The sequence below is a fragment of the Periophthalmus magnuspinnatus genome, chromosome 7 (assembly GCF_009829125.3).
Source record: "Periophthalmus magnuspinnatus isolate fPerMag1 chromosome 7, fPerMag1.2.pri, whole genome shotgun sequence".
NCBI lineage: Eukaryota > Metazoa > Chordata > Actinopteri > Gobiiformes > Gobiidae > Periophthalmus > Periophthalmus magnuspinnatus.
The window spans coordinates 2413100-2515562 of record NC_047132.1 but is presented as its reverse complement, the minus strand read 5'-3'; the positions used below and the strand labels follow the sequence as shown (position 1 = coordinate 2515562).

At 43.2% G+C, this 102463-nt stretch overlaps 7 protein-coding genes across 7 annotated transcripts; 4 read left to right on the top strand and 3 right to left on the bottom strand.

Moving 5' to 3' along the window:
- Positions 1 to 31855: 31855 nt before the first annotated feature.
- Positions 31856 to 33683, top strand: pdyn (prodynorphin). Its single transcript, XM_055223279.1, has 3 exons — positions 31856 to 31942; positions 32084 to 32212; positions 32947 to 33683. The coding sequence occupies exons 2-3, from the start codon at positions 32093 to 32095 to the stop codon at positions 33526 to 33528; spliced, it is 702 nt and encodes a 233-aa protein (XP_055079254.1). The 5' UTR covers positions 31856 to 31942; positions 32084 to 32092; the 3' UTR covers positions 33529 to 33683.
- Positions 33684 to 34854: 1171 nt separating this feature from the next.
- gmeb2 (glucocorticoid modulatory element binding protein 2) lies at positions 34855 to 46217 on the bottom strand. The gene is made up of 10 exons (XM_033969538.2): positions 45943 to 46217; positions 45131 to 45276; positions 44959 to 45041; positions 44454 to 44578; positions 44263 to 44366; positions 43113 to 43267; positions 42815 to 42883; positions 42051 to 42188; positions 36472 to 36594; positions 34855 to 35500 (listed from the first exon to the last, which is right to left on the bottom strand). The coding sequence occupies exons 2-10, from the start codon at positions 45259 to 45261 to the stop codon at positions 34938 to 34940; spliced, it is 1491 nt and encodes a 496-aa protein (XP_033825429.1). The 5' UTR covers positions 45262 to 45276; positions 45943 to 46217; the 3' UTR covers positions 34855 to 34937.
- A 210-nt stretch (positions 46218 to 46427) lies between these two features.
- On the top strand, positions 46428 to 54532 carry tpk2 (thiamin pyrophosphokinase 2). The gene is made up of 8 exons (XM_033969788.2): positions 46428 to 46617; positions 49200 to 49441; positions 50951 to 51014; positions 51469 to 51599; positions 51664 to 51782; positions 52813 to 52945; positions 53254 to 53350; positions 54242 to 54532. The coding sequence occupies exons 1-8, from the start codon at positions 46548 to 46550 to the stop codon at positions 54286 to 54288; spliced, it is 903 nt and encodes a 300-aa protein (XP_033825679.1). The 5' UTR covers positions 46428 to 46547; the 3' UTR covers positions 54289 to 54532.
- Positions 54533 to 55579: 1047 nt separating this feature from the next.
- Positions 55580 to 63254, top strand: tpx2 (TPX2 microtubule nucleation factor). Its single transcript, XM_033969872.2, has 15 exons — positions 55580 to 55968; positions 56278 to 56367; positions 56438 to 56513; positions 57209 to 57262; positions 57331 to 57432; positions 58210 to 58316; positions 58741 to 58886; positions 59301 to 59469; positions 59540 to 59733; positions 59993 to 60088; positions 60205 to 60378; positions 60745 to 60891; positions 61226 to 61337; positions 61886 to 62061; positions 62885 to 63254. Exons 1-15 carry the CDS (start codon positions 55860 to 55862, stop codon positions 62993 to 62995), a joined length of 1863 nt encoding a protein of 620 aa, XP_033825763.1. The 5' UTR covers positions 55580 to 55859; the 3' UTR covers positions 62996 to 63254.
- A 1571-nt stretch (positions 63255 to 64825) lies between these two features.
- Positions 64826 to 81187, bottom strand: plod1a (procollagen-lysine, 2-oxoglutarate 5-dioxygenase 1a). Its single transcript, XM_033969379.2, has 19 exons — positions 80958 to 81187; positions 80331 to 80422; positions 78981 to 79114; positions 78333 to 78496; positions 77494 to 77606; positions 76593 to 76656; positions 74805 to 74902; positions 74259 to 74360; positions 73779 to 73904; positions 73274 to 73395; positions 72809 to 72913; positions 72606 to 72731; positions 71908 to 72049; positions 71001 to 71114; positions 70000 to 70062; positions 69814 to 69918; positions 68920 to 69066; positions 67509 to 67634; positions 64826 to 66220 (listed from the first exon to the last, which is right to left on the bottom strand). The coding sequence occupies exons 1-19, from the start codon at positions 81046 to 81048 to the stop codon at positions 66065 to 66067; spliced, it is 2190 nt and encodes a 729-aa protein (XP_033825270.1). The 5' UTR covers positions 81049 to 81187; the 3' UTR covers positions 64826 to 66064.
- Positions 81188 to 81891: 704 nt separating this feature from the next.
- Positions 81892 to 85271, top strand: kiaa2013 (KIAA2013 ortholog). Its single transcript, XM_033969380.2, has 4 exons — positions 81892 to 82532; positions 82946 to 83614; positions 83737 to 84590; positions 85045 to 85271. The coding sequence occupies exons 1-4, from the start codon at positions 82259 to 82261 to the stop codon at positions 85093 to 85095; spliced, it is 1848 nt and encodes a 615-aa protein (XP_033825271.1). The 5' UTR covers positions 81892 to 82258; the 3' UTR covers positions 85096 to 85271.
- Positions 85272 to 85426: 155 nt separating this feature from the next.
- Positions 85427 to 91788, bottom strand: LOC117373582 (polyhomeotic-like protein 2). The gene is made up of 6 exons (XM_033969643.2): positions 90724 to 91788; positions 90065 to 90149; positions 89294 to 89402; positions 88871 to 88994; positions 87132 to 87354; positions 85427 to 86154 (listed from the first exon to the last, which is right to left on the bottom strand). Exons 1-6 carry the CDS (start codon positions 90850 to 90852, stop codon positions 86000 to 86002), a joined length of 825 nt encoding a protein of 274 aa, XP_033825534.1. The 5' UTR covers positions 90853 to 91788; the 3' UTR covers positions 85427 to 85999.
- Positions 91789 to 102463: the final 10675 nt, after the last annotated feature.

The following is a 102463-nucleotide window of genomic DNA, read 5'->3' as shown; positions in this document are numbered from 1 at the left end:
AACATATCTGAACAAGAAACAGAAATGTTCAAATCATTTCATATTATCAACATAAAGTTTTTGTCACTTGTAGACTTACTGAGGAACTTCAATTCAATTCATTTTATTTTTGTAACGCCCAAAATCACAACAACAGTTGTCTCGAAGGGCGTTCATGTTTTGGTTGATGGAGGAAACCGGAGTACCCGGAGGAAACCCATCCAGACACGGGGAAAAACATGCAAAACTCCACACAGAAAGGCCTGGGCGACCCGGGGATCGAACCAAACCTTCTTGCTGTGAGGAATGAGTGTTGCCACTCAGAGACCGTGCTGCCAACACACAAAAACAAACAGGAAAATCAAACAACAGGAAAAATCAAACAAAACAAGAAAAATCGGCCAGGCGAGGAGGAGGGAGGGGGGCAGAGGAGGGCCAGGCAAGGAGGAGGAAGACCAGGCGAGGAGGATGAGAGCCAGGAGAGGAGGAGAGGGAGGCGGGTGGAGGAGGGCCAGGCGGGGAGGAGGAGAGGGTCCAGCTGTCATCGGGGCATCTGAAAGAGTTACACTCCACAGGGGGAGTGGGACAGGGGACAACATGTGAATAGCATTGCTGATGAGAAAATAGGAGGAAGCAGAGGATAGTGCTCAGGTTGCCATACTTTCCCCAGCTGGTTATCTCCTACTGCAGCCTGTCTTATCCCGGGTTTTAATGTCACTCCCTAACTCCCTCACTAACTAACCTGGTCATAAGCTATACTGAAGAGGAAGGTTTTAAGCCTGGTCTTAAATACAGAGACTGTGGGGGCCTGTTTAACATCAGCAGGGAGTTGATTCCATAGCACAGGAGCTTGGTAACTGAATGCTCTCCCTCCCACTGATTAAGAATAAAGTGACTTAAAAATAATATTGCCCAAGTAGAAGTGTGTCATATTTTCAAAGGATAGATGCACAAATGAGACAAACAAAATCATATCTGAAGGAGCGGTACAAGAAACAGAAATGTTCAAATCATTTCATATTATCAACATAAAGTTTTTGTCACTTGTAGACTTACTGAGGAACTTATTTGTAACAGAGCAACTCTTTTCACTGTGTAAAGATGACACAATGATCCAGCTCATCACTTGTAATGTGAAGTACATTTGAAGTAACAATAGTAGTAATGAAGTGTTTGTGTGAACATTAAAAGTGCTTAATGAAATGAACATAATTACTGTGAGAATCACTTGTAATGAGGCCATCATTAGTCTCTCAGAGTCTGTGTTTTTGTGCTCCACCTGAGCCCCGTGTGTCCTCTAATGTCCCAGCAAAAACACGTGGCTCACTGCTGCCCTCTGCCACGCACACAGGGCACTGCACTCTGTGAACGGACACACGACTGCTATTGTGCTCGTGTCATGTGTGTAATTTACGTACATGACAGGATGATAAACCATATAGGACTTCTGTTTGAGGCAGAAAACATATTTCTTAAAGGAATTGTCTGAACTCATGCAGGTTTTTTTTTTTTTTAAATGCACTACAATTACAATTGAAACAGTATTGACAGTGCCTTAAAGTGCAGGCCATGCCTCACGTGAAAGCTCAGAACCTCCAGAATTCACTCACTGAGCTGCAGACGCTGCTCTGGCACTGAGTCATGACTGACTGCAGGTGCTGGGGTTTAGGTAGTGACTCTTCAGATCAGAGAGAGTCCTTTTAGGTTTAAACTAACTGGATTTCAGCATTTAAACTACTCTAACCCAAATGAGAGACTGATATGAGGCTCATTCTGCTTTCTGATTGCACAATCATCTTGAGAAAAACACCAAAACACCAAATTATAACATGCATAAATTGGCTTTTTTTTTTTTTTTTTGTAACTAAGAATAAACAACATACAACTGTTATCAGTAAAAGTTGAGTGGATGAGGCTGTCAGTTTGATCTCTGTACTTGTTTGTATGTATGGTCACCAGTTCTCTGCTCTGATAATCCTTCACCTGCTCTGATGACCCCTCACCTGTGGTGTGTTTAAATGAGCAACTCTGGTGGAGGTAGTGGTGTGTTTAAATGTGCATAGTGGTGTGTTTTAATGACTCTGGTTGAGGTGGTGTGTTTAAATGAGTGACTCTGGTGGAGGTGGTGGCATGTTTAAATGACAAAGGTGGAGGTAGTGGTGTGTTTTAATGACTCTGGTGGAGGTGGTGGTGTGTTTAAATGACTCTGGTGGAGGTAGTGGTGGAGGTGGTGGTGTGTTTAACACCGGTCACTTTAATAAGTCACGTTTGCACTGTTGTTCTGATGCTGCTGTTGTATATATTTTCTACCTTTAAGTATTTTATTTTATTTTTTAAACATATCTTTTTAACTTTGTGCATGCCCTTATTTGTATTTGTATTTATTCAGTGTGTTTTATGTTGCAATTTATCACCGAAGTAAGTTCCTTGTTTGTGAACTGTGTTCACAAACAATGGCAATAAAAGGATTCTGATTCTGGTGGAGGTAGTGGCATGTTTTAATGACTTTGGTGGAGATGGTGTGTTTAAATGTGTGACTCTGGTAGAGGCAGTAGCGTGTTTAAATGACTCTGGTGGAGGTGGTGGTGTGTTTAAATGTAACTCTGGTGGAGGTAGTGGTGTGTTTAAATGAGTGACTCTGATGGAGGTAGTGGTGTGTTTAAATGAGTGACTCTGGTGGAGGTAGTGATGGAGAGGGTGGTGTGGTGGTGATTGTGGTGCCCTGTAGCCAGACACACAGAGCCCAGTGCCTGCAGATGTTTGCTCCCTGATGGCCTCTTGCTCTGGAGCCTACACATCTACAGTCACTTTCAGGGCCACAGCTTCTGACTCACAGCGCTCTGAAACACGGATCTTGGTTTCCACGGCAACCTGAAGGCCGAGCACCGGAGGACGAGCACTCACTTGTGGAGTGATGCGCACAGCCATTATCCTCATATTTAGCTCATCATTAATGAATGAACAAGATGAGAAAATCAAGGTTTACATGTGTGACAGTGAAGGGAACACGCTGAAAGCACCGACCCTCTTCAATAGCCCCACGTTTCATGTTTAACGCCATTTTAAAGGCATCATCTATTTGTGTCCCCAGATCAAAAGTAAAACGTGTTCAATTCATTTTACTGACTTATCCTTAAAGGTGCATTGCAGAACTTTTCTGGTGGAAAGTTCACCACCTGCTTGTATCCATGGAGATTTTACTACTTGTGTTCTACATATGGCATTAAACTTATCTATCTCATACGGACAAACGGGTGGTGTGACAAGACCAAGTTACCAATCAGATCTGTAAAGAGGAGAGCCCGATTACATAATTTATTGATACCCACCAGAATAGTTACAAAAGCCTTGTTTCCATTAGTTAGGAGTGGATCAGTATGGTCTGAAAGTGTCTTCACTGTCTTAAGTGAACAGTACCGGCCCATTTGAGGGGCAAAAAGCAGACGCTGGCCTACTGGCTCCCTGAGGGGTCTGGGTCACTTCAGCTTGGATCGCTCTAGCTATATGGAGGTGCTAATAACCAGAACAAAAAGCAGATATAAACAAAAACTAATAATTTCTCACCAAACATTGACTTGATCTTGTGATAAACCGCCATATTTTCATTCTACAAAAATACAATTTGCTGAATTGGAATAATTTGGTTAAATTTAAAAACATCTGCTTGATCTATAAAATCAAACATGGCACTGCCCCGCCGTCACTGGGTGATTTCGTAAAGTTTAGATCTAGTGAGGGCCGAGTGACCAGAGGAGCAGCGAGGGCAGACTGTGTTATTTCTCACAGAAGATCAGCCTTTAGTCAGGCAGTTTTCTCAGTCAAAGCCTCCCAGCAGTGAGCAGTGCCTGAAGCCATTAGAGAGTCTCCATCATTCTTTTCATTTAAAAAGAATGCCAAAAAATGGCTTGTGGAAACTCAGTCTTGTGAGCATTAATTGTAAATAGGTATTTGTAAATGTACATATTTTTAATTATGTCTACATTATATTGTCGTTCAATATGTTTAATTCTTATCTTTGAATGTTTTTGATGTGAAATGTTTTCTTAATTGTAGGTTGCCTTGTTACATCTGGCCTGGGGACAACCGATGAAAACTAGCTCTAGTCAGCTAACTCGGGCACATTTACATTTTTTTTTGTAATGTTGATTAATGTGCATTGTCCCTTTTTTAAATAAATAAATAAATAAAATAAAATAAATTTCCAGTGATGTCAACTTATATGTTGCCGATGTTAGCAAAACAAAGCTTGCACTCTGTCATCAGCTGTTCTTGTTCAGCAATGCACGGCACTCGTGACAAGATTGAACATATTACATTTCCACGGTATAAAGTATTACATAAAGAGGGGTTAAAACATGATGTAGTGGCTCAGAGAAGTGAAATAAATGGGTAAAAAAGCTTAAGCCAAATCCACTGATTTGTCCTAGTTTTATACAGGAAATGTCCAAGGTGTCCCTATTGTTTACTTATTTGATCTCCGCCAACAGTAAACAGGGTAATATATTGTCAGATGTTTTTGTACAGACAACTGAAGGTCAAAAAGTGCACTCAGTCTCCCATGTTATAGAGCTACTGATTCACAAGTGAGTCGAAAGTAGAAGCCGTGCTTAATAATGTTCTCAACTACATGCTCTTTTCACAACCACCCCAACCTGGTGTGTCCCAGTTTTAAATTCTGAAAATCCGGCCTCAGCAAAAGTGATTTGTGCCATGGTGGGCCTAAGCAAACCATACTAATGGTTCAGCCTCTTCTTCAGGCTGTGATCTGATTGGCTCCCTCTGAACAGCCCCAAATATAATTGAAACACTGTCCCTGACGCCACTCTTATCGCACTGATGACTCATTATTACTCACACCTGGGTTATATATACAAACTAAAACTTCTAATCAAATATTGAAATTCTAAACTTCAACAAAAATACAAAACTAGACAAAACTAGGCTAGAATTTCTGTAAAATCTTAAACATAATGGCATCAATATATTTGAGTGAAAAGAGTAGTCTAACCAGTCACATGCACTTTAAATCCCACAGTCCGATTTAGCAGCAGGTAAGAAGCATACAGAAGCATACAGTTAAGAAACATAATGAATATTTGAGGGATGAGCCTGGTTTGAACAGAAGGGTCTGGGGACAGCAGCATGTGAGGGCTGCCTCAGTGACCTCAGGTGGGGCAGGTTCACAGTCCAGGGGCCCTGCAGAACATGACAGGTGAAGTGGCCCCCTAGTTTTGAAAACCACTAAATGCTTTTTGTGTGCTGGCAGAAGCCGAGGGCCCCACAGAGCACAAAGGCAACATGGGAAGTCCTGCAGATGTGAGGAATGCTTCATTCAAACAAACTATATCCTGTAAACATCCCACACAGAGAGGAGAGGTAACCATGAGAGAAGAAACACGGCCACAAATAGATTCAATTATGCAACTACAACAACTTAAAGTGCATATGACAGGCTAGACTATTCATTTTCCTAAAACATAGACGACATCATTATTTTTTAATATTTTAGAAATAAAACTTGCCTTTTTGTAGTTTATAATTTTGCTTCCTGGTTGGACATGGCAGGCCCAGACCTAAAGGGGTGCAAAAGGGTGCATTACAACCTTATTTTAAAATGCTTGCACCCTCATTAACTCCATAACTATTACCTAGCAACCATAATGTTAATAAGGACCAAAACATGTCTAAATTACTCATTAGTTATGATTAAACAAATGAAAATAGGACAAAATACCTTTGTTTTGTTAGATAAAGATTTAAAGGTCATATCACACAAAATTGACTCCTGTGAGCTTTATGTGAGCTAATGTTGTTATCTCCTCAAAAACATACCAGTGTCTTTTTTCACACATGTCTGAGTAGTCCTTTATTATGTAGTTTAAAAACACAGTGGAGCACTTCCTGTATTACCACATGACATCACAAGGTGGAGTGTTTTCTATTGAGAGAAGGACTCTAAATATGCAGGGTTTGTGTGTTAAAAATGTGTGAATGAAAGAAAGCACAACTCCATGTCTATTTGTGATGACGAAACAACATTGTAACAAAGATGCAAAAATACTGTATTATGAGCCCTTTAAAATGCCTTCCTCGTGCGTAAATTGTCTCTTCATTTTGGATGGTATTTCTGTGTTGATGGGATAGAGGAATTCAGTTTTATGGCTCAGCTACTGCTTCCTGTATTTTTGTACTTCTCAAAAACTGCCACATAACTGGCATAAAACTATGATAAATATTTACCTTAGGTACTATCCCACCAAACCAATAATTAGAAAAACATGAAAATATGTCATATGTACTTTAACAAGACAAAATTTGTTTTTAAAATACATATTTTGGATCAAATGTGGTTGTGGTAGGAATCAGCTGAGGAGCATCAGCTGAGGAGCCAGCTCTCTGAATAATAATAATGCCTTAAATTTATATTGTGCCTAGGTTTTGTTGTTGACCCTCAAGTAATGGTGGTGAGCTGACAGACGGTGTGAGGCTGTCAGTCTGTAACATCATCCCTCTGAATGACAAAGTCACTCACACAACACATTCATATTCAGCTGCGAATGTCAACACAATTTCTATATGTATTACAAAGATGTTTTCAAACCTCCCAGAGAAAGGAGGCATTGTTGACTTGTTGGTCACGTGAACATTTAAAGAAGACATATTGTGCTTGTGTACATTAAGTCATAAAAAAATAAATATACTAATTTGCAATGTAGTTTGTATAATAATATTTTTTATTGAATAAATATTGATGTCCACCCCAAGCCTGCTGCCAACCCACAAAAGTCCCTGCACAATACTAGTGTATGGTGAGGGGAAACAACTATAGCATAGTCATGAAATTTTGCAGAATATGTCTGTTTTATTTTTATACAAATCAGCCTACTATTTTAGCTTCAAAACATTTTTCTAACTACTAGAGAAAACTGGACTAGTCCAATTTAAATCATTTTTTCAAAATGCATGTAAACCCAAGAGCTATGACTGAGGTGTCATGGATCAAATGTCCTAGATCCCAATAAAAGGCCTACATCTGGAGAAACTGGTAGGTACTTGAATGCCCAAAGGAGCCAATAGCGTAGCATGTCTGAAAATTGCTCACCGTAAATGAGATGTTTCTTATCTATCTCTGCCAAAAGTGGGGTACACTGAGGGGCCACCAGTGCTCAGATTTTTGTTGTTTGTTGGTTGTTTGCTTGGTGGAGGTTTGAAGTCCCTTGTTTTATCTGTAGCAGCAACTTGTTTTCCCGCAACTTATTCAGGCTCAGTAAAAGCACATCTTCATTGAACTGATAATGATCCGTGTGCAAGCAGCAAAACAGCCATAGAAATACACTTAATGAGCTTGTGCCCATTGTGCCGAGTGTGTGCCCCGTATGTGCCCAGAGTGTGCCCAGGGTGTGTGCCCTGTATGTGCCCAGAGTGTGTCCAGGGTGTGCCTAGTGTGTGATGAGTATGTGCCCAGTGTGTACCCAGTGTGTACTGAGTGTGCATAGTGTGTGTCCAGTGTGTGCTGAGTATCTGCCCAGTGTGTACAGAGTGTGCATAGTCTGTATCCAGTCTGTGCTGAGTGTATGCCCAGTATGTGCCCAGTGTGTGCTGAGCGTGTCCAGTGTGTGCTGAAAGTGTGCCCATTGTGTGCTAAGTGTGCCCAGACACACTTTAATGTGGATAGGCTTATTTCTCCACAAACTTGACTCTTATTTGGCCTGAAGGAAAGAGAACAGAACAGAACAGAACATTGTATTTTGTAAATATTTACAGTAAATTCACATATGACTCACTGTATTACAACAAAAATCAGCATTCTAACATAATTCATTTTAATTTAGCTGCCCCCATCTGCATCAAATATTATTGACCTGTATTGTTATTTAAATTCAAAACATAAATTATATAAGTTTGAAAAGTTTTACTTATTTGACCCGATTATCTGTTGAAGTATGATGTATATGACTCGTTTGAAAACATTGTTCTGTACTTTTTACAGTGCTTGTGTCGTAAATGATGCAATGCTTGAGTGTGACGTGAGCCCTCGTCACAGAGGTACAGTGGCCCTTCCTCGCTGTTCCACGGCTCTGGGGGAGGTGGCGCTGTGGCAGGTTTATTTCTGGGCAGTGGTTGCCATGGTTCCCTTCACACCAGCTCAGGTTGGCGGTGTTGTTGTGTGTGTTTGAGAGCGCCACAGAGATGGGTGCAGGTATGAAACGCCAACTAGGCATGGGCAGGGTGGGCCTAAGGAGAGACCGGAGGGTGGGCTGGAGGATGGAGAGGAGGAGGGACCAGAGGACTGAGTAGAGGAGGGAACAGAGGAGGGAGCAGGGGAAGAACCAGAAGAGGAGCAGAAGAAGGAACAGAGGGTGGGTCTAAAGGAGATACTAGAGAAGGGAACAGAGGAAGGGCCAGAGGACTAACCAGAGGAGGAGCAGAGGAGGAATCAGAGGATGGGCCAGAGGATGGTCTAAAGGAGGTACTAGAGGAGGGAACAGAGGAGGGGCCATAAGACATACCAGAGGAGGAGCAGAGGAGTAATCCGAGGATGGGCCAGAGGATAGTCTAAAGGAGATACTAGAGGAGGGAACAGAAGAGGGGCCAGAGGACAGACCAGAGGAGGAGCAGAGGAGGGACCAGAGGAGAGAGCTGAGAAGGGACCAGAGGATTGGTCAGAGGAGGACCTAAAGGAGGGACCAGAAAAGGAATAAGAGGATGGACCAAAGGAGGGACTAAAGGAGGGACCAAAGTAGGAACCAGAGGAGGGACTAAAGAAGAGACCAGAGCTTGGATCAGAGAATGGCCTATAAAGGAGGGACCAGAAAATAGACCAGAGTGGGACTAAAGGAGGGACCAGATGAGAGACCGGAGGAGAGACCAGAGAATGGCCTTGCCCTTCAGACTGGGCCTGGATGCACAGCCCCTCTGATGTCTCCAGGTAACAGCAGAATGTGAGGGCCCTACTCAAACACTTGCATGAGCTCACACACTTGGCGGTATCAGGAGCTATGACACTTCGATTGGCCGTTCCGTATCTGCCTGTCAACACAGTCCTGGAATAACATGAACCTGAAAGCCATAGCTTTGATTGTGGTAAAAGCAGATTCATACAACACCTCAGCCACTTGAACAGCACAGTCCAAAAACACGTCTGCCATTTACAGTCATAATAAACACTTCAGGAACTACTTTTTACATCAAAGTTTTAATTAGCTCAAGAGTCATTTAACTTCATTCTGTAACCTGACAAGTAGACTCACTGTATCAAGGTTGTGATGATATTTTGCGGTTAATGCAGAGTGTCGGGTCAGGTTGGACGTTCTGCTGTGATTGGTCATTCAAAATAATTCAAAGTTTAGAAAGATGGTTATTTTTTTTATTTAGGAAACAGGTTATGGTTAAGGTTAGTGCTAGATAGGCTATTCACAATTAAGAAAAGAGTGTTATAACCGAGTGGTTTGCCCTGACCTGACTACACAAATATAAGGCTGACTACACAAATATCAGGCTGCATGGGACCTTTCTTTGTTGAGTTTACTCTGAACTCACCAATAAAATAACCAGTTTAGAAAGATGGTTATTTTTTTTATTTAGGAAACAAGTTATGGTTAAGGTTAGTGCTAGATAGGCTATTCACAATTAAGAAAAGAGTGTTATAACCGAGTGGTTTGCCCTGACCTGACTACACAAATATAAGGCTGACTACACAGATATCAGGCTGCATGGGACCTTTCTTTGTTGAGTTTACTCTGAACTCCTACTGTTTCCTCCTTTATCAAGAACATGACGTAATCCTCCAGCAACCTGACTGGAGAACGTCCCTGTGTGTGAGAATGTAACAACGAGTACCAGGAGACCTCTTAAACATCTCTGTCTGAGATGGAGCAAGTGCTGCTGACAGACAGAGCCCTCACAGGCCAAATATAGAGCAGCAGAATAGAATAGCACTTATTGGATTTAGTTAGGAGAATCTGGCAAGCCAGAGAAAAGAACTTTCTGCTTCAGATTGGATTTCTTACTGGCTCGAGAACCAAAATGTATTTTTAATTGAACCTTTATTTAACCGGGAAAGGTCTCATTGAAATAAAAAATCTCTATCAGCAGATCCATTGACACATGGCTCTCCTACAGAACTAAGAAGTGAAGCATGAGACTTACAACAGTAACAGTAAGTAACAGCGAGGAGACGCACATGAGGAGCCACACACGAGGAGACAAACACAAGGAGATTAACACGAAGAGGCAAACACAAGGAAACAAACCATACACTGTATATATAAATGGACATAGCTAACATGCTAGCCACCTCGTGCCAGATAGGAAGTGATCATGGGCACGCTTCCAGCTCCATCGGCTCTGGCTCCAATTCACATTACATAAAAATAATTGTCACCTCTCTCTGTAAATGCTGCAGTGAGTCGCATAATTTTCATATTAAAGTGTTCGTATTAACCCTGCTCTACATGACCCTAGTGTTTTTATTTTGCTATTTTGTCAAGATATGAACATTAATAACACACAAATCAGGCACCTACTTTCCCCGAGGTCGCTCACATTAGCATTAGCAACAGGTTTGACGGAGAGCGTTGCTAAGCTCCTGCTCACTGCTAGACAGGGGCATTGCCTTCAACAGCCTCACTCCTGAATGGCCCTTTGATACTCGCAGCCGGAATTCCAAATGTGGAACTCAGCTCTAAATTGGCCCCTATAACTGCTAGCCTGAATGAGCTTAATTGAACTGGAGCCGAACACTGGGTGACGTCACAAACCCTTAATCCACTTCTTTATACAGTCTATGAGACAAAAACAGGGAGCTAAAAAATAAAACAGCCACACAAGAAGAGCTGGAAGCTGCAGGCCTTGGCAGAACAGGGGGCCTTCACAGAGCAGAGCAGACAAGAGCAAGGACCCTCAAAAGCAGAGCAGGTACCCTCATTGAGCAGGGGCCTCACACAGCAGAGCAGGGCACTGAGCAGAGCAGAGCAGGGCCCTGCTCAGTGAGGGCCCCTGCTCTGCACTGAGAGCAGAGCAGAGCAGGGCAGGGGCCCTCACTGAGCAGGGGCCTCACAGAGCAATGGCCCTCACAGAGCAGAGCAGGGCCCTCACAGAGCAGAGCAGGGCCCTCACTGAGTAGGGGCCACTTCACTTACACAGCTCATCCATATATTCTAACAAGGAGGCACAACAACACTGTGTCCTCAGAGATGTGGAACCCAGCAGCTGTAGTCAGCCTTCCACAGGGGGATTATGAGCTTCCAGCACACAAGCACACTCAAAACCTCGGCATGTTTGAAATATGATCTGACTTTAAAAAGCATTGTTCCACCACTTGCTCACACAGAAACAGCTATGCTGGGAAGAGGGACAAATAAACAATTATATAAAGCAACAGGGCTATAAAATATAAATAAATAAAACAAAAAAACAAAAATAAAAAAACAACATTTGTTTCATAAATAAGAAAGATTTCCCATCAGTAATAATAATTTAGATTTGTATTATTTTAGAAACATCATAAACAGAGCTGGTTAATTTTAAAAGGTTTGTAGTGGTCTAAAGTGATTCCTCATGTAACTTATGCATTCTGAGCATAAAGAGTGTTTTTTTTTTTTTACAACTTTTATCATGGAGTTTACATCACAGTAAAAGTAACAAATATTAACATGCTAACACAGCACTTCCTGTTTCAAAGTGAATAAAATGCTTCATAATTAGATGCACAACTTGATGATGACAGCCAATATTGTTCTCTGCATTTGACCCATCCATCCATGCTGTCAGGAACTGTTGGGTCCCATCTCAAAATTTTGGGGTTGACTTGGTCCAAACTGTGCTGGAGGATTTTACCTATTGAACAATGTTGTTTAGGGTTGACTCACTCACCCATTCACACCCCCCCCCCCCACGCCCCCCCCCCCCCCACACACGCACACACACACACACACCCACACACCCACACACCTACACCCACACACCCGCACGCACACCCCCCCCCCCCCCCCCCCCCCCCCCCCCCCCCCCACACACACACACACACACTCATGCACACTGTACATAGACACTGAGGGCTAGGCTGCTCAAGTGTCTTGCCCAAAGACAAGGGGACAAAAATTCAACCAGCTGAGCAAGTGAGCTGAATTTTAGCCATTCAGCAACTGCCTGATGGTGTAGTGTCGAATGGAGAGCGAGAGAGAATGACACTGGTACAGAAAACTAGTCGCTTAGAAATTTGTGTAATAATAGTAATAGTAATTTGACTTTCACTTGTAAAACTTTGTAATATTGTTATAAATCCCACAGCAAAGTACCCTTACAATACTCCTCACTCCAGATTCCAGTGGGTAGCCATATCGATACCCAGCTGTGCCCCCTGATGGTAAAGTGAGAAATGACAGACCTCGTGTATGTGTAGACGTGGTCCATCTAAGAGGAGAGTGAATGCTTGTCTCTGTGCTTTTTCATTAAGCCACTGTGACTCAGATGAAAAGTGGTACAGTTAATGTACTGCTGAAGCAGACAAATGCAAGGGCCAGTGTTAGTTTGTGCCTGGGGCCCTCAGAGGCCCATCATTAGGTCAGAAGTGTGGAAGCTATTATAGTGTCAGTGATAAATATTGACCATTTCACAGAGCAGCTTCCACACACACTAGCACTGAGTTTGTGTGTCGCTAAATGTGCTAAAGACACATACCATAGTAACATAGGAAAAGAAAGGCAGAGGGGGGAGGCAGCTGGTGGAATAGGCAGCAGTGAGGGCAGGCACTTGGTGGGGCAGGCGGCCATAAACTCTATAGAAGTGAACTAAAGGAGTGTGACACCACCCATAGCTTACAGCTTCAGCCAAATGAAGTCAATAGAGGCTGGCAATTATAGCCGAGAATTTGGAGTCAAGTTCTAAATTTGGAATTCTGAGAGTGAGCATCAAAGCAACCAAAGAGTTAATAATGAGCAAAGGTGTTAAAGGTAACACCTCTTCCTAGGTACCATCGGGTTCTGCTAACGGAACCCAAGGATTATTATTGTTCATATTTTGATCTAGAAACAAAATAGCATGAAAGAGTGGGTTAAAACAAATATTTTAATGTCAGAATTTCCATGCGTCACATTTTATCTAGAATGCAGTGGCTAGTGAGGTAGATTTGATATATCTAGTTAGCTATATAGATTAGCTATATAGATCGATAACATCGATAAGATAGACAAGATAGATAAGATAGATAGATAGATAGATAGATAGATAGATAGATAGATAGATAGATAGATAGATAGATAGATAGATAGATAGATAGATAGATAGATAGATAGATAGATAGATAGATAGATAGATAGAGACTATAGTGAATGGTCACTGGAGACAGTGGTGGGCGGTTTGGGGGGGGTCACTCGGCTGCATAGGAAATGTCAGGTTTGTGTTAGATTTAAAGCAGACCTAGAGAAAGGTTATGTGAATGAACTTTGTGACATGAAAATGCCAGATTGAAGCAGGTGTCGACCAGTTACGCTTTCATCCCTCTCCTCATGATCCTTTCTGTCCCCCCTTGTCTGCTGTCTCCTCATCCTCCACGTTTCATCATGCTCTCCCTGTTTAATTATTGCGTTTTTGTTCTTCTCTCTGTTTTAAAACAGGCTCAGAGTGCTTGGACATTTAGAAACATAACTAGATTTGAGCTGCGTTCTCTTGCTCTTTAAGTTTGGGCTACAGATCTTTAATGTAATAAGTAAGTCTCATTACTGAGGGTTTGGTGCAGGAAGAAGAAAGGCCTCATTATACTCCATGTCGGGCATGTCGGGCCTCTACAGAATGATCAAGCACCCACCAGTCAGTCTGACCCTGTGGAGATCAGGTCTGACCTTCTGAAGGTGGGGTCAGTCTGACCCTGTGGAGATCAGGTCTGACCTTCTGGAGGTGGGGTCATTCTGACCCTGTGGACATCAGATCTGACCCTGGGGGGTGGGGTCAGTCTGACCCTGTAGAGATCAGGCCTGACCTTGCAGAGATGAGGTTGGTCTTCCCTTTGCAGGTGGGGTCAGTCTGAATCTGTGACTGTCTTATTTACTTGGCTGTCAAATCAGATCGATGCAGATGTGATGCACAGCTCTCCGATGCACCTATCAGCCAATCAGAAAGCTCTGTGATGTGCCTGACAGCCAATCAGACAGGTCTGTGACACACCTGATTGGCGCACTCTTGGAAGTCATGCGACATGGACTAAACCATTCTTGTTAATTTGTTAAAATACATTTTGGGCCAATAAAGTAAAGACTGAATGGAGAGATATGTTTCATTTTGCTTATGTCACAATATATTATTTATGTATTCATTTTGGCGTTCAGTTTTGCTTAGTTAATCCTTAAACCCCACTAATGTGCTTTTTGCCTTGCCCAGGGGGAGGGGCTAAGGGGGAGGAGGAACGCTCTTCATTGTGAGAGAGTTTTTGACTCTGCTAAGTTATATACTCTTTTATAAATGGATACTGTTGTACTGAGTTAGGTAACCCCTGTCAGGTGAAAATTTTATATGTGTACTACAGAAAGAGCATGGGTAGAAGTAGCAATACGACTTTTCTGTTTCGGTTTCAGCTCGGATGTGTCAACCAACAATGGATTTGACTTAAAGCTGCTATCTGTAATTAGACTGGCTAACCTAGCCCTGTTGTATTCTCAAATATCACCACTAGATACACAATGATCAGTGGAGCCTACAGAGTCGTGCCTCGTGTTGCTCTAGGATTCTCTGATCACATCATCCCTGCTTACAGGAAACTCTCCGAACCTGCTGTGAGGACTTCTAAGAAGTGCACCAGAGAGGCTGTGGAAGAGCTTCGCACGTGTTTGGACATTACAGACTGGGATGTGTTCAAGGCTGTCACAGACAGTTTGGATGAGTACACAGACACTGTGACATCGTACATTCAGTTCTGTGAGGACAGCATCATTCCATCATGTACCAGGGTGACTTTTAACAACAATAAATCCAGGTTCACACCCAGACTGAGGCATCTCAGGAGGGAAAAAGAGATGGCTTTCAGGGCAGAAGATCGTGAAGGCTACAGGCGTTGCAAATATGCATTTAACAAAGAGGTGGAAAAGGCTAAAGCAAAGAACAATACACGTCTGGAACAGCATTTCTCCACCAACAACTCTGCTTCTGTCTGGAGAGGGCTTAGGCAAATCACCAACTACAGGCCCAAAGCCCCTTCCGCCGTGGACAACAAACAACTAGCAGAAAAGTTAAATAGCTTTTATGCGAGGTTTGAGGTCTCACACCCCTCCCCCACCTCACTCACCATCATGGACATCACAGCCAAACCCATCTCGGACCCCTCCTCCTCCCCCACTGCCCTCCCAGTTTTGGAGCAGGACGTGACTAAGATTTTTAAGAAGCAAAATCCCCGTAAGGCCCCGGGCCTGGACGGTGTCTCCCCTTCCACCCTCAGACACTGTGCTGAGGAACTGGCTCCTGTCTTCATGGACATCTTTAACACGTCCCTGGAGTCATGTCACATCCCAGCCTGCTTCAAGCTGTCCACCTTGTGGCCGTCCCTAAGAAGCCCAGGATCATTGGACTTAATGACTACAGATCTGTGACGCTGACGTCTGTAGTCATGAAGTCATTTGAGCGCCTGGTCCTGCACCACCTCAAGTCCTTCATCTCCCCCCTCCTGGACCCTCTGCAGTTTGCCTACAGAGCTGATCGGTCTGTAGACGACGCCATCAACCTGGCCCTTCACTTCATCCTCCAGCGTCTGGACTCCCCGGGAACCTACACCAGGATCCTGTTTGTGGACTTCAGCTCTGCGTTCAACACCATCCTACCTGCTCTGCTCCAGGACAAGCTCGCTCAGCTCAACATGCCTGACTCCACCTGCATTTGGATTACTGACTTCCTGACGGACCGGAGGCAGCGTGTGCCACTAGGGCAGAATGTCTCGGACACTCGAACTATTAGCACAGGATCTCCACAGGGCTGTGTACTTTGTCCCCTGCTCTTCTCCCTGTACACCAACTACTGCACCTCCAGACACGACTCCGTTTGCAGATGACACCACCCTCATCGGACTCATCTCGAACAGCAATGAGTCTGCCTACAGGAGGGAGGTGGACCGGCTGGTGTCCTGGTGCAGCAGCAACAACCTGGAGCTTAACACCCAGAAGACAGTGGAGATGACTGTGGACTTCAGGAAAGTCACAGCCCCCCTGCCTCCCCTCACCCTGACTGACTCCCCCATCATCACTGTGGACTCTTTCCGCTTCCTTGGCACCTGCATCACTCAGGATCTCAAGTGGAAGCTGACCATCAGCTCCCTCATCAAGAAAGCCCAGCAGAGGATGTACTTCCTGCGGTAGCTGAGGAAAGGCAAGCTGCCGGTCCAGATGGTGCAGTTCTATACGGCCATCATTGAGTCCATCCTCCATCACTGTGTGGTTCGCTGGGGCTACTGCCAGGGCTAGACAGACATTGTGCGCTCTGCTGAGAAGGTGATTGGCTGTAGCCTTCCATCTATACAGGACTCGGGGGTGAGCAGGCCGCATAGCAGCTGACACTTCTCAGTGTGGACATGGACTATTTGAGCCACTTCCCTCTGGCAGGAGGCTACGGTCCATTGGGACCAGAACCTCTCGTCATGAGAACAGTTTCTTCCCCTCTGCCGTTTGTTTCATGAACACTTTATAATATCTGCACAAAACTGGACACTTTATAATACCAGTCACTTTAATAACTCATGTTTGCACTGTTATTCTGATGCTGCTGTTGTATATATTTTCTACCTCTAAGTATTTTATTTTTAAACATATCTTTTTTTTAACTTTGTGCATGCCCTTATTTGTATTTATTCTGTTTGTTTTATGTTGCACTTTATTAGCGCAGTAAGTTCCTAGTTTGTGAACTGTGTTCACAGACGATGGCAATGAAAGTCTTCTGATTCTGATCCTGATAGATGTTTTCTATGTTACTGCTGTTTCATAATATGCCAGTTTTGGTCTGACAGAAGAACACCAGAGAGCTCAGGTGAGCCTAAACAAAGGCCATGTGAGGGGAGGGACCAGGTGAGAGGAGGGGCCAGGTTAGGGGAGGGGGAGAGGCCAGGAGAGGGGGGAGAGGGGGGACAGATTTCACATTTGCCACCTACTGGTGGAAAAAAAAAAGTAATGTTTCATAGACAAGCAGATGCTGCCACCAGGTCAAATAACGTATCAGATCTGTGGAGAGTTGACCCCTCTCACAATAAGAATGCATGTTTTTTCAGGTTTTGCTATCAGAACAATTGTAATTGAATTGAATATACTAGATTAGTTTGTTTTATTTTATAAAAACAAAATTGTATTTCATGGCCACCACAATTCAGTGCAACATTATGTAGCAAAAGTACTGCACTTCTTACAGTGTGGCTGAGACTGTGCCTCTCCTCTGCAGTGCAGCTTTTGAATCAGGACAGGGTACATTAGGTCAGCAGGCTCTCGATTGTCTCGCTGTAAAACAGGCTCATGGCTAAGATGGGGAGCTCCATCTTCTTTAGCCTGTGGAGGAAGTGAAGGCGTCATTGGGCCTTCTTTATCACCGCTGTGGTGCTGTCTCTGGTCGTCAGCCTGTATGCCGACTCCTCATTATTAGTAATAAGACGACAGAGGTGTCATCCCAAACATAATGACGTTATTGCTCTCATAGTTGGCTGTGCAGTCATGGGTGAGCTATGTAAACAGTGAAGAAGGACTCATATATACAACGCAAGACATAAATGATTAAAGCCATGGAAATTTCCAGGCAAAGCAATTACATTTCCATGAAGACAAACAGAAAAGTTTCACTGTGTAGCATTAAGAGTAACAGATTCTAGAATGTGATGATCACTCTCTAGATGTGGGGCAAAAGTCATTTCTACCTATGAATTACATAATATTTTCAATAGAAATAACAGGTAAATACACAAATGTTAAACTATATTTCCACATACTTGCAGATTGATTTAACCAGTCTACACAACGGCACAGCCCAAGTGATTTAATCTTTTTACAGAAATGGGATTATAATATGGGTGGGACATAACACTAAGAGGAGGGGGCAGAATAGAGGAGTATGGAAAACTGAAGACAACACTTTGAATTGTTTACAAAAAGTGACATTTATTTTTATAGATATTCTTTGTAGGGTTGTCAAAAGTATCTAAAATCAGATACTAATTGAGACTAAAACTAGATCTCACTTGTGTAGATATCAATACTAAAAAAGTCCCATTCACAGGTGTGGGGAAGCTGGCTCGATGTGGTCGAAGTAGGAGGTAGACCCAGAAAAATTCTCAATTAATAAAATTTATTACAGCTCATTGTGATAATGCGTGGAAAAAATAATACATATTTACAAAAAAAAAAAAAAAAAACTGTGCTCAACGTAAGCAAAAAGCAACAAAAATGAAGAAACTGAGCAAATACTCCACAAGTACCCGGCTACACTGATGGTCTCCCAGAAAGACTGGCTTGCCCTGCTTTTATACCCTCTCAATGCAGATGCACCTCCCCCCAGGTAAACACCATTTACTTCTCAGGTATGGTAGGTACAACTTTAGCAGATCTAATACTATACTGCTACTGCGTCTTCGGACATCATCATTTTCAGCTCCTCCCCTAAATGAAGCAAGCCTTGATACGCGCAACATGCTTCGAACCCTCAATACGGAACGTCACATCACTACTTTAAAACTAACTGAAAACTAACTGAAAAACTAAACAAAACAAACCCGGGATAGTTCTGCTTAGTATATTGCAAAATTATTGAAAATTAACAAATGTGTGAATAAGCAAAATTTAAGGTGATATTAAAAGGGACAAAGGCCCACTTTGTCACAACAGGGCAGAAATGAACCTTTCCTGAATAGATTTAGAATGATCTTGAACTGTATCAGAACAAGTATAACACATAGATTAGTATGCTCCCATGCACCACTATGGAACCTTCCCGGATGACTGAGGGATTACACAGATATAAGGCCACATGGGAATAGAAAAGAAAGTACTACCATTTAATGTTGAAAATCACATTTTGATGTCAAATTTTTTTTTTACTGTCACTGTGGTATCAGAATCAGTATTCAATGTCAAATCTATTCCTTTCTATTAAAAACAAGTTTGAAATTTGTGTTTTTATTTTTTTTTTAGACAACACCAATTCTATGAAATAAGGATCAAATTACCACATTGACAACTTCAGTCCCCAGAATTTGTCCTATATATTTAACTTTGGTGTGGAGTTACAGCTTGTTTCCATAGAGATGTTATTGCTGTGGCTGGAATGTTCTACTATATGGCAACTTGTGGTGTCATCTGCTTGTCTGAATAAGTTTAATACCATATTGTGGAACATTCCAGGCAAAGCAGTAACATCTCCATGGAGACCATCAGGTGGCGGACCCTCCATCAGGAATCTTACACAGTCTTAAGTCGCTGTGCTGATTTTCCAGTGTTACCCTACATCAAATATTAAGACCAAAGTAATCAGATGTGGCTAAGAGACAAAAATATCACCTCACTAATGTGCGTGTAAAGGCATTCACCGTTACCATGGCAACTTTTATCATCCACACTATAATAGTAGCTTCATATGACATTTTTCATCTGCAGTAAACATTGTCACATCACAAATCTGGTTATTTCTCAATGACCCAGAGTGGAGGCAGTTTTGTGTGGTGTAAGTATTCACAGATTTCAACTTCCTGTTTATATTTAGTAATCTGTGTTAAAGGAACTGTATGTAACCTGAGCTCTTACCGTTTTAAAAAGTAACCCTACTACCATCACAACTGAACCTGGGTTGCCTTGGCATATCACAATAACAAAAGTGCAATATATTGCTGAAGCAAATATAGATGATAAACAATAACACACACAATCAAACTATAAAGCAGTATTATCCCCAAAAATGTATTCTAAATGTACAAAATTGTACAAAAAAAAAAATTAACTGCAATAAATAAATATCAAAATGCTACACTTCATTTATATCTATAATCATAGTCATAGTGAAATATTTGGTTAATTTCATAATTAAGAAATTAATCAAATATTTCCCACTAGTACAAAGAAAAAGTACACATGATAAATATTGACCACCAAAAATGATTGTTTCATCTGCCACGTAGTGAATGAGAAGTCGATATAGTATTTATCATGACAGGCCTAGGGTTGCCAGTGCATTCACCTGCAGATAGAGGACACATATACGTTTTTCTCATTCTCAGGATATGGACAGGCCATGCCTCATGTGAAAGCTCAGAACCTCCAGAATTCACTAACTGAGCTGCAGAGGATGCACTAGCACTGATTCATGATTGGTTGCAGGTGCTGGGGTTTAAGTACTGACCAATCATATCTGAGAGAGTCCGTTTAAGTTTAAATCAACTGGATTTCAGCATTGAAACTAGCAACGCAAATGAAAAATAATTCTGCATTACGCTTATGTAGAGCTTTACAATTTTGAGCATTATTCACTCCACACTCGGTGGTGTTGATGAGTGACTATTGCAGCCACAACTGCTCTGGGGTAGACTGATGGAAGTCAGGCCGCCAGTCTGTGTCATTGGCCGCTGTGTGACCAACACTTACACACACACACTGCATTTATACTAGGCAATGTGTGAAGGGCCTTGCCTAAGGACACAATGTCAGTTATTTGCCACTGGCAGCTTAATTTATCTGTCTTTTGTTTATTCAATTACAGGTGTTTTTATTGTTAAAAAATACATTGTGTGTGATGACCACACACAATGTATTTTTTAACAATAAAAACAGATCTGGTCTGGAATTTGGCATGCTTGTCTTCATGGAAAGTTTAATAAATCATTACATCTCCATGGAGACAAGCACAAAAGCTACATAGTGCACCTTTAAGATTAAATCAGCATTACATTGATATGAACATCTAACCCTAACCCTTCAACTGCAGGTGTTTTTACTGCTTGAAAAAGACAAACAGGTTGCAAACCCTTCTCTAGAAAAGTTACATGGTACACCATACTATAGAAAGCAATAGTGAAGCAGTTGGTAAAAATAATGACAATAGTCTATAGAAAAACCCGAGCACTTACATGATCAGAAAAAGTATGGTGCAGGTGTTTCAATAGCAGGAACCTCATGGATTACAAAGTTCTACCCCCAGGAGGCAGAGCAGTAGTCTATGGCAACTATTATATAACATGGTCCACAGACCATGTGCACAGATAATATGCAATATAAAGATGTTGAGAGCTCTCTCAGCAATACCAGTCACTCCATAAAGGCAAGTTACAATATCTCTATGGACATACTCTGTTAAAAAAAAAGAAGAAAAAAAAAGTCCTGGCATATCACCTAAACCAGTGGTCCCCAACCACCTGGCCAGGGACCGGTACCGGTCCGTTACGCATTTGCTACCGGGCCCCACAAAAACAGTAAATAATTTATCAGCAATTGCATCTTCTCTGATGTAACTTTTGCGTGACCCTCATGACGCGCTAATAAGCTTATCCGTAGATATATCAATCAATCAACATTTATTTATAGAGCACTTTAGACTTTTAGAGCGCGTTGCCCGCGGGGAGCGGCGGCGAGCTGGTGTGGGCTTGCTCATTGCCCCACAGCTCAGCCGCTGCGTGTTGGGGTTCACTCCGGTGAACGAGAGGGTCGCGTCCCTGCGCCTTCGGGTCGGGGACAGGTCTCTCACTGTTGTGTCGGCCTACGGGCCAAACAGCAGTGCAGAGTACCCGGCCTTCTTGGAGTCCCTGGGAGGGGTACTAGACAGTGCACCAACCGGGGACTCCGTTGTTCTCCTGGGGGACTTCAACGCCCATGTGGGTAAGGACAGTGACACTTGGAGGGGCGTGATTGGGAGGAACGGCCTCCCCGATCTGAACCCGAGCGGTGTTTTGTTATTGGACTTCTGTGCTAGTCACAGCTTGTCCATAACAAACACCATGTTCGAGCACAAGGGTGTCCATCGGTGCACATGGCACCAGGACACTCTAGGTCGGAGGTCGATGATCGACTTTGTTGTCGTGTCATCTGACCTCCGACCGCGTGTCTTGGACACTCGGGTGAAGAGAGGGGCTGAGCTGTCAACTGATCACCACCTGGTGGTGAGTTGGATCCGCTGGCGGAGGAGGAAGCCGGACAGACCTGGCAGACCCAAGCGCATTGTGAGGGTCTGCTGGGAACGTCTGGCGGAGCCCTCTGTCAGGGGGGTCTTCAACTCCCACCTCCGGGAGAGCTTCTCCCTGATTCCGGGGGAGGTTGGAGACATGGACTCCGAGTGGGCCATGTTCTCCACCTCTATTGTCGATGCGGCTGCTCGTAGCTGTGGTCGTAAGGTCTGTGGTGCTTGTCGCGGCGGCAATCCCCGAACCCGGTGGTGGACACCGGAAGTAAGGGATGCCGTCAAGCTGAAGAAGGAGTCCTATCGAGCCTTGTTGGCTCGTGGGACTCCTGAGGCAGCTGATGAATACCGGCGGGCCAAGCGTGCCGCGGCTCGGGCAGTCACAGAGGCAAAAACTCTGGGTTGGGAGGAGTTCGGAGAGGCCATGGAGAAGGACTATCGGACGGCCTCAAAGAGATTCTGGCAAACCGTCCGACGCCTCAGGAGGGGGAAGCAGTGCTTCACCAACACTGTATACAGTGCGGGTGGAGAGCTGCTGACCTCGACTGGGGATGTTGTCGGGCGGTGGAAGGAATACTTTGAGGATCTCCTCAATCCCACTGTCACGTCTTCCGAGGAGGAAGCAGAAACTGGGGACCCAGATGCGGACTCGTCCATCACCCTGGCTGAAGTCACTGAGGTGGTTGGCAAGCTCCTCGGTGGCAAGGCTCCGGGGGTGGACGAGATCCGTCCTGAGTACCTCAAGTCTCTGGATGTTGTGGGGCTGTCTTGGCTGACACGTCTCTGCAACATCACGTGGCGGTCGGGGACAGTACCTGTGGAATGGCAGACCGGGGTGGTGGTCCCTCTGTATAAGAAGGGGGACCGGAGGGTGTGTTCCAATTACAGGGGAATCACACTCCTCAGCCTTCCCGGTAAGGTCTATTCCAGGGTACTGGAGAGGAGAATCCGACCGATAGTCGAACCTCGGATTCAGGAGGAGCAGTGTGGTTTTCGTCCTGGTCGTGGAACACTGGACCAGCTCTATACTCTTCATCGGGTCCTCGAGGGCTCATGGGAGTATGCCCAACCAGTCCACATGTGTTTTGTGGATCTGGAGAAGGCATTCGACCGTGTCCCTCGTGGTGCCCTTTGGGGGGGTGCTCTGGGAGTATGGGGTCCGGGGCTCTTTGCTAAGGGCTGTCCGGTCCCTGTATGACCGGAGCAGGAGCTGTGTTCGCATTGCCGGCAGTAAGTCAGACCTGTTCCCGGTGCATGTTGGACTCCGTCAGGGCTGCCCTTTGTCACCGGTTCTGTTCATTATATTTATGGACAGAATTTCTAGGCACAGCCAGGGGCCCGAGGGGGCCTGGTTTGGGAACCACAGGATTTCATCTCTGCTGTTTGCGGATGATGTTGTCCTGATGGCTTCTTCGAGCCAGGACCTGCAGCAGGCACTGGGGCGGTTTGCAGCCGAGTGTGAAGTGGCTGGGATGAGAATCAGCTCCTCCAAATCCGAGGCCATGGTTCTCGACCGGAAAAAGGTGGTTTGCTCTCTCCGGGTGGGTGGTGAGTCTCTGCCCCAAGTGGAGGAGTTCAAGTATCTCGGGGTCTTGTTCACGAGTGAGGGAAGGATGGAGCGGGAGATTGACAGGTGGATCGGTGCAGCGTCTGCAGTGATGCGGTCGCTGTATCGGTCCGTTGTGGTAAAGAAGGAGCTGAGCCGGAAGGCGAAGCTCTCTATTTACCGGTCAATCTACGTTCCTACCCTCACCTATGGTCATGAGCTCTGGGTAATGACCGAAAGGACAAGATCGCGGATACAAGCGGCTGAAATGGGCTTCCTCCGCAGAGTGGCCGGGCGCACCCTTAGGGATAGGGTGAGGAGCTCGGTCACACGGGAGGAGCTCGGAGTAGAGCCGCTGCTCCTACACGTTGAGAGGAACCAGTTGAGGTGGCTCGGGCATCTGCTCAGGATGCCTCCTGGACGCCTCCCTAGGGAGGTGTTCTGGGCATGTCCCACCGGGAGGAGGCCCCGGGGAAGACCCAGGACACGCTGGAGGGACTATGTCTCTCGGCTGGCCTGGGAACGCCTTGGGGTCCCACCGGAGGAGCTGGAGGACGTGTCCGGGGTGAGGGAAGTCTGGGAGTCCCTGCTTAGACTGCTGCCCCCGCGACCCGGCTCCGGATAAGCGGAAGAAAATGGATGGATGGATGGACTTTACAACACTCAAGGTGACCAAAGTTTCCAGTAATATCAAATTAAACAATTTAACAATTTAACAAGTTAAAATCATACTAAAACAGTAAAATAGGAGAATAAAATAGAATAAAATACATTAATACAACAAAATATAAATAATGATAATGTGTCACAACATTACTAAGTGTTAAAGCCAGTCTGAATAAATATGTTTTAAGCCTGGATTTAAAAAGACCAAAGTCAGTAATGGTGCGTATATCAGGAGGCAGTTTGTTCCAGAGTTTGGGCCCAACCACAGAGAAGGCCCGATCACCCCAGTGTTTGTATTTAGTTTTCGGAACTTCCAAAAGGAGTTGATTAGATGACCTCAAGGCCCGGTTTGGATTTCGGACCACCAACAGTTCAGCCAGGGAGGGCGGGGCGAGGCCATTAAGAACTTTAAAAACAAAAAGTAACATTTTAAACTCAACTCTAAAAGAAACAGGAAGCCAATGGAGCGAATAAAGGACTGGGGTGATGTGTTGGTGTCTGGATGTGTTGGTTAAAAATCGTGCTGCAGCATTCTGCACAAGTTGGAGGCGGCCCAGGGACGACTGGGAGACACCAACATAAAGTGAATTGCAATAATCCATTCTAAAGCTAATAAAAGCATGAATCGTTTTCTCAAGATCATTGCGATTTAAAAATGGCTTGACTTTTGTTAAAAGACGTATATATATATCATAAAAATCCTGATAAGAAATCACCACAGAAATCTATTTGATGTAGTGGCAAGTATATTATATCTGTGATAGATCTGCTCTTGTCTCCGCGATTACGTATCGCGTATAACGCATCAGACACGTCGCCCAAAAGTAGAGCCACAAGCTAGTGAAAATGAGCCAAAACAAGAGAGCTTTTTAACAAAGGGGAAAAGGCCAACTGAGGAGCCAGAAGAGGAGACTACGATCTCCAAGAAAAAGAAAGCTAAATTTAACAGACAATACCAGGAGTCCTACTTAAAATATGGGTTTGTCGCTACAGGTGGCTCTCACGCCCAGAGTCCACTCTGCATAACATGCAGGAAAAGCAAATGAGGCAATGAAACCTTTAAAACTGCTTTGGCGCATGGAGACTAAGCACCTGGGATTAAAAGATAAGCCTTTAGAGTTTTATGAAAGAAACAAACGTGAGCAAGAAGGAAAGAAGAAACAAGTGCAGGGCTCCCACTGATGCAGCGGTATGGTGAGTTGTATTTTTTATGCACTTAACTTATTTTTGCCATATTTATCTGCCATGCGTAGAAGGCCGGTCCGTGAAGATAAAACCTACATTGTTCCGGTCCGTGGTGCAAAAAAGATTGGGGACCCCTGACCTAAACCATAACTTTACAAGGAGAAGAGTGGGAGTGAGGTGTGGGACCCCTTCATATTGTAACACTACTTTTGGGTGTTAGTTGTTATAAAGTGATACTCTAAATGAGAAGGATGTGGGTGAAAGAAAAATGAGATGAGTAGATGTAGATGAGCTCACCTACTTCAGCTGACCAAAGTGATTCATAAAAAACAAATATACAGATAACAAGATACATCGTAAAAGAATAATAAAACACCAAGATATCCAGTCTAGCTAGTATTAAATGCCAGGGAGAAGTTTCAGTTTAGTCTTAAACTGCGTCAAAGACTGAGAGGATCTGACAGGCAGAAGGAGGCTGTTCCATAATCTGGGCACTGCCACGTCTGGTTATCTCCCTGGCTTTGGGAACAACCAGCATGAGCTGGTCAGCTGACCATAGGGCTCTGGGTGGAGTATAGGGATGCAGTAAGTCCCTCAGATAAAGTGGACCCATAGAGTGCAGACATTTAAACACAATCAATAAAATTTTGAATTGCACCCTATATGAAATAGGGAGACAGTGCAGGTTGCACAGCACAGGTGTGATGCACTTTATTTTTTGTCAGCTGCAACTTTTTGTCAGCTTTTTTATCGACTGCAGCGTTTTGGACATTAAGTGAGCGCGGCAGAGAGCCCTGGTCCAGCCCCACATACAAAGAATTACAATAATCCAGATGTGGCATTACAAATGCACAGATTGCTTTTTCAAAATCCACCTGTAGAAGGTAGGGCTTTATTTGTGCTTATATAGATATTGTGTACATATAGGTCATAATCACTTCAAGATTTCACACTGCAGGGCATCAATAAGAGAACAGAGAACCAATAACAGCGTCATGCCCAAGCAGTGGATTTGTTTGGTCAAACACCACAATCTCAGTTTTATTTTGATTTAAGTTCAGGAAGTTTGTGCAAGTCTGCACATCCCTAAGAGAGTTCTGCAGAGCTTTAATTATGGTCTGGCTGTAATTGGCAGTCACTGGCAGATATATTCGAATGTCATCTGCAAAACAATGAAATGTCACAGTGTGCTTTCTCAACATCTCACCCAGAGGAGGCAGGTACAGAACAAAGAGGGCTGGCGCTAATGTAGAGCCCTGGGGCACCATCATATTCTAATGGAGACACACAGAAGGAGAACTGTCCTAGGTTCACAGAAAAACTCCTGTCTGACCGATAGGATCAAAACCAACAGAGTACTTAATGCCTCTTAGTGCCCACATGTGTCTCCAGACGGGACAGAAGGATGCTGATCCACCGTGTCGAAGGTAGCTGATAAGCCTAAAAGCAAAAGGACTGCAGATTTTCTAGACTCATTCGTTAAAAGCAGGTCATAAAAAACTTTTTAAAATGCCATTTTGGTACTGTGCTGGGATTTAAATCCAGATTAGAATTTTTCACCAATTTTGGTCAAGATTAGGTTTTTTGATGAGTGGCTGGACCACAGCATGTTTCAGGGCAGTGGGAAAACAACCAGACATCAGAGACATTAGCAATATAAGATCCAACAGAATCAAAAACGTCCTTGAACAGACGACTTGGAATAAGTCAGTGTCCGAGAGAGACACTAGCTCAAAACACTCAAAGATTCTTGGAGCTACAAGGTCCACAACAGAGGGCAGTGGCAGTTTAAGATCAGGTGCTTTAACCCTGATAATAGATAATAGATTAATGATAGTGGATGAGGGCACAGCAATATTTGTGTTACATTTATTTATAACAGACTTCAAAGTACTAAAAAGCATCTGAGGTTTTTGGAAGTTTGTCTCTTGATATTTGCAAGGAAACCTGTAAACAGTCTTTTTTCCATTTCCTCTCAGTGCGTCTATATGCACACCTGACCTCACACCTGTTCTCATTAAGCCACGGCTGTGCTATGGGTTTTGTGCTATTTAGTCTTAATGGATCCACTGCCTGCAAAACCTCCATGCAAGTTTCAGTGAAACAAGAGAGCAGACCATCCAGCATGGTGTTTTGCCAGTCATCTCCATTCATAGTTTCACATGCATTGAATGCGCCAGAAAACAAAGAGTTCATTGTGCACATCCACCGTGCTGGGATACATGGACTAACCACACTTTGAGGCAGTGTTATAGAAAATAACACAGCAAAATAGTCAAGTCTCCATCAGATTTACATCAGTCCCGAAGGACAACAGGGTGTGTCCAATGTCATATGTTTAGCATGACACCGACTTTAAGATAAACGACTCAATCAAGTTTAAAAGTTTTTTTGCCGGGGTTCTAGATTCATAGCAGACATGAATATTAAAATCTCTGACTATCAAATAGTGGCCATTGTGCATAATAGCCCTGTCAGAGGATCTGTGAAGTCCTGAATAAAATCTTTATTGAACTTTGGAGGGGAATGCATCAAGGGTGACCGAGGTGTCAAGGATTACTGTGAAAGTCTGAAGCTCAAAACTCGAAATCAGAACCTACTGACAGATGTAGCTGGATTTGTACACCTTTGCTAATCCCCCACCTCTGCCAGTAATCCGAGGAGAATTCAGATAGAAACAGTTCACGTAAACGTTCTAAAAATGGGAAAGACTCACCGGCTTGGAGCCATGTCTCCATTAGCAATATAAAATTCAGTTACAGCAAAGTGAAGAGATCATTCAGAAGAAATGTTTTATTAGCTAGGCCCAAGTGGAAAGTCACATTTTCAGGACCCTGTGTAAAGCTAGGCCATTGTCCAGCCGCTGGACTCACGGGCTAGAGCCACCGTAATCCATGTGATCTCCAGGAGTCTGCAGGGTTGGTAAGGAGAGGAATAATTCCAGAATTGACTACCAAAAAGACTTTACTCTTACTAAGATGCCTCCATGTTTTCCACACTTTCTGGATCGCTTCTTACTTGAGGAGACAGGTGGGCACACCAGGTTAGTCGGGACTGACACCAAGTAAGGAGGGGATCTGGATGCTTGAGCCTCAAAAGTGTGATTAAGAACCTATTCATGAGCTCACTTTAAATCAGTAAGTGCCTGGCAAATGTAGACTAGCAGTCAAAAGATATCTTGGAACAAAATAAAAAGCAATGCCACAGCAAGCAACAGTTTAAGCAGAGCAGGTAAACTACTACAGGTACACGCTGGCGCCATCTTATCTCCCTCTCCAATAACTGCTCATTCATTATCTTTAAGAGATTCTTCCCGAACAACCCATTCAACAGTATGTGACCTTATCACATTTTGTATTTCTGAGAGCACTGAATGAACTGCAAGATTATAAGCACCTGTACTCAAAATAAGTGGCTAGTCAAAGTTGAGAAAGACTATTATTTGAAGGGAAGATAGTGCCTCTTTTGTCCATAATAGTGAAGTCACTCTGACCATCATTTGAGATTGTGTGAAGATGTCTTATCTGTGTATGACCATATAACTTGAGATCACCATGTGCAAGATTAGTAGCTTTAATGTAAATAGATCATTGTTCTACTCTGGCTACAGTTCATGCAAAACCTGCGGTTGTAGCTGGGATGACCGTGGCTTCTCAGACGGACCCAGATGAAATTGACACATTATTCAGAAAGGGAACATATCGGCGTTGACAAATGTGTGGCACAGGTTTTCCTTCAACATTTACTGTCATCTTGCGAGTGTCCACAACAATGCCATTGGCAATCATGAAATCCCAACCTAAAATGATGGCAGTCCACTGCCATCAGCTACTCAACCTTGTCATATAGTTATATGTTGTTCATCTCATCTGCATTTGCTGAGTTGCCGCCCAAAAGAGTGGTTGCAAGCAGAGGAGTAGGTGACACAGATGAAGCAGCTGGATAAACTAGGCTTGTAGACCAAGACTGCTGAGGACTAAGAGCAGCAAACATTTTACTACCCTGATGTGCAATCTGTGTGGCAAGCATCCTCCAGTGTTTTAACACCCTGTTCATGACACCTCAGTTGCAGGTAAAGGTCAAGTCCAGCAATAAAGTGTCTTAATTTCTCACCTTGCTTTACATTGTCACCATAAGTGGGAAAAGCTTCATCCACAATACAATTGACCTCAGCAGCAAACACACAGAGATCGTCATCCAGATGGTGAATGCAAGCATTGATGTAGCTCTGAAAAGTTAGTTTCTCCAAAAACACCCTTGGGCTTCTCTTTTGTGGCATTAAAGTCAAATTTCACTGTTTCCAGCAAACTGCCCCAATAACTGAAAGCAGCACCGTTCAAACACGTAGGTAGAACTTTTGTCAAACTGTCCTCAGTAGCATCACGGTTAGTACTGATTCTTACCTCGAAATGGCAGCACTATCTCGAATAATCTTCCTGTAATATTTATTTATTGCAAGTTATAAGTAGCTCATTATTGGTGACGCTAGCTTAGCTTAGCATTCGGTGCACTAGCTTGAGTAAAAGTTCAGCCTCTCCAAAAACACAAATGTCCACATACCTGCTGTTACCAGCGTAACAACGTGTTAGTGATGTTAGTCGTAATAAAGTGTTACTTTAAATTAAAGTTTAAATTAGAAGGCCTTATCGCAAAGGTATTGTTGTACCCACAAAATAGTTCCATTCAATAGGCATTACTATAGGGGATAAATAAAAACATAAATCGTATAGTATTTTTTATTTTTATTTTTTGATTTTGTTTATGGTCAGCAAATCAGCTCATAAAGCCTGATGACCACTAGACGTTAGTAGTCACACTGCATGATACTTTTAATCAAACTGAGAAGAGCAAGGACATATGTTGCTGTCAAGAGGGTTTTGCAGACTCCAGGAACCATGGCAACAGAATTTGTTAGTCTAAGATTTATCCTGCACTTCACACACAGACTGTTACCTCCATCGCTTCTGACCAGAGCATGCTCAGGCAGAGGTCAGGGGTCATATGGACAAGCACAACATACATGTACCCTATAGCCAAGGTGGTCTCCAAAGAATAGCCCTATATGCTACAGTTGTATTCAGACATATCCATGGCCTAATTATGCAAATACTGATCCCAGTCTTCAATCTAATATTACCAAATAGTTAGAATGTTACAGTGGCCCCTCTGCATTGATCCAGTCTCACACTTAACATATGGACATCTCAGGGTGCGGCCTTGGTGAGCCACAGCGGAAAGACAGGGGCGGGGATATGCTGAGGCCAGTGTGCTCTGACCAGTGGAAGTCCTTGGACGCATTGACAGTGAACACAAAGCTTCATGAGCTGATGCTGCGTGTGTCCTCTGGCTTTATAAAGCTTCTACACTGTACCACTAAAAAGCAAGAAACAGCTTTTAAAAGCCAACATTCCATGAGCCAACTATCCATCCATTTTCTTCTGCATATACAGGGCCAGGTCGCAGGGGCAGCAGTCTAAGCAGGGACTCCCAGATTTCCCTCACCCCAGACACATCCTCAAGCTCCTCCGGTGGGACTCCAAAACGTTCCCAGGCCAGCCGAGAGACATCGTCCCTCCAGCGTGTCATGGGTCTTCCGCTGGGCCTCCTTCTGGTGGGACATGCCCGCAACACCTCCCCAGGGAGGCGTCCAAGGGGCATCCTGAACAGATGCCCGAGCCACCTCAGCTGGCTCCTCTTGATGTGGAGGAGCAGTGGCTCTACTCTGAGTTCCTCCCATATGACCAAACTCCTCACCCTATCTCTAAGGGAGCCAACTAAATTATATGAAAAAGGGTCAGTATTTAGCCTCACTTTACATGATACATTTTTGATATAATTTGATTTAACCTTTTTTAATGTTGCAGGCCATTATTATTTATATAGGTATTATCATGTCAATGTAATTAGCCTATAACAATTATTATTTAATAGGCAAGTTCAGATAAAGTCTACTGAAGTTATCCTGCCGTTTGTGAGTGTGGCAGAATGAGCGCACAGATGATTCTGGCCATTCGTTGGCTCATAGTTTGTTATAAGCCTTTTTACAAGCCCTTATGATGTTTATTTGAATGAGTTCTGAAAAGGAGCTGTGTGAATAAAAACATTTCAGGTTAACTTGAAATGCTAAATCACGTTCTAGGGGTCAGTGATCTGCAGCAGCTGTGGCTCTGACCCTCCGGCAGGACCCGCGCCGTGGAGTGGTCCAGAGGCCCGGAGCAGGGCTCGTGACGCTGAAGCTGGGTCTTCACTTGAGTGTGGGCGTCGCTGCGCTCTGGAACACTGCTCACGAGTCTCATTGGTCGGTGAGAGTGACACGCACGCGGCTCCCGCCATAAAAGCACGTCTCCGAGACGCACCCACGACATGACACAAGAGCTGGAGGCGGACCAAGGTCTGATAGGTAGATGCACCTCAACAAGTCTTAACGAAACCGGAGCTATCTGCCCAACTCCCGAGGTACGCCGGTTCAACCTGTGCCATCTGGAGCTGCTCTTGTCCTTAAGAGCGCACTTTTACGCACTGCGCAAAGAAAGAGTTTGACTTCTTTCTGCAGCAACTAGTGTCTTCACTGTGTCCCTCTGTGTGTGCGCGTGTCAGGGACCGGAGATGATGGAGTGGCTCGTGCTGGCGCTGGTGCTGAGTCTGCCGCCCTCTGTCCGCGCGCTCTGCTCGGCTCAGTGTGAGAAGTGCGCGTTGATCACCAGGCCCGGCGCTTCTTTCAGCCTGGTAAGATTACACACAAACACTGTGTATTGTATCTGACAGTGTATGAAGTAGTACTTGGCACAGGGAACATGTGTTTCGTAAAGTTTGAACATTCAAACAAGACACCTGTTAGGACGCGCACGACTGTATTACGCACAGGCACTTTAGGTGAGGAAACTGCGCGTGGACCCAGACTTTCACTAGAGCTTATACTGAATGTACACCCAACACTCGCCTAGGAGTGTTGGGCGAAATCATCTCATCATCTATAATAAATAATATAATAATGTATGCGTATTGGTTGAGTCGCATGTCAAATCCAAATAAAAATATCATCCATCAACAGGTGTTTATTTCAGGCAGTTTTACAGCAGAGAAGTATTCATGGGTTTCAGCGTCTTGTTATATATATCCAACACTTTCTCTCACAACTTTCTCTCATTCAAAAGACATACATTAAAAAAACAAAAAAAAACAAAAAACAAAACAAAAAAAACAAACATATATAGCAATTATATTAATTAAAATTGTTATAACGCTGGTCCTAATTTCTCGTCATTCAAAAAACCCATGGATTTGCACAAAAGTGTGTGTAATCACTCCGCTTTTGTCACAGCTGTCTTCACTCGCGGCTTTGTCCGCGCTTCAGGATTAACTTAAGAAGTGTCTTTATTTGGACATAACGAAACCTTATGACACCCGTTCAGTGTCCGAGTATAAAGAGAAGTTAATGATTACCATGTGTTTGTGCGCAGTGCAGTGCCCAGTGCGCGGAGCAGCTGAGTGACTGCGGCCAAACGGTGGACTGGAGCCGAGAGCAACGCGCCTTGGCGGACTGGAGCGAGGACACGGCGGCTGCGGAGGAGGAGAGCCAAGAGGCACAACTGGTCAAGCGCTACGGCGGCTTCATCAAGAGAATTGATCGAAACAAGAACAAGGCGCTCAGGCCATGGCGCGACAACGCAGTGCTTAAGGCGGTGGCAGAACAGACGTATGAGGACTTGTTAAAGCGACTCCAGAGAGACGCTGTCATGGACCAAGACTCCCGGGAGCTCAGCAAACGCTACGGTGGATTCCTGCGGAAGTTTGGCCCCAAGACCCGGAGGAGCAGTTCTGCGGAGAGCGCACAGGAGAGTGCGGATCAGATCCCGGAGCAGAGTCGGGAAGAGAGCTCCGAGGAACCGAGCGAGCTGCAGAAGCGCTACGGGGGATTTATGAGGCGGATCCGACCGAAACTCAACAACCTTCAATGGGACAAGCGCTACGGGGGCTTTCTACGCCGCCACTTCAAGATCTCCGTGCGCTCCGCAGAGGATCCGTACGCGTGGAGCCGGTAGAACCGGAACATTATAGGCTTAGTCCTGGGACTGCTCTGTACTCCGCTGTGCTTTAAACGCTGCCTTTGTCTTGTCTTGTGTTCGTGACTCACGGCTGCATTCAATAAACGAGCTTCTTTCATACAACCGTGTCACTTTGTGCCAAACCGCACCGCACATACAGACGCACATCGCGCCAAGAAACCTCCGGTGTCCTACTGTCCTGGGGCCCGCTCTGTGACAATGTCTCGTTACTTTAGTAGGTCCATAGGCTTCTCAAAGCGCGAGAGGAGGGGGAGCTGGGCCGAACTTTAGATTAGTTGTATTCGGCTGTCTCTAACGAGAGCGTGCTGCGTAACACAGAGGGAAGAGTGTCCAATTTAAAGGGCTATAAATAAAAACAACTATTTAGTTTAGACCTTAGAACAGCGTCGACCCTGATTAACGCTCTTGAATTAGTAACGCAAGAAAAAGTATACGCACCTGCACGCATACCCTATAAAATCCTATAATGCGCATCCGCTAAACTCTGAGAGTTAACCGTACGTGCGCCAAATAAAAATAATGAAGACATGTACACTTGGGACGCCCGTCCTGTTTTCACTTTTATTTAGGCGAGTCCTCCTCCGCGGTGTCTCAGCCTGAGCTGCGGAGCTTCTGGCCTCTTGACTTCTAAACTAATGATCCAATGGCGCCCCCTAGACGAGAGGCCCTGACAGAGTGTACGGTCAGTTCTCTTCCAGATTCAGAATTCACTTTCCAAAGGCACAGCAACCCTGGTGCGTGAGGGATACATGTCCAAAGCTCCAGACGTATTTAAAACTGATCAGATTAATTCATTACTATCATAATAACCAAAATAATGGCCTCCTTCAGTGTCGGATGTGGCCTGTGGCGCCCATCAAATTTTTCTGACTGCTATAGCTTTTTTTTTTATTGGAGATCTAAAGCACAGGGTTAGTAAAAAAAGATCCCATGAAAATGGTAAGCCTTAGCTCTGTATAAGGGGCATTACATAATACCTGCTACTCATTTGGTGATTGAAACACTTCCAAATATATGTTATTTTGTAAAATCTTTGCCATGGCAGTAGATGCTCCTTAGAGTGTTCAGAGTGATGTGTCATTAGCCTGTGCTCGTCTTCATCACCTGTATCTGAGGCATCAAGCCCACCAAGTATGTAGTCTTCACTAAAAATAAATATCTGCAATCCAGCTACTTATAATTTCTTTGCCTTCCACACACAGTCCACATGTAAGCGAACTCAAGTCCAGTCCACATCATAAGCCCTGGGCTCCCACCTGCTCTCTCTACTGTGTGTAGTAATTTAATTGATCCATGAGACGCACAGTCCAAAATTAAGCTTTAATGAAGGTAGTATAGTATAACACACACAGACAGTGTAGCAGAAAGGGTCAGTGCAAGTCCTGTCAGTCTGCAGTGGACAGAGGCTGCTCCTCTGCGGTCTGCTCAGAAGGAGGAGCAGGGCTTTCTTGTGCCAAGTCCTCCTGTGTGGGACCCTCAGCCTCAGGACCCTCAGCCGTGGAGCCCGGGGCCTGCTCTGCAGACAGAGCCTCCACAGTGGGGCCCTGCAGTGTGGTGGGCAGAGTGAGCAGCTGAAACTGTGGCCCCAGTACTTTGACCACCCCATCCTGGAGCACCGTCAAGTTGGAGGCATCGGAGCCCAAGTCGGAGCCAGGCAGGGGGGAGGTCAGCAGAGTGTACCCCCCCAAAGCAGAGCCAGCCTGGGTTCCAGCCACCGTCAGCACTTTGCCAAGAGGCAGTCCACTCAGCTGGCTCAGAGGAAGGCTAATCTGCTGCGGGGAGCCCCCCACTGCAGCCGGCCCGGACACTGCACGGGTCAGGCGGGGACGCTTGGCCACCGGGGGGCAGGGCACCGGGGTCAGTGTCATCAGCACGTTATTGAGGTGCTGGGAGCGACTCTTCAGCTCTTTGGCCCTCTTCCGATGCTCATCACACTGCTGCTCCAGGGCTGTGGAGACAGACAGACAGACATATACACAAACACACAGAATTACCTGATGCACCGGATACAGATCTAACTCCGCACGGAGCACAAGAGTCAAATCTTAATGTTACGGAATGATGTGGTTTGTCTACGCTTCCACATATTAGCTCTTCAGTTCTATTCAAATAAAAAGTCAAAGAGGCAATTAAAGACAGGAGAGATCCATGCACAGAAAACACTGACATAAACACAAAGTGCTGGGATTAAGCCCAAGCACACAGCAGTGAAGTAGGTACACAAAGGCTGATGGTTAGAACCCTGCTGGTACTCCATAAAGTGATACCATTACATATATTAGAATACTGGATCCCAGCTCCCATGTGAGAATGAGACATCATCATCAGAGAAGGTACATTTAAAATCAGGTTAAAGTGTATGTGAAGGGAAAATCAGTCTTCTATGGAAGAATTTGTCCATCAAACTAATGTCCATCAAACAAGACAGTGAACACAAAATTCACTGTCTTGTCTGTCAGCACAATCCAATTGAAGTTAAATGTTTTCAGCATGATGGTGGGATTAAACAAACACACTTGAGAGGCTTAATGGTAAGAGTAGTGGTCCCCTAACCAGAAAGGTTGGCGAATCGATTCCAGCTCAGACCAATTTCTGTTGTTGTGTCTTTTGGCAAGACACTTCACCCACATTAGATGCGTGCATGAATTTGTGGCAGCCTCACTCCTGTCAGTCTGCCTCAGGGCAACTATACCGTGAATGAATAATGACTACAGTGTAGTGCTTTGAGAGGCTTCAACAAGTCTGTTATAATAATATTAATAGTATTAGTATTATATGGATCCAATCAACCACACAAATAATCTGGTTCACCAAAATTTGTTAATTTGAGATTATGTGACTATAAACCCTAGAACATAAGCACAGTCTAATGATGTGTTGTGATGTTATTGCTCTATGCAACAGAGGCAGCAGCCCCACCTGCCAGGCTGCGTGTGTACTGCTCGCGATACCGGTCCATCTGGCTCTTGTGACTGGCCAAGACCTTCTTCACCAGGTCCAACATCCCAAAGTTCTGCACAATGTTATTCAGCAGCACTGCATCTGCACAAACAAAAGGACACATGCATTTGTTTAAGACATATTATGCTCTTTTTCAGATACTGAACTCAACAACTACTGAGATGACATAATAACATCTGGAAATTCTAATTTTATGTCATAGTTGTAATACACAATATTATGATGGAAACATCAGGAAAAAGGAACATGAGAAACAACCCCCAAACTGGAGGAGTGGCTGAAGCAGATCCCAGGAAAAACATCAGACATCTCAGTCCAGAAAGGTGCACTATTAGGAGCAGCAAAGATACTGCGCAGAACCCTCAAACTCCCAGGCCTCTGGTAGAGGGCCCAAGCTTGGAAAAAGGATGAGACCACTCGCCCAGGGTGAGGATGAGATGTTTTAATTTTTTTTTACAGCTTAGTAAAAGAAATGGGATCATTGACTTTATTAAAAACTGCTCATCTTCATAGTGGAACTTCACCATAACAAGCATCAACAAGCAGTGTAGTGTCATTTACATGTTTTTATTTTTGAAAAGTGGCTACATTTTAGAACCCTATAGTTTTTAAATAATCACCAGTAGGTACAGGGAAGTGGGTGGAGATAGAGTAGGTGAAAACAGGACATTTGTGAGCACACAAGCTTCAACTGCAGGAAAACAAAAGATGCCTCAAGACTCAAACATGCATGAATCAATCCAAATACATGTGTAAGTGAGCTGTCAATGGTAACACTAATGCTGATTTTGAGACATGTCAAATATAAGAATAATACCACAAACTGAAATAATCTACATATAAAAACAGTTACGTAGTCTTTACATTAATCAGTTTCAATTTTTATAGATTGTTTATTTTATATGTGATGCTTTTAATAAAAGTCAACATTAGCTTTAAGGCATAGTGAGCTAGCTAACCTATTCAATAAACAAGCTCCAAGTAGAGTTAGCAACTTTTGCTGACTAACAGAAACATGCAGTTGCAATGAATGCAATTTGATAGCAAAAATGCTCAGATTTTGATTTCTGGACCACACAGCAGACCTCCAGACTTTTACCTATTATGTCACAGAACTGGGAATTTCAAAATCATGTGTGTTTATGGGACTTAGAGCAGACATTCTAAACAAGGATTCATCAAATAAGTATGAATAAAGCAAAATACTTCTCCAGGCATGTTATTGGTGAGAGAATGATGTTATAATGGTTAATAGGTAAAAAAAAAAAAAAAGTCATAATAAATAGATTTTTCATAATATGTGATTATGTGTTCTTTAAGGTAAAAGAGGTCAAACGTGCATACACATTTATATAAACTAATACACATAATAATACAGGGTTCCATGTGGTATTTTACATATTTTTAAATGAAGTGGTTCACAAATGTCAAACCCACACTGGTCTCTTCCCTACAGAACCTAGAGCCTTTCTTACATTCTGGTCTCTTTAGTCAACACAACACATCTCAAAGATGTGTGTTTGAAGAACAGCCCTTTAAACACGGCACACGTGGTGGAAATGCTCCACACCATCAGAGCTCTGCATCAGAGCAGAGGAGGGCAGGTCTCTGGAGTTGTTTACTTTTGCCACTGGACTGAGCCTGCTTTGACTCATGAAGAGATTTCCAGTCACAATCATGTCACGCTGGAATTGTTTAGTGCTAACTGATGTCACAGCAAAGCATTGTGGAGGGGAAGTTCCATTATCGGAATACATTAAAGATTTCTACACACATTTAACCAGCTGATCATATATGGCATTACGCATTGTAGACAGTAGACACATTTTTAATAATTAAAAACATATAAAACTAGACACAGATTAACTTTGTCAGTACAAAACGTACACTTAATGTCTAGTCCTAGATACTTTTTTTAAAACAATAACATTTTTTATTTAAGATTTGCCATGGAATCTTTTGATATCTCGGCCCCTTTGCTGTCACACACACCGTCCATTGCCCCCCTCAGTGGAGATATCCTGATGTGTGTGTTCCCAAAGCATCACACAGGTTAAATAATGCCACAGTGTGTACTTTTCCTCAAACATACAACACAGCAGCAGGTCCTTTAACGCTGCTGCTAATAATAATATGGGCCATAAATAATGAATTGTAATGCACTACTTTTTTGACAAAGTAGAGCAATAACTTAAAGGGCCTATGCCTAACTTTAATTTATTTTTGTCAAGATAAAGGCTCTTTGTGTCATCCATTATATGGTAAAAGCTGCTACTAAATCAGAAAAAAATGAGACTGTAAAATATTATTACTATCCTCAGATAGTAACTTAGAGAGAAGCTACTGAGTGGGTAATCTTTTTTCATCCAATCAGGCACATTATTGCCACACATTGTTGTGCTGGGAAACCAACTGCCTGACACTATCATAGAGACTTGATTGTCTGTCAGGGAGCTTTTGTCAAGAGTGATAAAAAGCAAATAGTAGCAGAGATTGGAGAACTATAAGGAAACAAGTGCATGACACTATCCCAGACAGCAGTTTCTGTGTAATGTTACAATATCACAGCAGCTGACAACTCAAACTAAAACATGTGCCTGTTCAACCAACCCTGATCACAGGATAAGCAATGTTCCCTCTATTTTTTCACTAGTCTGAGCAAACACACAAACTCCCTGAGCGGCCCCATGGACCACTGTGAGCATCATCAGATGTGTGCACTGTGGTCATGCTGCATCGCATCCATCCAGGTTAAATGGTTTATTAAAAGAATCAAATTACCACATTTACATTTCTGTTATAAGACTTTTAATTAAGTGCTTTAGCCACTTATACAATGAAAATGACAAAAATCTTGCTCATGACCTGTGTAGTATGTTAATGCTACTGGAAGTATAAATATTTAATTTTAACTATGGCAAAACATGAACTTCCAACCAAACCAAGCCAACTGTAAACTCCAATGTTGAAAACACACTTAACATTTTTATTATAAAGCTCTGACTTGTATTATGAGTATAAGCCATTGTGTGAAGCTTTTGCTGTGCACTGAGTGAGATTGTCCTACTGTGGTCTGGGAGACAGGCCGGTAACTCTTTTTCAGTATATGACACGATCATTTGATTTTTACTACTCATAAACTAGTGACAGTATTCAATGACCAACACACACTGAGAGGAATCTGTATCTGCACACCCAGCTGCTCTATTACTGTACATTTACATAACATATCAAAACACAATATATAATGTGTATCTGTATATAAAATATAGTCAAAACAAGTGGTATGGGTCAAAATAAATATATATTTACAAACCACACACTGCAAACAGTGAACAAACACACACACACACACACTTCAAAATGTAAACAAACACACACTGGAAACTAAGAACACACTGTACATGATTGTACAGTGTGACAGTCATTCTGTGACAGAGGTTGGAGGATCGTGTCCCGCTCGGACCAATTTCTGTCATTGTGTCCTTAGGCAAGACACTTCGTCCAAGTGGTGTGTGCGTGATGATCGGAGGGGCGCAGATTGGCATTAGCTAATGCTAATGATTACATATAATACACATTTGACCCACAATTAAGTCAATAGAAAAATAAACCACGCTTACCGATCAGGAACAGCATCCAGTCCATCAAAACATACTCCTCAGTCCATCATGAGATCTTCACTCGGTTCCACGAAACGCTCCGGGTCCGAGATGCCTCTAGTTTAACTTGTACAAACATCCACAGTGTCCTCGGTCGCGTACTTCCTTTGTTTTGTCCGTTTCGTCATGTTTAAAATGCAAAACTGCTACAAAACAGTGCGTAACAGTGCGCCCGAGGGCGGGCCGTTGGAACATTAAGGGGTTAAACACTTAGCATCATTAGCGAATCTTCACTCCACGGCTGTGTCCCAATTCGCCAAACTGGCCTTAGAATCACCATTGGAAGTGTGCATTGACGGGCAGTTACGTAATTTCCGGCGCGACAAGGGCTGTCCCATTTCAACCCACCCTACTGAATGCGCCCGACAAACCTGCCCTTCCCTTTCCACCGTTTCCATGGAGATCGGACGTAACCGAAGCGTGCATCCGTGCACACTTCACGCACTTCTATATCCCATCTTGCACCGCGACTACGCAAGAAACAGAAGAAAATGGAGTCCACTGCGCAATACACGTTCAAATGTTCGTACTGGGTTACCTCACCTACAACAGTGAGACATGAAACTGTTAAATCTGAATAAAGATTTGTACAGTCTGTTTGATGATTAAAAAGGAGGGGAGTTATATGGAATAAAGGAATGTGCAGTTATTGCGAGACAATATGAAGACATTATTATCATTAGAAATTATTATTGCAATAAGAATGATGTAAGAATGTTTGTTTCTATTGTAAGCGTCAAAGACCAAGAGAAACATAAAGTCAGAAGAGTTTAATGATCCACACAGGTAATGTGAACAATGAAGCAACGAACTCTCAGGAAAGGACAGAAGAGAGTCCTGAGACGTCCACAAAATCTTCATGAGTTCCGGTACATTCCATAGGTCTGCGCCCCCTGGTGGCACGTGTCATTTACCTTCGTGTTAGTAAATCAAGATCCTAGTTTGATGTAGCGCTGCGCTGCTAGAAAATAACTCACAATAATAAGATGGAAAGAACTGGTACAGCATAGAAGGGAAACAGCGCCCTCTACTGTTAAAGTGGTGTAGACACTGGCCAAAATACCGAATTGTTAAACTGCAATATCCCACTATATGTACAATTAATCAGTGTTCTCTGGTTTATAGACTATGAATGTGAAAATGATATTGTTACCTCTGTCTCTGTTATTACGTTTTCACAAGGTATATTTTGTTAAAGTTATGAAGTAGCTACAATTGAAAAAAAAAAAAATCACCTTTAATGTTATATTTGCCTATTGATATTCAATCTAAAAAAAAAAAAGAAACGGCTGTGACGACGACATCTTGACTTTTCTTCTATTAAATAATAAATAATTAAAAATAACATACGTAATGTGCGTATCGTACGCTCAAAGACAGCGGTGGAAGTGCGGTCCGTGGTGTAGACCTGTCCCACTTCAGCAAGATGGCGGCTACACTGAGGAGGACACACTCTCGACCGGAACCTTCAAACTACACTTTGAAGAGTACTTCGAAGGGACCCTTCAAAAGGTGCATTTGGCAAATTGAGACATGGCCCACATCGGCTAAAACTCTGGTAGCGGCGCATGAGGGCGCCTGTCAATGACGTGGATAAGATGCGCAAATACGTATGTGAATCACATAATTGGCTGAAGCAGCTCGTCACCGGTCACACTCACTGACTCACACTGAAAAATAGCACAGAATGAATTCTTGTGTGTTTATTTTATTTTCAACTCCGGTTCGATTTTTTTGTGCGCAGCACAGATTTTCTGTGCGCAGAGACCTTGTCAGCAGTGCGCAATTGCTCACACGCGCAGCTTAGAGGGAACAGTGAGGAAAAGCCTAAAAGAGAAGAATGTAGACCAAGTGCTTTAGTTAGAGTAGTCTGACCTTTGACCTGCAGAGGCGGGTCATTGGCTCTCTCCTCCAGCCCCTTCAGAATGTCCTGGAGCTCCTTCTCAAAGTCCAGGACCACCTCGTCCAGCATCCCCGCCTCTTTCACTGCTTTCCAAAAGGCCACCGAGTCCTCTGGAACACAACAGACACATCAGCACTAACCACTTCCACCAGGCGTCCCCTAGAAGTCAATGACAAGTCCACCAGAGCCCTTTACAAGAGGGCACACATGTGTGATTTCTGGGTTCTGTCCCGGCTGTTTTCCTGCTCTGTGCAGTAGATACATGTCAATAAAGTCTGAGTTACTTTTGTATTTTGCATATGAACACAAGAGGAGTGAGTTGGTGTGTCACATGGGGAGTGAGGGATGATCAACTCAAAGCTAATAGAGAAATAAGTTCTTTGACACTCACAGCAATATAAATCTTCATGATTAAACACACACCTTAAATAAATAAAGAAAAGTGAGAAAACCATGTGTTGGCACTTACAGAGCTTTATGGAGCCACTCCTCCTATGCACAAACAGCAGACCACCAGGGCCTGGGAAGTATTACCTCCAGGTGGACGACTGTGTAAAAATAAGCTAGCTCTCCACATTTGTGAAGTCATGTTTGTAAAGGGCTTAGGAGTCATTTTTATCTCTTAGGTGTCCACCAAGAGTCCCCCAGAAGTATACTATGAGTCCACCAAGAGTCTCCCAAGAGTCCACCAGAAGTCCCCCAAAAGTCCCCTGGAGACGTTCACGTGAAGCCTTACCTCCAATGGCGGTGACCCACTCTGAGGCTTCATCTGTGGACTCTGAGAACGACAGAGCCATTCCATTCACTAAACACATAACATGGACAGTATTAGCCAGGGGCATATTTTCCTGTTTGCATTTATGTTTTAGATTAGTAACTGGTGAACTATAATTGTAACCAATAGTAATCATGAATGATAAAATAACTAATTATTACAACAACTCATAGGGAGAGCGCCAAAAGATAAAACAGCACAAAGAGAAGTTTAGAGTTTAGCAACTGAGACTGAGTGTTGGATGACAGGTCAGACGTACAGTCTGCTGCTGGGGTGGTTGGGAGCAGTTCTGAGGCCCCATCCACACTCAGGGACACTTTGGCTCCCACCAGGTCGATCTTGGTGCTGCGGCACGTGTTGGAGCAAACTTTGGAATGCTGGTAGAAGTCCAGCTCTCCAGAGTCCATGATTTTCCTGTGAGACATGAAGCATAAGAAGAAGGATTCTGTCAACTGGACCAACAATGCTTCAGGATGAATATGTTTCGCCACTCATCCAAGTAGCTTCTTCAGTTCTGACAGGGTTCTGTTCAGGATAAGTCACTGCCTTAAATATCTGTCTAAAGAAATTTAACTATACTGAACACACCCCAGCAGTATGTATTATTAAGTTCACTGAAAGTGTGAACTGTTACCTGAGTCATATTTTACATAATCATTCATGACCCCAATTAGTCATTTAGCACCTTTAATTCATTTAGCATACCCTGATTATGATTGTTTTCTTTGCTCTGGTTTGAGTCTGACTTTGGAGATTTCTGTTCAAAGAAGGATTTGAATGATTGAATGAAGTACACTGAAACACTTTGTCTACACCAGGGGTCTGCAACCACATCGGGCTCTCTTGCATCTCTTAAAAGCCTCCAGTGCGGTCTTTCCAGTTTGATTGAGGAAAAAAAAAAGTTTAGGAGGTTTTCATTTTATAGAAATTATAATTTTTTTATTTATATTTTTTACTATTCGTCTGAGGAAATCCCATGCATAAAATCGGAAAGAATAATGATGTAGAATAAATATTACACATAAAATACACCAGAATTCAGAAAATTACATATAATGGTCAAAACCCCCAGACTCCCTAAAACACTTCAAATAAGTCCAAAGCTCACCTAAACACAAAATGTTATAGTCATATTCTTTATAATGTATTAAAAGGTGCAGACAGTCGACTTACTTCTTTTAAATTGATTTATTAATCACTTCGGCTTGTTACTTGTAAAAAAAAAAATGTATGGCTCTTTATGACTTTCATTTGGTCTGAAATGTGCCAATGTGGCTCTTTTGCCATTAACAGTTGCAGACCTCTGGTCTAGACCGAAGGGTCTTATGGTTTAGGATTCATGTTGCCTTGATCCTTAATTTGTCAAGAATCATAAAATCTTGTTTGTTCTTGGTAAAGCAAACCATTACCTTAGCATGGTGCCGTTGAGGCGAATGGCCCTCTTCCAGTCCTTCAGAGTGGACTTCCCTGCTAAACACACAAACTCTTTGGGACTGATGAGCTGTGAGTTGAACTGCTCCCAGGGACACAGGGAAAACATCAGAGTTTGACTCAAAGTACTGCACTAACAACAGCATGGAGCACAGATCCTAAGGTGTACCTGCACACATTTCACATTGATCCCTGGGCAGACAAATTTCTTCCAGACAAGAGTGGCTTTGGCATCTCCACATGTGATGGAGTAAAAGACGTCTGCCTCTGTGTCCACCTCCTCGGATAGTTTCACTGCACACAGAGGTTTGGACTTCAATCACCTGGCTAAATTTATATACACTTATATGTTGTGAATAGCTATGCAAGGTGAGTGGAGGATCACTCTCAACAGCAGAGCCTCTAGTACATAATTAGTTTCTAATTAGTTTCTATCCACTACTGTATTTTCAGTAAAAAAAAAAAAAAAAATCATACTTATCTATAAATTAAAATTAGAACCAAAATGATTTTCTAGGTGCCATTTTAATTAGATTGTTTTTAGTTATGTTTGTCACTGATGACAGCATTAATATTGCCTTTTCTAAATTCAAAACTTAATTGAGAGGCACTAAGAGGCACTAAGTCACTGCTATTCGTCAAAAATGCTACATCTTAGAGAGTGCAGTACTGACCAATGACTGCCTCTTTTGACAGAGAGTCTGCAGCAGAGGTGTCAGCCTGGGCCTCCTCTGGGGTCCCCATGGGCATCTCTTCACTGGAGGGTATGAAACACATGGTCAACAAAAAACGGACCACACAAACCGTTTTTACAAGTTTGATCTATGCCTATGTCCTGTAGGAAACCTTGGCTTTGATGCAAGTTGTGCAGAGACCTTCTCCTCCTCCTCCTCCTCCCCAGGCACCTCTCCTCTCACAGCCTCCGGGAGAACGATCACCACCTCTCCCATCCCGGACATGTTCACCTCCGAGGCCATCAGGGCAGGTACATCCTGCAACAGCACAGTGACAGGGCTAGGGCACAAGTAAATATTTTTAGAGTAATACAAGTGACTATTATCGTGTTATTACAGAGACCCACATCATCGTCCTAATAATCATTTCGTTTTTGTGAACAATATAAAAATATAATACATTGCTTGTTTTCACAAAAACACATACAAAACATTCTGTTGTTTCTCATGACCCTGAGGTGTAGTAGTGGCCAATTATCATGACTTCAGGAAACTGAGATGTAGCAACTGCATTTCGGTCATTTTGGTCAAGGCCATATCTCTTCTGTGGCTCCCACTAAAAAAAGACCATAAACGCTCCAGTGTAATCTTACTTGTTAAACTTTGCATTTTCTTCGGTTCTGCGAGACTCTAGCCCTTTTTTGAACTCTGCTAGACTCCCTCTTTTAAAACTCTGCTTTGAATCCTGCGAGACGCTGCCTTTAAGACAACTGTAATGCTGTGACCATCAATAAAGTCCATTCCCGTGCCTCTGCGCCTGTTCTTCGTGCAACAGAATAGAAAGCGACATTTTCCAATTTATTAACCCCAAGTAGAATCCTCATTACAAAGGCTCTTACTATTCCTATTTTTTATTTAACTCCACACACTTGCACAACATATATATATATATTAAGAAATACAAAGATTAAACAATGTTAATACCTTTTGACACAGGTCAATCCGTGTTCAGTGCGGAGAGAATGGATCACACTACACCTTGTTCGTTATTTACTAAACGAGCTGTTTAAGTCAGACTAAAGTAAATACCACCGTAAACTATGGTTAGTCTCCGTAGTTATGTACTCAGACATGTGTGAATCTATCACGTTTTAGAATTTCATCCTCTTCTTGCTTGGATGCTACCCATGCTAACTGAGCTAACCATGCTAACAACAAACAGCGCTTCTTTGTGTTTTCACTCACACGTGCGCTCAAACACACTGCCCCCTCTGTCTGGAACACAGCATTACAAGACACTCTCCAAATAAACCGAAATCAGCAAACGTAGCTTTTCTGTGTCTCTAGTGCCGTGCGTAAGGAAAAAGTGCCTTATTTTCATTTTAATGTATCGATATTGTTGTTTCACATTTTATTTTACAAATTTTAGATTTTAGACAGAAGTGGTAGAAGAAGACAGGGAAGGACGCATGCGCAGATGCAGTGCCTGCGTTCAGTGTTTAGAACATTTGTTACGTAGATGTTGGCATTATTTGGAACAGGAGAACAGTTTGGATTGTTTTAGCAGCACGAGGAGGAGCGCGTGTTAAATGGCGGGCTGTGCCTGGGCTGAGCGCGTTTTGCAACTCCTGCGGCGCATGAACGGTTTCTGTTCTTCAGGTAGGTTCAGGTAGGCTCCTATGGTAGGCTCCTATGGTAGGCTCCTATGGTAGGCTCCTATGGTAAGCACCCACAGTAGCCACCTATGGTAGGCTTCATACTGAATCATTTGGATGATTTCAGCCCTGGAATCTATTGAATTTGAGGTAAAAGGAGCCGTTAACTTGAAAAATGCCTCTTCGTGACATCACAACAGAGCATTTTTGAGCTTTGGAGATGTAGACAGTCTAATAGTGCAGAGGTACTCAAACATGTGTGAATGAAATAAAACACAACTCCAGATATGTTTTTGATGAGGTAACTATATATATATATATATATATATATATATATATATATATATATATATCCTGGCCCGGCCCCTCTGTCAAATTTTCGAACCCATTGTGACCAAAGTTTGCCCACCCCATTCATGTGATCTGGTATGAAATGTTTCGGTATCAATGATTAACAAGCAGGTGAGGTATTCTGGCAGTTTTTCAAGTAGTCCTTTACAGATAAATTCCATACTCTTATAACAGACAGTGATGGGCAACCCACTTTTTCATAGAGAATACACTCATGGGTTTCAAATCCATCTCCTGTAATAAAACAAAGGGCAAAGTGAAAGAATGCGACATTATGTAAAATACACTTGTGAATGTGTTTTACTGGTGTTCCATCATCATTAGCTTACTCAGAATTGTATTTTGATTGATCCATGCGTGTTTGAGTAATTCAGCGTTGTCTTGCATTGTCCTGAGACATGTTTGTTTTCACCTACCACTATCTCCACCCACTGCTCTGTAATCACTTGAGATTATTCAAATTGTTCAGACTGCAGGTCATGTATACAGGGTTAAAAATGTCACTTTTGCTGTTTTTCTATGTTAACCCATAATGTAAGGTCCAAACATTTGTGAAGCCATAGCTTGATGCTTTGCGCACCTGCTCCATCTTTTAAAATGCCCCAAAAGTTAAATAAATCCACAGAATGATACAAATGCAGTTAAAAACACATTGTTGAGAACATACAAATGCAAACAAAAAAGGGGAATTTACAGGGCATCAGAAGGTCAAAAAACTGTTCTCCACTTTCGCATGGTGCACCGGTACAGGTCTTAAATAAGGAGCCATAGACAGAAAAATACACATAAAAAAATTAAAAAATAAACATTACTGAGGTTAAACCTATGATTAATATCAGCAATAATTAACTAAAGGGAAAATGTAAATAAATCTAATAATTTAGTAAGCAAATAATCACCAAATAATCAAGTTAACCATAAACCATTACCAAAATAACCAAAGTCATGTACTTTAAGTAAATATTAAATGAAATAAAATAATAATAATAATAATTATCTCAATAATGAAAATATTAAAAAAAATTTCAAAACTCCATTTAGACTCCAACACATAGACTGTATAAAGAAGTGGACTTAAACAGTCTAAGTGTGACGTCACTCATAGTGTGTCTCCAGCCAAATGAAGCCTGCCCTTTTCTCTTTTAACATTAATTTTATGATGATTTATTATATTATTATTAATATTTGTTTGTATTGTGATTTTAATGTCTTTCTTATTCTGTAAAGCACTTTGAATTACTTTGTGTACAAATTGCACTATACAAAGAAACTTGCCTTGCTTATAGTGACTCTGGAGCCAGGGCATAAAAATTTGGAAACCTGTGCAGGTTCCTCAGCCTGAAACAGAGTCATGCCCTGAGACAGATGAAGGACCAAAGCCAGAGACTCAAGTACAGCTGGACAAGGTGTGGCGAATGCTCCAAATGAGAACATGGAGGAGGGATGGCAAACATAGAAAAGGAGACACCCCACAAAAAAGCTGAATAATGTAGCACCTGCCTAGGTCCCTCCAGCACCCAGGGGACCAACATCGAACCCCAGGCCCAGAGACACAAGAGTCCCCTTCCATAAAAGACCAGGCAGACCTAGATACATGCCAAACAACCACAAGAAAACAGGAAAGGTATGCAAGAAGAAAATGGTATCTACAGCCATATATGGGAGAAGAGGCTGGATACTATTACATCAATGTGGAGATATGCCAAGCTGCCCAGGTCCCACAACAACTGACAATACTGGGTATTTTGTCCCACATCATAGAATGGGTGGATATAGACCTGGCATGTCCTTGTGGACACAAGGGGTACTGTGGCAACCACCCACGACCACGCTTATTACAGAAATTATAGGCATGAGATGGCGCCTCCACAAAACTGTGTTCCTTATGAAAAGAGAGGTGGAACTAGACATTTTAGTGGGAGACAGGGTAGGGTTGAGTAAGCAGTTGTCAACAAACACCAAATGGACACAGCCTCAACTATAAATGCCAACTGCCCTAAATGCTAATTACACTGAGACATCACCAGCTCCTAGGAAAGGAAACCAGTAATTTAAACCCTGACCTGGTATGTTTGAGCAGGCAGTTGTCCAAAGATCACCAGTGTATGTAAAAATAAGTGAAAATTGTCATAGCATCAACAGTGAAGCGGAGCTCCTTTTTCTGAACAGAACATTATATATAGTTATCCCTTTCAAGAGAGAGCCAGAGCTCAGCTTTTGTTGGTGTTGTTCCAGGCTCCAGTCGCAGTCAGTGCTTTCCTTTCGAGATCGACGGGGTCCAAGTGGGCTGGGTTCCTCCTCACGTCGCCTCACAGCTGAAGTCTTATCCAGAGGTTTTCAGTGTGTTCCCAGGGGGCGCTGTGTTCCTGTCTCCCAGTCTGGACTCTTACACCAGAAGGTCTGAGGCTGTGGACGCTGTGTTGCAGAACTTCAGGAAACAAGGCTCCTTCCACTGTCTCAAAGGATGGAGGGATGAGGTGAGTACTTCTATTGTCTCAAAGGATGGAGAGATAAGGTGAGTACTTTCACTGTCTCAAAGAATGGAGAGATGAGGTAAGTACTGTCTCAAAGGCTGAAGGGATGAGGTGAGTCCTTCTACTGTCTCAAAGGATGGAGGGATGAGGTGAGTCCTTCTACTGTCTCAAAGGATGGAGGGATGAGTGCTTCCACTGGCTCAAACGATGGAGAGAGGAGGGACAAGGCTTTGCACAGGGCTTCTTTTCACATTGTTGCCACCAGAGGACAGCAGACACCAAATCAATTGTTCACAAAAGAACTTATAGCATATATTTTTAATAAAGTGTGAACACAAACTATAGCCAGCATATCAGCATTTGACTACTTTAAATTTGTGCAGATTGGTGTAGCAACAGTGAAAGTATCTATGACAGGTTAGACTACTTATTTTAGTGAAACAGAGTTAAGGTAAATCATGTATAAGATTTTGCTAAAAAATTTAGATTTTTTTTACCCAGTTACCAGAATTTCTTTTTTAATAATTTCTTTCCTTTAGGTTTATAATTTTACTTCCTTATTGGAAATCAAGTACCATAAACTACTAATACTGATACTTTGCGGTGACATCACACCATGGAGACACAATGCATATATTAGCAAACACTGTCAAGAAAGTTTTAGCTTGTCTGAAAACTCAAGTAAAACCAAATGGATTTAAGCAGCAAATTTTCAGGAACTTATGATTAATACAAGTGTCCATGGCCCTGTTAATGTGTGTGATTTTCAAGAAAAATGTGAGAGTGACTAACTGAAAAACTGTTGGCTAAGCTCATGACTGTAATTTTATGTTAGACAGACTTGTTTAACAGCACAAATCTCTCCTCAAATCTCACCTGTTGTAGTTTCAATTAAATCAGCTTTTTCTGTTAAGATTGTATTAAAACAAAGCTCAGATTAAAGTCTAACAAAGCCTTAGACATAGCAGTGCCTACATTAGCATCACACCTTCACAGAATGTTGATGACAGCAGATGCAAAGTATCAATATGAAAACACCTTTATTTTTGATGGATTAATGTTCAAGAGTTCAGAAAAGTGTGGTCCTTGAGTGTAAACTGTGCCTAATGCTGAAATGGATGCAACTCCTAGTCACCCTAGCTTGATGTCATCTTTATGTTTTACGACTCTGCTCTACTTCCTGTAATTTCCAACATCCTTAACTGATTAGTGTAAAACAATTATTTATATTTTTATCCCAACAAATTAAGTCAGTATTAGAAAATCATAAAAGTCAATGTTTTGCCCAGTTGACAGATTTTATTTATTTTTTCTTTTGCAATGCATTTTATTGGCCATCACTAGAGACAAATTGATGTGTTTTAATTCAGTGAATATCAGGTTTTGATCTCTGTAAAGATAGTGACATGTTTTATATGTATTATTACATTATTTCGCACATCAGCCATGTTTAGATGTATTAGCAGACAGTACTAATTTCCTTTCCTTTCCTTATGGTTTGTCCTTGTGCAGAAGTACAGTGTCATGGCCCGATTCTGTGACCCTCCTCTCATGTGGATGGAGAGAGCCGCGACAAGTAAGTTCTGTGCCCATGACACTTGTTAAAGGAAGATTTGTAGTTTTTGTATTCCAAATTTCATAGACATGACCTACCTGTGTCCTCAGATACATTGTAAACACCTTCAAATCAAATAATAATTTCACTGACAGCAATTGTAATGCTGATTCTTAAGTACAAAAACTCTCTGATCTGACTCCTCACTACCTGAAGTGCAGACTACATACACTCCCTTTAATGTTGTTCTTTAAAGTTCAACTGTGCCTGCACCACTCTGATCTCCCTTTCATATACTTCAATCAAGTATATAAGAAGGTTGACCTCTATAACTATATCCATAAAAATCTAAACATTCTATAATTCTGTAATTCAAATTTGAAATATTGGCTATGTAATTTGAACCAATCCTAAATGAATGGCAGCCTGGACACTGTTGGACTCTAGGGTGCTGTCTGAGGGTGCTGTGTGCCAGGTCTGTTCGGGGTGACGCGGTATGGAGTGCATATAAATGCTTACACGGTCAGTGCCAGTGGAGAGGTCAGCATGTGGCTGGCACGCCGCTCGCCCACCAAGCAGACGTACCCCGGGCTCTTGGACAATATGGTGAGGGCTTATGGAGCACAGAGGGGACTGAGAGAGCCCAGTGTGACTGCTGTGTGCTTCACAGGCAGCAGGGGGTCTGGCCGCTGGTGTGGGCATCCAGCACACAGCTGTCAAAGAGTGTGCGGAGGAGGCATGTGTCCCTGCGGAGCTGGCTCAGAAGGCTCTCCCGGTGAGCACAGTCAGGTAAGCCCTATATCATACTCAATACTGTAAAATTGGCATGTGCAATTACCTGTTTAATGCTGAGTGATATGTTAATGATGCTGTAGTGACATTTTTTTTTTTTAAATGTCACAGTAGCAGCCTGGGCCATAGCTTCTAGGTGTCATGTGCAATGGTGGTAAATGACTTCATTATCCAGACTTCGGATTTTATGCTTGATGGTGATTTATTTTTGAGAAGGGCCACAGGTTTCCACAAGAGTTCCACAATAAACAGAGGAGCACAGGTGCATAGTCAAAACTGTAGGCCTAGTAGCCCAGGCTTGCTTCCACACACCAACTACCTCACCTGTGTTAATTTAGGTAGGCAGCCTACTCCAGCTTCATCCCTAAGGCACCTTCCATTACACAAGCTGAAATAAATTTTAATGAGTTAAATAATAATATAAACCAATAATAAACTATATAAATATTCCTTAAATATAGATCAGATCAAATATAGATCAAAATAGCCTCTACAGATATAGATGCTGATGTTTTCGACCCAATATATCATACACATTTAGTAATACTAGTAGTATGCGCATTAGGCCACATTTTGAAGTGCGATAAATTACAACAGAAAATATCCTTATAAATTATAATATTAAACTCCTATGCCACTGACTATAACCCTAGAGCAAACTTATTGAACAAGTTGATATATTATTGTGACAGACCTAAGTCCAGTGGTATTCCAATAAATTCACCTAATTCCAGGGACTAAACAATACCAAAAATTGTGTGTAACCCATGTACATGGCTGAATGCTGGGTTTTCCCATCTCTGGGGCTGGTCCAGGTCATAAATTGATCTTGTGGAATATTTGGTCTATGTCTAGTTACTACAGACCTTCTGTAAAAGTGGTGCTTCATTTTAAAGAGCTGTAACTCCTTAAGCCTTCCTCCTCCATATTGTTATTATGACTGATATGTCATAACATCTGATATATACTGATCAATATACTGATATGACTATATCAAAATTATTACAAAAAAAGTTCCATTCTTCAGTTACACGTATGAGGATGAGGAGGGCGTGTTTGCGGAGAGCCAATTTGTCTTCGATTTGGAGCTGCCTCAGGAATTTAGACCAGCCATAGGAGATGGAGAAGTGCAAGAATTCTACCTGCTGCCCATCAGAGAGGTCAGAACCCAATGTGGCGTGTGGAGATGTCCTCCCAGTAATAGAGGATCAAACACATATACTCACAGTGATAAAGGATCACACATGTCCTCACAGTGATAGAGGATCACACACATATACTAACAGTAATAGAGGATGACACACATGTCCTCACAGTGATAGAGGATCACACACATGTCCTCACAGTGATAGAGAATCACACACATATGCTCACAGTGATAGAGGATCACGCACATGCTCACAGTGATAGAGGATCACATACATATACTGACAGTGATATCATGTTTATTGACGCTGTCTTGCTTCAGGTCCAAGATCTGCTGGCCACAGATGACTTCAAACCCAACTCTGCCATGGTGGTGCTGGACTTTCTCATTCGACATTCTTTCATCCACCCAGATACAGGTTTTTGTCATTATTATGTTTTTTATCGTTTTATGAGTAACTGTCCACTGATGAATATATTTTTTCATGATGGCTTAATTTTAACATTCAAAATTCTCATTCAATTATTTCCAAGGGAGAAAAAGTACATGGTTCACTTTTAAAGAGAGGGTATTTTACTTACTTTACTTACTGTGGGTTATTAACTGCTAACACATAATATCTTTAGATCACCATCTTATCTTTTATTGTTTTGAAAATGCTATAGTTGCTGAAGCAACATTTTAACATGTTTCATAAGTTTCACTTTTGTTTTTGCTACTCTCCACAATAAGTCACTCCCCCTTCAGAGTGCACAACACAATCCATTGTTGTGTGGGAGCATGGGTGACTTAGGCTCATGGACTGAGCATTGCACAGAATCTTTCAGCTAACCATAAGGAGGGTTTGAATAGGGCCCGGGACAGATAGCTAAAATATTCAAACCCCCTACGGTTAGCTGTAAGATTCTGTGCAATGCTCAGTCCACAAGCCTATGTCACCCATACTGCAACATTACATTTCTACATACATATACAAAAGCATGATACAAAACTATACACAACAACTTGACAAACCTAATGGGATGTGCTGTAGTTTCATTAGGGGGATGCAAGCTGATTGTGTTTTGATAACATGTTTATATGTTGTTTTCGGCAAATATAGTATTTTCAAAACAATGAAATGTAACATGGTGATTTCAGTAAAATAACCCCCATTAATGCCATACTGTGGTTGCTTGACAAATCCAGAATGATATCTATCTGTTTTTTATACATAGATTTATATCAGTCTGGTCCCTACACCATCCATCACGTGTCAAGCCTAATTACTTTTATGTAAATTACATTTTATTTATTAATTTTTTTTCAGAACCGTTCTATCAGGAGTTCGTGACTGGGCTACACCAACAGCTATAGCAGCTTGGGAAGTGATGACCACTGCTACATTAAGCACTGTGTTTAAGGCAAATGCACTACCATTTTAGATTTAAATATGTAAAATAATTGTTTTAAAATTCACAGTAAAAACTATGATTTTGTACAGCAATTATTACAATAACACTGTAATAATCTCTGTACAAAACATGAACTCAGCAATGGCTGGTGAATTAGAAATTGACATAAAATAATAAACTATTTTATTCAGACTATTTTACACTACTAGTTCCTGTTTGTGTTTTTTCTGCATTTTGCCTCTTGTTTTACATATGAGTTGACAAAAGTGTACAGGTCTATATAAATAATAAATACAACCACGATGTTTTACATGAAAATTCTGGGATGGGGAGAAAAATGGTACTTGAAGCAGCTGAGCTGGTTTGGTCTAGAAAAAACGGAGACACTTTTTTTGAGATCAGTGGAGAACGAAACATTTAATTGTGTATTAAGTGTCTCTAAACTAGTGTCATGATACTAACATTTCAAACTTGATTTCAACACTATGGAAGTCTCGATACTCAAAAACACTCTTTATTTAAATAATAGAATGTGATTTTCCACATTAAATGGTAGTACCGGTACTTTCTTTTATATTGCCATGTGGCCTTAGTGCTTAGTCGTCCAGGTAGATTCAGGGTCCATAGGCGTATACATGAGTATCAGACAACCAATTCCTTCTTGATTTGAAGGACTTTGTGAAGCCATTTGCATCTTTTTAAAATGGTGATTGTATTTAGTTGTAATAAATATATCTTACAAGCACTTTACACAACAACAATGCATTTTCTTGCCACTAAAGTGTATTTAAGTACAGAATAATGGAACTGGGGAAATTATTACATGTACCCATCGGGTTCAGTTTCTCAAATGGGTCCTGGGGAAACTGTACCTCCCCCAGTCCGACGCCCCTGCATGCAAGAGCCCGAGTGTTCTGACTAATAACTCTCCGCTCTGAGCCACAGTGAGAGGCTCTGTTCTGTGCTTTTGCCTGAGCCTCTGAGGAGTGCTCCTGCTTCAGATGGCAATAACACTAGGAACACACAATTGGACTTAATTAAGAAAATGGATTGGAAAAGATAAACTAAACTAGTGCATCAAAGCAAGCGTTTGCACGTAACAGGAAATGCCATTTGACACCGCCCATTTGATCCGTTTGAGCCAATCAGCGGCGGCAGAGGCGTGGCGCGTGCTCTGTCATTGGCCGCTTCAAACGGACGGAACAGGAGGGAACCCATTTGAACGACAACAGCGGCTTGCCCCAGCTCACGGATCACTGTTTTGGTAAGACTGGCGTTTTAGTGATTTATCTAGATTAACCTAAACACAGCGCATTATAAAACTAGCACTACGCGTCCAGTTTTGTAATCTGCTGTAGCGATTTCATAGAACTTTAGTCATGTGCGCGCAAATATGTGAATCACTGAGTGCCGAGGGTCGCTGCTAATAGTCCGCTGTTTGACATGGCTCTTTTGGATTAGGTTACTTTCCGGTCATCTAAAGTTTATATTTCTAATTGAGGTAGTCGTCTAGTCGTTCAGAGACCAACGACTATGGACCAAAACGACCTGGACACGTCGGACCGCTATGTCTTCGACGCTCCGAGCGAAGTGGTGGACCTCGCCGAGTTCCACAACGCGCCCTCTGACGACACCTGGTTTGGTAAGGCCTCCGAGCGGATTATTACCACAACAACCAGGACTGCACTTTAACTTTATTTGTCAAATAACGCCACTGTTTGGATACTGTTTTAGTGGGTTAGCCTACCTATCCTAAGTCCAATTTGCCTTGAAACGGTGAAATCACATCATTCATAATATTTTCTTGTTATTGTCTGCCGTGATAATGGGCTCTGGTCATATAAACCACTTATTTGACTGAAAACCTTGAGATAGGCCTAGTCACAGGCGGAGGTGGGGTGCTGCAGATGCATCCTGCTGTTGCTCTAAATCTAACATGTTTGCATTACAGAGAAACGTGAGAGTGGAAGTCTGTGCTTGTCTATGAGTGAAGCCCTTCGTGAAAGCCCACACACAGAGGCTCCTGCACAAGTGGACAAAGGTTTGCTAAAGGTTTTCTGCACTCCTCACTGTACATACTGCTGTGTATAACTGTATGTGACCTGTTACAGATGCCTGTCCTCCCTCAAACATTGTCACATCATGGGGTGAATCCAAACTCATCACTACCAGCAACCAGCCACGCAGGTACAGTCCCACAGAGAGGGTCTTTTCATTTCAGGGTTTTTGTCTGGGCCTTTTCAGGCATTTTATAATGATGGAAAGGTTTTACAGTTTGGTGCATTGCTAATTCCCCCCTCACTCAAGTAATACTACCATCTTAAATGTTGTAATCGTCAAAAATATGTTTGTGTATTTATAATGGAGAGGGCTACAGCCATTCCCCTATCAGTAAAAGGCAGCATTGGCTGTAGACCTCTTTATTTGAAAGACCCAAGCTGAGCATTAACGTTTAGACATGCTGAATCTTCTTAAGATTAATTGCCCAGCCCTAGCTTTAACATTTATGGCCACTACATCACACAACTAATGACACAATAGGTCCTTGGAAAGGAGGAGTGGATCTCGCCCAGGGACAAGGAAAGAGTCTGAAAAGGGCTCTCTGTACATTTTTGGTGGGGGATCCAAAAATACCTTTTCTCCATGGAGCTGTTTTGTGTAGACTGTCTTACAGAATGGCTTATAATTTTGCATCTCCATGGACACAAGCCAGAGACTTCACCAAACAAAGTATTTTTCTACAGTAAACCACCTGTAATTGAATAAATCAATGATGGATAGTTTCATAGTGTGGGACATTCCGGGTGAAACAAAAGGACATTTATGAGACATGCCGAGAGATTTCTGCTCCACTTTCCTAAATCCTAAATGCTGTGTTTCAGGGTGTCAAAACGCAAGATTGAGATATGTGGTCCACCAGAGAAGAAGCAAAAAAAGTACGTGGCATTGTGAGTTGTGTGGTGGGGCATGTGGAGTTTTCTAATGTCTTTGTGTATTTGTGCAGGAGTCCAGTTGCTCAGCCGCTCCGAAAGTCCAGTCGCATCATGAAGAGCAAAAGCCTGAGGGCCACTCGGAGTGCCTCCAGTCTGCACACAGCACCCACTGAGTGAGTCCTGCTCCTACCTCTGAGTACAGTACCAAGTTAAGATGATCTCAAAACTCAAGAAAAAATACAAAATGGACTTTAACTAGACATTTTCAGGAGCCTGTGATCAGTAAGTGTTCATGGTCTCGTTTAGATGTTTGTTGGCTCTCACCTTTTTGTTCAAAATCAATTTTTCTGTTTGTTAAATCCTTGCTAATGAGTGTCATGGATGTTATTGGAGAGGGGCTTGTTTTAACAGGATAAATCAGCTCATCTATTGTAGTTCCAGCTAAGCTGATTCTTTCGGATCAAATTGTGAAAAACTCTGAGTTGAGGCTAACAGAGTTTCGACACGGCATGCTTACAGTTGGCATCGCATCCCCAAATAATGTTGATGGCATCAGCTACAAAATATCAGTTATTATATTAAATTTCAATATCATGTGGTCTTAGAACTATTTTGATGCAAGAATAGTATATTTGGTTTGTTACTAATATATATATATATATATATATATATATATATATATATATAAAAAAATTTTTATAAGATTTTTGTTTTGTTTTTAATTCAGCTTCCAAATTCAAGGACTGTTTTCTGAATGTCAACACTACAATTTTTGTCAGTGGTCAAACATTCAATGGCCGTGAATGAAACCTACCCTGTGCCATGGTTGAATGGCTCTGACTCCTGTGTTGTCCCTGTTTTAGGTCTTCCTGTTGACTCTCTCATGGCTTTGGGCCTGTTTTCCCTGTTGAATGCTTCATTGTTTTGTGCCTCTGTGATTGTCTCGTTAGGCTGTCTTCTGAGGAGCTGGAGCTGGAGAGGATGAAGAAACTGCAGAAGGAGGTGGCTCTGCATCGCAAGAAGAACGAGGCCAGCTACAAAGCGGCGTTAGCTGGAAGTGAGTGTTCTGGCTGCATAATATATCGCAATAATATCGATATCACAATATTGGCTGATGCAATACTGTTTTTGGAAAGGAAAATGGACATTGTATTCATGCTTTCCCTTATGTTAAGTCCTACATTAGACTTGGACTGGGCTTGGTGTTGTCTTTATTTTGACCTAATTTGACTTGTAAATAAAGGCATGTACATTTCTTTTTATTTAACTGAACCTGTTGTGCCTAAAAGTATATCAAAATGTCACTAGTGTTATTGCAATACAAAACATAGCTCTCAAATATGGCATCTTTTTTTTCTCGTATCACGCACCCCTTGTGAGTACTTCCTGCAGTTCCACCGGTGTTGATAGACTGTTGGCACAGTCTGGCTGTATAGGACACTGTTGTGGAGACAATTTCACTGACACATTTTCAACTACAGATCCACCAGCAAAGAAGATGGCCCTTACCACCACTGTGCCCAGAGAATTTAGCTTCAAGACCGACGCTCGTATTAAATCCTCAGCTTCAACACACACCACCGAAGAGGTCAACTTCATAGAGCAGCTGCGCAAGCGCTCCTCCCCCGTGAGTACATGTGCTGTCAGTTCTCGTTCACATTATGCCTGACCTTGGCCGCAGACTGAGGGCTGCACAATCAATTGCAACTGAATTTGAGACCATAGTTTGAGTTGGTGCAGTTTGATAACTGCAAAGACTGCAATTTGGTGTAATGATATGAAAGCTGTAAAAACTATAGGCATATTTTCTATAAAAACAAACTGCGTTCTGAAATGCATGGGATTCTTGCATTAGTTTCAGTTCAGATTTCTCTCAGATGTTAATGTCCCTGTAGTTGTTTAGAATGTGCAAAGGCGCACCCTGCCTGTGGTAGCACACTGATCCTATCAGAATATAGTGCAGCAATGGCTGAAGGATGCACTGGAGTTTCTTTGGAGACCATTCAAGTGCACAAATGTGTTTTTGTTTTGTCATTTTCAGGCCAAGTCTGTGAAAGGTGCCACTGTGCCCAAGCCTTTTAACCTATCAGCCAGTAGGAAGAGGAAAGAAGAGTCGGCGTCCTATGTACCCATGGCCCAGCAGATCCATCAGTTCCAGAAGCGGACTCCTGACCGCTTCCACCAGCCCAGCCGAAAGATGCAGGAGAGAGGTGACTGCACTGGGAGAGGGCCAGCAGTATGGAGATCATCAGGTCTCAACTCTGAACTGTCTGTCTTCAGGCCCATCTCCTGTGAAGAGCTCTCACCACAAACCCATTGTGAGGGAGCCTACCATCCCAGAGGGCTTCCACCTGCAGATCGAGAAGCGGCTCCAGGAGAGACAGGCCAAGAAGCCCCCTGCAGTAGAGGAAGAGGAGCCCCCACACATCTTCAAGTCCCACCCAGTGTCCAAGAAAATCCTGGAGGGAGTGGTGGTGAGCACTGCTTCAAGTCTAACCTGAAACTGATTAACAGCTTATAAACTTTAACCAGAAAATTAGCACATGACTATGTTTTTTGTATTTGTATCACTAAATGGTTTTAACCTGAAACTTCCCTGCCCTTGTTTACATGCTAGCCTCTTCATTCTAACCCTGCTGTGACCTGCCTGACTATCCTTCACAGCTGTTGTGTGGAGAAGTGTATGTAGAAGTGTATGCCTTGTGAAGATTCTAAAAGCATGAATGTTCACAGGGCGTACCAGAGAAGAAGCTCCCCACTCTGACAGTCCCTGAGTCCCCTGCCTTTGCTTTGAAGAAGAGGGTGCGCGTGGAGCCTGCTCCTGTCCAGGTGATGCCTGCTTTCACTATTGAAAGAAAATGTTAAATCCGGACTAGGTTATGTAACTTGTGAGCACCTCCTCAATACGGGGTGTGTTCTTAACTGTGCTGATTATGGACCTACAGGTGAAGCCCCCATCCCCCATCAAACCCCCCCCGGTGCCTCACTTTGGGCTGCCCTTCCAGCCCAAACTGCCTGAGCACCATCAGGTGGAGGTGTGTCCCTTCTCCTTCGACAAAAGAGAGCAGGAGAGGAGGGCGCTTAAGGAGAAGAAGCTGGAGCAGATGAGGAATGAGGATGTGAGTTTTCTTTACTGTTACTCTGATACTATGCATGCTGAGTTGGATGGGTTAAATGCACACTGTAGAAGTATCACTTATTATGATCACTAGAGTGGCTCTGGTTTTATTGTGTACATTCTATTGGCATCTATACTCTTATGTGTAAAACTATCTGCCTGTTCCTCACACTGTAATGCATACCTCTTTACCATGGTTTACTTAATCATGGTTGTACTTGGGTGCTCTGATTTAATGGCTTTAATACACTGCAAAGGGGCTGAAGAAATCAAAATGCATTATACTGCATGTTGTTGCACAATATTTCAATTTATATGTAGATTGTGATGGGTGCAGTTGTTTGATTAAATGTTGTGTGTTTTCCAGGTTCCTACGTTCAAAGCTCAGCCACTGCCCGACTTTAGTACAGTGGTGCTTCCAGAGAAGAAGAAGCCAGAGCCCACAAAGCCCGAGCCCTTTCACCTGCTGATCGATGAACGAGGAGCACAGAAGAGCAGCCGCTGGGAGAGCATGGTGTGTACGCTACAGTGCAACCAGTGTGAAAGCAGGGCCCGGGTCAAGGAAGCTTCTACTTGCTCTACTGTTATTCTGAGCAGGATTTATTCCTAATCCCAAAGTTTAACCAGTCATGTTATCATGACAAAGGTGACTAATTCAGAGCTGACCTTTTTCCAGGGTTTGTAAACTCTGGGCTAAACTCTGCTTGTTTACTTGGCCTACACTGTGTGGTGGTTGGTCTTTTAGAGACGACCCATTGGAGAGTCTAAACTACAGGACCAGCACATTTTACACGGCATCTGATCAGTGTTTACCTTTTTGTGTGATACTAATGATCTTCTTCATGCAGGTCCAAGAAGAGAAGAAACAACAAGAGGAAGCTACACATTTTAAAGCCAGACCCAACGTGGTCACGCACAAGGAACCGTTCAAACCGAAGAAAGAGGACCGTGCAGAAACATGTGAGACATCTGCTACAATCTATCATATACATTGCCTGTCCTGGTTTGAAAACTGCATTTGAAAAGCTCTGGTGGAATCCTGGTTCAGAATGGTAAAGTTAGCAAACTCCAAATCACACAAATAATCACAGTTGTACACCGGTCAAATGGCACACTATAAAGGAAAAGTTGTAAAATGGAAAGTGACCTAAAACATTATGTTGACATGGGATGGAATTTCTCTTCAGTTGAACAAATTCTGTGCAACAGATTGATTTTTTTTTCATTTCTAAGCAATTAAAGGAGTTCTTTATAGAATGGCATACCATCTCATTTGTCATGTAAACTGCATGGGCCTTGACATATGCAGTAACCATGTTAGCTGCCCATTTCTAATCAAGAGATAAATTTAAAACTTGCAATGCGTAGATATTCTTTTTTTTTATGAAGAATCAAAAATGCCAACTTTAGGACAAAATGTCTACCTGCTCTTACGTAGTTTAAAGCATGTGCGAAGGATGAAATGGTAGCATAGCTCATCGTACCCATTGTGTCCCATCCCTTTTTAGCCCTCAGCACAGCCGCGGGCTTCCAGCTGCTGACGGAGCGCCGAGCTCGTGAGCGCCAAGAGTTTGACCGACAGGTGAATGAGAAGGAGACTCGAAGGGCGCTCATGGAGGAGCAGCAACGTAAGGAGGAGGCTGAGCGGGAGAAGGAGGAGATCGCCCGGCTGCGGCAGGAGCAGGTGCCTCACCCTCCATACACTCTTTTAGCTGCAAAAATTTCTGCACTAGTTCAAATGGCTTCAGTTCATCTTGATTTTGAGTTTTGTTTTTATATTTAGATCAGTTTAGCAGCTTTTAAAATTGTACTCTTAAATGTGCAGCCTGTAACTTTTCTGGTGAAGGGTTTGCCACCTGCTTCTCTCATGGAGGTGCTGTAGCTTTTCCTTTTAGAATGATTCACAGTAGTAAACTTGCTTTTCTTCATTGAGACAAGCCAGAGATGCCACTAGGTACAGGTCAGATCTGTGAAGAGGTGACATCACTCACTATAAGAATTATTGTGTATCAAATGCCTTGAAAAATATTGACTGAATAAATGCCCCCATTCCCTTTAGGAAAGTTACATGCTGCACCGTTTTAATAGAATTTCTGATGTTCAAGAGAATATCTGTCCATGGTGTGAGAAAGTTAAACTGACAAGCTAGAAATGCCTTGAAAATGCCCTCAGTTCTCATAATTTCTCATCTCAAGATTCATATTCTGAACTGGAGTCTTTTTTTTTTTTTAAAGTGATGTGCCTGATAAACTACTTGTTCATTTTAAAGTTATTTATGTATTCTGAGCATCCTAATTATTAATTGGCACAAGTTTATAAGTGCAAGAGCGAAGTTTTATAATTGTTTTGTAGATGGTACAGTGGACATATTTTGACCTCAAGAACGCCTCACACATTTCTATAATGTTTGCTCAAATATACAGGGGCGGACAGTACAACTTGTGTTTTTAGTGTACTTTCTCTATGGGCTTAACTGACCGCCGTGTTCTCCTCCATGTTGCCTCCAGGTGCACAAGGCCCAGCCCATCAAACACTACCGATGTGTGAAGGTGAAGAAGAGTGAAATGCCCCTCACTGTGCCCCAGTCCCCCAACTTCTCTGACCGCTTCCGAATGTGACCTTTCTATTGTTATTTTTAAATATTTTTATTGTATTGTTATGTTACAGTTTTTACCTTTTTGACTTTCTTGAATAAATTCTGGCTGATGTGATTGTCCTAATAGTTGTATGTATCTCTGGCGTTGTCCTGTGGCCTCTGTAAATGTCTGTATAAACATTCTCCATCTCATGAGTCTGACTGGATGTGTCTTGTTTATTTGACAGACAAAATACAGTAAAAATATAAAAAACTGTAATAAAGTGAGTCTTGACTGGGATCAAAAATGTACACTTCAATACTCGACAGGTGGATTAGCCAATTGGGGACATGGGGCATGATCTGTCTATCAGGGGAAAAAAAAAATCACAGGGAACTGATTAAAAACATGGCTAATTTCCATAGAATATATGAGCAAAGCACTAAACTGTTAATCAGGGGAAAGGAACTAGATTTTATTTGTAAATGGGTGACCAATGAGCTCTATTTCACATGTTAATAAAAAATAATACTGATTACAACAGAAGGGATGGGGAATACACTGCCATCAATCTTTTTTCACACCTTGATTTGGGGATCCTCTGCCATTCCTGCTTGCAGATCCTTTCCAGTTCTGTCAGGTTGGATGGTGAACGTTGGTGGACAGCCATTTTCAGGTCTCTCCAGAGATGCTCAATTTTGTTTAAGTCAAGGCTCTGGCTGGGCCATTCAAGAACAGTCACGGAGTTGTCCTGAAGGCACTCTTTCGTTATTTTAGCTGTGTGCTTAGGGTCATTGTCTTACTGGAAGTTGAACCTTTGGCCCAGTTTGAAAGTTTTATCTTGGACTCTTCAGACCAGAGAATCTTATAGCTCACCATATTGGAGTCTTTGAGGTGTTTTGGGTTTTTTTCAGCAAACTCCATGTGGGGTTTTATGTGTTTTGCACTGAGGAGAGGCTTCCGTCGGCCTACTCTGCAATAAAGTCCCGACTGGTTGGGCTGCAGTGATGGCTGACTTTCTAGAACTCTCTCGCATCTCCTGACTGCATTTCTGGAGCTTCTGTACCTCTCACCAAGGTTCTCCTCCCACCGATTGCTCAGTTTGGCCAGACGGCCAGCTCTAGGAAGGGTTCTGATCGTCCCAAACATCTTCCATTTAAGGATTATGGAGGCCACTGTGCTCTTAGGAACCTTAAGTGCAGCAGAATCTTTTTCTAACCGTGGCCAGATCTGGGCCTTGCCACAATTCTGTCTCTGAGCTCTTCAGGCTGTTCCTTTGACTTAATTTGCTCTGACCTGCACTGTGAGCTGTAAGGTCTTATATAGACAAGTGTGTGGCCTTCCTAATCAAGTCCAATCAGTTTAATCAAACACAGCTGGACTCCAATGAAGACACAGAACCATCTCAAGGATGGTCAGAAGAAATGGACAGCACCTGAGTTAAATATATGAAGGTCACAGCAAAGGGGCTGAATACTTATGGCCGTGTGATATTTCAGTTTTTCTTTTTTAATGAATCTGCAAAAATGTCAACAATTTCGTGTTTCTCTGTCAATATGGGGTGCTGTGTGTAAAAAATGAACTTAAATGATTTTAGCAAATTGTTGCAATATAACAAAGAGTGAAAAATTTAAAGGGGTCTGAATATTTCCCTTACCATGATCCTCAGTATTGTGGACAAAACAAAATATGTAATTACAAGCTTCATAGTTTTCATTGAGTTGTCAAAACAAAATTGTAATATGATTTTTAAAAGGAGAAATAAAGGCACCTCAGGATATTTTAAAAGGGTAAAAAAAAAAAAAAAATTGAATAGCAGAATCCAATAACATTCTTGTATCATCCGATTTCAAATTAATCTATAAAAAAGTAGCATATGTGGAATTGTTTATAGGTCCATTATGTAAGTCCATGGACGTGTTCTGGCTTTACCTGTAATGTTTCACAATATGACATCAAACATTTCTTGCATTTATTTAATTACGTTTAATTATGTGTTTTAGGGTCTTAAATGCCTTTAAAACATGCATTTCTCCAGTGAGTGGCATCACCTCTCCATAGAGCTGATTTGTTAGTTGTCTTGGAGGAGATCTGTTCATCTACATCGATGGACAAGTTAAAAGTTAAATACTGTGGAGCATTCCAAGCAAAATAATATCTCCATGGAGACAAGCACATGGCTCCAACAGAAAAATTACACAGTGCACCTTTAATAATTCATTAACATGATCTGACAACACAGTGACAAGAGTGTTGACTTCAAAGGTTTTGTTCAACCAGGCAAAAAAAAAACAGTTCAGCAATTGTGAAACTCAATATAAAACATACAGGCATAAAATCTTTTATCATATAATTTAAGCAAAAAAAAAAGGTCAAATTGATTTGAAAAGTAAACACACCCACTGATGTTAACTACCATGAAACAGTTTTCTCTGAGATGTGTTTAATTCAGAAGGTTCAGAAATTCTACATTTCTCAGCTATGAATAAAAACATTTTGACTTGTTGCATCATAGTCATGCCCTGGTCATCTGTTTAAAGCAACAGTATGCAACTTTTAAAGTACCTTTTAAACTAATAATAGATTAAAATGAAAGCTTTTTTTTCCATTTAGGTTGTGTGTATTGCACGGAAAAACGGAAAATCATACATCCTTACTGTGAGTGGGCTTGAATCACTACAAACCTGACCTTTTTGTTTCTATGGAAATGTTATTCCACTGGCTATAATGTTCCACATTATGGCATAAAATTTACTACTGTGTTCCAGAGTATGGTTTTAACTTTCTTTTTCCATGGACTTCTGCAGGTCACATACCACCTCCATAATGTTACATACTGTCCATTTAAAGCAAAAGCATTTCTAATATTTCCATGTTTAATGTTTGAGGGTCACATCTCCACACAGTGTAAACAGCCTTTAGAAAGTTAGAAGCACATTAAAACCTACAGTCAGCCTATTTCTGCTGTGGTGGACGTCAGAGTCTTTGGAAGTCTCCTATCAGAAGTACAGTACTAGTCCACTGCAGCATTGACAGCAGCTTATAATAAATAGCGTTTCCCTGTAGGACATGTCCATGAGTTTAGTCCAGTCTGTAGGCATGGTCACCAGGTTAGGGGTCCACAAAGGAGACTGCGATGTATCGGACCCCGGCGGTGGTGGGCAGCCCCTCGTGGTAGTGCGTGAGCCGCCCCGGGTGCATCAGAGCCCAGCCTTTACGCGGAGATGTGATGGCACAGTCATATCGGATAAACCTGCATCCGCCGCCCTGCATCACAGCACACAAGTCATAATGTGTATACAAGTGAGTTAAAAGGCCTTGGAATTATGCCTTGGGCACAGTTTCAGTTTGAACTGTCAGTCTCGCTCACTTAGCCCTTTGTGCTGCTATAATATTGCACCATTACTAATACTACTACACTCTTGAAAATCCACCATGACAGAGAGTCTCTAGGATAGCGTCAGGCAGTTGTTTCCCATGATTCTTAGTAACAATGTGCCTGATTGGATGAAAAGGTAGGTAAAATTTTGTCTTATTTAGCAGCTCTTATCAAATAATTCATGATGTAAAAGGCATTTGCCTTGACAAGAATAAATTAAAATCAGGTACAGGCCCTTTAGACACAATTCTATAGCACATAGTAGAGGTGGGTTGAACCTCAGTTATATTTATTTAAATGTGTTAAGTAATTAATTACAAATACTCATGTTACTATAATTTATTGTTTGGGTTATTATACTCAATTACAAGTACACCTAAAAATCTACTTATAAAGTACAATTCTGGGATGTAAATGTAATTAGTTACATCGTCTAAATCATAATCAATCAATCAAACTTTATTTCTATAGCACCTTCCAAGAACCAAAGCTGACCAAAGTGCTGTACAACATTAAAAACAAGATAAAAAACAAATCATAGAAGTTACTAAGTCCCATTTGTCTGAGTGCACAGCAATCTCATCTGCTCCAAGTAGCCAGAGCTGTTTCTATGTGTCTAAAAATTATGTAAAAAAAAAAAGTAACTAGTAACTGGTACTTGGGCTAGTATTATCCATGTGTACTTTTTACTTCAGTACACATTTGGCAGCAGTACCTGTAATTGAGTACATTTTAAGCCATGTAACTGTACTTTTACTTCAGTACAAATTATCAGTACTCTTTCTATCACTGCATTTACTTAAGTAAGTTCAATAAAACTTTACTTCTCAACAGTAGTTTTCAGACAACCTGCTTTTACTACTACTTGAATAATATTCTTGAAAGTGGCTATCTTTACTTGCACGCCAGACATCTGATCATTATCCAATTCCCGGAGTTATCAGATTATATAAATTTCATGCAAACAGTATATGTACTGTATATGTACTACATGTATGATAGTAATTTGCATTTGAAATTATAACTGCAAAGTCCCGTGGCTGTCTTGTAGCCCACCCTCTGCATCTATTTGGTTCTTTAGATTGCTGTAGACTGGGACAAGTGTGGTCTGCCAGGCTTTGGGGCAAAGACAATTTGAATTTGGTTGTTTAGTTCTCTGTGCAAGCAGTGACTGACCTGGAAGTCTGTGTCCACGTGGTTGAGAGCAATGTTGATGGTGAAGGTGGAGGCATCGTGGTGCGGCCGCAGAGACGGCTGTTCGTCAGGCTTGTACCGGACCACGAAGGCCAGGTCAAACTGGGCCTAAAACATGATAATAATAATAATAATACATTTTATTTATATAGAGCTTTTCAAGACACTCAAAGTCGCTTCACAATACATACAAGAATAAAATATCACAAAATTTACAACATAAAATCAAACATTAAAAGCAATTTTGAACAGGTGAGTTTTGAGTTCTTTTTTGAAGGTGGGGAGGTCAGAGCAGTCACGGAGGGGTTTGGGCAGTGAGTTCCAGAGGGTGGGGGCAGCGATGGAGAAGGCTCTGTCCCCCCAAGTTCGGAGCTTGGTCCCACAAGGCAGGGACAGGAGGTTGGAGCTGGAGGAGCGGAGGGAGCGAGATGGAGTGTGGTGGTGGAGCAGGTCTGTGAGGTAAGGAGGGGCCAGGTTGTGGAGAGCTTTGAATGTGATGAGAAGGATTTTGAAGAGGATGCGCTGAGGGACGGGGAGCCAGTGGAGCTTGTGGAGGACAGGAGTGATGTGTTCACGTGAGTGGGTGTGGGTGAGGAGCCGGGCAGTGGAGTTCTGAATGTACTGTAGTCTATTGAGGGTTTTGGATGGTGTACCGTAGAGGATGCTATTGCAGTAGTCGATTCTGGATGTGATGAATGCGTGGATGAGAGTTTCAGCGGCAGAGAAGGTGAGTGATGGGCGGAGACGGGCTATGTTTTTGAGGTGAAAGAATGCAGTCCGGGTTATGTGCTTGACGTGGGGTTCAAATGAAAGAGTGGGGTCGAGGAGCACACTGAGGTTGCGGATGAGTGAGGATGGAGAGAGTGTGGTGTCAAAGTGCAGGGTGAAGTGTTGTGAGGATTTGGTGATGTTGTGTGGACCAATGATGATGAAGTCTGTTTTGTCACTGTTTAGTTTGAGGAAGTTGTGATTCATCCAGTTTTTGATGTCTGTTAGGCAGTGGGTGAGAGTGGAGTGGGTGCTGGGGTTGATGGATGTTGTGGAGATGTAAAGTTGGATGTTGTCAGTGTAGCAGTGAAAACATAGCACATAGTAGAGGTGGGTTGAACCTCAGTTATATTTCTTCAAATGTGTTAAGTAATTAATTACAAATACTCATGTTACTATACTATATCCCGGGTCTGAATGTCTTACCCTCGTGTACTATCTCTGGTTTGAGTATCTTACCCTGGTGTAGTATCCCTGGTTTGAGTGTCTTACCCTGGTGTAGTATTCCTGGTTTGAGTGTCTTACCCTGGTGTAGTATCCCTGGTTTGAGTATCTTACCCTGGTGTAGTATTCCTGGTTTGAGAGTCTTACCCTGGTGTAGTATCCCGGGTTTGAGCTCACTTACCCGGGTGTAGTATCCTGGGTACATCTTCTCTGTGACTGGGGCCACATACTCCAGCAGGAACTTCTGCCACTCCCTGTGAAAGTTGATCTGGTTCATGTGGATGTCAATGGTGGGCACGTTCTCATAACCGCCCTGGATCCGAGTGTCCTGACAGGAGATACGCAGCAGTGAGTACTCTTCTCACAAGGCCCAGGCAAAAGATTCAGGATGCACAAGGATAATAGTGGTGGAAAGTAACAGGTACAAAAGTAAAAGTACTGTACTATTACTATTCTTAGGTATTTGTACTTAGATCAATCTTACTTTTTTTCTTTTAATACATTTGAGAGCCAGTACTTTGTACCTCAGTAAATGTGTTAACTGGTCGGCTAATTAAAAGTATTTTTTCCTTACAGTTTGAGACTTGCTGGAATGGCTGGGGGATATTTTTGGCACATTTATAGTTTGAGTAAACACAAATATACAAATTAAAAGTGAAAAAAAAATGTGTTACGGCTGTCATGAAAATTACTATATCAACTTATCATTTATTATATATATATTGAGGCTCAATATTTATCATGTGTACAATTTCTTTACAACAATGGGGAGATTCTTGTTCTTTTTTCTTCTTCACTTATTCACATTTATGGTTAATTATTTCTTCATTCTGATAATTCTTTGTTGCTGCTCAGGCCTTTTATATATGTGTTACATATGTGTCTGGGATAATCCTGTGTTATTGTTTTATTATTTATCAAATTTATCACAGGAATTCTCTATAGCAATATATCATGCTTCAAAACCTGTTATCGTGACAGACCACTACATTTGACACTTTAATCGATCTCACAATCTTTCGGATCGCAATTATTTGTGCATCCTTAATCCTTAGTGCTAGTGTGAGTGATGTACCGTGTTGCCTCCTCCGGACCACTTCCCAAAGTTCTCCATTTCCTCGACAATGTGGTCACAGGCGATCTCTGAAAAGATGGGGAACCAGTAGACATCTGGACAGGGCTGCAGATGTACAAGGAGAGTGTGGTCAGGTGTCCTTGTTTACCCGAGGAGCCTGAAGAGCCCACGAGGGGAGATACTTACCGTCTCCATCTGGTCTTTCAGAATGCGGCTGTAGTTCGGGTGGAGGTACCGCTCTTCCCAGTCCTACAACACATACACACTTCAGCCCATATTACTCTATAATATGTAAGATTAATCAAACCTGTGTGAATGAAACAAAACATTATGAGTATGTTTTTGATGAGGTAACAATATTTTAAAAAGCTTAAAGCTCACAGTCCATTTTGTGTAATATAGGACTGTTAAGCCTAAAACAGCTTCAATATTGTGGTTTTACTATGAGTAAAATAATGACCCACGTATAAAAAGCACAATATCTCTTCATTAAAGAGCCCATATAACAATTTTTGGAAAATCTACATTATAATGTTATTTCCTCAACAAAGCATACCCAGAGCTTTGTTTCATGCTCGCATATTTAACACAAAAATCCTGCATATTTATGCTGAAAAATACTTGTGATGTCATTGAGTGGAGATATACGAAGCTCTCCATACACCTTCACTAGAATTTGAATAATATACAGCCCTGGAACTGCCAAACTTTGTACCTACATCTATTGTTCTAGCCTTGTTTAAACTTCTTCACTTCTCGGTACAGAAAGTTTGTAGTGACTGGTCTATTGAGACCTGTTCTGTTCAGGTCAAATGCAGTTGTTTTCAGTGTACTATAGAAATAAAGTTTGACTTGAACTAGATGTTTTTGAAAAGGAATAACCAAACACAGGCTTTAAATGATGTGTTGTCGGGTGAGCCCATCTTATTACAGTTATTTCAGCAATTTCTAGCACTTCACATTTCATCTAAAATTGTACTTAAATCTGAGCTTTTAGAACTTATTCATTTCTGAAAAGTCAGTTGAACACCACATTTGATGTATCTGTAAACTGGAATGACACTTGTTCCTATCTCTTATACCCCAGTACTGGGTGGTTCAGAAATAGTTCATAATGATAGTTCCTGTTCTAAAGAACTCTAACTGTAGTGAGTAAAGCATGTGCTGTAACTTGGAGGTGGCCTCACCAGAGGGTTTTGGAAGACCTGCCACAGGTCGTTGTGCAGGTGGCTGGTCTGGTAGTTCTCTGTGGAAAGGATACGCCCAAACGTCTGTAGGTTGGTCACGTACATGAAGATGTCCTGCACGAGATAGCACATGTTTGTTTACATTGATTGCATATGGACCATACTGACAGAAACAAGAAAAGTTTACAGAAAACTTAGCACAGAATTTAAAACTTAATTTTGATACTTTGATATATTTGATACTATGAGATTTAATTTCTTTTTTATTTATTTGATTGGGACAATGCATGATTCTAGTGAAGATGTTTGGAGTCGTGTTTAAGACAAGAACACAGCCTAAATATGCAAGGTTTGTGTGTTACATGTGTGAATGAAACGAAACACAACTTCAGGTATGTTTTCGATGAGGAAAGAACATTATAGCATAGATCAGAAAATAATATGGGCCATTTAAAGTGCATATGACAGGTTACTAGGCTACTAAGGTGGCAACCTCAAATTGTAAAAACAAGACAATTTGTGTAAGGTGGTGGATTATGGAGACAGACATGAGAAATAGAAGCTTATAGATAATAACTACAATATCACCAGATCATTTTCTATTTTTACACCCAGATAGAGTTGCATAGCAATAGGTCACAGCAAAATTTTAAACTTAACAGAAGAAAGATGTGGTCATAGATTTGAATCTGTACAAAATTATTATTGTGTAATGAAGACAATGCACATTTTACATCAAGTTGTCTGTCTTTTGCACGCGAAACTGTATCTGGTGTCTGTTGGCCCAGTACAATAAACATGTCAAAATTGTGGAATTTCTACGCCATGTTATTTTTTTCTTTTTTAAATTTCTACTTCCATACATAGTGCTTTGATTTGCTTGATCCAGCAGATGGTGCAGTGGTACCTTGCTGCGGAGCTGGTGACAGAAGGCCATATCAGGGTCTAGTCCTGGAGTACTGTACAGAGACAAATCCTGGAGGTCTGAGCGCAGCAGACTGCCCCTCATCAGGTACACGCTGGACACATAGGGCACATTCCACACTCCTCTGGAAGACAGAGACACACAGTTACACCATTGTACATGTGATAGATACTTTGAAAGACCCAGTCTATGCTCAGTCTATGCTCTGTCTATGTGTCATCTTCAAGTGTCTATAGGCAGCTGCATTTACAGAGCCTTTAACTCATGGGTGGAGAGAACATGAACAACACTTACAATAATTAAAACATAAAGGTGCAGTATGTAACTTTTTTGGTGAAGGACACATCCTTACATCTGTTCGTCTCCATGGAGATGCTATTGCTTTGCCTGAATTGTTCCACAGTCTGGCATTAAATGCGTGTGTGTGTGTTTTTATTCCTCACTAATACCATGATAAACATCCAGCCATACAGTCAATGGGGTAGCCTTTCCATAGAAATAATCTGTACTTTGGCTTTGTGGCATCACCTTCTTGTCTCCATCTAAGAAGATAGATAACTTTAATACCATATTGTGGAACATTCGAAGCACAGTAATATCATCTCTATGGAGACAAAAAGGAGATGAACGCTCTACCAGGAACATTTAAAACCACAAAAATACGGCTGATGTGCACTCACTGTCTGCGTCCCTGCACTATGTCCACATAGTCCTCCGATCGAGCGTAGTACCCGTCCACACTCAGAGCTCCCCAGAAATTACTCCAGAGCCGGCCCACCCTGGTGATCATGGGGGCCACCACAGGGCTAAGGAGGGAGTGGAGAGTCAATATTAGCATTTGCATTAGCATTAGCATTTTTATTCAGCTCCAAAGGGCACTGACAGATTCTGTTCTATGAGGATCTTTAGAGTGTCTTCGTTTTTCAGGACCACATCGATGTCCAGGTTGAAGAAATATTCACAGGTGCTGTCCTTTCGGCACAGGTCTCTGGAACCACACAGGATGAACAGGCAAAATCATACAATGATTAAATTAGAAATAATGCATGTATATTCCATATTATGGATATAATGAAAAGAAAATACAGAAATACATAATAATTATATAAACCATGTTAGAAAGAATTTCAAAGGAAGCTGAGCCATTTTGAGTCATTTTAAAATCAATAAACGTCAGCTTAAACAATAAATGATGCTTTCTACTCCAGTGTCATTAACACTATAAATTCTCCAAACAACAACTGGATTGTCAATACAATACAATGCCAAGAATCTACTAGCAATTAGACTACAATTCAATTCAAATGTGGCCTAATACGTTTTCTCACACATTATCAGCTGGACTCACATGGCCGTGTCTCGGGCTGCAGCCACGTCCATCTCCTGGTCTGGTCCCACAGACCTGATGTTGTGGTAAAGATCTCCATGCTCCTTGAGGAAGGAACTGACATGGCGCTCGTGATGAGGTTCCTACAATAAGAGAAGCACAGCAGAGTCAGGACTAAACATGGGGAATCAGCATTTCAGTTTTATGCAGCTAAAACCTGGAGCAGTCTTCCTGAAGATGTGAGACAGGTCTCTGACAATGTTTAAATCCAGGCGCAAAACAGTTCTGTTAGATGTGCATATGACTGAAAGGGTTTTATTCTGCACTCTTCGGTTTTAATGTTATATATGAGATCACGTTTTAATTATTTTCGCCCAGCCACACCTGGCGGACGAAGAGTTTTTGGCCCAGACCACTCATGTGAAGTATTTTTAAATATCCCAAACTTAGCATGGAAAGTCATTGTACCTAATATTTTTGCACATATGCACAGAATAAGACCCCTGTCCTGGGTTAGTTGTGGTACCTTGTTGTAGATGAAGAGCTGGAGACGGTCCTTGGAGTACTGCAGCTTCACCAGACGCTCAAAGAACACACTCACAAAGGGAGTGGGCTGCTCGATGAAGACCCCTATGAGGACCAGAGGAGCCACCTAGAGGAGAGATGTAGAGAAGGAGGAGATGGAGTGAGGACTGAGGACCAGAGGAGGAGAGGAAGAGAAGAGAAAGGAGAGGAGGCAGAGAGGAGAGAAGGAGGAGAAGGAGTGAGGACTGAGAAATGGAGGAGGAGGGGGGAGAAAATACAGGAGGAGGAGAGGAGCAAAAGAAAAGGAGAGAAAGAAGAGAAGGGGTGAGGACTGAGGACCAGAGGAGGAGAGGGGAGGAAAGTAGGGGAGAAAAAGGAATAAGGAGGAGAGAAGAAGGAATCAGGAGGAGATGAGGAGGAGAGGAGGCACAAAAGAGGAATCAGGAAGAGAGGAGGAAGAGAGGAGGCAGAGTATACAGACCTTTAAAGAGGACAGAGGCAGCAGGTCCTGTCCACACACTGTGCAGCCCGTCTCAAAGGTCCACGTATTAGGGATGTAGTTGCCCAGATAGTTAATCTGGAGCTGAGGGAGAATACAAATATTTAGTCTGCTTGTGTTCTCACTGTGTACTGACACCCAGGAAAATGTACTCCAGGTCAAATGTATCCACATATTTGATTGAACATTTCTAAATGAATAGGTGATAAAAGGTTAATTGCAGAAGAGAGGAGAAAAGAAGAAAGTTAAATTGCAGTTCACAAAGGTTGTGCCACATCACAGCTCAGTGGAGCCTTGTACGGTACATGTTCTAAGTGTATAGGTTTGCTTGTGATTGCTGGGTTAGTTTTAAGGTTCATATTTCAGTCTTTTCTCAAAGATTAGACTCTGGAAACATGTTTAAATATGTATGGTTCTAACTGACTTAACTGAGTCTTGATATACTTAAAAATACATCTAACCCAGACTGAATGACTGAAAGCAGACATGGCAGTAGACATGAGGATGAATAGTGTGAGAGTGGTTTACCTTGGTGGGCCCATTCCCATGGATTAGCACAGGCAGTGTGTCGTACAGCACGTTTCTGGCTCGCACACGACTGTCCTCAAACTTCAGCACCACATCATCTGAAAGACACAGCAGACCAGCTCTCAGGTCCTGGGAGAGTGCTGACCAAACCTGCTCCGTGATACCAGCTCGCCAACCATACTTTCAGTTATATACAGCATTATTCTCTAGAACTATGAAACATAATCATAATACTTTGTTTTAGGGTTGCATATACATGAATGTGAATAGCATATTTTTATTGCGGTGACAAAGGGTTGGAACTTGATTTTGCAGCACTGACAAGTCATAGCTTTCTCAGTAGTCTTCATTGTGCGCTAGCATAAATTCCTTCCATAGTGCAGGAGAACAGACGTCCCACTGGAACAGGCCTGGCCCCTGTTTGAACACGCTCCCTGTCACAGAGCACCCCACAGCTCCAGGGTATGGCCAGACAGACCCAGACGTCCTACCTGCAACCTCCACCCGCAACCACCAGCCACAAGTCCTACCTATAACTAACACCCAGAGCGGTCTAACTACAACCACTACCCATGACCCCTACCCACACGTTCTACACACAATCCCCACGTACACTGTCCTATCTGCAACTCCCACCCACACAGACCCACCCGGAACGCCCACACACACTGTCCTACCTCCAACTCGCACCCATTTCATCCTTTCTGCAACTCACCCATACAGTCCTCCATGCAATGTTGACCCAGACACACCCCAACTGCAACCTCCTCTCACTCCTACCTACAACAGATGCGCGGGTCGGGCTTTTTTCCATCTCGTGGGTCTTGCATTTCTGATAATGTATGGGGCTTGACCCCCAACTAGACATCCTATCTATAACCACCACCCATACTATGCTACCTCCTTTTCCTATCCAGAGCCTCCTAGCTGTAATCTCCAACCTATCCTACCTATCTTACCTACAACCCCTATCCACTCTGTCCTACTTGCAACCAAGACCCAGACCATCCTACCTACAACCCCCACCCACAGCATAATACAACCTCCCACCAGATGTCCTACCTGTAACCCCCAGCCACAGTGTTCTACCTGCAACTTCTACCCAGATATCCTAACCGTAACCTCCACCCACAGTGCCCTACCTACAACCCCCACCCACACGTCCTACCGACAAGCCCTACCCAGAGTTCCCTACCTGAAACCACCCACCCACACCATCCTACCAACAACTTCCACTTAGAGGATCCTATCTGCAACCCCCACCCAGACCCAAATGTGTTCTAACATTATCAATTTTAGCTGTATTAAATGTTACTGCACTATAGAAAGTTGTGATGTTATCTGAAACCAGCAATGATATTTCATCCATCATCATTGTTTTAAAATGTGAAAAACACCAAAAAGATTTGATGCCAGATACATAATAAACAGGTGTAATATAACAGTCCAACCCCAAACTCTGAATGAAGCTTTGTGCAAGGCCCTAGTTTTGCAGAGGGAGCGTTTCAGAGGAGGATCAATTTACCCCACACAATATTACATTGACACACTTCAGCACGACGATACAGACTGCACCAAGCTGCTCATTTAGCTGGGTTTCACATAACACCACAACATTCTATAGGCCTGGAACATCTAATGGAAATGAGGGCAGGTAAAAGTACTATTGTCAATGTGCAATTTTGTTGTAATATAGCAAGTTCTAGGGTTTAATCACAGATAGTTACCAATGTTTGTTAACCAGAAATCTTTTACACATGTACAACTACAGTACAGAGGAGAACTCACCAAGCGCTCCATGGAGGTTCTGGAAGAGTCTGCATTTACTGTCTAATGTGATGTTTATGGACTTCTGAAATGTAAAAATGCATTGATTTTATTCATTTAGCTTAAGAGCATTGGTAGACTCAGTAAAGCAGGTTTAGTAAGTGTTGTCTGTATGACCATATCGTAAAACTAACTAGCAACTAGTCCATATATATATGTGATGTCAAGAAACTTTAAAAAATTATAACCCATTCATTAACTCCCCACACACTGTGGAGATAAGCTACCTACTTAACCTTCTCCAAGCTCCACTAATTACTCACACAGGAGCTTGGATCGAACCACCAACCCTATGGTTTGTGGATGAATACTACCACTGAGTCATTACTGCACTGTGTGGTCCTTTTTTCCAGTGTAGTACCACATGAAACAGTAATAGGCACATTCTATTCCGATAAGTAATAATTAGCAGTAATTACAAGTTTTTAATGGGACAGTGTTAGTTAAAGTAGCACCATGTAACTTTCTGTTTATATGTTGTTTGATGCCATTTTGTTGAACATTTCAGACAAAACAATAGCATGTGCTTGGAAACAAGCAGGTGGTAAATGTTCCACCAGGTCAAGTAAATTATGAGTCAAGTCTGTGGAGTGGCTGTGGATCAGCCTTAGGAAGTAACAAAATATATACATACTAATACTCTCACATGTGGGGGTATTCAGAATACTGTTCCTACTGTCACATAAAGCAGTTTTAAGTATATGTCATGTTTTTACATTATTATAAAATTCAATTAAATGTGAACGCAATCTAATATAAAATAATTGAATGTACAGTATGCATTCAACATTTTATAACTAAATACATTTTCAAAGTATTCCTCTAAACACTACATGTTAGATGAAAATAAAAGCACTCTCACTCTTTTGTCAGGGTTGATGTAGATGTTGGTGTAGTACAGCTGGTCACTGTCACTGTCAGCTCCGGTCCAGTCTGACACCAGGCTCCTCACACTAGGGAGGAAGCCCATGAATGCTGCAGAGCACAGCAGACCACAGCAACGGTCAGCACACTCACACAGAAAGGGTCAGCACACTCAGAGCTCAAGCACCTTCATTAGACCACTTTAGACTTTAGTCTAGTTTATTTCACTTTTTTCAATGTATTTCAAAAAGAGCTCAGTATTTTAAATTATAACATTATTAATAGAATAATAAAATTGCAAAGTTTGTGCCCTCAACTTTCATATGAAAACAACAACATTTAACAGTTGCATTATACAGTAACGTCGGCCACTAAATCTTGATAAAATTACATCTTTATGTTTTGACTACAACTTTAAAGACAAAATGTTGTGACTTCATTCTCGTAGCTCTTGCCCATTTGATTTTTTTTAATATGCCGTACTTCAGTAAATCTGTTTGTCTCTAATGTTTAAAAATTAAGCAAGAAATTTACACTTGGCTTTATCATTTTCTGAATTTTATGGTACATTTGGTACTTTTTTATATATTAAAACATTACATGATGAAAACTTGTAATGCATTTGTTTTTATAAGTAAACTAAGTTTCAAATTGATATACTTAAATTTTAAATAATGAATACATTTAATACAATTAAATAATGAAAATAATAAGAGAAACCATTTTGACCTCACTGACAGATTAAAATAAAGAACTACCGGTAAGTTAAAAAAAATCTAAACACAACTCCTATAATCCAGACTAAAGTTAAATTAAAATGCAATGATGAGCAGTTACCTCCGGAGCCGAGGAAACGGTTTCCCACCGCGACATGGGGGTGCTTGTCCTCCAGCAGCCTGTGGGGCCAGAGCAGCGTCTCAGAGGAGAAGAGCAACCTGTGTCCAGCCTGTGAGAACTTCTTTAGCAGCTCCCTGGGCCCTGAGGCGAAGACCACGTCATAGCTGTTGAGGCAGGAGCAGAGAGGAGGTTAGAGGAAGAGAAAAGAGGGTCAGAAATGAGGAGAGAGGGGGTCAAAAAGGAGGAGGGGGGAGGGTCTGAAAGGAGGATAGATGTTAACAAGGAGGAGCGGAGTGGGTCAAGAAGAATGAGGGTCAGAAGGGAGGAGGAGGAGGACAAGGAGAGAGGGTCAGACAGGATGAAGGCAGATGGTCAGAAAACAAAAAAAGCAATGCCAGAAAGGAGGGGAGATGGTCAGAAAGGAGGAGAGGAGGTCAGAAAGGAAGAGGAAATAGCTTACTCAAAATTAGCATAAAAGATACACCAAATTATATCCCAAGAACATATATTTACTACAACTTTACTTCCATTGATAGAGTTTTAAAGTCTATTGATATCAGCTGATGTCTGTTGCTATTGGCCACTACAGCAAGACAAACTGGATTTTGATGACAGTTGACAAAATACACATGAGATCATCCATCATACCTGTCAGTGAAGAGGATGATGGAGTCTTGGTCTGTCATCTCCTCCACAGCCTGCTTGAGGAGACGTACTTTCTGCCCCCCGCCCGGAGCAGAGACGTAGTCTCCTCCTTCCCATTTCTCTCCCCGGCCCAGCACCTGACAGCAGAGAGACACACACAGAATCTCAATCACATTGTGTAGACTATACAGAGCTCATTACTATGCCGTCTCACCTCTGAGTTTCAGTTAGCCTAATGTTAAACCAAAGAAGATTTTAAGAGGCTAAATAACAAACTTGGCGTTCATTCAAAAGTTTTATTTACCAGTACTGACCAGCAGCTTATCGAGATTTCGAGTCTTATTTTTGTACATTGTTTTTGCATCTCTATGGACATTTTACACACGTCAGAAGAATGTTGCCAATAATGGCTCACTTTTATCCCAAGTTTGATCCTGAGCTCTATGTAAACAGGGCACACCTTTGGTTGACCAAAAACTCCTTTATTCGATTACAAGAATAATTTCAGAGAAGGTAACATGAACTAATACAATATAACTAATACGACATGTTTGCAGAACATTGCTAAATTACAGGAATAAAAGGTTTTACATAGAATTTGCCAAACAGGATATTCTGTCATTTGCAGAGGAAATTATGTTAATCATGTTACAACTGTGGCCTTTCATGTCACAGGAAAAAGTAGGGAGATTTCTAAATGTGTTTGGCAATTGTAATATGTATTATATGGTAGCATACGGTCTTATTTACAAAGCACATTAGTTCAGACTATAAAAGTGCACTATGTCTGATGGTGGGTCCATCACCTGCTTGTGTGCATGGAAATGTTATAGCTTTGTCTGGAATATTCCACAGTATGGCATTAAAGTTACCTTTATTCAATTATAGTATGCTTTTAATGTAAAAAAAAAAACAAAAAAAAAAAAACAACTTAAATAACATATTTTCTTACTGGAGTTGCTTCTCCACAGATCTGACCTGTAACTTGGACTGGTGGCATCACTTGGTTTTCTCCATGGAAATGTTTAATGCTTAAGGCCATACTGTGGGACATTCTATGCAACATTTTGAGCTATGATCTTCATGGAAAAAGCAAGTGGGCACACTTCACCTTGAAAGTTACATAGTCCACTTTTAATTTAGCACAAATATGGCCTTTAACCATTGACTGTCTCTGCCTTTACCTGAACCAACTGTGTCTAGTAGGCCTAATACACGAATCCAATCAAGTGTTTTTGCATCATGTGGGTATGGGGACATCAGACCTGGATCACGGTCTGTATATGGCGCTGGATGGGGACAGCAGACCTGGATCACAGTCTGTATATGGGGCAGGTCTGGACACACACGTACCTTAACAGTGTAGTTGAAGTGCTTGGCGGACCTCAAGAAGCGCCTGAAGCCATCCGTTTCTTTGGTTGCAACAGTCAGCACCACGAGTTTATCTGTGACACAGATTTGAAGAGACTAACTTTTTCTCATGGGGAAAAAAACACTTTATTATTTAATTATTTTTACACCGAAAGGCCTTCCTCTTACTAAGCACAAGACTTTTTAGTAGGACCTAATTTAGATGTGTTTTATTTATCAAACTATATCCGGCTCTCCTCCACCCTCACGCGCCGTGCGTCTGTCCCGCGTGAGCGTGGTGAGCCCGGTCCACGTCAGCGTCATGAAGGACAGGCAGCAGCGGGCTCTCGCGCCTCTGCGGGCCCCGTTCCTCCACCTCACACCCGGCAATAAAACTTTGTGAAGCTGCCTGGTACATTAGCAAATAAGTAAGGCTAAGTTGGACCCTAGCTTAGCCACAGCGGGACACATGAGTCTCTGGACACTGGCGCGTACAAAAGTTAGCTCTGAGTTTGCAGGTTTGGTCTGTTTTGTCCACTCCTCGTTACAAAAGTGGCCGTGGACATATGGTGCTCTCTGTGCTCAGTTTACGGTGCTGTGGGAGAATGAGACCTGCATTCCGGGACTTACCTTCGGGGATCCGCGTCTCCTCCGCGCTCGCCGTGTGAACCAGAGCCCAGAGCAGCAGCGCAGAGGTACTCGTCCACAGAGCTCGCCTCATTCTGGAGCTGAAAATAGTGGAAATGTCCCCGCTGCACGCATTCCACGCGAGTCCCAAACTTATATGAAGTCTCCCAGCACCGCCCGCTCTGTCTCCCCCTCCGTGTTTGTCTCTGTCTCTCCCCCCGTGTCTCTGTGTCTCCCCCTCGCTGGGATTTCCGCTGTAACACAGTCAAACAGTCAGAGCACCAAAGAACGCGTCGCCTACTGTACTGGGCATTTAAAAAACTAAAGAATATTAGTCCATATTCTGGTTGAGCTATTCCTCCAACAATGTATTTTGTTTTATAGTTTGTAAGTTTTCCGTGCAGAGGGGGCTCGCTGGACGTGAGCCGGCGCACGTAGCCTCTGGGCAGGAGGAGACTCGTCACTGGAGGAGTGAAATCACAGTTTGGTACTCAAACTCCAGTAAACAGCTGAGCACACACAAGTTGTGTAAAGTAGAACGATCCCTTAAAACAAAGCCGACATTCTGCCCCAAGGCTTACAGAGTCATCCAGTTAAAGACTGTGATTGAAATGAATCCATGCCCAGATGTAACTGGTCAGTGTGGCACCAGCCGTGACCCGCTGTCTTTAAAATAGCCCTCAGTGAAGTACAGTACAATAAAAAATGCATTCGGCGGTGCATATTACGGGTTAATAATGGGGGGGCCTAGTCCAATAATTATTTGGAGATGGTGGCCTCTTTAACACTCGGTGATGCATTCTTTACGCCTCGGTGTTATGTCTCATATGGTTTCATGTAACCAGATACTCACAGACAAAAGTTTTATACACATACATCTCCGGCAGCGGCGTTTTGGAGGATTTCAGTCCAATCTGGCAACGCGCTAATTCTGTCGTAAACTCACTTGCACTCACTTACGGCATGTGTCTAACCCGGAAGTGTCAGAGTCACAGTTCGGCAGTTTAACAGAAATCTCCTCGCACCAAAGGACTCCGATGTGAAACAAATACAAGGCAAATGTGAAGGAGATGTGTAATGTCCTGTGCCCTCCGGACTATGCTGCTCAGAGCCGCTCCTACCGCCGCCAAAGCCCGGTGCGAGGCCCCACGGAGTCCCTGTAAATAGTCTCTTATCTCATTGCTAACAACAGAGCTAAGCTAGCGCCCCAGAACAGGCTCGGCCCGTTTGGGACCATAATTTGGGACAGCTCCGGGACAGCACGGCGCAGTCCGATGCCGCATTGGGCCCCGTGAGCAGCGAGCATGTGGCTGCAGCAGAGACTGAAGGGACTGCCTGGCCTGCTGTCCAGTAGCTGGGCGCGGAGGCTTCTCGTTGGATTGCTCCTCTTCCTCATCTTCTACTGGTACCTGGGGGGCGAGCGCGGCTGGCCCAGACTACTGAGCGGCGGAGCAGTGCCAGGCGGAGCTCCGGGACAGTGTTTGCTCTCAGAGATTCACAGGTGGAAATCTGTGGTGGAGCGGGGTGAGGGGGTCTACACGTCTCCCCAGGAACCGCTAGACACACCGTTTGTATCAGGTGACGCTTTATTGCTCTATGTGGACTTTAATCTGCGCACTACATTCGTCTAAGCACTTACCTTAGACAGTGTGTCTAAGGTAAGTGCTGTTCCTTCCCTGATGGAACGGCATGTTCCAAGATGACATTGCGAGTGTAAATCAGGCTTTGTCATTTTGGAGTCTGTTTAAAAACACAGGGGACAGTGCACTGAGGGAAAGACTCATGACATATGCAGAACAGGGAATTGGACTCAATGTTTCATATAAAGCCAATATTGCCAAACACTATATTGCTGTACTTGGATTACATAAAGTAAAATTTGTAGCTTGTAGGTTTTAAATTGCTTTGGATAATACTGTGTTGTCATGGAGATGCTAGTAGCTTCCTGGATCTCTTTGGAAGTCCAACTCACTCCTGACCTGTCCTTTCAGGAAATGGCCACCTCCTCATGGACTTAGACTCCAACAGGCTGTGGGTGTCTGCGTCATCTGCAGCTGGCTCTGCTCCGGTGCACCAGACCCAGTACTCCCCTAGAGTGCGGGTGAGGCTGGAGGGGCAGAGGGCAGAGGCCAGGGCCAGTCTGCTGTGGTTCCGGAAGGGGGCCGTGCTGTCGGTGCGCTGCGTGTCCTCGGGCCCCGGGGACTGTGTCACTGTCAGGGAGGAGTTCATGGCACACCGCAGCCTGCCCAACTTGCTAATGCAGAGAATCCACATCAACAACCCCACAGAGCGCCCTGCCTCTGTGGAGCTGTCCTACCAGACCCCCACAGGGCAGTTCTCCAGCAGTGTTGAGAAGCTGGAGGACACAGATGTGCTCCTGTCCTTGGGCCGTGTCCAGTTAGAGAAGAACCGCTTGGTGCTGGTGGTAGTAGTCTCCAGGAAGCTCAGTACCCGGATCCAAGTATCCGCCAAGTCTGAACACCGAGACAACATCCTGTCTGTGGTGAGGACTTCTGAGCCAATCGAGACCTCTAAGCTGGAGGAGACGTTCAGCGCACTCAGAGAGGGAGCCAAGAAGGAGCTGCTGGAGCTAATGCGCCTCAGTGTGGACGAGCTGGTCCTGCACCACCAGCAGGCCTGGATGGACCTGTTTATCTCAGGTCAGCTTTCTCCTGTCTCACACACATACACACACAAACCCACACATATCTACACAACCAATCACTTCTGTAGGAGTGCCCCGTGACAGCTAATGACCTGTGTGTGGTGTGTGTGTGTGCAGGTGTGGAGATGAGGCGGATCACAGACTCCCACACTCCCTCCAGTCGCACAGTAAACTCCACCCTGTACTACACCCTGAGTGCCAGCTCCGCCCCTCTGCTGGACCACCGTCTGGGCACAGAGGAGCGCTCGCGGCTGGAGTCTAGCCTCAACTATGCAGACCACTGCTTTAGCGGGCACGCTACCATGCACGCCGAGAATCTGTGGCCCGAGCATCTGAGCAGTGCAGCGCACATCCTGCAGCTGGTTACGCTATGGACCCTCACCTTGCAGAAGAGGGGCTGTAAGGTGCTAGTGGCAGCGGGGGCGCACGGGGTCATGCAGGGCATGGTGCTGAGCTTCGGAGGCCTGCAGTTCACAGAGAACCACCTGCAGTTTCAGGCCGACCCGGATGTGCTCCACAACAGTTACGCCTTGCGGGGCATCCACTACAACCAGGACCTGCTGAGCTTGGCTGTGCTGCTGGATGTAGAGGGGAAGCCCTTCCTGCACGTGTCTGTGAAGCCCCAGGAGAAGCCAGTGAAGCTGTATGCCTGTGAAGCAGGCTGCATGAATGAGCCCGTGGAGCTCACCTCAGAGCTGAAGGGACACACATTCCCTGTGATGGTAACCCAACCCATCACCCCCCTGCTTTACATCTCTACTGACCTGCGCCACCTACAGGACCTGCGCCACACACTGCACCTCAAGGCCATTCTGGCTCACGAGGAGCACATGGCAAACCGGTATCCTGGTCTGCCCTTCCTGTTCTGGTTCAGTGTTGCCTCCCTCATCACGCTCTTCCATCTGTTCCTCTTCAAACTCATATACAATGAGTACTGTGGCCCTGGGGCCAAACCGCTCTTCAGGAGTAAGGTATAGAGGCCTCCAGCAGACTGATCTTTCTCACTGGCTTCCTCGTTCTGTCATTGTGTAGGAGGGGTGAAATGAAGGAGCACTACACTGAACACCATCACTTTGTAATATCAACAAGCACAAATGATTTGTTCTGATTTTTCACAGTTGGTTTTGTTGGTTTCTTCTCTTCCTGTGTGCCATGATGTAAGGCGGGCCGGGTTTGGCTGAGGCTTTATGTTGGAGTGAGTTTTTAGTCTGACGTGTGGATCTCTGGACCTGCAGAGGGGCCAGAGCCTTGTACAGTTCCTGTTAAACAGCCTCTGCTCTTGTGTTCTGCTGTTGAATGAGCTTTTCTATTTGAATGACTAAATTAAATGAATTGAACCTGTGGGTCTGACTGTTTTCTTGGGGCACCATGATTGATGGATTGTGGTTGCTCTGAGGCAGATCTAACCTCTTCCTCTCACTCCAGGGGTCCAGCAGGAGCGAGGAGGGCTTCAAGGAGGTCAGGATGTCTGTGTGAACATGGCCCGTGGTCAGTGTCCTGACAGCCTGCACTGATGTGGCACTGCTCCGTTCTCAGGCAGTGTGTTTGAAGAAAAGTCTAATGAGAATATTATGTATGGAAGTCTCCCATCAATGACAGTTTGAAACTGTGAAATCATTTGTGAAATAAAAGCCTAATTCACTTTCATTCTTACTCATGTAGCTAGTGATAGTACAACATAAGGATCAGCTGACTAATCCCAACTTGAGTAACTCAGACTGGACTGACACAGGCTGCTCCAGTGACACCTGGATGACTTTGTGGTATTAAAACATGAAACCATAAAAAAAAAAAAAACTTAATCTATATGAAAACATAAACTGACTTTATTTTGGATCAGTTATAAATCAAAAGTTGAACATTTAAAAAACCCTGAAGTGTTGAAAGACCATGTTTTGCTTCACATTGTCTACCTCAGCTCAGACAGAACCCCATATTTGCAGTACAAAAATAGAGCTGAGCTAACAGTGGACTTTCTTTTACTGGTACAAATACCGGTATTTGGTCTTTCACAGTAAAGTACATCATACAGGCCATAGTGCTACTGTGGCCTGCCTTTGGACAGGGCCTGAATACTGATCTGGAACATCTGGTTTTGCTGATGATTGAACTATAATATAAACTTAAATGAAATCTTCCATTGACTTTAACAACAGCAAAGAGACCCACGTAATGCCAATAAAGAGGATTCCTTCAGACATGACAGTTCAAAAACATTTCCAGTTACAATCATGGTTGCTAACAGTGTGATTGGTACTAACAGTGCAGAGCATAATGTCGAACACAGATGTGTTTAGGGCCCATTAGAGGCAAGAGGAGGCCCCTGGTGGTGGCCTCTGGAGGCAGCCCGTGGGAAGATGGCTGGGACTAGAGCACTGCACTAGGAGTCTTTGAGCAGGCTGATCTGAGCAAAGATCTTGAGCGCTGGTCCTAGTTTGATGTTCATGGTGCCCATGAGGTGGTCCTCCTTGAGCAGCAGCAGAGCCTGGCCGTCAATCTCCTGAGAACGGAACTCCTCTGCAATGTCCAGACAACCTGTGTGCACACACACACACAAATTCAGGTTTTCAGGCATCGGCTTGCATTAATTTCCTGGAGTATCTTAATCTTAAATAATAAATCAGATTTGGGTAATAAGGTCCAACTCCAGAAAGAATTTCACAATTTCAAAAATACTATAGAATACGAAATAGAGGTCCAAGAAATTACTCGAGTAACATATTTCGATTCATTATTTTGAAGAAACATATTAGTGGTCTACCTTATTTCACAAATGTATTTGACATCTGATAGAAAGTATAGACAAAAGACCATGAAAGAGCTTAAAGGAGCTGTATGCAAGATTTTCATTAAAAAATTCATAAACCTGACCCATCTGTGTCCCCAGATAAAAGGTAAACATGTCCCCAGTGGAAGGTATATTTGATTTGAACAATTTTATGTTGATTCATTCATAATTACAAAAACATTGGACATGATGTCCCATTTACCAGTATTTATAATTGCTTTAAACATTTATTTAAAGTTGGTTTAATGTTTTTCTCTGAGCTGAATGGTGACTACCTAATCCTCAGCACCTGCAGTCAGTCATTAATCAGTGCTATTGCAGCTCAAAGAGTGAATTATGGAGATTCTGAGCTTTCACATGAGGCACAGCCTGTCCATATCCTGAGAATGAGGGAAAAAAATAGTATGTGTCCTCTATCTGCAGGTTAAGACACTGGCAACACATGTTCATTTGTGATTATAATACCTTTTTAAATGTTAAGAGTGCAGGCTACATAGCAGGCACATACAGTTCATACAGAAAATACAGCTGACACACATTTGAAAGTCAATATTTTTGATCAAATATTGACCAGGTTTTGAAAAATGTTTTAGAATGGTAAAAATGACCATGGTATAAATTACTTGTAACGAGATGGGAAAACTTCTTTAAAAAATTGTGTGTCTATAGCTTCAACAAAACTGGGCTCTGTTGTTTTATTCTCATAGTGGAGGTCAGCACTGACCTGGGAGAGAGCGAATGAAATCGTACACATGGTCCACGTTCCACTGCCCAGGGTCTGACGGGAGGAGGCCATGGGGGAGAGCACTGGAGCCCACATGGAGGTGCTGAGAGGGGGACGTGTGGGGGGACAGCGGGGATGAGGCTCCGGGGTACGGCAGGTCAGCACACTGGCTGGACTCTCCCTGGGCAGGCTGAGGAGAGTGACAGGATGCAGGCACAGGCTTCTGACCAGAGAAAAATGTTTACTTTAAACGCTGCACAGTATCCCAAGTAGTACTTTTCACTTCAAGTTTAAAAGTCCTCCATTATCCTATCCTCAATAACAAACATTTTTGATGAGAGACACAACACTGCTCCATCATCTGCAAGCATTATATTGCTTTGCCTAGGATGTTCAGTGGTATGGCATTAAATGTATCATGTATTTATTCCGTTACATGTGTTTGTACTACTTAAAAGTACCTATGAAAACTTGCATTTTTTATTTTATTTTATATCTTTATTTATACAGGGAGAGACCAATGATTAATATTCTTGCTGTGAGCGGAATCACTTGTCCGCATATCTGACCTGTAACTTGGCTTGGGGAGTCCCCTGCTTGTCTTCAATAATATAGACATAGATAAAGAGGTTTAATGCCATAAAGTAGAACATGTCACGCAAACCAATATTACATATCCACAGAGACATGTAGGTGGCATATCCACTTCCAGAAAGGTTACATAGTGCAACTTTCAAGCCAGAGTAAAGGTGTGGTGCTAGTCAATCCTCAGATGAATGTAACTTTGTTTGGAGCATTCACCATTAAGCACCAGTGTGTAGGCCTTCGCATTACCTATGTTTGAAAAAGGGACTAAAAGCTTGCATGCTCACCAAGAAAGCTAACTCACTGACCTGCTTCTGTTTCCAAATTGCATGAAAAAGTGTAATCAGTGACAAATGGTCATAAGTCTTAATTTTTTTTAAAATATCAATTGCCCAGCCTTACTTCATTCTTAAAAATGCCTAAACCTGATTTTTTTTCCATGTATTTGAGCTTGAACTGAGCTTGCCCCATTACAGATACACTGTGTAAAATAAGTCAGCTGTCTGCCGTCTGCATGTCTGATAATCAGCAATTGTCTGGTTAGCGTACTAGTTGTGTTAGCTTTCCTGTGATGGCAAATGGAATGGATAATGGTGAGGAATGCTCAGTACAGTAGGATTGGGTGATCTGCACAAAAAGTTATGTTACAAGTTTATAGAGCCTAGATCACAATTTCTATTTTATCGTAATTCAAGTAGTTACTTCAAGTAGTTACTATCTGAGAAGGTAACTAGATCTACCCATTACTCCTGACAGTTCACACTTGACTATGATTGGTTAAATCAACCTGTCACTCACTTTAAGGAGTCTGACCAACAGGAACAGTGGGTGGGCATTAAACACAGAAGCAGTGAAACACCTTAAACAATGGGTGTGTTTAAGATGCTAAAATCCTCCCCTGTATTGAAGGCGAGATCAGACAGGAGAGAGCCAAGAAGAGAAAGTGGCTGAAATCAGCAGGCGGGTGAAGGCAGCAGCAGTTTCCTTTTTTCGCCCCTTCACCCACCGTGCAAGGTGCCTACGTGGCTGTGTTGCAGGTTTGTCCACCTTCACCACCTTGCTCATCTTAAACACACCTAGTATCACCAAAACAGCCCAGATCACACAACCCAGCCCTGTCAGATCACTTGACCTAGCCCTCCTCCTGGACTTACCCTCCTCCTGGACTCCTGGGGACTGCTCCTAAGGGCCGTGTTCTCCCTCTGCCTCTTGATGCTCTCAATGGAGGCTTTGGCGTTTGGGAAGAGCCCCACTCTCTTGGAGCAGCCAACACTGTAACTGCACAAACAGAGGAGAGAGAAACTACTCAGCCTGACCATGTTCTATAGGCAAATAACTTAAGGAGAAAACAAATACAGAATATGGATGTGTTTACAAATACAGCTCTGAAGATTTTAAAGAGGACATTGTAATTTATTTGTTTGTTCACTTTGAACCGCAAGATAAATCTAAAATTGCTTAATTGAGAACCACTGGCTTAATGGCAGAGTTTGGGTACAGACTGGGTACAGACCCAGCATACGTGTGTGGGCTTAGTGTGTTTTGGGCACAGACTGGGCATACGTGTATGGGTTTACCGTTTGGCACAGACTGTTGAGCAGAATCTCTTAGACCTTTTGAAGGCAGAGGCAAAGTCCACCTTTCCACAGAGCTCACAGGTAAGCATGGGCTCCTGCAGCCTCAGCTCTGCACAAAACAAACCACACGAGAAACAAGACAAACTCCATTATCAGGCTACAATTAGCTAAAAAACAAGTCAGTGACATTGATAAAAAAAAAAAAAAACTGTGTCAGTGCATATCTATCTATCTATATGTGAGTCTAGGAGGCATCCAGAACAGAAGCCTGAGCCACCTCAGCTGGCTCCTCTCCACGTGGAGGAGCACTGGCTCTACTCCAAGCTCCTCACGGGAGCGCCCAGCCACCCTGCAGAGGAAACTCATTTTGACTGATGGTATGACCATAGGTGAGAGTAGACCAGAGATTTAAACCTGGACTAAACCTGGGACCATAGGTGACAGTAAGAATGCAGATTGAGCGGTAAATCAAGAGCTTTCCCTTTTGAATCAGCTCCTACACCACAACACGGCCTTGGATTTGGAGAAGCTGATTTTCATAGTATAGTCCAGATAACATTGGTGATTATCAAATTTTGACTATGGTTATTTTTTATAGTTGACTATTGAACATTGAGGTTTTAAACTCTTTTTTTTGTTTTATTTCAATACTGATATCAATAACTCAATGCATAAATTGTCTGCTGATACTCAAACCAATAAGTAAATAAAAGTCCATAACATTACATAACTGTACCAATACTAGCAATAACATGAAGGGCAGGGCATTACCTTTGAGAGGGAGGCAGTCTGTTTTCATGTCCCCTCTGTGTCTCCTCAGGCTAAGGCAGTCCACTGAGAAGGATGGCCGCTCCAGCTATGAACGCAAGCACACACACACTCACAGGTTAGGTTTCCAGCATGTTGTGCTTATCATATATAAAGCTCATTTAGACTGAGTTTGAGAAAGTATTAAAGTCGGTATAGTATTTTTATTTGGCTGTATTTCATAAGGACTCAGAAGTGGGGAATGTAAGTGGATCCAATTTGCTTGGATGCTGATCATGATAAAGTTAGTATGTTTAATTGGCATACTGTATCCTACATTGTGACCTTAGGCTCCATTTCCATGTTGCAACACTACATTTAAGAAGACCCTGGTGCGTCTATATATGCGTGGAGCTGTCACATGTTTGAACTGTGACCAGAACAAACCTTGCTGTGAATCTGGTCTATATAAATGTACACAGTTGTCTGTTCTTACACTGTACGCCTCTCACCAAAGCAACCACCTGTTTTCATCTGATCTCCTCTTCTCTGGATCACCTCAGCCATTCCACATCTCTTTCACTTCTGTACATGTTTTCTCTGTATTTGAATATGTCATGACTTCCACACTGCATGTGCTACTTCACAGAGGGTAAGTATGCAGTGACAGGTGCGGCACTCACGGGGAAGGGCGTGTTTCCTTCTTGGATCACAAAGCCCTCGATGAGGTGGGTGAGGATGTGGGACTTGCTTGGGGGCTGCTCCGGTTTGCGCTCTCCGCTGTGTTGGCTGCTCCCGCTCCCGGAGGTCATGGCGGGAGTAGAGAGGAGGTCAGCAGGCGCAGAGGCAGGCGCAGAGGCAGGCGCAGAGGCAGGCGCAGAGGCAGGCGCAGAGGCAGGCGCAGAGGCAGGCGCAGAGGCAGGCGCAGAGGCAGGCGCAGAGGCAGGCGCAGAGGCAGGCGCAGAGGCAGGCTGGTCACTCGTGTGGTCCTTCCAGAGATGCTTCAGTGCGCTTATGTACCGGATCTTCGTGGGGAAAGTTGAGAGGAGCGCGCACTCCGGCGGGACCTTGTGTCACGGTGGAGCTGTATGAAAATCTTTGAGAAAACATGAGATTACGAGCAGCAAAATGCTCGTGAAGCTAGACCGTTATGCTTCGGTAAAACAGTTATGACAGCTAGACTGGATTTATTCAGTTCGTGCACTAACGTGAAACTAGTGAACTTTTGTGTTGACGTTAGCAAAACCACGTCCACGTGCTCCTTCCCAACAACAAAGAACAAATGTAATGTCATATGTTCCACAGAACGTAGTTTCTCACTTCACAGTCCGGAGCTGTGCGCGCTGCCTCTCAGTAACAATAGTCGAGGGAAGAGCTCTTTGTTCCCCGCTTCCCTAAAGAGCGCTCCCCGGTGTCCCCGGAGCAGCGCGGTGCGAGCCTGTGTGGGCTCTCAGTCCCACTGCTCTAACCGTTGCTCTGACCGCTCCTCTGACCGTTGCTCACCGCCACACGGACCTCCGCTCAGCGCTCCGATTCATTTCACTACAACTTTCCTCCATAAGTTCTTTCTTTAGCGTCAGAGGAGTACAGCCAACACAGTCCTCTTGTCATCATCTTCCGACTCATATCTTTTCACAACAAAAGCATATTGTGTAGGCAGCATAATCCGGGCCAAACTAATGCAGACAGCGCACAGTCTGCGGACACTGACCTAACATAAAGAGCACAAATAAACCGAGCCACACGTGCGACACAGCGCGCACGAGCCAGCAACGCAACTCTGCTCCGGATTGACTTTACTCTGTCTTTTATTTTGAAGGTCAGTGCGGACTGAAAAGAGAGAGACAGAGAGAGGAAAGAGGGAGGGAGAGAAAGACATAGGGGGAGAAACAAAGAGAGAGAGTGAGAAGGAGGGAGGGAGGGAGAGAGAGAGAGAAAGGAAAAAGAGACAGTGAGAGAGAAAGAGAGACAGAGAGAGGGGGTGGAGAGAAGGAGGGGGAAACAAAGAGAGAGATAAAGAACGAGACACAGAGAGAGAAGAGAGAAACAGAAAGACAGAGAGAGAGAGAGACAGAGGGGGAGGGGGGGAGGGGGAGACAGAGAGAGGTGGAGAGAGAAAGAGAGCAGAGAGAGAGCTAGAAGAAAGAGAGGAGAGAAGAAAGAAAGAGGGAGAGAAGAAAGAGAGAGAGGAGAGGGCAGAGAGAAAAAGAGAGATGGGAGAGAGAGAAAAGAGACCAGAAAGAAAAAAGAGAGAAGGAGGTAGACAGAGAGAGAGAAGAAAGAGAGAGATAGAGAAAGAGGGAGAGAGAGAAGAAAGAGAGAGAGAAAGAGAGGTGCGGCCGTACAGTGGTGTGCAGTGGCGCAGAGCCGTGCGGAGCCAGGCAGGGCCGTGCAGGGCACGGGCTCATGTCTCCAGTAGTGGACCTGATGAAAAAAGACTGTTTCGCCTCTGGGACTTTGAGCTCGGCTTCTCTCAAACAGAGGTTCATCAGGAGGAGAAAAGTGGCTCCGGGGCCGCAGAGCCATGAGGACAGTGGGGACCAATTTTGCAGGTAGCTCCAGCTTTTTAGTAGATCTAGTAGATCTAGCCATTTTTTAAAATATCTTCAGCTGTGCATGCACCTCAGACGCAAAAGCATCTGTAGAACTATTCAGGTCTGTGGTGAACGCTAGGCTTATATTTTACGTTTAATTTAGACTAGATCTAATAGCCTAAAATAAATAAATGAATGAATGAATGAATGAATGTATAAATAAAGAAAGAAAGAAAGAAAGAAAGAAAGAAAGAAAGAAAGAAAGAAAGAAAGAAAGAAAGAAAGAAAGAAAAGAAAAGAAAAGAAAAGAAAAAAGGCCAATTCAATAATAATAGGCCTAACTAAAGATATATAAATGGACCTGCTCATGACTTACAAGTTACCGCGCTTACTAGGCCTATTCTATGTTTCATTATTATTATTTTACTTTTTCTGTAGCCCATTTTTTAAAATTCTCTTTACACTTTTTTAACGTCGTGCTCCATTTAGGTGTTTTCCCCTCATACATTTTACATTGCAGACCTACTGTTTAGTCTGCAGCCTGGGCCTAATATTATACTGTTTAAATCATAAATCAAAAGGAACTGTGAACACCCTGTGGATGAGGACATAACAAGGCCCACGAAGAGGATAGGTTTACATCAGGGCGCACGGTGGAGATGGAACACTTCTTTGCGATCTGTTGTTGCTATTTGTGCTCTGGTAAAAAAAAAAAAAAAAAAAAAAAAAACAACCCACAAAAACAAAAAAAACGTCACTATATTAGTTTGTTACTGTTGTTTCTGTATACTCCGCTGCAATGGGCTCTCCCAAAAGCTGCTGATCAGGTTCTACCGTTGTATCACTGAAAGCACTCTCATCCCGCTGCGCATTATGGAATTGGGCCTGCACAGCGCATGGTAAGGGTGGTGGGCTACTCTCTTCCGGACCTCTACTCCTCGCGTCTCCTCACGTTTCCTCACAAGAGCCTCCAACATCCTGCGGCCCTACGCACCCTGGGAACAGCCTCTCCGGCACTCTCCCACTTCAAACGCCCATCACAGGCACACACAGGCAGCACAACATCTTCTACCCACAAGCAGTGGACGTGTTCCAGACACACAAGTACAGATTAAAAAAATAAATTAAATTAAATAAAACGGGCCTCTGGGACACTGGGTGCAATCATTTATTGAATGAATTTATTTCCATTTTATTACCCGGATTTATTCTAAAATCCGAAGCTGTTTTGATCCACCAAAGCCATGATGAACAATAGTAAAGACTTTTTTTTTTTTTGAGAATTAAAAACAGAAAAGTTTGTAAATCTAATTCCAAAAGGCTGTATTATTATAGGCACATTGTCTTCTTTTTTGTGCAGTGAGGGGCAAGCCTTTCCAAAGCTGTCCTCATACAGTGTCCTCCTCCCACAGGTGCCCCTTGGTGGTGGTGTGTGGGCGCAGTCCCACAGTACAGAGGGTCCTGGCTGCATGCCTCCTGTCCCTGCTGGCTCTGCTGGGGGCTGTGGCATCTGACCTCAGAGCTCAGCAGGAGCTGCTTCATTCCACAGACTGTGCCCTATCTGAGCTGACCTCCTGCAGGAGTATGGGCCTGCTGGATCTGGTGGACAGGCTGCAGCACCTCAGGCATATGTGGAGCTCCGGCTCTGGACCAGAGAATGAGGAGAAGGTGATGGAGGCCCTGGCTCACCTCTGCAGGGGCACGCAGGGACTGTCCTGTGCAATGGAGCTGAGTGGTGTGTGCTCCAACATCAGCAGGAGCCTGAGAGAGGAACTTCACATGTCCAGGGATGACCTTCACATGTCCAGGGAGGACAATGACACTTGTGCTTTCTCTGCTGTCATCGCTCAGCTGCTGGAGATGTGGGGGCCTGTCTCTGACACTGTAATGAGAGTGAAGGAGCACCCACATTGGGCACATGTGCTGTCTGTCAGACTGCTGGTATCCTATGAGGAGCTGTATCTACAGCTGGTAGACCTACAGACCAGGCCTGTCCTGGAGGCGTTCCAGCAAAGGTGGACTTATGTGTCCAGATGGTTGGAGCTGACCAGGCTGCTCTCTGTTCCTCTTTGTGAGTGCTGGGCCCAGAACATGGAGGAGAGGGGGAACTCCAGCCTGGATGTACTCACCTTTAAACCATGGGAGCTCCCAGAGGAGCAGCAGTGGCCCCTGGTCTCCTCCTGTGTGGAGGCCCTCAGGAGTACTCAGCACTGTGTGTCTGAGCGGGCACAGAGGGCTCTGTGGCTGGAGGCACGTGCCGTGTCTTCAGGCTTCAGCCAGAGGCTGTGTCTGCTGGGGCTGGCTTGCCTCATCTACCCGCTGGTCCTCTGCTCCTTCAAACAGATGATGGCCTGGATCCAGGACTATGCCCAGAGCCTGAAGGAGAGGACGGCTGATCTGAAGAGGCAGAGGCAGCTGGCAGAGGACCTTCTGCACCAGATGCTGCCTAAGTCTGTGGCCAAGCAACTTCGCAAGCACCGGCACGTAGAGGCTGAGAGCTACGACAAGGTGGGGCCACAACCACAAAGGAAATGATTACTGAAAATATGATTTCCTCAAAAGCATGTTTTACAAAACTATACTTTAATTTGTCATGTACTATACTTTATAACAGTAATATTTGTAAGTACGTGCTTGCTAACCTAATATGACTGACTGTACAGTATGAGATGATAGCACTGCAGGGGCCCAGCGGAGCCGCGGTCTTGTAGTGTGAGGAGTACATCTTGAGTTGGTTCCAGATGAGCAGCACAGACACAGTGCTTTGTTCCATTGTGCATGTAATTGGCTGTAATTGCTGTGCTCCATATTCATGAGCAGATAAAACAGGCTGGAGCACTCATAATTGCACTGTGTTATTGAAGACGCCTGAGACAGCTGTGAGTGGGAGGGACTCAGTACTCCAGTCTGGAATCTTGAATGGAAATGATAGATTTGTCTTTTTCATTTAAAAACTAATTACTGAGTTTGAACACATTCTCCCCTCTATATACTCTATATACTACTCTACATACTACTGTGCTGTGCACAAGGCTGAAACCAGTGCAGACAAGTGTGTTCCACGTACAATGTATTATAATTTTTGCCCAGATATTAATTGATTCAAGTATTAAAAAACTCCTATGGACTCAATACATAAGCTAAATCAAGGTGATGATTTGGGTCAGAACTGTAACATTCTAAAATTATTATTTTGAGTTCAAGATGGGTATTAAGTATCAGAAATGAGTCATATTAGTAGTAGTGTTAGTATTGTGCACAGTACTAGTGTGTAGTCTACACCACACAAACATATCCCATATGTGGCACCAGGATCAGCAAATGTGTGTGTGCAGGTGACCATCTTCTTCTCAGACATCGTGGGCTTCACCTCCATCTCAGCATCCTGCAGCCCCCTGCAGGTGGTGGAGATGCTCAACAACCTGTACATGTGCTTTGACACACGCATCGACTCCTACGATGTCTACAAGGTAACCACAGTCTGCTGCCCCCTACAGGCAGTCTCACTGGACTGTAAGCTCACAAATATGGACTTTCATCTTTGTTATGACTTATAAGGAGGAGTGGAGCATCAGGCAATATCTGTCTCAGTGACAATCTTTACAGTTTGAACAGATAAGGGCCACTTGTGTCCTATGTCCTATGTTAGACATCCAATCTCATTGAAAAATTTTCAAATGACAACCATACAGTAATGTATTCTATATTCAGGTTGTTAAACTGTTTAAGGTAATACAAGCTCTAATGAAAGCCATTTGTCTGTGTGACTTTCCACATGTGTTTCTGCTGTGACAGGTGGAGACGATTGGGGATGCCTACATGGTGGTCAGTGGGCTGCCAGAGAGGAATGGGGACAGACATGCAGATGAGATTGCTAAGATGGCTCTGGACCTGGTGGCAGCAGTCAGACAGGTGCCCATCCCTCACATGCCCACCCAGAGACTGCAGCTAAGGGCAGGCATCCACACAGGTACAGCCCTGCCTTTACGGAGTATTGTCCTCCTCGCAACATTATCACCTGAGTCACATTTTAAAGTCCTTTCTAAGACACAAGGGTCAAGCTTCAAGACACTATGTGGCATTTTTCTTCATTCATTAAGTTATTCAGGTGTTAATGATCTTAATAAAATCAATATAAACATAGTATTTAGTATATATACATATACAATTTAGTTTAGATGAAACTGCTAAATTTAAGCAGCATTCACACTTGCCCTGGTCCTGGTTTAAGCCAAGTTTAGACCTAACCTGGTTTGGTCCTGTTCTAGTCTAGCTCTGGTTTAGTCCAGGTCGGGTTCAATTCTGTGTTTAGTCCCTATTTTGGTGTGGTCAGTATTTCACAAAAGGACAGTGTTGTTGCCTCAATATAGCTTTGTAATCTGTGCAGGACCCTGTGTAGCTGGAATAGTGGGATATAAAATGCCCAGATACTGTCTGTTTGGAGACACAGTGAACACAGCCTCCAGGATGGAGTCAACCAGCCTGCGTAAGTACAGCCCTAGTGTGTACAAGTACTGTGTGTGAGTACAGTGTGTGTGAGTGCAGTGTGTGAAGGTACAGTGTGTGTAAGTACAAGCAATGTGCGTGAGTACAGTGTGTGAGTGCAGTGTGTGTAAGTACAGTGTGTTTATCTATAGTGTGTCTGTGAGTACACTATGTGTGTGACTACAGTGTGTGTAAATACAGTGTTTGTGAATAGTGTGAGTGTGTGTAAGTACATGTCCTAAGTAAGTACATCATCTCTCCTTCACTTCTCACATTAATAACATCACCCGCTCCGCCTATTTTCACCTACGCAACATTAATCGTCTCCGGCCCTCCCTCACTCCACAGTCCACAGCCGTACTTGTACACAGCCTCGTCACTTCCCGCCTGGATTACTGCAATTCTCTTCTCTTTGGTCTCCCACAAAAAACACTCCATAAACTTCAGCTGGTTCAGAATTCAGCAGCTCGCATCATCACACACACCCCACATCACACCCATCCTACAGCAACTTCATTGGCTCCCCATCTCACACCGCATCCAATATAAAATCCATAACCATCCATCCAAAGCCATCCATAACCTTGCACCTCCATACCTCTCAGACCTCCTCCATATTGCCACACCCGCTCGCTCTCTCCGCTCCTCTTCCTCTCTCCATCTCTCTGTTCCCTCAGCCCGGCTTGTCACCGTGGGGAGCAGGGCCTTCAGCCGCTCTGCTCCCCAGCTCTGGAACTCTCTCCCCCCTGACCTCCGCAACACTGACACACTCTCACACTTCAAATCCAACCTCAAAACCCACTTGTTCAGACTGGCATATTCTTTATAATCCACACCTGCCCTGTCCTTTTTCAATGTTTTTTATCTGAATGCTTTTAACTGTATGTTCTTAAATGTTGATTTTAACTGTCTGTATATGTATTGTATTGTAAGGTGACCTTGAGTGCCCAGAAAGGCGCCCTATAATTAAAATGTATTATTATTATTATTATGTGTGCATGTGTGTGAGTATACGCTGTGTAAGTGCAGTGTGTGTGAGTAGAGTGTGTGTAAGTAGAATGTGTGTAAGTACAGTGTGTTTATCTATAGTGTGTGAGTACAGTGTGTGATTACAGTCTGTGAGTACAGTGTGTGAGTATAGTGTAAGTACAGTTTGTTTAACTGCAGTGTGTGTAAGTACACTGTGTGTGAGTACAGTGTGCGTGTGTGTGTGAGTACAGTGTGTGTAAGTGCAGTACATGTAAATACAGTGTGTGCATGTGTCTGTCTGTGTATGTGTGCATGTGTGTGGAGGTGTGTGTGGAAATGTGACAACAGTGTGTTTAACTACAGTGTGTGAGTACAGTGTGCGTAAGTACACTGTGTGAGCACTGTGTGTGTGAGTACAGTGTGTGTAAGTACATTGTGCAGTATGTGAGTACTTTGCGTATGTGTACAGGTACTGTGTGCGTGAGTAGCGTGTGTAAGTTCAGTGTGTTTAACCACAGTGTGTAAGCAAAGTGTGTATGAGTACACTGTGTGTGAGTAAAGTGTGTGTAAGTACAGTGTGTGTAAGCAGAGTGTGTGTGAGTACACTGTGTGTGAGTAAAGTGCGTGTAAGTACAGTGTGTGTAAGCAGAGTGTGTGTGAGTACACTGTGTGTGAGTAAAGTGTGTGTAAGTAAAATGTATGCAAGTACAGTGTGTGAGTACAGTGTGTTTAACTACAGTATGTGTTGTAGAAAAATTACAGTTCTTGATGAAAAGTAATCCATTTGCGAAGCCCTCTGAGTTTTGAAAAACAGAAAAAGGTTTATTCTTTGTTACAGCAGATACAGATAGGACAGGGCCCAGGCCTGCCCTGACAACAGACTGGCAGCCTTTCTGCCCAGTCCGTCTCAGTCTAAGTCCCTTTCTAAATCCCTGTCTAAGTCCCCTAAGCATCTGAACTCTGACTATTTTATACCAGAAAGACAATGCTACATACATTTCAGAGTGACTTTTGTTTCACACCCATGAGATAATGAACTTTTACACCTGAGGACAGGCCAAGACAATGAAGGCGTTCCTGGAGGATGGAGACAGAGCCTTCACGCATGTTAATATCTGGTCTGGGTCTGACAGACTGAAACAGATCAAATACTTTTAAAGACACAACATGAATATACTTACATTTCCATCACAGTATGTAAGTGCAGTGTAAGCAGAGTGTGTGTGAGCACACTGTGTGTGAGTACAGTGTGTGTAAGTACAGTGTGTGTGAGATGCTTGTGTATACTGACGCTGTTGTACAGGCTGATGCTTGTGTATACTGACGCTGTTGTACAGGCTGATCCTTGTGTATACTGATGCTGTTGTACAGGCTGATGCTTGTGTATACTGATGCTGTTGTACAGGCTGATGCTTGTGTATACTGATGCTGTTGTACAGGCTGATGCTTGTGTATACTGATGCTGTTGTACAGGCTGATGCTTGTGTGCTTGTGCAGCTCAGAAGATACACATCAGCTCAGAGACGTACCTTGCCCTGGTCAAGGACAACGCCTATGAGATGCAGCTACGTGGGGAGGTGGACGTCAAGGTACCACAGAGCTCATACTGCTCCCTCTGCCCTCACCAGTGTCCTCTCTGCCCTCACTGCTGTCCTCTCTGTCCTCATGGCTATCCTCACTGTCCTCACTACCCTGACTGCCCATACTGTTGTCCTCATTGTCTTCAAGGCTACCCTCAGTGTGCTCACTACCTGTCCTCACTGTCCTCACCACTGCCCTTAGTGGTGTCCTCTCTATCGTCAATGTCCTCACTGCTCTCCCCTCTGTCCACACTGCTGTCCTCTCTGCTGTCCTCACTTTTGTTCTCACTGCTGTCCTCTCTATCCTCACTGTCCTTACTATTGTCCCCTCTGTCCTCACTGCTGTCCTCTCTATCCTCACTGTCCTCACTGCTGTCCTCTCTGTCCTTACTGTCATCACTGCTGTCCGCATTGCTGTCCGCTCTGTCCTCACTGCCTGTCCTCACTGTCCTCACTGCTGTCTTCACAGCTGTCCCTTCTGTCCTCACTGCTGTCCTCACTGCTGTCCTTCAAAGTCACCTCCACTGACTGAGTCTCTCCAGCCTAAGGCCCCTGTGCTCACTGCTTTGTGTAGATCTATTTGCATTTATTCCACAACAGCAGAATGGTGCTTCTCTGCTGGGCTTTGTGCTTCCCACAGCAGCTCAGCTCTGTGGAGACCAGCCTACATTAAAGCCCCATTACCCCAATCCTGTCAGTATAGATTACAGGCAGCACATTTTCAAGCTTTGTTGTTGAGCAGTTCTTTTGAGTAGTCTAATATCTTGCATGCACAGTGCACACTCAAATCTATTGAACTTAGTGCTCTAAATAATATGAATCTCACACTGGTAGGCTTGCATGGGATCTAGAATAAACACTTCTCCAGTACTGTACGAAGATGTGAGCCTGGTCACCATTGAATCTCTTGGTTTTGAGGTGGGCATGACTGAGGGTGGATTAGCCAATCAGGGACGTGCATGATCTGTCTGTATCAAAACAAATATGCCTGCTTACGAGGAAAAAAGAAAGGGAAAATTATCACAGTGAACTGATAAACCTGGCAGATCTCTGCAGAATGAATGAACAAAGCTCTAAACTTTGTTTTCTAAGGTGAGAGAAATGTCAGTTTATTCAAAATAATGGATGACCAATGAGCATGGTACTGTCTGAATCTGTCTTGAGGCGTGGCGAAGGGAGTATTGACCAGACCAGGTATCCTTTTGTATAAAAAATACAGACATATGCTGTTCTGGATTTGCCAGGACACTGGTGGGCAGCAGTAATGCTGAAGTCTGTTATCTGTGGTCAGCTGTCAAATGTGCACCCTCATGTGGTGGCTTGTATGTTTCAGGGCAAAGGTAAGATGAGCACTTACTGGCTGGTGGGCCATAAAAACTACAGTGTTCAGAACGACAGCCTGGTGTGCCACTGGAACCCCAGCATGGCCCGAAAAAAGAGAGGCACAGCGGGCAGCCAGGCCTCTGTCACCACGGTGAGTACCACTGTCCAGTAATTATCACGGAGTTTTTCTGACCAGTCCAGTAATTCTCATGGAGTTTATCTGACCTTTGCATGTGCCCACTATCACTTCATAGAGCTTATCTGTCCTATGTATGTCCACGATCACATCATGAAGCTGATTTGTCCTGTGCCTGTGTCCAGTCCTCAGCCACTGTGCAGAGCCTGACTGACAACATGCCCACCCCTGTGTCGCTACCCTCACCAGCCAATCAGACACCTCCACACCCTGAGTCATCCAATCAGGCACCTTCACATCCTGAGACAGCCAATCAAAGGGCAGGTCTGGGTGTGTCAGTGCAGATGGAGACCTACGGAGGCAGCTATGGCACACTGGGCTCCATGGTGGGGGGACTCCAGGGGGGAGAGGGAAGCCCAAAACCTGCGAGACCAGCACCTAATGACAACCACTCACCCACTTGACCAAAGAGCCACATGAACAGGAGATCATTACGTTATGTTATCCACATTTTCTGGTGGATGTTCTGCCACCTGCTTGTTTCCATTGAGATAGTTTTTCCTTGAATATTACACATTAATGGTCTATTAGAGCAATAAAAACACCCATAATTGAAAACAGATGCCAAAACAATGCCATACAGTAAAATATTACAGGAAATGCAATGTCCCATGAATCAGAGCTTCTATCAGAAAAGTTACATTGTGCACATTTAATACACGGGGGGGAAAAAAAGGTTGCTGATATTGTTTATGGACAGAGTAGTGCTGTTGCTTGTCTGTAGCTAAGGTTTAAAGGTGCTATTTGGTGTAATGTAAATGTGTGAATGTAAATTATTATAGATTAGATTAAATTATGCTGTGAATATTTCTTAATTCTTTGAATGATCGTATGAAGCCCTATACTTAAAGTGTGACTAAACACATAAACTTCACCCACAACCATACTTCAGATAGAGCTGCTAAACTGGACAGTACCTGGAGGGCTAAAGGGGAGGGAGAAGAAGGAGGAGGTTTTTTTTTTTTTTCTGGAGGATATAAGGGGAGAGTAAGGGGGAAAGATTGGAGAGGTCTGGAGGACTAAAGGGGAGAGAGAGGGGGAAGGAGGGGTGGGGTCTGGTGGATTAAAGAGGAGAGAGAGGAGGGAGGAGGGGTGGGATCTGGAGCTGTAAGGAACACTGTGCAGTCGAGTGTTTGTAAACAGAAATGCCTGGCTGTAGTCAGAACAGTCCTGTGTCACATAGTACTTGAAATTGCAGTGGCCACTAGAGGAAGACAAACACAAAGCTGCTAATTTATTTAGTTTGCATTTAAATGGCCAAAAAGGAATGGGAACAGTAGGCATTGCTATCAAAATACGATAGATTTAGTGTTCACATTAGGTGAACACTCAAAAT

Coding starts and splice junctions, on each gene's coding strand:
- gmeb2 (XM_033969538.2), bottom strand. CDS start 45,261: ATGGCCTCGGAGGTGAACATGTCCGGGATGGGAGAGGTGGTGATCGTT. Junction 45,042..45,130: donor CAACTTGCATCAAAGCCAAG/GTTTCCTACAGG, acceptor CATACCCTCCAG/TGAAGAGATGCCCATGGGGA. Junction 44,579..44,958: donor GTCAAAAGAGGCAGTCATTG/GTCAGTACTGCA, acceptor CTCTGTGTGCAG/TGAAACTATCCGAGGAGGTG.
- kiaa2013 (XM_033969380.2), top strand. CDS start 82,259: ATGTGGCTGCAGCAGAGACTGAAGGGACTGCCTGGCCTGCTGTCCAGT. Junction 82,533..82,945: donor AGACACACCGTTTGTATCAG/GTGACGCTTTAT, acceptor CTGTCCTTTCAG/GAAATGGCCACCTCCTCATG. Junction 84,591..85,044: donor AACCGCTCTTCAGGAGTAAG/GTATAGAGGCCT, acceptor CTCTCACTCCAG/GGGTCCAGCAGGAGCGAGGA.
- pdyn (XM_055223279.1), top strand. CDS start 32,093: ATGATGGAGTGGCTCGTGCTGGCGCTGGTGCTGAGTCTGCCGCCCTCT. Junction 32,213..32,946: donor CCGGCGCTTCTTTCAGCCTG/GTAAGATTACAC, acceptor GTTTGTGCGCAG/TGCAGTGCCCAGTGCGCGGA.
- LOC117373582 (XM_033969643.2), bottom strand. CDS start 90,852: ATGACCTCCGGGAGCGGGAGCAGCCAACACAGCGGAGAGCGCAAACCG. Junction 87,355..88,870: donor CCCAGGAGTCCAGGAGGAGG/GTAAGTCCAGGA, acceptor TTCTCTGGTCAG/AAGCCTGTGCCTGCATCCTG. Junction 86,155..87,131: donor TTTCATTCGCTCTCTCCCAG/GTCAGTGCTGAC, acceptor GTGTGCACACAG/GTTGTCTGGACATTGCAGAG.
- plod1a (XM_033969379.2), bottom strand. CDS start 81,048: ATGAGGCGAGCTCTGTGGACGAGTACCTCTGCGCTGCTGCTCTGGGCT. Junction 71,115..71,907: donor GTCACCAGCTCCGCAGCAAG/GTACCACTGCAC, acceptor TATCTCGTGCAG/GACATCTTCATGTACGTGAC. Junction 67,635..68,919: donor ACCCAGGATACTACACCCGG/GTAAGTGAGCTC, acceptor ATCATGTTTTAG/GCCCAGTTTGACCTGGCCTT.
- tpx2 (XM_033969872.2), top strand. CDS start 55,860: ATGGACCAAAACGACCTGGACACGTCGGACCGCTATGTCTTCGACGCT. Junction 56,368..56,437: donor TCCTGCACAAGTGGACAAAG/GTTTGCTAAAGG, acceptor GACCTGTTACAG/ATGCCTGTCCTCCCTCAAAC. Junction 57,433..58,209: donor CTGCACACAGCACCCACTGA/GTGAGTCCTGCT, acceptor TTGTCTCGTTAG/GCTGTCTTCTGAGGAGCTGG.
- tpk2 (XM_033969788.2), top strand. CDS start 46,548: ATGGCGGGCTGTGCCTGGGCTGAGCGCGTTTTGCAACTCCTGCGGCGC. Junction 46,618..49,199: donor GAACGGTTTCTGTTCTTCAG/GTAGGTTCAGGT, acceptor GTGTTGTTCCAG/GCTCCAGTCGCAGTCAGTGC. Junction 49,442..50,950: donor TCAAAGGATGGAGGGATGAG/GTGAGTACTTCT, acceptor GTCCTTGTGCAG/AAGTACAGTGTCATGGCCCG.